Genomic DNA, 144,179 nt, shown 5'->3' on the forward strand with positions numbered 1-144,179 from the left:
TTGTAGGCATATAAGAAATAACACTGAAAGAGGCTAGTACTTTATAAGTCACACCTAAGGAACTACATAAAAGAAAACTTGATTATTTAAGCATAAGTAAGTAACAGCAATTCAAACCAACTGTGTAACTTAAACTAAACAGCCATTTGGTCAATAACCACTTATCTGGAGCCTATGTCGTCATGTACCATGCCAGGTCCTAGAAAAACTAAAATTTATACAATTTTCTTCTTGCCTCCTGATACCTTGTAGTCTAAGATCAAAAAGTTTAAAGTTTTCTGATTTTGGTAATGCGTTAACCCGTGTCTTAGGGAAGTTTTGAAGGTCATGTTGTAGGGTGTTAATGATAAACAATGAAGATGACCTGATAGTATTCATCAAATAGAATTCTAACCCCAAAACAACATTTCAATGCCCACAAGATTGTTCTCAGACTATACACTTACGGCGTGGGCTCAGAAGAGAAGTGTATGTACACGTACAATTACCTTTCCTGGTTCAAATTCCCTTCAGCTGTTCTCCCTAATGAGAAGACAACACATGTTTCCTTGTCTGAACTGAGGCCCATTGTGCTTTCTAGCAGCAATGGAGCTGAGTGGTTCAGCATTCGCTCTGAAGCTGTGACAGCTCTTCTGCTTCTGTTGTGACATGTCTCACGCCTGCACATTGCAAACAGAAGGCGTACCCACCACGGTAGTCTTCACGCCATTTGGGCAGGGTGTGCTGGGCGGCTTTTACACTGTAAGTAATATTCTTTATCCTCACTCATTGGTTTGGCCTGTGTTTGACAATTGAGTTCTGACTGGCTGGCTTCATCATGCAACAGCAAAACGTTTATTCTTCAATTGGTCCTGACGACAATGTCCATCCATTGACGGACACCCAGGTTGTTTCCTATTCCTGGCTATTATTAATAGAGTAGCAAGGAACAGAATTGAGTAAATGTCTCAGCAGTAGGATGAAGCATCCTTTGGGTACATGCTCAAGGGTGATATAAATGGATCTTCTTTTTTCAAGGATTTATTTCTTTATTTTATGTATATGAGTGCTCTATCTGCATATAGAGCCTGCATGCCAGAAGAGAGCATGGGATTACATTATAGATGGCTGTGAGCCAATATGTGGTTGCTGGGAATTGAACTCAAGGCCTCTGGAAGAGCAGCCAGTGCTCTTAACCACTGAACCATCTCTTCAGCTCTCGTAATTGATCTTGAAGTAGATTGATTCCCACATTTCTTAACCTTCCTGATTATAGTTGGGGTGTGTGTGTGTGTGTGTGTGTGTGTGTGTGTGTGTGTGTGTGTGTATGTGTGATCCCACCTCTGTGCTAGTCTCCCAGAAATAACTCTCTTCAAAATACTAAACAGACCTGACAAAGTATTTCCAGAATGTTCTCAACTGAGCTGGCTGTGTTTGTGTAAGTACCATTGTTTGGTTGCCACGAGGCAGGTGTACAAATAAGCAGTGGGAAAGAGAATCTGCTGAACTCCTCAGTTGTATTTTCTACTGAAAATTTCCCAGTGGTTTTGGGTATGTCTAGGGTTTTATAGGCAAGCTATTGTGGAGTCAAATACCGGTTCCCCGTTCCCCAGTTGTGCTTTTACACAGGATTCTTTACAGATTATTATTGCTTTTAAGATTTCACATAGCCTAGGCTGGCCTTGATTTTGCTATGTAGCCAAGGATGACCTAGATAGACTTTTTGATCCTTTGGCATCCTCCTGTGGAGCACAGGTGTGCACCACAACACCTGTTATTTGCAGTGCTTCAGTTCAAGTTCAGGGCTTTGGGAAGGCTAAGCAGAGACTCTACTAACTGAGCCACATCCCCTGCTCCATGGATTTCTATACCTTCAGGTTCCTAGTTCCTCACGTACTAAGTGATGATGATGATGATGCTCACCTCACAGTGTTGTTGTAAGGTTCTGTTTAATATAAGAGCATATACATTTGGCATCAAACTGGTGCTTAATAGATGTTTTTCTCTTTCCACTTGAAGCTACATCAGGCCATAGAACTTGTACATTGAGAGACATATTTGCTAGCTGTCAACTCCTTACAGTTTCTTCAGTGCATTAAATAACTCAAGGCTGGCTGTTTCCAGCAAAAGTACAGGGTAAGACACTGAAGTGGAACACTTAAGCCTTTTACTGTCTTTTTAATATGTTACCCAGGATGGTGGGCCTTCCTGTCTCTTGCCATTCTTTGCTCTTCTATGCAGATAAACACTCAGCTCATACAGAATGTTTATCTCTCACATTTGCTGCTAGTGAGGCAACCGGTTTTCCGAATAACTGAGGCTGAGAAAACCATGCCCTGCTTCTGGTACATGGTTGAATCTTCCCAATCCCGACTCCAGCTGCTGCTTTTGGGTGACTGCTGGGCATGCAGCAAACCCAGACAAGAAATGAATCTCATCTGTGCTCCTCCAATAGATTGTTGTCCCTGTAATCAAAGGTTTCAGGAAATGTGGTTAAATGTCCGAGTATGACCATGGACTACTCTGAAGAATAAGAAGGCTTTAGACCAGTGGTTCTCAACATATGGGTCACGACCCCTTTTGGGGGGGGGGGAATCAAATGACCCTTTCATAGCAGTCACCTAAAGCCATTGGAAAACACAAATATTTACATTATGATGCATAACACTAGCAAAATCACAGTTATGAAGTAGCAATGACATAATTGTATGGTTAGGGTCACCACAACATGAGGACCTGTATGTATTAAAGGGCCACAGCGTTAGGAAGGTTGAGAACCACTTGCTTTTGGCAGTGGTTTCCAAAGTACTTAGCAGACAGTAGGAACACAAGGGCGCCTGGAGAGGATCCAATGGCACCTACCGTAGACCGCCCACCAGACCTGGATAGCAGGACGAGGCTTTTGAAGCTACTACGCATCTTGGTTGCAGAACACAGCAAAATCACACTGGAGCTGAGCTAGAAGCTTCCCCCCTGCTGACCAGCCTTTATAGTGTGTGTGTGTGTGTGTGTGTGTGTGTGTGTGTGTGTGTGTGTGTGTGGTGTTATTGGTTACAAGACCTGAGAAAACTTCAGTCTCTTCCAAGATGAGAGATATTTTCAGAAAAAGATACAAGACATTGTCAAGAGGCTATTAAGGATTTGAAGTGTACAGAGGGTATGCACAGAGTCGATGTAAATCTACATGGTTTTGTAAGAGGTATGGGCATCTGTGAACTATGGTCCCTGTTAATAAGGAAGCACCACCCCTAGACATGAAGGTCTGACCTGTATAAGAAATATAGCTGAGCATGAACTAAAAATCAAAGCAGTGAGCCATGTTAACTCGATTTCTGCTTCAAGATCCTGTCCTGAATTCCTGTCCAGACTTTCCTCCATGATGAGCTGTGACCTGGAAGCATAAGATGAAACGACCCGACCCTCCCTTTTTAAGTTGCCTTTGATCATGATGTTTATCAGAGCAACAGAAAACAAATAAGATTACTCATCCAAGCCTGCTTCTTCTCTTCTCAGAGACAGGAAATCCTGTGGATGGATGAACACAGGAGATTTTTGTTGAACTGAATGACTTCTCTCCAGCAAGCTCAGGCAGACATAAACCACAAGCTGGGCAAGATAGCTCTGTCTCACAAAGACTTGGACTTTCAAAATGAATTGAAGCTTTCATCCTGCTCTGTTCCCTCCAGAAGCCCTTGGTAGTTTAACCAAGTTAGTCAGGGAACTTCCTTCGTAACTGAAATTTGTATGTATCTTCCACACACTGAGAAGACATTGAAATCAATGCTGTAATTGATAGGTATTTGAAGGGCCATTTTGGGCACATGATTCCATTCATTTACTCTCTGTTAAATCATGCTAACCAAGCATAGAAGACAGGAAAAAGATGTGAAGGTAAAGAATTAAAACAGAAATAAGTCTTCGCCAAGTCCTGGCATCTGCAGTTTCCTGGTCCCAACAGGCTGCTGCAGCATTTCCCCCTCTCTGGACAAGGAATCCTTTCTTGCCCCAGCCTATTTGATGACTGTATTTCGAAGCTTCATTTAGATGAGCACAATGTAGATATGATAGAAAATGTGGAATACTGTCAGGGAGATGTCTGCATACAGCATCTTCCTGCAGGAAAGCAATCACAGAGTTAAATGAAAAGAAATCGGCTCTTGCTTGCAAGAGAAGGTGTTTTGACATTTCTGTTGACAGTTTCATAATGAAACACTGGTGTTTTGGTGATGATCCAAGCTGTGCCAGGCACCATGGGCACTTCAATTTTGATTACCTAAGAGGATTATGCCTCCTGCTCCCCTCTGTGTAGTAATGAGATTGTCTTCCATCCTGACACACTTCTTTGGGGTTGACACCTTTCACAGGACACTGAAAGGACTCTGACCCCATTCGAATTTCTCCATAGTCATTCACTCAGAAATACAATGGCTGCTTCTAGGCTAGTGGGTGAGCGCTGCCTTTGATGCTTTCACAGTTCTGCTTTCTGATGTGTGGAACTGCGTCTTACACAGGGTTAAGAAAACTTGTGTGGAGTCCAACACCCCTCGAAACTCCCTTAAGTTAGCCATACGGCACAATGCTTTTTAACCCACCATTAAGGCCAAGTCAGTGTTCCTTCCAGCCCTGGAACAGATGGCTGGTTCCATGGCTGGTACCAGCTGAAGCAGTTGGCTTCTACCGATGGGCCATATTGTTTGAGAAATACATCTTTCCACACATCGGAATCACACCTCAGGACAAGATTCTGACTATCTGGGGGAGACAAGAGAACTGAAAACTACCAAACTACCGAAGGACACAGATTGCTATCTGTCACCCCAGGCTTGTTTGTAGAGCACTCACCCATTTTGGAAAACTGCTCTGTTTTCAAATTCTTCCCCTCCCCTTTCTTTCCCTAAACCAGCTCTGTCAGGAGGAGCTGCAGCACAGACATCTTGGCAGGCCATGCAAAGGGAATGAGAAGCTGTTAAGAGGACTAGGCAAGTCAGGTGTGATCATAACACTGACACCCGAACACAGAACCTCAGCTTACAATGTCCAGAGGGACGTCCACTGGGTGTGCTGCTTGCTTTATCATTCGCCTGCCATTGTTCTGTCTGCACAGAGCTGTCACCAACCCTATGAGGGAAGATTGTGCACCATTACTCGTGCAAAGAATGTCTTTCTTAAATTTTTATTCAGCTCAGGCAACTCTAAGAGCACCCCCATAAATCAGCCCTGTGAATGCAAAATGAAATTCCAACTCACGGTGCTTGATTTCCATAGTATAAATCCCCCAGCAGCTGACTTTACGTTACCCACAGGAAGTCCCTGGAGGCGAACTTGATGAACATCATTCACCCTCCCTCCAGTGAGCTCCAGTAGCCAAAGGCTCCCTTTGTCTTATCTCACAGTCAATAGGGCACAGTGTCTTCTGATCCATTTTACTTGGTATTCAATGGCTATAAGGCATGCAAGGTAAATTCTAGAAACTGGGCCCAGGCTCACACCAGGTCTGCAAAGAGGATGAGATATTCCTATTAAAATGTTCCCTGGCATGTTTTGAATAGTGGAACTGAGAATTAAATAAGTCATCACAGAAATAACTACGTATTTCTGAATGGAGCAGGAAGCTGACCTAGATCCGGTGCCGCTTTGTTCCACTGTCCTGTGTTTTTCCCTTTGTCCCCACTTTCCGTCATTTTATTGTGTATTTTATGTGTCATGTGAATAGCTTTATGTTGTGAGGTTTTTGCTTTGTAAAAAAAAAAATGAATGACTAGATGATAAAATATCACCCTTTCTTTCTGTTTTGACTCTGAAAATATCAGGTACCGTTAAGAATAAAGCACCATGTAAGAAACTTAATGTACATTAAGTAGATTATAATAAAAAGGTTCATAATAAGTCTTCATTAGAGTTTCTATGGCTGTGACAAAACACCATAACCAAAAGCATTTTGGAGGAAAAGGAAATTTATTTCATCTTCTAGCTTGTAGTCCATCATGAAGAGAAGTCAGGACAGGTACTTCAAGACAGGGCTAGGGGCAGGAACTAAAGCAGGAGCCATGGACAAACACTGCTTATTTGTTCACTCTCCCTGGCTTGCTCAGTTTGCTTTCCTATATACAACCTAGGATCGCCTGCTCAGGTGTTGGCACTGCCCACAGTAGGGTAGTCCCTCCCACATCAATCATCAGTTAACAATATGTACCACAGGCTTGCCCACGGGCCGATTTGGTGGGGGCTATTTTCTTAGTTAAGGTTGATGACTTTAGTTTATTTCAAGTGACATCAAACCAACCACCCCAAACATAACTCATAGTCACAACGTACAGGCACCTACCATGTGCCAGTCTAGAGGCAGTGCACAGTTCTTTGTCATGGAGTCCTCTCAAGGACTCTTCCCAGAAGCCTCCTTTCCTGTTTGCTAAAGCAGATTGTTACATGATAAAAGGTGATCCATCCTCTCCACCCTAATTTATTGCTTAGAACTAAACTACCAATTCTACCCAACACTAGTGGAGGGGATTACCCAAAGGCCGAGCAGCACATTGGTTCTCTATCAGGGCCATCCCCACAGGGCTTTGCATACTGACATACATAAAGGATGTATATAAAGTGATAAAGTCTACCTCTGCCAGTCGATTTATGGACCTCGGTGTCAGAGAGTCTGAAATACTAAGTCTACAGAAAGGCTCAAGAACCAGCATTTCTAGTTAGTTCTCACACTGATCATGTTCTGAATGACAAAAGAAGGTGCTCGCTTTGTGCTAATGGCACCTGCAGTAGTTTACATGTTTCTTTACCTTCATATAGCTACATTTCAGAGCAACTGACTATCATCATTAAAATTCATACTGTTGAATCTTTTGCCTTGTCTTTACTTTCAGAATTTGGCCTTTGGTGCTTAACTGCAGCCTACTTGTTCTCACAATAACTCTCCAGTTCCATTTTAGTGGTGCTGCTGGGGTTTGAACCCAAGGCTTCCTGTGTACTAGACTATGTACTAGCATTCTGCCTCTCTACTACGTCCCAGCCCTCCAGTACCATTTTGCCTGAGGCCTGCATTCCAAATATTTGGCAATCATTTCTTCTTGGGGACATGGTGGAAGAGGACATTTTTTTCTAGGACTGTGTGCTAAAACCATAGATTGCTTGCCTAGGTTTGAGGGGCTCTCAGGGTGCAGGGCTTCCCAGTGCTGTTGTTTCTATTTCAGAGAAGCATAAGGAACATGCAAACAGCCCCAAGTTGGTTTGGGACTGTGGACTTTATGGATTGTAGATTTTTCAAAGTTAAAACCAAGACAGCCCATGGGCACTAGGGCAGACTGAAAACCCAAACCTTCCAGACTATCTTCCCAAACTTTGGAGCTTGGATTTCCCTTCTTTGGAAAAGGGATTTAGCAGATGTAACTCAATGAAGGATCTAAAGATAAGATTATCCTGGACCATCCAGCTTGGCTCTCGATACCAAGGAAGCAAAGGAATGTTAAGTTCACAGAAGAGGAGTCCTCGGAGATAAGGTTGCTAAGGCTGCAGAACAAAGCATGCCTGGGAGGAAAGATGTGGAGGAGGAGGAGGAGGAGGAGGAGGAGGAGGAGGAGGAGGAGGAGGAGGAGGAGGAGAAGCAGATTTGCCCCTAGATGCAGGTGTTTCTCTTCCTGCCCCCTTCCTCCTCTTCCTTCTTTCTTCTTCTTCATCTTCTTCCTCCCCTTCCTCCTTCTTTTTCTCTCTCTTCTTCCTGTTATCAGCCTTTTCTGTTTCCTCTTTTGTGATTTACTTTGTTCAGCCCCCCACTTTAATGCACCGCAAAATGCACTCTCAAAATTCTATCCATGCAGTTCACAATGTCACAGGTGTCGGTGAAGTTTCTGTCTTTGTAACCAGCACAGTTGAGAACTGGGATGCTGTCAGCCAACCAGAAGGTCATCCTCTGTCCACTTCCTGTTGCAGCCCTTCCTTCCTGCCTGGGGAGGCTGACACATGCTGCTTTAGTCTATTTTCTCAACCTGTATCAGTTGTGAAGTTATGGAAACATTTCCATGTTTAGTGATTACTCTTAATTTTACAGTTACCTAGTTTCTCCATCTTTTTACAGAACAGAAGCACCATTCTTCCTTGTTGCTATTATCATTTTATAAATAGTAAAAATGTTTTAAAGTTCAGAAAATGTTCCAGCATTTCTGTAAAATCTTTATTCACCAGGGTTTTTTGTTGTTGTTGTTGGTGGTGGTTTTTGTTTTGTTTTGTTTTGTTTTGTTTTGTTTCTTCGAGACAGGGTTTCTCCGTGTAGTTTTGGTGCCTGTCCTGGATCTCGCTCTGTAGACCAGGCTGGCCTTGAATTCACAGAGATCTGCCTGGCTCTATCTCCAGAGTGCTGGAATTAAAGGCGTGCCAGAGGTTTTTTTTTTTTTTTGTGTGTGTGTGTGTGTGTATGCACATGTGCATGTGCATGTGTGTGCCTGAGGAGACCAGTAGAAGGCATCAGATCCAATGGAACTGGGGTCACAGGTGGTTGTGAGCAGCCCAACATGTATGCTAGATACTGAACTCCATTCCCTGAGAGAGCAACAATGATCTTAACCACTTACACAGCTCTCAAGCCTCGATTGCTGTTTTATGTAGACATCCCCCTTCCTTGGGATTTACTACTTTTCTTCCCAAGCTTCTCTTTTCAGTTGCTCTCTCAGTAAAGCACTGTGAGTAGCAAATGATTTCTGGCTGTGGACGTCTTAAGTAGACTTATTCTTTTGCTAGGAGGATGTTTAGCAGAGTACAGAACTCGGGGGACAGTTACATCCCTCAGCTCTTTGAAGTACATTACTTCCTGCATTAACTTCTGACATCTGCTGTTGACAAGAAATCGACTCATCTTCATTAAAATTCTTTCCTGGAAAATCTGCTTTTCCTCATAGCTACTTTTCAGAGTTGTTTTTTTTTTCTTCATTGCTGCTTTGCAGCTTTTCTGGTGTGCTGCTGGTGGCGGCTGCCTCTTTAGATTTCTTCTCCTTTCTCTGCATTCATCCTCATCATCCATTTTTGCTCAGCAGACCAGTGGTGGCTTACACATTGCTGCAGCGTCACCCTCTTCAATCTCAGCTGAAAATGGATCACCTGAACTCTAGCCCTTGTCAATCGACTCGCTAGGTATCGGTTTCTCTGATGTTTGTATATTGCTTCTCTGACCGTGGTATTTGTCCCTTGATTCCTCTTCTTCCACCTTCTGTGACGTCTTCGTGTGTCTTTCCATGTATGCATGACTTCATCGATTAGAGTTTCGGAGGGTGTTCCTTGCAATGAGTATTTTCATATTTTTTCTTATGCTCTTTTCTCTGAGAATAGTAAATATTATTTTAAAATTGTTTTCAGATTTATTTTTTAAATGAACTTTATTATTTTTTTAAAAAACTTGCAAATAAAAGCATTACACACCAAAATTAACCAGACCTAAAGTATACATTACGTATTTTTTGAATGAAGGCTGTCTATACATTATATATTATAATTGAACTAAAATCTATTATCTATAATGAAAATTCATTACTTAGCTACATCGCATGGTGGATTCTTCCAGCTGTTAATTGTGTTGGCTGTAGCCATGTAGCTGCTTTCCTCTACTCTTTTGGAATTGGTTGAGTGATGTGGTGATATTTTAGTTGTGCTGAAATGTGATTTTATTTGTATGTTAATAAATAAAGTTTGCTTGGAGATCAGAGGTCACATAGCAAGGTCACATAGCGAGTCATAAGCAGAAGTCCGGCGGTGGTAGCCCACGCCCTTAATCCGATCACATGGCAGGCAGAGTCTCTGTGTGGTCAAGGACACAGTCAAGCGTGGTGACATGAGCCTTTATTCCCAGTACCAATCATAGAGATCTGAAGGTCTGTGTAGACAGGCAGTGATGAGGAAGTCATGTGGCTGGGCTTAGAGCCAATGAGAAAGCAGAACAGAAAGAAAATAAAAACACAGGTTACACAGGAAGAAGCTATCTCTGGGGTAGCCATGGCTCTTCACTAGTTCTCTGATCTCTTTGGCTATTACCTTTGTATTTGGCTCTATGTTTCTTATTTAATAAGACTGTTTAGAAATTCCACTACAGAGTGAAAGTCTTCAAGTTCTCTGTCTCCATGTGTTTCTCTCTCTGTGTGTCTCTCTCTGTCTCTCTGTCTCTCTCTGTCTCTGTCTCTGTCTCTCTGTCTCTCTGTCTCTCTCTGTCTCTCTCTCTCTCTCTCTCTCTCTCACACACACACACACACACACACACACACACACACACACACATTTTTTGAGTATTCCTGTAGAACAGTGGATCATGACTTTGCTAACGCTTCAACCCTTTCAATACAGATCTCCATGTTGTGGTGACCCCCAACCATATAATTATTTTTGTTACGACTTCATAACTGTAGTTTTGCTACTGTTATGAACCATAATATAAAAATCTGATATGCAGGATATCTGACATGAGAAACCTGGGAAAGTGCAGTTTGATCTCCAAAGGGGTCATGACCCAGAGGTTGAGAACCATTGCCATAGACAGTGGTTCTGTCCTAGATCATGTCTCTCTTGTCACCGTGTGCATTGTGTTCCTGAGGACAGGAGATGCGTGGTCCCCACTTGTCCCAGGTCCTGGCTGTGAGTCTGCATTTCTTCCTCCTCTTTCCTGAATTCTTGTCATTGTCTGAACGTGTCTCTTACTCCCCCTTGGCCTTGAAGCCTTCCAGACTTTCCATGCTCATCAGGGCTTCCATGAATGCTATTTTATCATGTACCATATTATCTTGAGAATAATTGTCCGCATGGTCTTACATGATGGTAAATCTTCTCATGTTATCAGAAGATTTGATCACAATCCATCTTGCATAATACCTAGGTAGCTTATGCAGCTAAACCAATCAAAAACGCTCGCAAGAATAAAGGAGTTATACAAACAGGGCTAGGGAACACAGTTCAGCGGGGAGAGTGTTTGTCTGGCACGCATGAAGTACTGGGTTTGACTTCCCAGCACCAGTTAAACCAGGCATAGCAGCACATAACTGTACTCCAAGTACTTGAGAGGTAGAGACAGGAGGACAGAAGTTCAAGCTCATCCTCAACTATACAATGGGTTCAAGCCTCATTCAGACTAGAAATCCTGTCTTGGGGTGGAAATGATAGAAATATAAATGAATCTCAGTGTTTGTTGAATGTGTATTATGAACAACACATTCAGAAACCACTATATGGTTGAATCTTACAAAACTTTCCTACTTTGTGTTCCAAGATTTATTTTTTTATTTTTATTTTATGTGTATTTTGTCTGTCTGTATGTGTATACTATATGTATGCCTGATGCCCACAGAGGCCAGAAGAGGGCGTTTGATTTCCTGGAACTGGAATTACAGATGGTTGTGAGCAGCCATGTGGTATTGGGAATTGAACCCTGGTCCTCTGGAAGAGCATCCAGTGCTCTCACCCCTGAGCTTCTTCACATGTCTCTCCCACCTGCTTTCCACTGCACAGTGCTACCCTAAGTCAGATTTCCACACCCACTTCCTTAGTTCTGCGATATTTTACAACGCAAACTGGTGTTAAGTCTCCCATTGTTTCCTAAGAGTCCTTCTGTATACAATGAGGCCAGGCTATGGGTGTCAACTACATATTATTAGTGGAAAATGAGGTCCACTAATGGGATAAAGATCCTTGGTTTTGTAAAAGCAGTGTGACAGCTTTGTAGTGGATAGCAGCTCATCTGCTTCAGGGACTTTCAAACAGGCTGAACTCCAAGACCTTTCCAAATTTCATCTCCATAGTAGAGAGAATGTGCTACTTTCTGGACAGATTTGCCAAATCTAGTAGAAGCTGGAGGATTTGTAAGTGTCGCTGGCAAAGTTTCCAAAAAAAATAACCGAGTGCTTAGATTTTCCCAAAATTCATGCTTGTGAATAAATTTGTAGCCAAATTTGAAAACATCATGTGTAAACTTTTATACCCAATGGATTCCCAGTATGCAATGTCTCCAGATTTCTCTTTTTCCTATACACTGAGCCCATGTTAATTTTTCTATGATTAAGAAAAATATTATATATTAAAAATAAAGTTAAAGATGAGGGCCTCTGTTAGATAACAATTTCCTCTGAGATTGATGCATTCCATCCTGGAGGGAATATCTTAAACATAAAAGTTACCAACTCAAAAGAGCTTCAGGAAGTCCCTGAAACTGACCAGATTCACAAGCCCCTCCCTGCCAAAGTAATCATTAAAACTAAAAGTCCCTCTCAGACCCATGGAAACTGAGCTGCAAAGAAGACTCTGAGACCAGGCTAGCTGCCTGGAAGAAGTAGAAACCAGCCAAGCTTCCTAGAAGAGGTTTAAACTGAGTCACTTGGAAGGGACATTCTCCAGCCCCTTGAGCTGCCTGAAGGCTGTGCAGTGTGCTCCAGGTTCCCAGCTTTTGTGAGCTGTCACCCATGCCAGGATGGGCCTTGATGGTGCAGCTGTCTCTGAGTCATTTCTGCTTCTGTAAGTAACCCCTCACAAATATTCCTGTAAGTAGCCAACCCCAGTAAAACTCATGGGTTCACTAAGTTGGACGTTGATGTTATCAGTACTTTGGTCCATTGTGGGCTCCCTCTCTGGGGTAAGTAGACGTGTGTGCTGTGTCTCCCAGGAAAAGTTTTGCCACACAGCAGCTTATTTATTGGTTTGCAGTCTGTGCTTTTTAGCTAGAAATTTGACATTCAACAAAAAGTTTGCTTTGTTGGAAATTTTGAGGGCAGAAGTGTAAAGGAACTACCATTAGCCTTATAAACACAGAATGCAGATACTTTTTAAAAAGAAAAAGAACTTGCTTGTATTCTTCAAAAGGTCAGTCAAATGTTGGAGCTGGCAAGATGACTGAGCAGGTAAAGACAACCTGAGTTCAATTTCCATGACACAATCAAAAGAGAGAGCCGTCTCCCACGAGCTGTTCTCTGATCTCCACATGCAGACCATAGTGTACACACACATGCACACAAAATAAATAAATACATAATAGTAATAAAAATCAATGAATAGATTTAATTAATAATTAATAATAAATGAATAGATGTAAGAAAAGGTCTGTGCAGTTTTTAAAAAAATAGTGGTAGTAAGTAACCTAAAAAAATATACAAAGACATAATGGCCGAATAAAAAGTACAAGTCTTGATTTATAGTTGAAAACCATAGCCATTGAAAGCATTTAGGAAAGAATTCATGATAATTATATTAATATAAGATGGGAATATATGATTCTAGGAAATCATTGATAAGCTGGAACACAGTATTGTGGCTGTGTGGGAGGATGTCCTTCTTTTCTTTATTTTTCAACATAGGATTTTTATTGATTATTTGGGAACTTCAGAAAATGCACCTTAATCACATTCACTTTCCAATTCTCCCAATTCCATCCCCCACCTTTTGTGACCTCCTCCAAGGAAAGAAAAAGAACAGACCAAAAAAAAAGTTCAATCTGTGTTGCCCATATACTCACTGGAGCATGCTCAAACTCCCAGTGGCCAGCCCCTTAAAGAAAACTGAGTCCTACTCCACTCTGCCAGAAGCCATCAACTGTGAAGAGCTGCACTTGAGCATCCCTGTCACAATTTTTAAGAGTTCTCTTCAATGGCTCCCTGTCTATACTGTTTCTTTTGAGGGGCGGGGGCAGGGACAGGTTGTCCCAGAAACCGTCAACGTCTCTTACTGTCAACTGTGTGAGTCTGCAGTCATGGACACCACTGCAAAAGAAGCTTCCTTGCCCTCTACAGTCAGCAGCAGCAGCATGAATCATGGACTTCCACATGGTTTCTAGTGACAGCATGGGACCACGAACCTCAGCATAGTCTCCAAGCTGCAGTACAGACCGTGAACATCAACACCGCCCTTGGCTGCAGCATGGCCCTCGGGTACCATCATGGCCCTCAGCAGCAGCACAGACTATGGGATGTCCTTATTCTTCGGAGACAAAGGATGAGGGTTTAGTGGCTGAAGAGTGTGCTGTCTGCAGCTAGACAGGAAGGTGGGGATAAAGGAAGGAAGAAATGACAGTGTTGGAAGCTGAACATATACATGATGAATAAATGGGTGTTTATTGTATTACTTTCTGTCAACCTGTGAATTAACAAGAAATTTGAAGAAAATGACATAGGATTTGGAGATTTAATCCTGCTTCCCAGCTCTGCCCTGTATCAGCTTAAGGAGTTATTGCAATTCTCTGAGCCTTGATCTTCTCCTCTGAAAGGACAGACTCACAATAATTTTTATTTCAAAGAACTGTTATTAAAAGCACACCAGACAATACCTAAAGCATTTGTGTGTTTTATATAGACCGGTATCCATTGCTGTCAGTATGACCATTGTTGCTTTTAAAGGCATGAAGGGGTCATGGAGAGCAGCTGAGGTTTGGCATTGCATGGTGGCATCAGTCTTCCGGCAGAGAGGTCAGGAGAGGCCAGTTGGTGAAGGTGCAGGCCTCAGTTCTAGTGGAAATGCCAAGATCAAAGCGGTCATGGGAAGAAGCCGAGGCACATGGCAGCCCTAAGCAGGTGAGCCTGGGTGTGCACGAAAGTGAGGAAGCCATGTGGGGCAAGCCAGTGAGCAGTGGTCCTCCACGGTCTCTGTATCGGTTCCTGCCTCCCTGTTCCTGCCTGAGCCTCTGCCCGGACTTCCTGTGATGATGGACTGTAACCTGCAAGCCAAATCAACCCCTTCCTTCTCCGAGTATCTTTTGGTCATGGTGTTTATCACAGCAGCGAAAAGGAAACTAGAACATGGACCTACTTACAAAGCAGATACTAATGGAGTAAATCTGTTGATCTTGAGCAGGTTTCTGAGACACCGAACACTGCTGTCATTAAAAGCCTGCATGCACAAAGGTTAGGAATATTTGGGAGCCATTCACTGGCTTTAGTCTTGTTAAGGTCACAGGGGATGGTAAAAATGATAACTGCAGTGTTCTGGTTGCTCTTGTAGGTATTCTAGTTCGTTTTCTTGTCAACTTCACATAAGCTAGAGTTATCAGGGAAGAGGAACCTCAATCAAGGAAATATCTCCATCAGATTGCCTATAGGCAAGCCTATGGGGAATTTTCTTCATTAATGATGGATGTGAGAGGATCCAGCCCACTGTGGGGGTGCCACCCTTGGACAAATGATCCTGGAGTGTGTAGGAAGGCAAAATGAGCAAGCCACCGAGAGCAAGCCAATAAGCAGTGTTCCTGCAGTTCCTCCACCGTCTCTGCTTCAGTCCTGTCTCCAGGTTACTGCCTGGAGTTCTTGCCTTGACTTCTCCCAGTGATGGAGTATGACCTGTGAGTTGTAAGGTGAAAGGAATCACTTTTTCTCCAAGTTGCTTTTGGTCCTGATGTTTTAGCATAGCAATAGAAAGCTAGGTCATGTGTTTTCCACCACTTGAAGTCTGCTGTGTGCCGAGTTATGTTTGTATTATATAAGTTGTGTTTCTTCTGTAAGAAGTTATGAGTGTAGCAGGGACTAATATTTCTTCTCTGATAAAACTGAGCTATTAAGAACTGCCAAAGTGCTCCTTCCTTATGGGAGACCCAAATGAGATAAGCGAGTGTGCTTGAAACTGTAAAGTGCTCTACAGATGCAAAGTGCCATTAGCTGCCTTTGAAATATCACCTGGAAGAAGCAGGGGGAAGGGTGTTTCCATCCCTCTCTGTAAACCCTTCCTGTGGCAGTCTATGGACACAGACGTGCTGGGAACCTGGAGTGGGATGAAAAACAAGTTTTTCTGGTGAAATTGCAAGAGGTGCCTGTTGCTTCCCCATGTTCTACAACTTCAGTTTCTCTGCCCCTGTTCTATTCATCCTGAGATCACCATTTGCAGCTTTCTAGAAGCCTGCTCTATTATTTATCCTGATGGAGCATCTTGGGAGAATCACAGAAACCACTAAGGACTTGGCCAGAATGAAAATAAGTAAACAGCCAGCATGTTGTGTTTGTGTTGGTAATAAAATATTATTGCTACTTCTCAGCCTCAAAATTTATGGCTGTTTTACTTGTCACATCACTAAATCAATCACTTAAAAAAAACCATGATTTGAAGATTATTTTTCCTTTTTCTCAGTATTTGTGTCATTTTAAATGCCATTGATATTCTACAGCCACGTCAGAACACCAAAAGGCAGGTGTGACTAAAATGCAACCCCAAATTGAAATGCAATGAGACAGGGTGTGTCACATGGGAAATATTCCTTGCCCACATCCCTAGTATTTACATTTGGGTGTTGTGTGCACCCCAGGGCTCAGAAGCTGAAAATTAAGTCAAAAATTTAAGATATTACTAAGATCACAGGCCAAGGTGCTGCTTCTTTGCTTGTTACAGACCAATGGTGTTTATCCATATTCATGAAGAAAAATACTTTAATATCTCATTAGCAAATTACAGGAACAGCATAAAAACATTAAAAGCATGCTGGTATGTGGAGCAGCTCTGTGGAAAAAAGTACAGTCAGTGGATGGAATCTGCTGTCCCATAAAAATGCATCAAATGCTATTTTCTCACTGTCAGTAAGAAAGTTAACATGGTTATGGTGGCTCATGCCTAGGTCCTAGAACATGAAAGTCTGAGGAGAGAGGATTGACTCAAGTTCAAGGCCAACCAGAGCTACATAGAGTTTTCAAGATCCTGCCAATGAACAAATAAACAAATAAATATGGTTTAAAAATTGAAATGCTGACATTGCCTAGAAAAGTTTAATGAGTTTCTTATTATTTTTAAGAGTGTGTGTGTGTGTGTGTGTGTGTGTGTGTGTGTGTGTTGCATGCATGTGGACACATGCAAAAGTCACAGCCACCATGCAGATGTTGAAGTCATAGGACAACCTCAAATGTTGGTCTTTGCTTTCTACCTTGTTTTAGACAGGGTTTCTTGTTGATCACTGCTGCATACACCAGGTCCACTGGCACTCAGCTTCAGGGTTATCCCATCTCTGCCTCCCATCTTGCTGTAGTAATGCTGGGCTCACGCACCTATTCTGCCGTATCCAGCTCTACATGGGTTCTGAGGATCCAAACTCAGGTACATCCTCACACTTGTGCAGCAAACTCTCTACCCACTGGGCAATCCCAGTCCCATGTGTTTATTTATAAAATTGAGGTACTGAAACTTGCTTACTAAAATATTTTGGCTTATATTAATGTGCCACACCCCCATATGCACATTAAAAACTCACCGACAGTTGAAAGTGGAGGAACTGCTGATTTCTAACTGGTGATCATAAACCATTTGGTCCCATGGATGAGAGGAAACTGCCAATAAAGGGAAGAAAGGGGACATTTTTTAAAATGAAATACTTTTTAATAATAATGGATTGTTCCACATGTTCTGAGTGCATGTTCCATGCATCAGGCTAACTGAATCTTTTGGCACAATGGTTACATGTTTGTCATGAACAGCACACAGGTTGGTATCTTCAAAAAGGCCAACCCGACACTCTCTTCCACAAAACACCAAGCACTACACTCTGGAAGTGAAGATCTGTTTGGAAGTCCTGAGTAATTTATTGACTGAGATGCAGAAAGAGTTGTTTGGGAATCTGAAGTCAAAGGGACCCCTGATGACATGTAATTTCACTAAAGGACACAGTACCCAGCCTGGAAGGGTAAGCCTCCTTCATCCCTCTCAGAGAGGACACTCACTTTTGTGGCCAGTTGTTTCCGGGGTACCCCCTCTGCTCAAGTGGTCAGCTTTGCCTGAGCCATGGTACAGCGACCCCCCTCCCTTACCTGTGTTCTCCTGGAGTTCAGGGTGACTGAGGTCTCCCTGTCTTTAGAGAGCCCCTGCTGAGTGGGGCTGCCACCACAATCTGAAGTCCCAGATTTGGTAGGAGCCCCGTGGAGCGTGCCTTTCTATGAAGGATGCTGCAGTCTGAGAACAGCTAACTCCTTTGTTCCACAGATAAAGATCACTGCAGAGCAACAGCCTCAGAAACTCATATAAGAGCAACAAGGGGAAGGATTCGTTTTGTTGTAAATATCACCAGCCATCAACCTTAGGGAGACCTTGCTTTTCCTATCGCACCAGGATCCCTCAGTTGTGTTACCTGAGATCCAGGGTTCAATGTCTGCAGGTGCTGAACCAGTGTTTTGGTCTAGCTAACAATTGGCTGTAATCCTCCTGACCCCTCTTCCCTTAGGAGACATGAAAATGGGAGAATGGAAGGCATAAAGGAGGGGAGGGGGAATAAGTCCTGGGGGAGAAGGGGCTGTGTTCCCTGCCCTCGTTTACTTAGGAAAATTATATCCACACAGTACACACTTTCAGCTCTTCCTGGTCCACCAGAAACCAGGAAGGAACTGGAAGGCCCCTACCCTCAGGATAGAGCAATCTGTTACATAGACACTAAGAACCTAATTAGGAATCAAGTGTGAGGCATGTATATTCTTTCATTTAGCAATTCCACATGCATGAGTTTCCCCTAAGGGGTATTCAGGTGAATCATCAAAGGAGCTCACCAAATTCTGTACTACAGCAAAGGAAAACAGTATGATGCCCATCAATAGAGGATTGATTAGATAATGATGGTTAGCTGACCTGTGCAGATATGAAATATCATGATATGTTCATTTCGATGTTTGTTAGCTAATTATTAGTTAAGATGAATATTGATGAAGCAATCATTGCTAAGTGAGAAACACAATATAGAAGAAGAGGCTGCCAAGGAAGCCCACTGTGTTTGACTAAATGACAGGAAAGCTAACCAGTGACGTGTCTGTCACTGCCCTTCTGTGAGTGCCGGTGGGGTGGTCTCCGTTTTCATCCTTTTGACTCACCATTTCGGGAGGGGGCTAGAAAGATTATGTGGCATTTTGATAATTAAAAATTTGTTTTTATTCAGAAAAAAAAGGTGTTTTCTCTGTAAAATTCACACTCCTCTTAATTACTTGCTTAGATAAGAGGGGTCTTTTGCCCGGAAAGAGATATCTTCATTTGAGGAGAGAAAGCTACAGAATTTGGCTGTGTTGGCATCAGAAAACTCCAGGGCCTACAAGGTGAGGCTGTGGCGTAGGCTGAACTTTGTGATTATTTTGCTTGGTCATAAAGATCATAGGCATTACCTTCTGTGTGTCATGAAATATTAATTCTAGTCTACATTTTATCCCATTCATATTATTAGTGTCACTTCCATCATGTCCCTGATGCTCACCTGACACTCCAGGGAAGTTGTAGCATCCCTGTTTTACAATGAGGAAAGACGCTCCATTTCCTCATCTGTTAAAGACAAGTATCATACTTACGTCAAGAGTTCTTCGGAGAGGACAATAAGCTAACGTACATAAAATGCTGGAGACACAGGCCGGTACACACTGAATTCTCACGGTGCAAGCTGTTCCTGATGTGCTCAACAAGACTAAGCGGCTTAGTTTCACAAAGCACAGATGAGCCGTGTGTTCCTAATCACACTGCTGAAATTCTCTTTGAAATGACAGAGCTGTGGCAACTCCCACTGGAAGCAGGAAGCTCTGTGAAGTGCCATTTCAGCGATGAAATAACTCAGTAAGTTTTGTTTGATAGTTCAGAGATTATTGGGCACGTGACTGTTCCCGGATGTTTACTGTGTCCAAAATGGACTAATGCAATAGTGTCGGGACTTGCAGCCAAATAAGAAAGAATGGGGTCCTGGATGGATTAGTGTTATTACCGTGGGAAGGGTTCCCTTATCACAGGAGTGGAGTTGTTATCAAGTGTGCGGTCCTCACATACTTCCCTTTATAGCACGGAGGACTTCATCCGTGTTGAGTTCTTAGATTTCCCCACCTCCAGAATGGGGGAGTCAAAATAAATCTCTACTATTTATAAACTATGCTGTCTGTGACACTCTGTTGCAGCAACAGCAAACAGACATGTATTAAAATGTCTTAAGGAGCTGTAAATATTCATTTTGTAGGGAATCCATGCTGTTCTCTTCTGCCCCTTCCCCTTAGCAAAAAATAACTTGTTTCTTTACCTAATTAAAGCAAAAGGGAAAAAAATCCTAAGTTTAGGCTAAGCATATAGCAACTTGAGTAATATTTCTTCATGTTTACTAAGAAAATTAAATAAGATGGAGTAGATACTAAAATCATATTGGTAACTATATTATCTATACAATGGAATTCTGTCCCATCATTCAATTTTACTTTAGAAATATATTCCTGATATGAGCAAATGATCACAGCATATAATAGAAAGTAAAAACTACAACTATAAGGCAACATATAACTGCAAAACAAAATAGGAATAATAAATAATACTTATTGTTTACCTCATGCCAGACAAATGCACTGAGTGATAGATAGATAGATAGATAGATAGATAGATAGATAGATAGATAGATAGATAGATAGATAGATGGATGGATGGGTAGACAGACGGGTGGGCGGGCAGATGGATGGATGGATGGATGGATGGATGGATGGATGGATGGATGGATGAACAGATAATGGGTAGGTAGGTAGATAGATAGACAGGCAGACAGACAGACAGACAGACAGAGATATTTCCTGTTCATTTCCCAGAACAACCCTAGCATGTAGAGGTGATTGTTTCCCTCACATTAGAGCTGAGTGAAGTGATATATGAATAACTTGTCCAAGATCCAGCTGGGACCAGAATCCAGGTGTGAACATATCTAAGTTTCTAATGTTTGGCCATATAGGGAGGATGAGTGTATGTGGGGAAAGATGTGCCTGGAGGAAGAAGAGAAAGAGAAAAGGGAGAAGTGGGGAAGGGAGGAAGAGGAGGAGAAAGGGGAGTAAAAGAGAGAGAGGAAGGAAATGAGGAAGGAGAGGAAAAAAGGAAGCAGAGGAGGAAGAGCTGAGGACAAGTTGGTGATACCATTTTTTTTTAAATATATCATTCTCTCTAGAGTGACAGGCCTTTTCCTGTCATGACCTGTTGCCCCATTTATGGACGCAGAGACTAAACATCAGGAGGTAACAGCACTTCTCATTGTCTTTCCTAATCAGCTTCTCATTGCTGCTAAGCCTGGTTACATAAGAACAAGTTCTTGAAGTCAACCCCCTAGGAGTGATGTTTTCATAGACAGGCTCGGTGTTCCGTGCAGTCTGGAGAACCACCTACAATAACCGTGCTTTCTGTTTTGTATGAGTGAGGTTATTACAGAGTCTAGAGAGAGATGAGTTGTGGAATATTAGCTCAAAGTGTGTTAATTACATATGTTTGTGCTGTGGAACATTTGTTTAATGATCTAAAGATGTGTTGCATTCTTTATGTTGCATTTATTAACTCTATGAAGCTATTACTTTCCTGTCTAACACACCTGATTGGTCTAATAAAGAGCTGACCAGCTGGCAGGTGGGAGGAGAAATCTGGGAGGAGAAGATCGAGGAGTGAGAAAAGAAGGGGCCAACCACCCAGCCACAGACACGGAATAAGAAGGAAAGAAAAGATACACAGAAATAGAGAAAGATAAAGGCTCATAGGCAAAAGATGGGGTAATTTATGAAGAGCTGGGTAGAACCAAGTTAAGCTAAGGCCAGGCATTCATAAGATAGGGTGATGGGCCCCCAAAGAGCAATGGTGGAAGCCACAAACAGATAACAAATCATCAAAATAGGAGTATACACTACCCAGCAAAAATTACTGCAGTAGCCTGATTGACAGAGCAAACAAAGGTACCACTATCAAATCAGAGGCTAATAAATACCCAGCAGAAATCTACTTGGGAAGCTGAGGCTGGGTTCCTACTGAGCTTTCTTGCCACTGGTGAGCTCTATGGCTGAACTTTCCCACTGCAGACATTTTTATACCATGGGGTACTCTCTTGGAAATGGCTTGTCTTCTCTCAGTTCTCAGGGACACAATGTTTTCACTCTTGGGCTATTTTGCCATTCACATCCTTTTTTTTTGCCAGAGTTATGCAGGCCAGCCCATCACCAGATAAGAGACCTTAGAGTTTAGTTTGAGACAAATAATCTTGGGTCTAAAATTGGTGGCTACACTGCTTCCAAAGCCAGCTTCTCTATAACCTTGAGCAGCACATGACAACTTGCCAGAACAATGTACATCATACCTGGTGGTGAAGACTTCCCCTGACCAGGGAAGATCTCCCAGCCCCTCCAGCAGTGGGCAGACCTCAGCCACCTGTCACCCCAGCAGCTGGAAGGCCTACAGGAATGGCCTCAGAGAGTGACCTTTCTGTGACCCACAAGGACAGTTTATGCAAATATTCATGTGGATCTAGTGTTATCCAGGACCCTGTCATTAATTGTGCCTGGTTTCCCAGACACCCTCCATGGCATCTTGCCTTCCATGGAAGTTTCTCAGTCAAGTTTTTTGGTCATTAACAATTTCCATCTGATGTCTCCAGAAATGTAACAAATGTTGTTCAGACATAACACCTCTCCAATTGATTTCCTGAAATATTTGTGGGGATGTAAAGACCTGCCATCCCTGTAATGACAAGTAACCGTACAGGAGGTTGTTCCAAGCACTCATTACCGTCCGAGCTGTGAGGCAGGCTGTGGGTTTTAGTAACGTGAGGCTCTAGGAATTGCCTCACTTCTGGTAAAGCTAGTTATTTTCCTGCTTAAGACAGTGTATTAGGATTCAACAAATTAGTTCACAGTGGGAGCAGCCTCGAAGCTCTTCTATTTCCAGTTTTTAAAATACACTTATTAGTGAATTACTGCATGTAAAAAAAAATGTTTACAGTGATGGTCACATCATATATCTATTTAATCTATGCAAATTTAAAATATATTAGTAGAGTGAAATTAGCACAAATTTGCATCTTTGTACCATTTTAGAAACCTTGTAGGATATAGATGGCATTTATAAAAGATGATGCAGGAATAGTGGTAAGTATATACCTTAATCCCAGCACAATCTCCACTGCTGTGGGAGGCCAATCAAGGCCACACAGTGAGACTCTGACTCAAGAAAAACACGTATAAACAGAATGAATACATACTGTACTTTGGGAATGAATTTAAATTTTTTCCAGAAGTAATTTTGGTTATGAATACTTTTTTGAGACAGGGTCTCGCTCTGTCTCAAGGCAGCCTAGAATTCACTGTGTAGTCTAGGCTGACTTTGAACTCGAGGCAGACCTCTTGCCTCAGCCTCCCAAATTCTGGAATTACAGGAGCTAGCCACCATGCCAGTCTGTACCCGGTTATTTTAGGCAGCATCTCCTTCCAGCTGCCTTGTCCACCATCATCACTGGTACCTTAAGACCGTGGTTCTCAACCTGTGAGTCACTACCCTTTGGGGTCAATTTATAACAATGAAAATACATCCTGCATATCAGATATTTACATTATGATTCATAACAGTAGCAAAATTATAGTTATAAAGTAGCAACAAAGATAATTTTGTGATTGGGGGTCATCACAACATGAGGAACTGTATTAAGGGGTCACAGCATTAGAAAGGTTGAGAACCACTGCTTTAAGGTATGGTTGTTATTATAATAAATTAATTTATATATTTCCCAGATAGATGAAGAACTACCAGTTAGTATTAAGTACTATTGACAATGAATTCAAGGGAGCAGTTACTTTTCTTGGTTAAATTTGTGAAGCTTACATCATCTTCTGTTAATATTGCATGTCCATCCCCACAGGGGACCAGACATGCTTTACTCTAAAAATACCCTTCCTTTCCACTGGGCTTTCTAAGCTGTCTGAAAACTCATTTAACTATGTGTATGTGTGTGTGTGTTTGTCTATGTCTCTGTGTGTTCCTGTGTGTGTGTGTGTGTGTGTGTGTGTGTGTGTGTGTGTGAGAGAGAGAGAGAGAGAGAGAGAGAGAGAGAGAGAGAGAGAGAGAGAGAGAGAGAGAGAGAAGCAATAGAACATGAAGCATGGTGGCAGTTTCACTGATATTAGGAGGACTCACACTTGTTTTTCCTACACAGAATTTTAACACTGCCATTGTATAACAGAAATCTGAATATGTTGTTTTTCCATGCTTCAAGTCCCCTGGCAGCTTCCTGTTACAAGAAAAAGTCCAGATTTCATGGAAACAAGACTTAGAAACTCTCAGAGTCTTCTGATTTTCATCCCCCACCCCCAACAGATTTTCTCCCTTGCTCCAGGCAGCCTTCTGTGTCTTTGGGTTCTGCACTGTGAGTTCCACTGGCCTTGAATCATAAATAGTATTTTAAAAGATCATTTTAGTAATTGTTATTGTTTTAGAAACAGGGTCATATAGAGTCCAGGCTAGCCTTGAACTCACTGCATAGCCAAGGTTGGCTTTGAATCTCTGATCCTCCTGCCCCTACCCCTTCAGAGTTAGATTTACAGATATGTGCCATGGTGCCCAGTTGATGAAGTCCTGATGATTGAACCCAGGGGCTTGTACATGCTAGCCAGCATTCTGCCAATGGAGCTATATCCCATACCTCATAAATATTATTGTTGACAAGCTTACATCAGGACTCAATATGCACAGACATGTTTCTTGTCATAATTCCCCAATAATACAGCAAAGCAAGTATTTATATGACATTTACATTGTATAAGGTAGAACAAATAACTCGGGGATGAGTTAAAGCCTGCAGGAGGGTGTGTGTAGGTTATATGCAGACATGAAGACATGTTGTAGAACAGACTTTAGCATCTGAAGATTGCAATAACCCAGAAGGATTCTAGAACCCATCACACTCCCAAACCTAGCCCTTGTGCCTGTTGTCCTCTTTGCCGGGAATTCTGTCACACCCCCTGTACCCTGGTGGATTTAAAGATCTTTTTACTTACTATTTTATATTGGCATACATCCTTGTACATAGTGCTAGATTTCAAAAAGATGGTTTCTTTCAAGTTTCTCATGCACTTTGACCATGATGGCATACCCACCCCCTCTTCTCACCCCTCCTTTGCCCCTTCTGATCACCTCTTCCCTCGCCTCCCTTCTTTCATGGCATGTATGTGTGATTTTATTGTGTCTGTATATAATCTAGAACCCACAAGTAAGGAAATCTTTTTCTGAGTCTGGCTTATTCTAATTAGTGTGAGGACCCAAGCTTCATTTATTTTCTTGTGAGCAATATAGTTTCATTCTTCTTTACAGCTGAATGAAATTCTATTTGTCATATTTGCCACATATTCTTTATCCATTCATCTGTTGATGGACATCTAGGCTGATTCTATGACTTGGCCGCTGTCAACAGTGCTCTGATAAACATGGATACGGTATGTACATCTTGAACACAATGCTCAAATGTCACTTCCTCTGTCACAATATCCCTGACTCCCTGAGCCAGATGTAGTGATGCTTTCTCTCCCATATCTTCAGTATATTTTAATGTGTCTATAGGCAGTCACCAACCACTAAAATGAAACAAGATCTTTAAACATCCAAATACAAACACAGCCTAAGTTGAGGCAATTGCTGTATGTACTTTTGTAGTCCCAAGACCTAGCATAGTGCTTGAACACAGTAGTCCTATAAATGTGGATGAATGAATGGCAGACAGAGACAGTCTTAGAAGTCAATTTAAGTTTCTCTTGACATGACACTAAAAGTAAGCAGGATTCCAATGAATGTCCCAACAAATAGACATGTAATTCCTGTAGAATATGTGTACATGTTTGAGCGCACGTTTATGTGGGTAGCATCCATCCATTTTCCCAGGGGAATTGGTGATACAGGTTACAAGTCTCCAGTATAATTCAGTCTCCTCAAAAAGCTAAAGCTTATTATTTTTCTGTCACATGATTATAACAAAAACAGAAGAGGGGAAAAAAAAAAAAGAAATAGCCGATCTCAAAGGACTTTGGCTTAAGTAGCTTGCAATGCCTTGCAAGTCTGGAACCTACCTTATTCACTCTCATGTCCAGTGTGGAATTATCAAATGACAAGGGGGTGTGGGTGGTGACAGGCGAGGTAGACTCTTCTCTCTTCCTGTTGAGTCATTGCTCCAACCCGAGGGAGTGACCTTAATTTGTGGATAGCTTGTTGTCTGAAATTGGAAGCTACATCATAGCCTGCTCGTTGTAGCTTTTCCTTTCTAGCCTCATAAATTTCCTGTATGTTTGCAGCCAGAGTGAGTTATTCACCATTTCCCAATCTGGTGTTTGTGCAGCATCACTGGCAAAAGTTAATATGCGCTCTGGCTGCCCCAGGGACTCCTGTGTTGCAGTAATGATAGAATTAATCTATCAATGTGGTCTCTAAAAATCACCTCCAGGCCGGATTCTTGAACAAAAGGCAGAGGGGAACAGAGAAGATCTGTTGGTACCACCACCATTATCTAAATGGATGCAAATGAAGCCAAATTGAAAAGGTCTGGCCTTAGCAGACTGATAAGAATTAACAGACCTCCCATTTGCATGCTTTATTGTAATGGTGAAGCCAGACACAACGACTGAGCAGGGATACAGGCACATCAGGAAGGTAACTGATCCTTACATTTATTTCCAGTCTTGATGGTAAGTAAAAAATGGCTAGGCTTTCTGAACATTTGTGAGCTTCCTAGCTGGGAGAGCATGTCGACAGCTTAGGAGAACTTGGCATTGGTGCCAGTGAGCTGAGTTCTACTAGCCACCTTTTCCTGTTAGTTCATGTCAAGTAGTGGCTTTCTGTGCCGAGTAACCAACTTTTATTGAACACTAAGTCTAGTTCTGGTACAGCGCTAAGTTCTTTATACACATTTCATCGCTCAAGTCTCCTGTTGCTGGGGCAGAGTCTGTCTTCATTCCAACTTTACAGAGAGAAGGCAAGTTAGTAACCCAGTCACATAGCAAATGGGTGATTCCAGATATAAAAACACATTTGGCTGATTCTAAAGCCAGAGTTGTGGGCACATGAAGTCATTTCTTTTTCTACTATCAAATAATCTGTTTACTAACTATTCATTCAGTAAAATTTATTGAACACTTACCAATTAGTCATTAAGTACATGAATAAAAGGCAATATAAATATTGTACCAGACTCCAAGTCCTCGTCTGTAGTAAATATGCCAGAAATAACAAAAAATAAAATTTCTTTGTTTTATAAAAACACCAGCAAGGCTATTTTCTTATCATCTTACCCCTTCTCAGCAAATTCCCTGTTCCTCCTCATCCTCATCATCAGTACGACTCTTTATTGAATCTTTACTATGTGGCTGGTTGTTGTTCGAATCTTAAATTGTCTTTTAATAAAAAAACACCCAGAGCCAAATATCAGGGTGAAAGCTGAAAGATAAGCAGAACAGCCAGCCACTAGTTCTTACCTCTATAAAATCCCCACCTAAAGAGAGTGAGTTCCTGTTTCCTCACACCTTATATACCCTTCTCTGCCCTGCCATATTACTTGCTGGGATTAAAGGCGTGTGTGCTTCCCAAGCAAAGGCATGAGATCTCAAGTGCTGGGATTAAAGGTGTGTGCCACCACTGCCTGGCTCTGTTTCTCTCCTATACTGGCTCAATCTCCTGTAGCCCAGTATGGCCTTGAGCTCATAGAGATCCAGAGCCTCCTGAGCGATAGGATTAAAGGTGTATGCCAACACTGCCTGACCTCTATGTCCAATCTAGTGGCTGGCTCTGTCTTCTGATCCTCCGGCAAGTTTTTTAGGGTATACAATATATCACCACAGTTGGTACTAAACAAATTGCCATTTGCCTCCAGTAGCCCTTGAGTTAGTCTGGAAGCACAGTGTGAGTAAAGAAATTATCACACAGAGCCCATGTCACCCAGGTCCTAACGGCAGAGGCAGGGTTTAAACTCAGGACCGCCTGAACTTGAAGCCTCATATTTTAATAACACATGTGTACATGTTCACATGTTCGAGTTTGTGCATTTCATGTGTGTGCCTGCACAAGCATGTGAAGATCCGAAGAACAAAGGATAACCTTGAACGTCCTTCCTCAAGTGCTGTCCACTTGTCGGTTTTGTTGTGCTCTGAGACAGGGTTTGTCACTGGCCTGGAACTTGCCAAGTGGGCAAGGCTGGCTGGTCAGTGAGCTCCAGAGATCCTGCTGTCCCCACATCACCAGCCCTGGGATCTCAAGCCAGCGCCACCACACCTGGCTTTTTGCATGAGGGTTCTGAGGGTCAGATTCGGGTCTTCACGGTTGTAATTGCAAGTACTTCACTGGCTGAGCTGTCCCCTCTGCCCCTAAAGCCTCATATTTTAATCAGAGTATCCCCCGAGGATGCTGAGGACTCGCTGAGAAAACAATGTCCATTTAAAGATTTCTAAAATGTGTTGTTTGAGAGTTTCATCTATGTGTATAATGTGTTTTGATCAAATCCACACTCCCTCCCCTCCAAGTCCTCCCATCCTGACCCCCTCACACACTTTTCTCTCCCAACTGAATGTACTCTTTTTTAAATCTACTGAATACATTTAGTGCTACAGGTATGTGCATGGGTGCAGGACCACCCACTGCAGCATGGGCAGCCTTGCAGAAGTCACATCCCTGAAGAAAACTGACACTCTCCCTCCCCCCAAAGGCCATTAACTGCCAATACTCCTTAGCCAGGGGTGGGACTTCACGAGCCTCTCCCCTATTTGTTCTGGCAATTTGACTGGCTTGATCTTGTGCACGCAGCTACAGATGCTGGGACTTCACACATGTAGTGGCCATGTTGTGTCTGGAAGAGTCTGTTTCACAGCAGTCCTCTACAACCTCTGGCTTTGACAATCTTTTGCCTCCTCTTCTGTAACAATTCCTGAGTCTTGGAGGTAGGATGTGCGCTGTCCCATTTAGAGCAGAGCACCACTCATCTCTTAGTGCACATCAATCACTTGTGGGTTTCTGTATTATTTGTCATCTACTTCAAGAACAAGCTTCTCTGATAGGGATTGAAACTTGCCCTAGTCTGTGGAGGGTTAAAGATAAGTACTTAGGAGACAATTTAATACCATTTCCCAGCAGGATTGGGAAGATGGTTTAGCAGGTAAGTGCATTTGCTGCTTCTGTAAATAACCTGGCTTTGGTTCACGGTAGCTACATGGCAGCTCACAACCACCTGTAACTCAAGGTCCAGGGGATCCAATGCCTTCTTCTGGCCTTCTTGGGTACCTGCACACAGGTGGTGCACGTAAACTCAGACAGATACAAACACATACAAGTGAAACAAAACAAACAAACCAACAAATCTGTCCCAGTTACACTACTGCTGGGCAAAACACAAAGGACTATATCTTACTAGAAAGATGTCTGCTCATCCATGTTCACTGCTACTCTATTCATAACAGCCAGAAAATGGAAACAGCTTAGATGTTCATCAGCTAATGAATGGATAATGAAAATGTGCTATGCTTACACAATGGAATATTCAGCTGTTAAGAAAAATAAAATTATGAAATTTGCAGGTAAATAGATGGAACTGGGAATAATCATTCTGAGTGAGGTGACCCAGACCCAGAAAGACAAACATTGCATGTTTGCTTTCATATGTGGATACTACTTTTGAATCTTTAGATTGGACAAAGCAAGACCAAAATTTAGCTGGGCAAACTCTAAACTCTGCATCTCTATGTCTGATGTCAAAATGCTCTTCAGATCTCCAACTCTGTTCAGCTTTGTTGACTTCTTTCTCTTTGGCTGATTTCATTCCCTGTTAATAGCTCTCCTCAGCAGGTATCCCACAACTCTGGCATCTCTTACAGCTTGGGCTCTCCAAGGCAATATAGACTTCAACTTCTCAGCCTTACAAAATGGCCTCTCTACAAGGCCTCCATTCAGGGACACCCCAGACACTTGCCTGGCCTCCGTGGCTTTCCTTAGTCTCAGGGGCAAATTCTATAGCCCCTTTCTTCTATCCTTAGCTCCAGAACCATGTGGTTGAAGTTGACAAGTTCTGATGCTTACTGGGGCTTTAATATGGTCCCCTCATTCAATTACATCTTCACCAGCTTTCTGTCTTTCAGTGCCTAAGCTTGGCTCTCCTGAAACTTGCTCTGTAGACCAGGCTGGCCTTGAACTCAGAGATCCGCCAGCCTCTGCCTTCCCAGTGGTGGGATTAAAGGCCTGTACCACCACACCTGGCTCTAAGCTTTTCTTTAGTTTCTTTCCACAAGTTGGAAACTTAGCTGGGTAGGATCTTGCCCTGAGGTCATCATTCCTTTTATTCTACTTCTTAATCCATTTATCTCTTTGAACACAGGACTTGGCTCCATTCTACTTCCTGGTGCTCTTTTTCTCCTCAAAATTTACATTTTGTAATTTACCCTGCTCAGCTTGCTCCTTTTCATTATAAAACTTCATTAGAGTTACCACTACTAGCCACACAACAGAGTCTACACTAGGCTGTTTAAATATTTCCTCTGCCAATGAAATTAATTCAAAACTCTTCACTTTAGTCTCAGGCAGGCTCTTTTAGACAAGGGCAAAAAGCAGCCACATTCTTCATCAAAATGTCACAAGAATGATCTCTAGTCAACATACTAGTATTCTCCTGTGAAACCTCTCGAGTCAGTTCCCCACAGTTTGTCAAATCACATTCAGCATCACTGTCTTCCATGCTCCTACTAGCATGGCCCATTAAACAGCACTTAATGTATTCAATTGCTTTTCTAATCCACAGTACCAAGGTCTATAGTCCTTCAAACAAAATCATGGTCAGGCCTATCACAGCAATACCCCAGTCCCTGGTACCAGCTTCTGTCTTAGTTGGAGATTTTATTGCTATGAAGAGATACCATGACCATAGCAATTTTTATAAAGGAAAACATTTAATTGTGGTGACTCACCTACAGTTTCAGAGGTTCAGCCCATTATCATCATGGCAGGGATGGTGGCTTGCAGGCAGCCATGGTGCTGAAGAAGTAAGCCGAGAGCCCTACATCTTGCAGGAAACAGGAAATCAACTGTGACTCTGAGTGAAGCTTAAGAATAGGAAACCTCAAAGCCTGACCCCACAGTGACACACTGATGGGTGATATCACTCTGTATGCTATGAATGGGTTGCTTTGGTTGGTTGATAAATAAAATGCTGACTGGCCAGTAGCCAGGCAGGAAGTATAGGTGGGATAAGCAGATAAAGAGAATTCTGGGCAGAGGAAGGCTGAGTCAGGAGACACCAGCCATCCAGGGAGCAGCATGTAAGGCACACAGGTAAAGCCATGGAACACTTGGCAGCATATAGATCAACAGAAATGGGCTGAGTTTAAGTGTAAAAGATGGTCAGTAGTTAGTCTGAGCTAATGGCTGAGCAATTTTAATTAATATAAGCCTCTGTGTGTTTACTTGGGTCTGAGCGGCTGCAGACCGGGCAGGACACAGGAAAACATTTAGCTACAACACACTTCTAACAAGGACACACCTCCCAATAGTGCATCTTACTGTAAGATTATGGGGACCAATTACATCCAAACTGCCACAGTCAGTGAGGTTCCAAAGACCTCGTTGACAATAATGCCTATTGCTGAAGACAGTACACTCTTGAGTCTTAGGACATGGAGAAATCAAGCTGGTACTGATGTGGTACCTTCATTCCCACTGGCTGGCTTTCATAGTGCTGGAAAGTTCTACACATACTTGTAGTGTAGGGAGAAAAGTTGTCAACTGTCTTACCCAGCTGTGAACCCTATGAGCTATGTGAGACCTTTGAGCTGGTCTCACAAGCTATGCCCCTGGATATGATAGTGACACAAATGTTTTAGGAGTAACCATTTCTGAGTTTGCTTTAAAAAGAGTCACTGTAAAACAATGGGGTTACAACAGCTTAAGAGTAACAAAAGCTGTCGTATACTAAGGGCTTTATTTCTGTAGGGCCTTGAAACTGACAACACCTTCTCTCCTTGAGGGGTCATGCTGTCCCTCCTGAAGGCCAGTCTTGTTAGTTTTATTTTGTACAGGAGAAAACTGAAGCTCAGAAAAAAATAGGTGACTCACCCATGTTCCCCATACAACAGGTGTAATGTTTAAGCCTGGCTTCCTTGACTCTGAAACCTAACATTTTGCTTACTTCATCCAGAATCTTCTGAGTAAAAATGTTCATAACTGGAAGACAAAGCTTTCTAAAAGGTATCCCCAAAATTAATAGCTTGAAGGATCTAGGCTGCTAGTTAGCTTCAATGTTAACAAGGACTTCCTTGTCCTAAGACTCATGAAGTTTTATTTTTCTATTTTTAAGATGCTTGATAAAATAGTAGTGGTGGTGAAGATGATGTGTGTGTGTGTGTGTGTGTGTGTGTGTGTGTGTGTGTGTGTAGATGGAGCCAAGAGGGAAAAGAAAGAAGGATGTTTAGAGATAAAAGAACTGCCGAGGATCTGGTAGATCCTAGTTGAGCTACTTAATAGGCTGTGAGGGTCTGGCTTTCACTCACTGATAAGAGCTAGCTTCTGGAGGGGTAAGCAGCCAGGGTGAGTCACTTGCAAGAAGAAGAATGTCTATGTTTGGTTTACCCTTTCACCTTATACACATCCCCAAACAAAAGACTTGCCACTCATGGCTTTCCCTGGAATGTTGCTGGGTTTCAGATTTAAATTCAGCTCCAGAGGTTAGAACATAACATTGGAAGGCCTGCCATGAGAGGAACCAGATCATTTATGATGCACAGTCATGAAGACCTGAGTTTGATCCCCAGTATTCTGGTTAAAAAACAAGCCCAGTGGCACATGTTTGTCCTCCCACCACTGGGAAGATAGATGTATGTGGATTCCTGGAGTTCTCTGGACAGCCAGCCTGGACTAAGTGGTGAGCCCTAGGCCCCACTGAGATACCCTGTCTCAAAAAGCGGGGTGCTCACTGCCTGAAGAATGACAGCCGAAGTTAATGGGTCTCTGGCCTCCACATACACACACATGGGTTCATGTACACACATTCCTGCAAAACAAACATACACACACACACACACACACACACACAATCAGTAACAATGAAAACAAGTCTTGGTTGAGGAACATGCAGGCCATAATTAACAAATGGACAACTCTGATCTCTTGATGGATCATGCAAGATAGATTGCATTATGTAAGATCTACTGAGAGGCAGATTGTAATTGTATTGACTTCAAGAAGTGGGAAAGGATTAGCCACATAGGAAAAAAAAAACACTCAACCATTAGGGAAGGGATATTAAAAGCCATATCTCAAAGTGGCAACAAGATAAAGGGAATATTCTGTGGTGGCAGATGGCCTCTTAATTGGGTTTTTGACATCATTCATTACTCTCCTACAGATCTTTCAGACCTTGTGTATGATGGTATCATGGAACATCAAAATTTATGAATTTATGTGTGTGTATGAGTGTGTGTGATTTTTGCATGTGTAATGGCATAAACGTGTGCAGGTTCATGTGCAAATGTGTGCACATGTGTGTAAAGGCCCAACGTTGATGTTGGATGTCTTCCTCAATTATTCTCTACTTTATCAGTGAGGTAGGGTCTCTCACTGACCCCAAAGTTTGCAGATTCAGCTAGTCTAGCTAATTAGCTTGGCCCAGGGATTCCATGTCTCTGCCTCCAGAATGCTAGAATTATGTGCGACTGCTTGGCGTTTCTGTGGCTCTGGGAAGCCAAAGTGTGGGCCTTATGCTTTTGTGCAAGCATTTTACCCATGAGTCATCTCTCTAGCTCCACCTTGTTTTATTATTATTATTATTATTATTATTATTATTATTATTATTATTAAGGGATTTTCTATTCATTTTACATACCAGCCATGGATTCCCCTCTCCTCCCTCCTCCCGCCACCCAGCCTTCCCCTACAACCCACCCCTCATTCCTACCTCCTCCAACGCAAGGTCTCAAGGGTGCCTGAACTGGCCTACTCCAGTGATAAGATGGCCGAATACCCTGTCATCATAGAGCCCTCATCCAGTGACTGATGGAAGCAGATGCAGAGATCCATGATCGGGCACCAGGTCAAGCTCCAGTAGTCCAATTGATGAGAGAGAGAGGGAATTCTATGAGCAAAGGACATGGAGATCATGATGGGAAAATGTACAGAGACAGCCAGCCAAACTAGTGGAAACACATGAACTGTGGGTCAATAGCTGAGGAGCCCCCGAGGTACTGGACTAGGACCTCTGGAGAGATGAGACAGTTGTATAGCTCCACCTTGGTTTTTGATGTAGGGTCTCTCACTGCCTTGGAAACTTGCCAAATAGACTAGACTGGCTGGCCAGTGTGCCCAGGGATCCACCTGTCTCTACTTTCCCAGCACTGGGATTACTACTTGCCTTTTGCATGTGGTTCTGGAGATTAAACTCAGCTTCTCACGCTTGTGATTCCAACAATGGCAAGATGGGAGGTGGAGACAGGAGGATCTCTGGGCTCACCAGCTAGCCCTGTACCAACATTGTGACTCATAACCATATGTAACTACAGTTCCAGGGAATCCGATGCCTCTCCTGACCACTGAGGGCTCTTGCACTCACGTGGTGCACAGACATACACTCAGGTACATGTACATACTCATAAGATAAAACCAAATAAATATTTTTAAAAATAGAAGAAATATCAATAGTAGGCTTTTGAAGTATCAGCAATTATTACTGCTACAGAACAAGTCTAGATCTTTACAAAGAGACTTTTTGTACCTGGCAGTGTATTAGACATCTAGAGCCTAAGTGATGGGAAAAGGGAGGTGATTTCTATTTGTAAGGACTTGGTGATGTTGTTGAGGAAACCTGTGAGCTTTCCTTTGTTACAGAAAACCTTCACAGATTTGTTTATTTGGGGCATTGTCTCCCCCATTATGTGGTGACTCCATTTAGATTCTTTTATATACATTTATATTTTAGGAGGCTTCTACAGTAGTAGGATTCCATTTGACTTTTCAAAGGTCCTTTAGTGTTAGTTATTCCTCCCCATATTCCCTCCTCTACCCCGCTCTGTCACCCCCTCCTATTTAATCCTCCTATTCTAGTTTCTCTTTATCTCTTTATAACACTATATTCTACTTTCCTTTTCCTTACAAGATTCCCCTCCCCCACCCCCACCTCCAACCCTCCCTTACTAGCTCCCTAACATCTGTGGTTGTTTTAAATGAAACACACATATTTAAAGCATAAAAGCTAACATCCATATATAAGGAAAACATACAATGTTTATCTCCAGGTTACCTCACTCAGGATGATTGTTTCCTGCTCCATTCATTTACCTGCAAATTTCATAATTTCATTTTTTAACGGCTGAATAATATTCCATTGTATAAATGCACCACATTTTCATTATCCATTCTTTAGTTGATGGAGCTGGATGTTTCCAGTTTCTGACTATTATGAACAGAGCAGCAATGAACATGGATGAGCAATTATGTCTGGAGTAAGATGTAGAGACCTTATAGCATTAGGTCATGGAAGCTGCAACTCAGTGTCAGCTTGGGCCAGATTCCTAGTCATTTGTGTCTAGATCAGACACAATGCATCTGGATTATGCAAATTCTCTGTATCTGCAGTCTGATGGGTGAGGATGCTAAGTACACAATGCATGCTTTTTAGCATGACCATTACTTCATAAAGTAAAGGTGTTGTGTTTGACTATAAAGTACCCCCTGCAGTTTCATGTGTTTGAGTACTTGGTCCTAGGCAAGGGCTCTATTTGGGGAGGTTGTAGAAACTTTAGAAGTTGACACCTAACTGGAGGAAGTGGGCCATTGGAAATGGTGATGGAGAGGAGGGTTTGTCTGTGCCAGCTTTTGTAGTAGGATTTTGTTTTGTTTTTTGTTTTTTTGCTTGTTTGTTTGTTTGTTTGTTTGTTTAACTCTTTTGGCTCTTTGCTCTTTGGGGGGCCTGAATAAATCACACAGAGGCTTATTCTTTCTTACGAATGCCCAGCCTTAGCTTATTTCTTACCAGCTTTTCTTAGCTTAAATGATCCCATCTACCTTTTGCCTCTGGGCTTTTATCTTTCTCTATTTCTGTATATCTTTCTCTACTTACTCGGTGGCTTGCTGTGTAGCTGGGTGGCTGGCCCCTGGAGTCCTTCTCCTTCTCTTTTTCTTGCTCCTTGATCTTTTCCTCCTAGATTTCTCCTCCTATTTATTCTTCCTGCCTGCCAATCCTGCCTATCCTTTCTCTTGCCTGGCTATTGGCTGTTCGGCTCTTTATCAGACCAATCAAGTGTTTTAGACAGGCAAAGTATCACAGCTTCACAGAGCTAAACAAATGCAACATGAAAGAATGCAACACATCTTTGCATCATCAAACAAATGTTCCACAGCATGAACGAATGTAAGCCATCCCAAACTAACACTCCACAGCAGCTTTTGCTGGAGCTCTCTCTGCTTCTTGATCCATGAAGAATTAACAAGCAAAGTCCCAGGTTCCCTCTGTCATGTCTTCCCCGCTGCCCTGAACTGTGTCCCCCGAACAGTGAGCCAAAGTGGATCCTTCCTCCCTCAAGCCACTCTGTCAGGTGTTTTATCCCGTCCACAAGAGGATTTTAGTATCTTTTTTTTTTTTTAATCAAAGCACATTTTCATTGTTTTAATATTTGAAAAAATCAATCATTTTGTGCATTGTTTTTGCCCCCAACTTGCTATTGAGTGACAGAACTTCTGTTATCAACCCCAGCCTGGAAGTCACTGGTGTGCTTGTGAAGGCTGTCGCTGTGAAGTGTTTACTGCATTGAGTCTGAGGGAGACAGCCTGCAGCCTGGCAGCTGCAGGGCTTAATGGAGATGGAGCTCTCCGAGGAGCCTGTTGTTGTATCCCAGAGCTAGCATCCCAGACAACATGGGGGGCATTTGCTGCAGCTGGCTCCTGGGAAAAGGGGACAGCAGCAGGAAGGAGCTTTAGCTGTCACCTGCCCTGTCCCTGGGCACTGCCGGAAGTCCATTGGGTGTGGAGAGGAAGCAGTGAGAATGGCAGGAAGCCTAAAGCCCCGATAATGCCCTGGGGCGGTGAGATGAACTTCAGCCTTCCCTGCCAGTGAGTTCCTGTGCTGGGAGAGCAGCAAGAAAGAGGCAATGAGACCCCGCACTACCCACAGGAAACTGGTGTTCTACAGTTCACTCTCCTTGCAGGTCTGCCTGAGTCCCTGAACTGCAGGTGGGGATTCTGGTGTGATGCAGCCTCCGGTTGGAAGCATGGGGCTTATAAGGCTTTGTAAGTCTGTTAGGTGTTTGGAATGTTTCAGCCTCAGAGCTTTCTGGATGCAATGCATCCCAGAGTCAAATTAATGAAGGCAGATCTGAAGTCAGGGAATGGGGCTTCTCTCTCTCTCTCTTTCTCCCTCTTCCTCCTTCTCCTTCTCCTCCTCCTCCTCCTCCTCCTCCTCCTCCTCCTCCTCCTCTCCTCCTCTTCTTCCCTGATGCAGAGGAACTGAAGAGATGAATGAGAACCAAAGGTGCTATGGATGTGTAAATGAGAGTGCTAGCACAGACATATGGTCCACACACTTATTGTTCAGTAAAAACAGACTCAGGCCTAGGGATGTGACTTAGTGGTAGAAGGCTCACTGATAATGTACGTGGCTCTGGGTGGCATCCCTTGCACCCTGAAACTAAAGAAATGGTACTAAACAACCAAATAAATAAATGCAAGAAGTCTTACTAGTTAGGCATGGTGGCACATGTCTGCACTCCGGCACTCGTGAGACTGAGGGAGAAGTTCAAGGCCAACGTGGACAGCCTAGTGAGACTCTGTTTAGGAAATGAAGTATTGAATAAATATAAAACTTGCGCAGGACTTCCTCCCCACCCCCATTATCCTTTCAGCGCTTTCCATGCACACACATCATTGCTCAGGACCTCTGTAGATGGGTAACCGGGGAGGCAGCCTCACGGAGGAGGTGCAGGGCTGAATTTTATACCTGTCCCGCCCAGGTTCACATCACGGTTGTGTTGCTTCTTGCGGGAATCCTGCAGTTCTATCCATTGCTTTTTCATTTAAAATTTTAAAAGAACGATATAAGATGAGCCACACAATATATACATCTTAGAGACTTTTCAAAGCACACAAAATGATGCCTGTGGTAAGCTTGATGTAAGTGTTTGAAACACAATTTGAGTGGAAGCCACTCTGTTCTTCTTGGAATGGACTGGATATTATAGCATCAAGGACCCTAATAACTGCTTGACTTTTCCAAGGAGCAGAGCACAGTCCCAAAGGGAATTACACGTTCTATCCAGTTCCCAGAGATGCTGAGTTCTAACTAACGATTGGAGAACTAGTCCCACTGTGGTTCCCCACACGGCCTGGGATTGCTTCCTAGAAACTCTGGTCAGGGTGAGTATCAGCAGGCAGTATGTGTAAAAGTGAAGGATCAGTTTGGAAAATCCTTTTGTTGTTTGCTTGTTTTTAAAGTAGGATCTCACTATACAGCCCAGGTTGGCTCCAAGTCTCTGTGTAGTCCAGGCTAGTCGTGAACTTATAGTGATCCTCCTGTGTCACCCTCCCAAGTACTGTGATTACAGGTGTGCATCACCACAGCTGGCTGGGAAATCTTGATTTTAAAAATTAATGAAGCTTAGTTTGCCTGGGTCTTTAATATACTGACATGTACCCTAATTTCCAGAGAAAGGTATTCAGAACTCAAGACACTAGCGTGGTGTTCACTATACGTTGGCGAGTCCTGTTTTGTACTGTGCACAGGGGCATAATGGTATTTGAAGTCCTATTGATGATCTCAGACCTTAGCAGAAAATCTTTAGGTTCGCTTGTTTCCATAACTGTTTTCCTCCCTAGAATGTAAATGATTCTGTTTGTTACCTGGCATCTGGGACTTCCTACCTGAGGATGGTGGCATCATGGGTTCATAGGCAGCAAGACGTAGAAACAATGGGAAGGTCAGGTGTTAGAGCCCCTGGACATTTTAAAGCGTTGGCGCATATATTCATTTTCAGTACTGTGCAACAATTACTCTGAATAGCTCCAGACAAAACAAAAACAAAAACAACAACAACAACAACAAAAGAAAACCCCAACTTTCTGTCTTGAAGTTTCCAAGTGTGATTTACCTGGGTTCTCTGCTTTTGTGCAGTCCGGGGTGGAGTTCTCATCAGAGGCTCAATTGGGGAAAAAAAAAACAACTGATTCCCAAGCTATGCAGGCAGTAGAGTAGTCCCCTCCCCATAAACAATTTTCCTTTTTTTGATTTTGGTTACCTATGATCAACTGCGGTCTGAAAATATTTAAATATGAAATTCTAAAAATAAACAGTCCATGAGTTTTAATTATGTATCATTGTAACCATCATGAAGAAATCTCATACCAACTTGTTTTATCCCACCAGACACACACATCTCTTTGTCCTGTGCATCGAGACTATATATACTACTCTCCTTCTATGAACTTTGCCACCCCACTTAACAGACTGACTCACAGTCTCATAGTGCTTCTGTTAAATAAACCTTATTTTACTTCATAGTGGTCCCACGTTCCAGAATAGAGATTGCTGGCCATTTCATTTCAGGATGTCTTAGTTAGGGTTTCTGTTGCTGTGAAGAGACACCATGACCACAGTAACTCTTATAAAAGAAAACATTTAATCAGGCCTGGCTCACAGTTCAGAGGTTAGGTCATTACCATCATGGTGGGAAGCATGGCAGTGTGCAGGCAGACACGGTGCTGGAGAAGGAGCTGAGAGTTCTACATCTTGATCCACAGGCAACAGGAAGTCAACTGTCACATTGGGCGTGGCTTGAGCATATAGGAGACCTCAAAGCCTGTCTCCCCAGTGACACATTTCCTCCAAAAAGGCCACACCTACTCCAACAAGGCCACATCTCCTAATAGTGCCACTCCCTATGGGCCAAGCATTCAAACGTGTGGGGGTCACTCCTATTCAAACCATCACACAGGATATTATTATAGTTGTTATATTTGGTTTTTATTGTTGTTAATCTCTTCTTGTACCTTACTTGTGAAGTTTATTTTAGGCATGTGTGTATGGGGGCTACACTATATAGATCATGGTACTCTCCCTGGTCTCACAGATCTACTGGAACATATCTTGCCCCAGTAAAGGCAGAACTCTAGGTTCATTTCCCTGTAGCTGTGTGTGAATGTGATAGCAGCTCAGGTGTGAACATGATAGCAGCTCGTGTCTTCCATCTGTCAGCATCTCTCCCCATTCTGCTAAGTCGCTGTCTTACATAATGCACCGTAATCACAAGAGTGACAGCCCATGGCTTTTGACATATTCTGTGGGTTAGAAGCTAGTCATATGCCCCAGACTTGCTCACCAAGAGGGAATTACATAAGGTGTGGTTCTTTGGACCTTTTAAAAGTGTATCTGCCATAGAACCTTTTGTACAATCCCGACTGAGGCGTGACTTTTCTTTGGCAGAACTGAAATCAGATTAAACCAGTCATTTCTTTTGTTCTGTGTGTCCAGGGATACACGCTAGCTTTTGTGAGAGGAAGTAAATGTACATGTTCATGTAGATATGTGCACACATGTTGTATTAGTTGGGGTTCTCTAGAGTAACAAAACTTATAAAATGAATCTCTAGCTAGCCAGCTAGCTATATATATATATATATATATATATATATATATATATATATATATATATATATATATAGAGAGAGAGAGAGAGAGAGAGAGAGAGAGAGAGAGAGAGAGAGAGAGAGATTTATTAAAATGACAGGTGAGAGCAACCAGGCTAAGAGAGCAACTTCCTTCTTCCAGGTCCTTGATATAGGCTTCCAGCAGAAGGTGTGGCTCAGAATAGAGGTGGGTCTTCTCATCTCAGAAGATCAGGATTAAAGCTGTGTCTTCGAACCCCAAAGATCCAGATTAGAAGAAGATCTTCCCACTTTGAATGATTAAGCAAAAATCCCCCACAGGTGTGCCCAGACAGTTGTGGGTTTTAGTTAATTCCAGATATAGTCAAATTGACACTGAATGTCTTTTTAGTGCTCTCCAGATTATTTCCTAAAACAGGGCTCTCACTGACCCTGGAGCTTATGGACTAGGCCAGCTGCCCAAGTGACTCAAGAGATGAGTCTGTATCTGTTCCCCACCCCCACCCCAGCACTGGGGTCACACACACTTGTTGCAGCACTGAGCTTTTACAACGCTTCTAGGTTCTGAACCCAAGTCCTCGGGCCCGAGAGGGAAACCCTGGATTAAGTAAGCCATCTCACCAGCCATTATAGTTCTGTTTTATTACTTAATTATCTATTTTTCAATTTAGACCGTACCTTCTTGCTCAGTGTCTCCCATCTCCACATTTTAAAGCAGGAGAGTAAGAAGAGCATTGTCTGGCAGTCCTTATAGTGATTCCTGTGAGTCTCAAGGTAGTCCCCAGTTTATGCCTGTGGCTTACTTGAGTCAACGTTGGGCTGACCTACGTGAAGCCACGCCTTCCTGTCTGGGCAGCCTTTGGTGAATGGCTTCATCGCATTAAATTTGGGTGTCTTCACATGTACAATGGGGATAAGAAGGCTAAGCTTTGGCCCCTGTGTGAAGCCCTCAGTGGCTCCCCATGTCCTGGAATGGATTTTCTTTCTTTATTCCTGGTTTCTAGGCCAGCAAGATCTCTCTGCTTTTCCCTCCACTCACCCTTTCCCACTCAACACGCCCAACTATGTGGGTCCCACTTCAGTGGCTTCATGACCCACCACTTCTCACTGTCTGTGCTTTTGCATATGCTGTTCCCTAGATCAGCTGTGCCTGTAGATCCCATGACCTGCCAGTCCTCCTCAAGCGAGACTCTCTCTAGGGTTAACTGCGTCACAATGCCCTTCTAGACCTCCAGGCTCTGCACTGTGCTATTCATCACCCTGACTTCTTAGCTCTGCAACAGAGATCATCTGAGTCCTTTCAGAAGCTTGCACATGCATTTATTCTTATGTCCTCAGCCAGGATACCAGCTTCAGGGAGGCAGAGTCCTTGCTAACTTATTCCCATCACTCCCTGCCTGATAGGTTGGTTGAAGGAAATGGTGTCATTTTGTAACATGCACGTACATTGGATATGCAACATTATACATAGGCACAGTTTCTGAGATATGGTCTAAACCAGACAGACAGAGAACAGTATGGGGAAAAAAAGTCAAAACACTGTAATATTCAAAGTAAGTACAACTGGGGTTCCAGCCAAAATTAATAGATTTAATTAATTCAGAATTAATGCAGATTCTGAATTCTCTTTTAACCGATAACATTTTCCCCTTCTTTTCTTTCTTATTTTTCTTTTAAAAAAAAAAAAAGAAAAAAATTACCGTTAGGCAGGATCTCAGTGGGTATCCCTGGGTGGTCTGGCACTTTCTATGTAGACCAGGCTGGCCTTGAAATTTGCAGCCATCCCCCTGCCTCTGCTTCCTAAGTACTGTAATTGCAGACAGGTGCACCTCACCTCAGTTTTAAATTTCTTTTTTCTGTTTGTTAGTACTTAGTTCTTGCAGGAAAGGACGACAAGAGAGACTCTGTGGCAGAAACACTGTAATTTTTCTTTGGCAAACGTTAATAGTCGATTGAATTGAAATAATAGCAAGAGCTAATGGCGATGTTATTGGAAATTCATGCTGCAGGAAAGAACTGAGGGAATGTCTCTATTAATTCAGCTATTTTTTTTTAAAGCTATTTTTAGGGTTGGGGAGCCGGTTGTGTTGGTCAAGTGATTGCCACAGAACCACGAGCACCTGAGTTCGGGCCCCAGCATCCAAGATTAAAAGCTAGGCAGAGCAATGTGTGCCTGTATCCCCAGCAATGGGAAGACAAAAAACAGCAAGATGCCCGGGCCTTGCAGCTCAGCTAGTCTAACCAAAGCACTCCAGTTCAGTGAGAGCCTCTGACTCAAAAAATAAGGGGAGAGTGATGAAAGACACACTCGAACTGTGCGCCCCACACCACTAAAATTAAACTATCCTCATCAGTACAAATTCATCAAAATTACCAAAAAATTAATCTGTAATTATAATACTGGCTTATTGAAATCAATTTGGGATATTTAGAGAACTGGTTTAAAATAATCTTTTTTTAAATTTTTCTAAGGGTTGAAATCAGCTGCTTCTGCAATAGAAAGAAATAACAGGGCGTCTTATTGATTTTTTTAAACTTGAATTTGAGGAGGGGGGAAGGGAGAAGGCAGAAAATTACAAAACCCTTTGTCAGACACTGCCACCTGCTGGCCAATATTCAAAGTGCAATTTCAGGCTCATGAGTGAAACTAATTCCTTGCTGAAATTTCCAGTTATTAGAACTCCTGTAAAATCTGAAATTAGGATTAGGATCACATTTGAATATTAATTAGTTGTACATAAAATTAAGTCTATCAAAATTGTTGAATGAATTCTCTGTAGTGCAAAAGATGCCAGTTCCAGATTTTTGTTTTAATTTTTTTTTCATTAAAAAATGATTATCCCTATCATTTAACCATCTGCATGGGGTTAAATCAGCAAATGAAACAGCCTGGAGGCCAGCCCTCCCCACAGTTTACTAGATGAGGGCTAAATTACTTTAATTTTCTTGGTCAAGTGCCCTTCAGAGCGCTCGCTCTTCGCTCCATGTGGATGTAATCGAAACGGACAAGTGAGATATGAGCCGCGGCTGCTCTGCCGGAGAGGTGTTGCTGACTGCAGAGTCCGGTGCTTCGGAGGCTGTCCTTGGTGGCTCAGGGCTTTGCGGATATCATCAAACAGGAAACTGTGAAGGTCATCCCCACGGGTGTACAGACAAGAGACCAGAACCTGGGATTGTGACCAAGGACCTTACAGATCGCTCCTCTTTGGGGAAGTCATGTGAATTCCCGGAACTATCTATCACGTTCCTGTCGTCTCTGAGTTGGAAAGCCAATTCTCTCCCCACAAGATTAACAAGGCTGCACTGACATTGTGTGTACTGTCATCCCTGGGGTTAACCGTCCACAATGCGTTCACGAACAGCCTTCATGTTCAGACTAGTGTTCGTGGGTTTGCACTGGTCTCTGAAGGGACAGGTGTGGGCAGCAATCTGTGTGGCTCTGTGTTGAGTTTCACCGCCCAGCTCCTCTGTAAGTGAGATTAATGAGGCTGTCGGCTCCTTACTTGGGGTTTCTTAACGCACAAACTAACATTTCTGTGAGCTTCCCTGACAGTATATGGTTGTGTGTGTGTGTGTTGTGTGACTATATAATTTTTTGTCTCGAAAGCATCCCTAAACTTTCATGGGATTTTCAGAGTAAAGACTGGGGATGTGGCTCAGTGAGTGAAGTGTTTGCCTTGTAAACACTAAGGCCTGAAGTCTATCCCCCCACTTCCCCCATCCAGAACCCACATAAAATTGCTCCACATGGTGGGGCAAGCTTGTGACCCCAACATGGAGGAGGTAGACAAGTGACTCTCTGGGGTTCACCAGCCAGACAGTTTAGACTAATTTCAAGCTCCAGGCTCCAGCCTAATAGAGACCCTGACCCAAAGGATTTGTGGGGTGGGGAGGCATTTCTGAGGATGATGCCCAAGATTGTCCTCTGGCCTGAACATGTTCTCAAGTGCACACAAACACACACACACACACACACACACACACACACACACACACACACACGTTAATAAAGATTCAAATGGGATGGTGTACAATTCACAGCGTGGTTGTAGGGATGAATTGAGGCGAGCAAAGTTACAGGTACGGAGTGCCTGGTGCACATAGATGTTAATTTCAATGAAAGGCTCAGAATAGAGGTCAAAAGTATTGCTGAAACAAGATGGTGAATGCAATTTGGAACTGTGGACTGGCTTGTGTGATCCACTTAGCAGCTGGCAAACTCCTTCTCAACTGGTCTCCACGAGCTCCTGTAATCGGCCTGCTGATGTTCTTGCAGTTATGGAAACAGGGCTTCATTTGCCTGAGGGGAGCTGGGCTGCGACCTTCCAGAGGTCAAGTGTTTACCAGCAGCCCTTCACTACCAGCAGAATAAAATGCTTCTGTGCCAACCAAGGGCTTGTAGCTCACAATAGGATTTAGAAGAGGAACAGTTAGGGTGTTGAGGAACTCCCACAACGCTACGGGAAGTGTAGAAGTACTCCTTCCCATTCATTTATTTAACCCTGGAAAATAGTTTAATTAAAAAGAAATTCAGAATAGGGTGAATATGATCAAAAATATATATTAAAAGTGCACAATGAAATCCACTATTAGGCTTAAGTAATATATATTAACAAAAACATTTTTAAAAGAAAAAAGTATGCCTTTGCTGAGCTAACTAGGCTTGTTTCTTGAGATGGGGTCCAATGTATCACAGGCTGGCCTTGAACTCACTATGGAGTTGAGGATGAGTTTGACTTTCTAATCCTCCCGCATCTACTTCCTGAATGCTGGAGTTACAGGCATGAGACAACATACCCAGTTTGTAGGATTCTGGGGATCGAACTCAAGACCTCATGCATTCTAGGCAAGCATTTCCCAACTGACCCACACTCCCACTCCTGAGCTAACTTGACTTTAGTTGCTGCCCAGTCTTACGTCCTTTTATTCAGTAAAGCATGTGCTAAAAAGTGAAATCTGGAAGTCTTCACTGTAAATTTTTCCTTGAGTGATCTTAAGAAATGATATTAGAGAATTAAAGATCTACTGAAAATTCCACTTTTTATTATGTAATATTCCAGTCTCAATCCTGGCTTTGTTGGGAGAGGTGTTGATGCATACACTTTCTGAGAGGAAAAGGGTCCTGTCTCATGCCACTTAAATTGTTGTAGAAGGAGATAGGAGGCATCCCCGAGACAGACAGACACAAGCTGAGCCTGTGACAGGATGCTGCAAGCTTCAGGTAGGTGTGTTCCTTGATCATGGAGACCTTTTCTCCATTGTCTCATGTAAAATCACCCTGAATACTGCTTGCATCCATACTTTACTATGTGAAAGACTTGGATAGTCACTCTCCAAAGACAGACCCACACTGTAACCCTAGAACCTGTGATTATGATTCATATTCTCTCTCTCTCTCTCTCTCTCTCTCTCTCTCTCTCTCTCTCTCTCTCTCTCTCTCTCTCTCTCCCTCTCTCCCTCCCTCTCTCTCTCCCTTTCCAGATATAGTGGCTATAGACTCTGGAAACAAGTTCCTCCTGTGTTAATCAGGGGAGCCCAGCCACAGTCACAACTCTTGTTTATCATAAGAGGCACAGAAAGATGAAGTGGAGGTTGGAGCTGCATGGCCATAATCAGGTGATGCCTAGAGTCAATGAAGAGGCAAGGGCTGCTTCCCTTCTAGAGACTTAAGTGACACTTTGGTAACATTCTCATTTCAGACCTCTGTCTTAGGAGAATCTTTCTTATTGTTGGAAGGCATCAGCTTGTGATAACTCATTATAGCAGCCACAGCATGCTGATCCACCCTGCCCAGCCGCCTGCCTCGTGTTTGCCTGTGTTCTTGGTCCTCCCACTAGGTAAGAAGCTCTCTCTAGGCAGGGACTTCACGGAGATCTCTGCTCTCTCTCCAGAAACTATAGCCAGTTCCCCCTAGATTCTGACTTCTGAGGTGACCACCCTAAAGAGGAGGGCCAGACCCAATTGTTCTCTTTGCTCTGGTTGCCCGAAAGAATCACTGGCCTTCTCTTTGTGGGCGGAGCTTGCCTTAGACTCGGGATCCACAGGGTGGAGTTTAGTCGGGGAACAGAAATCCTCCCAGGCATTTAAACAGGGATTTAGTGGAGTATTAGTACGCAGATGCAGGAAGGCTTACGCACCGAAATTCACCCACAAACACACTCTCCAGTTTTTCCCTGACACTAATTTAAGGAAAGGCGGGAGCTGGAGGTCGCCATTTAGGAGTGCACGCGGCAGGAAGGAAAAAGACAGGGTTTTCTGAGGAGGCTCAAGGTTAGTCCTGGGAACGTTAGTCCTGGGAACGCCGGAGCTCCACCCTTGAGCTGGCTCCTGCTGCTTGGCTGAAGTGTTAGTGCTGGGACGATCACAAGAGCCAGAAGCAGGAAGTAAAAGCCTTTGCTCCGAAGCCTCGTACTTTGCTCTCCTACCTACCTTCCAAGCCCAGCCTAGGCTTCCTGTGAACAGAAAACCCGACAAAGTCGATTGGGAAATGTATCTTGTGCATAACCACAGGACAGACTAGACAGGGCTGGATTTAGACCTGAGAGATAACAGCTTAATTACTCATATAAACGATGATCAATTGTGCTTTGAGGCCTGCCATTAGCAAAATACAACCAGGATGAATCCGTATGCAGCCTCGTGCAGATGTACACTAACGTAATCATTGGTGCAAAGCTTTGTTACACGTCTGTCTTCCTCATTAGACTTCAAGCACCGCATATTACATATTTTCTCCCCGTGGTAGCCCCAGGATCTAGCAAGGACTATTAGAGATGGCTGCCTCTCCGCAGTTGTGAACTGGCTCGTGCTTTTCGGGGGTTTTGTCTGTGTTGATGGATGTTTATGGAGGGCTACGCCACCCCTTGCCTGGTAGTAAGAAGTCTTCTCTCCTTCCCTAATTATGATACACCCCTTGTTTTTCAGGCTGTTATTGCAGAGGTGGGGTGGTGAGTGAAGAGGCTGCTGGCCGTCTAGATGACTTCCTTCAGCTGTCCACACCAGACCCGTCAGCGTCAAACCGCCAGGGTCTGCTTCTCTCTCTCTCCCCTGTCGATGACGTGCTCACAGACTCCCTGGAGTCACTTCGGTTTGGGAAATTCCTTTAGGTTTTTCTTTATGAGGGCTCAGTGTGGGGCAGTTTCCTTCTAAACATGTGACTGTGTGTTAGGAACTGTCAGGAGCAGGGGACCCTGTCCAACACGGCTGCCAGAAACCCAAGGAGCTGTCCAGACTCTTGCTTAGGGACCTCCCTCCACTCAGGGAAAGCTGGACCCGCCGGGCTGGGGTAGCTCAGTCAGTAGTGGGCTTGTCTGAAAAGCATGAGGACCTAAGCTCCATCCCCAGGATCCGAGTTTTAAAAGGGGGAGGGAGTGGCCATTGGCTTAGCAGTAGAGGCACTTGCTGCCAAACCTGATGACCTGAGATTGATCCCCAAGATCCACATGTTAGGAGAGAACCAACTCACACCAGTTGTCCTCTGACCTCCACGTGTGAACCTTGGGGCACACACACACACACACACACACACACACACACACACACACACACCCCAGATCATTGAGGCTGGGATGATGCTCAGTAAGTGATGGGACGTGCTGTGCACGCATGTGAGCCTGAATTCAAATTCCCAGTACCTATGCCAACAGCCAGGCATAGTTTCAGTACCTATACCTCAGTATTGGGTTTGGAGACAGGTGGTTTCTGGGAGCTCCATCTCCGTGGTGGGACCACTCAGCCGAAACTGTGAGCTTCCCATTCAGTGATCAATCCATGAAGGGGAGGATTGAATCATGACTTCTTACCCTATGATGAGGGTTGAGTCGAGTAGCCAATGTCCAGAGCTTGGTACACAGGAAGTAAACAAGTAGACACAGGAAGCTATCTTCTGTATTCCCATGTGTTTACACTATAATAGACGACCCCCAAATGACTCCTTTTACATTGTCATTGTTCTCCCTGCCTTCTGGGGAAAGGGGGTACAAATAAACAAAGCACACACTTCCCTTCTGAAAGTGTTTAGTAAGTCCCTGGCCTGCAAAGTCAGTGTGACTCATTCTGAGGCCTTTCATGGGAGTGGTGATAGTCTTCAAAAATAAGATCTGATAAAAATCAGAGTAGATGATATAAAAATATGAATATGTGAGGCTGGAAAGTTGGCTCAGTGGTGAAGATCACTGACTTCTCTTTCAGAGTACCCAGGTTCAATTCTCAAAACCTACGTGGCTCACAAGGCGCTTAACTACAGTTCTGGTGCATCCGATTCCCTCTTCTGGCCTCCTTGAGTACTGCATGTATTGATGATGCATGTGGTGCACATACATGTAGGCAAAACACCCCCCCACATAAGAGAAATACATCTCAAAAAAGTTTTTAAAAGATGAAATGAACCTTCAAAATGTCAATATATGGACGCAATAAAATATTTGAAACACAATAAAATCCAAAGGAGTAATTTAATTGGCCAGGAATGGACCAATAGATTCTCCTATGATGGGGAACTCAAGTGGGCACACTCACTTGAGACAGTTCTCACAAAGAATGAAGAGTGGCAAGAGGGGAGCGAGGGGACATACAACTTAGAGGGCTCTGCATCCAGCCGCCACTGCTCCAAAAGCTTCCGAATTCCACCCCGTGGGAGAGAAATCCGCCCACACGTGCAGGTGAGGTTTGCACCAGCTTGCTCAGTGTGACATTCTCAGTCTCCACTGTCGTCACCTCATCTGCGATTTCAGAAACCTTGACAACCACCACACGGGTAGACTGAGAGCTGGCCTGTAGGGCCTGAGTGTGAGTTCAGGGTGCCCATCTGTAAAGACAGACTTCTCATCCTTCATCCTTGTTGCTGTCTCCATGGCATCAGTAAATACAAGCCGAGGGGAAGAGAAGGGAGAAAGTTGGATGGTTCCCCAGGTGGCATTTTGTGTTGATTTAGACCAAACAGCACTGTTTTGTCTCAACAGTCCAAGAACGTGACAGATTCTGCCTGATAGCCAGCAGTAAAGTAAGCTCAAGAAATAATGTCTGCAATCCCTCTGGGAAAAATAATGTTTGTCGGCCTGAAGGAACAACCACACCGTCCTACACCCTGATGCTTCAGTTCTGTTTAAAACTGTATGCATCTTGGAAACAGGACTCTTTGAGGGCTCCCAAGACTAACAATTCTCACTCATTTCTTGTCTTCAAACAGGCACCTTGCTGACAGGCTTCCAGGGCCCTCAGCCTTAGCACGCACGTCACTTTCTTTCACAAATGAGAAGATAAACGTGACCCAAGGCATGAGTGACTTAACTGTCTTCCATTGCTGGGTTGCTGGGTCTTGCTCAAAGCACCTCACAGTGAAAATGTGTTTCCAGGCAAAGAAAGTGTCACAGCTTGCAGTTAAAGTAAAGTTTGCTTTATTTTTTTTTCTTGTCAAACAACCCATACTATTGAGTAAAGGAGACATCAGACACTGTTTAAATAAGTAGTTAAAAAGAGGGTGGGGGGCAGTGTAAGGCCCATTCCTCTTTATGACAAAAGAGAGGTCCCCGTTTCTATTGTTTACTGCTGAGCTTATACAAAATCAAATATATTTCTTTAATAGAACAGAAAAGAGCACAGCAAACCAGAGATGGGGTGGAGGAGGAAGGGAGAGACAGCAAAGATGTAAAAATGGTACTGAGGCATGGGATGGCGTTTTTAAGTGTGTGACTGCGCACACCCAGGTGTATGGTCTCACATATGCCAAGCCTACCCTGGTCTCATACATGCTATGCCTGAGCTCTGCCACTGACATATGCTCTGAGTTTCTTCCCATGTTTTTTTTTTAGAATAAGTCACGTTCTGTAGCCCAGACTGGCTTGGAACTCACAATGCTCCTGCCTCAGCCTTCCTAGCATTTGGATTAAAGGTATACCACCCAATGCCTGGCATCCATTTCTGTAACTTATTTTCATTATATTAAAAAAAGATAACATCTGTGTCATTTCAGTGATACAATTAGTCAACGCCATTTATCAAAGCTTTACAAAGCACAGAAAGTGATTCATACCTGCCCCTGGGAGTATCTGCTATGTGCCGGGTAATGTTCTAAGTACATTGATTTATTCAGTTCTTTGATTTGCATGGTGATAGTTATTGTGGTTATACTGCCTTAGCTGATGGGTGTCCCACATGCAGAGTTTGGAAGCATCTCTTGAAGATCATCCAGCTTCTCAGCTGCCAGAAGGCTACATTCCCAAATTTATACGAGTGTCTTTCCCCCATCTCCCTAAGGTCAGTAAGGAAGCAGCGGGTCCCATTCTGCCTGACCTGTCCATCACTCCCTTCCTCAGGCCCATCATTGTCCTGAGAGAGGGAGACCAGCTCATCTCTATTTGCTTAGCACTTGCCCATGTTCAACCTCAAATTCCTGTTTTCCCAGGATGCCCTCTGTCCTAGGCAGACTGGGATGGCTGTCCACTCCATCCAGAGGATTCCCCATAGGTAACAGCATCTTGCTAGTCTTTCCTATGAGTATGTAGATGGCTTTAATAACTTTGTACACACACAAGGTCTCAAATTGAGGGCTCAAAGGGGACACTGGAATAAATTGTCCTTTTGGGTAGAAGCTTATTAGAAGCCCATGGACAAAGAGGCAGGCAGATAGCAGCAGGGTAGGGTCTCTGAGAAGATTCAAGCCCTTGAGGCAGAGTTGGGGATCTTTCTTGTAGGCTTAGAAGAAGAGTGGGGTGCCATATAGTCAGGGTATCTCTTGGTTCCATGAGCAAAAGGAAGAGGGGACTAAAAAGGGTACATGATTTAGAGTGTATCCATTATAGGGGTAGGGAGTTGTGTCACCACATATCCCTTTGATGTCCTAGAGTCTGGCAGTCTGATCTTTGGAAATGAAATTCACAGAACATCAAAGTAGCCATTTTAATGTCTCTACTCAGCAGTGTTTGATAAATTTTGCTCTTCACAGTCATCATCTTGTCTTAATCCTAAGAGATCAAATATTTATCTACTTTTTCAAGTGTCAAAAGGAAACCTGTAGCTGGAGTTTTCTCTCTAGGACCCACCAAGCCCCAGCAGTCCGACAGCCCACTTATAAAATAAACACACAAACACTTACATAATTTACAAACTGTGTGGCTGTAGCAGGCTTCTTGTTAACTGTTCTTATATCTTAAATCAACCCATTTCTATAAATCTATACCTTACCACGTGGCTCGTGCCTTACTGGCATCTTCACATGCTGCTTGTCATGGTGGCGGCTGGCAGTGTCTCTCCCACTCCGCCTTCCACTTCCCAGAATTCTCCTCTCTCCTTGTCCTGCCTATATTTCCTGTTGGCCACTGGTCAATCAGTGTTTTATTTATACAGAACGATATCGACAGCAGAAACCTGCAGGAGTTTATAGCCACTTGTCTAAGGGTGGATAATTAATGTTGGAGTTGTGATCAAATTCATGTGAGCCATCTGAAGCTCCTAGAAGAACGTGAGTGGAGGGAGAGAACTCCAGGATTTATTCCCTGTTTTGATGGAAAATATTGAGTCAACACTTAGGACTTTGCAATTTTAATTTCATAACATTAGTCTAAATAAATGAATAGACATGATGCTGTATCTCTCCCCCACATTTCTCATTCCTCACCTCCAACCTATTCATATTTTTCCCTAAGGAACAGTCCACGTGGATGCCTAGTCACACGCTGGAGATTCACCAGAAGAGAAGTCAACAACACTGTTAGATACAGCCTCAGGAAAAGAAACACTAAGCAGAGGCCTTTCCCAGACTATAGGTCGACCCAGAGAGCAGCACATGCTAGAATGTGCTTCCTGTCCCAGAACCCATGAAGTCCAAGTGTGCAAAATCACAGGTTGCTGACTTAAGAGGCATGAGCACACTGTCACGTGTGCACATGTGGAGGTCATAGGTCACTGCTAGGTGTCTTCTTCTATTGCTCTCCATGTTTGTTTGTTTGTTTCCCCTGAGACCACGTCTCTCGTTGAGTCTGAAGAATCACCTGACTGGAGAGCTCCAAGGGGCCTCCTGTCTCCACCCTCTCAATGCTAGAGTTCTAGTCCACTGTGCCTGGCATTTTACATGAATGCTGAGGATCCGAACTCAGGTCTTCGTGCTTGTGAGGCAAGGACTTTATTATTGACTGAGCCAGCCTCCCCAGCTCTGAGCAAATACACTTTCAAATAGGTCTTATCATCTAAGAGCAAATTTCCAAAACGGTTCTTGGACTGGACATCAGAATAACAAGCCAAACAGAGGCTTTCTGAGACAAAGGGGGACATGTGGTCACTCTCCTTGTGGTGCATCTTGCTAGGAGGCTGAAAGTCATCACTCCTCAGTAACATCTAGAAGCAAGGGAGAAGAGGCAAAACATGTTGAGAAATAAACCCTTAAACAGAGAAAATCAGCTAGAGCCCAGCCAAGCCAAGGGAAACAGCCAGGAAGATTAAAATCAGTTGATTGCAAAATGTAATGGGGGGGGGGTGAGGAGTGAAAAGCCAGAGAAGACACGAGAAAATATAAACCAGCCAAATGAAAGGGTCGCAAAAACCTGGAGCCTGTCACACAGCCGAAACATAAAACTCCAGGGAGAGCCTGTACTAGACCAATGAAGTCGGATGGCTGCAAAAGAAAAGACATTTCCAAGTGGAAGTGAGGTCTAAATGGAGATCAGATGACTCAGGAGAGGGCCAGCACATGACTCATGAACAGAGCTCCTGACAAGACAAGTGAACTGAGAGGCAAAGAAGCTATACAAATAAAAACCACTTGCTGGCCTGGGGAGACGATGATTCAGCCAGTAAAGTGCTTGCTCTGCAAGCTCGGGGACCTGAGTTCGAGCCCTGGAACCAACGTTAAAAAAGGTGGGAGTGTTTGAACGCAATTGGAATCCCAGCCCTGGGGAGGTAGAGACAGGCAGATCCCTAAGGCTTGCTAGCCAGCCAGCCTAGATAAACCTGAGACCCTGTCTCAAAAACCCAGGTGACCATCGTCTGAGGTTGACCTCTGTCCTTACGCATGTGCACGTATGTATGCACACTTATGCATGCATGAGCACACACAGGGACTGTTGGAAAGGAATAGTTTTGGTTAATTTTAATTTTAACTGTTTGGAACTCATCCAATCATCAGAGAGAAGCACGAGGCGCCAGCACCACCCTGTCTTCTGTAGCCGGCAGCTAGCAGCCGCTTGTCTAAGCACGCTCGGCTCATTCCAGGGCTGTGAAGGCAGCTGCATGACTGAGCACATGCATCAGAGAAGGAGGAAAGCGCAGGCCCCAAGATATACATTAGTTGAGGATGTGTGTCCCGAGCCAATAGGATGGGACCTTAGGGCTAGGTGATCCTAAACACCGGGGAGATTATACTCCCCGAAGAACGCAGCCAGTGAGAACTCAACAGGGCAGAGAAATGTAGTTTGGTATATATATGTGTGTGTGTGTGTGTGTGTGTGTGTGTGTGTGTGTGTGTGTGTATGTATGTATTTAAAAAATACTGTTTTATGCCAAATCCCTGCACCTGACATCTTTGCCCTTTCTCTAGGCCGACACCCAAGTTTTCAAGGTCATAAACTGCCTCACTGTCAGCATTCTGAGTCTCCAGTACTCTTATTATGCTCTCTCTCTCTCTCTCTCTCTCTCTCTCTCTCTCTCTCTCTCTCTCTCTCTCTCTCTCTCTCTCTCCACACACACACGATGTCATCTACTGATTCAGGGTCTGGTCCAGCAGAAGGCTTCCTGTGTCTCTCAAGTCACAGACACAGACTAAATGGCAAATTCTGCTTCCAGCAGGGACCCCTCCTTCGGGATGGGAAGGTTAGACATGGAACTGAGCAATATTAATGGGGAGTTGCTTAAAGGTTAGCAAAGGTATTCTCTAACTCCCAGCCCCCCTGACTCCCAGTCCCCCGACTCCCACACCCACCCGACTCACAGCCCCCCTGATTCCCAGGCCCTGTTCTGTCTGTTTAATAGACCCTCCCTGGGCTCCCACAGTGCACAGCGCTTCAGTTCTGTGTGGGCTTCAAGTAAATACCACCTGCTTCTCAGCTGCAGCTGTTGCAAACAGTGTAGCCAGAATGGGGATCTGAATAGGGTCGTTAGGGAAAGTGGGAGGGGGAGATGAAGGACAGACTCTGCAGGGTACATCAACAACCCTTGCATCCTTTCGAGGGACCTCTGAATCCCCTGGGTTGGAATATTCTGCAAGAAGTATGGCCCTTTTTTGTTCATTTGAGACTGCGTTCTCCTTCTCTCTTGCACGAGCATCTCAAAACCCTAGACTCAGAGCCCAGTTGTTTCCCTCTGTGGCTGAGTGACCTCGAGGGTATCCTTTCAGTCTTCGTTTTCCTGTGTGTAAGTGAAGGAAAATGACAGCTGTCTTTATGGTGAGTGGAGATAATAGAGAATCCAGGGGAAGTATCAGGGGCCTGTCTGCCATGTGATGCTAACAGTAGATGGCGCTCCTTTTCCTTTGCCTGTCAGGACAGAAAGGAAACAGTTAGAGGACCAGGAGAAGAGTTGAGTCTTCAATGAAACAATGTGAAGCCACTGACACTGACATTCAGTCTTTCGCCTCTAAGGCCAGCACAGATGCTGGTCTCAGCCTGCAGTCCGGAGCTTGCCCCACTCCCTTCTTGGGGGAAACCCACATGTCGGAATTGTTTAAATGTGAGACGCCCTTCATGGGCTCCCGGGTTTGAACCCTGGTGATCTCCAGGTCGTGATATCATGTGGGGAGATTGTAGAAACCTGTGGAGGAAGTGAGGTCCATGGAGATGTGGGTAAGCAGTGTTTACCTCACACCCCCTGACTCCTGTGGCCACAGCTACTCCCACTGCCCTGCCTTCCACGATGCACTGTAGTCTTTCAAACAGGGAGCTGCCTTTCTTCGGCTGTTTCTATCAGGTATCCATCACGGTAACAACAAAAGTAGTTAGTGCCTCTACCATTACTCAGCATGGACTGTGTACCAGGCAGTCTGCAAAGGGGACGAAGTTACCACAGCATGTCTGATATGGAAGAAGGGTGGGTGGAGTGGTTTGGGGTAGGTGGGAAGCCTAAGTATACTAGGGTAAACAGAGTCAGTAGAAATATTTCCCCCTATTCCTCCCTCATATAGAGAGCAAAGTGACTATGGATCCAGACACCAGACTTTAGGGTTAAATCAAAGAGGTCATGGAAGCTGTGTGATAGCATTTGGGAGGCTAAGGCAGGGGGATTGGTGTGACTTCGAGGTCAATCTGGTCTGCTTATTGAGTTCGAGTCCATCCTGGGCTACAAAGAGAGGCTCCTTCTGAAAAACTCTGTGACAGAGTGCTTAGGCAGCATAGGCAAGATTCTGTGTTCAAGGCCCAACATCACAAAAATAAAACCAGAAGCAGTTGGGATGTCCTAGACAGTGTCCCTGCCTTGTCATGCCAAAAGACGAAGGTCCTTGGCTTCGTGCTTCTAAAGCAGAGACTCTAAGGGAGCATGTAGAAATGAAGAGATGGCTGCAATGTCAATGCAAGGTGAAGGTTCATGCTCTGAAATCATTGATCCATCTTAGAAGGAAGCAGTGAGCAAGACTGAGGAACGCAGCAAGGAGGTGGTCCTGGGAGGGACCTGCCCAGTGATAAATACACACCTTGGGGTGTCTAAACAATGTGAAGTCCTGGCAGGTTTACTTGCTTGTACTGTGACTAAGAGAGAAGTAATTCCCTCTGCGTTCCTCGGCATTCGATACGCCCAGTCACACGTTTTCCTGTCTTTAGTACTTTGTTAGGAATCGGCACTGCAGTCTTTCATAGACCCCACTTCCTTCAGCTGGAGGAAGAGAGGGGGACATGGGAGCACAGACAAGTCACACATCACGGAAATCAGGAAGCCTGAGGAAAGGGCTGCTAGAGGCAAAGCATCGCTCCACCTGGGGCTCACAGTGCAGAGGAAGGTGGGTGGAGCCGAGCTGTTGTTTTAATAGGAGTGATGGATAATGAAAGCAGAATCTCTTCATTCTCAGTGGCCAAACATTATCTTTATTGAATGGATGAGCACTTTGGGACCAGGGAAGTAAGAAGGATTGATTTCAAAGGGGGATTTGAAACTAATTCTGACCCTGAAGTGTTACATGATAGGCTGCTAGGAGGCTGTCTCCTGCCCCTAATCATCAGAGAAGACCAATTCTTCCTTCCCCATCATATTTGCCTTCAAATCTCCCCGACTCACACACACACACACACACACACACACACCCCACATGGCCGACTAATTCAACGAGCAAAGGGAAACCTAGAACACCGTGAGTGGGGCAGGTGCGTTCTGATTCGCTGTATTAAGTAGGGCAGCACTGAAATTCAACCAATGTGACTTGAATAGTAATAATACGTGGACAAAACAATTAGGAAGCTCAAGGAATTGCCCCAAGACTGGTTTGGCATTGAAGTTCTGGGCTGGAAGGCTTGGCTGCCTCAGAACTGTGTCTGTGAAATTCCACAGGGAGGCAGCATAGCCTCGTGGTGACTGTAACGTTAAGGGCCGACTTAGGATGCTAACTTTTGCTTCTAGGGGCAACAGAAGGGCTCAAGGAATCTCAGACCCAAGCATCTATCCAGACCCTTCTCTTTCATCATCTCAAAGGATGGCTGGATGTTGGGGACCCAGCTTCGTGCAGCCAAGACAACGATGCCACTGTTTCCTCACGGGGAACTAGCCCTCCGTATGGCACATACTCAACACTTTATGTTAACTCCTCCCTGCGGTCTCTGAGCAACATCGAGTGGCCTGTCGTCATTTCTCACTCAAGGACACTATGGCTCAGAGTCATGTCACATATGACCTGGGAACCTTGACTTGCCATCATTTCTTTGGAAAAGTCTTTGAACCCTGAGGGGATAGAAGGAAGGGGGTCTTCCCAGATTTGGTTTTGTGAAATCCATACTTATGGTCTGGATGCGAATTTGAAAGGTCAGCAGTAGGAGGGTAGGGGTAATTGTCGGCATTGAAAAGCAGTGCCAGGCACGGTGTCAAGGACTCCAAGTGTGCCATGTCATCTAATCCCCAGTCACTGTGCGAGCTGTCTCAAGGGGAGTTGTGGACTCGGTGCAAGCAGGCATTGTACATGTTCTTGTCTCAATCTGTGTTCTTCCCTATGCTGGTTATTTTGCTCGGTGCTGTGACCAAATATCTGATGAAAGCAATTTGAATGGGGCAAAGAATTGACTTGCTTCGTGGTCTGAGGGAATGCATGGTGGTGGGAGCATGAGGTGGCTGACACATTGTGTCTGCAGTCAGGAAGCAGCAAGCGATGGATGCTGTTGCTTTTTCTTTTTCCCTTTTTATTGAGTCTGGGACCCCAGCCTACAGGATCATGCATCCACATTAAGGAGTAGGTTTTTGCCCTCAGGGACACATCCTCATACACATGCCCAAAAGTGTGTCTCCTAGGTAAGTCTAAATCCAATGGTGATTAATAACCACAGTCTCCAAGGGACTTATTAACAAACTGTGCACAGCGAAGCAAACAAGACAAGAGTCCTTCTTCCATGTCAACTCCTGGCTCCAGAGTACTGACAAAGACAACAAACGTGACGAAGAAGTGGAAAGAGAACTGATTGTACCCAAATGGGTATGCAAATGGGTACACAAATGGGCTGCATGTGGGAGTGGGGGGGTGGGGGTGGGGAGGACTAACTCAACTCTGGAAGACCCAACACATTTTCAAGACCAACATTATATATATCCATTCACAGGATAGAACCCTTTGCCAGCCTAAAAATATCTCTTTCCCCTTTGCCTGCCTCCCAGCAGTTCTACCACTATTTATTCTGTTAAATTTATCTTCTTGAAATTATATGATGAAGCACATATTCGGAGATGGGGCAGATGGTTAGCTTATTTTTTTCCTTCTCTCCTCTTCCTGTCTCTTCTCTTCCCCTCATTTCTCTGTACACCTTTCCTTTTTATGATGGTTGTGTTTGCCTTCAATCCTGTCTTTAGACAAGGGTCTTTATTTGCCTTTGTACCTAAAGTCTCTGATACTGCTTTCTCACATTGTAAAGACAATAATGGACATTTACTGCTGTGTGCATTCTACCACATTAGAGCTTGATGCTCAGCAATGGCTGCTCAGTTTTACCTTCTATATTCCTAGCTGTACCTACTATGTGTCCACTATAAGGTAGGAAGTTTTTCTTTTCTTACATTCTTTTTTAGATGTATTCATTTATTTTACATATATGAGTGGGTTTTTTTTCTGCATATAAATGAGGAAAAGGAATCAGATCCCACGGGACTATAGTTATAGATAGTTGTGAGCCATCATGTAGGTGTTGGGAATTGAACTCAGGACCTCTGAAAGAGTAGCCTATGTTCTTGATCACTGAGCCATCTCTCCAGCCTCTATAAATCAGGAAGGTAAGGCAGTAGAATTTTAGTGACTTGTCTAAGAACACACAGTCAGCATTCACACTCAGGTCTCTGATCCTGGAGTTAACAGGCATGCTAATCCTCTTCAGTGGGAGTGGGGTGAGGGGAGGATTGGATGTTGCTAAAATATTTATGACTCAACTTGGAATGAGCATGGGTAGACAGCATAGCTTTGACTAGACTGAGCACAGAGGGCATCACTAGAAGCCTTGTACCCCAGCAGCCTAGTCTCAGATGAGAACATCTAACTCAGCCTGAGAGGAAAATGCTGAGTGAGTGAGTGAGTGAGTGAGTGAGTGAGTGAGTGAGTGAATGACTGACTGACTGACTGACTGACTAATTGATGGATTTTGCTGCTGGTCTGTAAATGAACCTGGATATTTCACTTTAAAATAGAATTAAAGGACTGAGGAGAACGCTCAGTCAATCAAGTGCTCACCTTGCAAGGACAAGGACTTGAGTTCAATTCCTAGAATCCATGTGTAAAGACGAGGGTTGAGGCCTCTTGGGCTTTGCCCCTCTGCTTTGGCATGCCTGGTGGCACTGTCCTTGTTCAGCTCATGTTTATGTGGTCATGTTGGTAAGAGTTTATGGTTGTAGCTTCTGACACTACTAGAAGATATCTCACAAACAAACAAACAAACAAAGGCTAGGCATCATGGCACATGCTTGTAATTCCAGCCCTAGGGAGGTGGAGACCAGCACATCCTTGAGTCCACTGGAAAGTCAGCCAAATGTAATGAGTGAACCTCAGATCTTAGTGAGAGACTCTGTCTTTTATTTTAAAAATAAAAAAAGGTGGATAGGTCCTGAGGAACAATACTAAAGCTGTCTTCAGGTCTCCCTATGCATGTGTTTATACACATGTACGCCTGCACACACGTGGACCAACACAAACACATACATAATTTACAAAAATATAAGCCTTAGGAACAAAAGAAGCAAATAGTAGGCACCTACAGTTTTCCTTGAGCCTCAAAGCACCTTGCCTATGGTCCCACCACAGCATGGCTGGTAAAGGATTGGATTAGTGACCTCTGTGCTGTTGTGATAAGTGTATTTCACAAATGCTGCTTCAGTGTGGAAAGGTGGATTCTTGGCTTCTGACTTCAGCCTGTCCCGGGGTGAAGGCATGGAGGAGCAGCTCCATTTGTGGCATTGGGAGCAGCAGGTGAAGAGGCTGTTCACGTCACAGCAGACTAGAAAATAGAGAAAAAGGCAAGAAGTAGGGGCCAGGTATGCCCTTCACATGCCAACCCTTAGTGACCCGTTTGAGGCCCCACCTACAAAATCCCAACATCTCCCAAAATGGCGCCCCCGGGCTAGGAAGGAAGCACTCAAAGTACACTCTTCTGGGGGCAATTCAAACTGAAAACCTAACAAGAATCTCAGGGAAGCTTTCGGTTTCCAGAAGCTGGGCTGTTTTCCTCAATTGGAGACACCTTTGTGGTCATGTTCCTAATGCTAGCATCTTTGCTACCTTTGGGACTTGAGAGGATAACATTTAAATAAAAATCCACACCTAGGTGATGCCATAATGATGCCCAGGTTCCTTGTGGGGGCTTGCAGCAATCTGGGAAGTGACATGCTAATAGTGGTGTTTCCTTAAGAGATAATTTCATGATTCAGGGGAGAATGTCATAGGGTCTTAAGAGTAAAGCTGTCACTGGAGACGTGGAGACCTGTCATCAGGATGGAAATGTTGGAAGTGTTGAGATGAATGACCGGACATTAATGAAGCGGAGGCTGGCCTCTGCCTCTCACTCCATACCATCCTGCATGCAAATAAACAGTAAGGTACTGGAGTAAAATCACCTGCAATTTATAGATTATCCCCTGGATGCACGAAAAAAGCTGTTTCTCCCCAAGGAGGAGCCACAGGAAGTTCCTTTTTAATTATCTGGAATTATTAATATTACCATTTAGTAGTGACTAATTGTTTCCTATTTGGGCTCTCAAAAGTGCTTAATTATACTCAGAGAATAATGTGCTCTGGCTTTATAAATAAACCTGGATATTGCTTAAGTCACTTTTTAAAAAACCCCGAAGGGAATATGCCCTAAAAAGAATGAAGCCAGTATCTACTCCAGTCCCAGGGTGGCCGTGTATCCTTACAGCAGTCTATAAAATTAACACTATGATGCTTACCTCTTGGGGCTCATGAGGGCTGACCAACAATAATCAGCCATTGGCCAACCTCCAAGTCCCGAACGCTTTATATATTTCAACTTGTTTTCTTTACTACAGTTCTCTTAGGTCTCACTTAAGGCAATCCACAAACGGAGAGACTAGGACGCTCAACCTTTTTGTTTGTTTGATGCTCAATCTTGATTGCCAACTTGGTGGGATTTAGAATCGCCATAGAAACACACCTTTGGACGAATCTTTAAAGAAGTTTCTAGACTAGGTTAACTGAGGCAGGAAGACTCACTATCAATGTGGGCAGCACCATTCTGTAGGTTAGAGTCTCCGGACTGAAAACAAAAACAAACAAACGAACAAAAACCAGAGCAAGCCAGTGGAGCACTAGCGTGGTCTCTCTCTCTGCTCCCTGACCCCTGTCACTGTCTCTGTTCTTCCCTGCCTCAAGGGACTCGACCGCTGAATTTTGAACCTGAGTAAACTCTTCCTCCCTTACGTCGCTTCTTGTCCAGTATTTAGCCACAGCAGTGAAAAAAGTAAGCAACCCAGACTGAAGCACAGAGATAGGAAGGACTTCACCTTGGTTTCACTGTGAATAAGCACTAGAGGTGAGATTTAACCTAAGCTGTCTGTGTCTGTGGGCTTCTTGCTCCAGGAAACAAGAAGGAGGTCTGCATGGTAGAGATGATGTGTCATGACATCCCACAGGAGACAAAAGCAGCCCCCCCCCGACTTCTATCACACACATGAAGCCCCCCGACTTCTACCACACACATGCAGCCCCCCCACTTCCACCACACACATGCAGCCCCCCACTTCTACCACACACATGCAGCGCCTCCCACCACCACACACATTCATTTTAAAAACAAGTCATTTTAGATGAGAGTATAGATGAAATGTGATTGGCTCTGAGTGGGCACTTTTTTTGAAGCAGGATGAGAAATATAAAGAGAGTCATTTATTATTTCATCTGCTTTTGCTTCTGTTCACCATGCAAACATTTTCTGAGATAAATGTGTTATTTCTTGCACACCTGACACTGCAGCTACACACTGTGACACAAAAGCCCCAAAGCAATCTGACCCGAGAGTCTTGGGTGTTTGATTCTGACAGGAGGGGCCAATGATCACTAAATACCCATGGACACCCTGAAACGAAAATCTGCATACAGAGTGGAATGGCCCCCCTCCCTGGCTTCTGTAGCTAACACTTACATAAGCACTTTGTAGGGCTCTAACATACCTCTTCCCACCTTTCACAGCTCACCCAGGACATCAGAACAGCAGATGGCTTTACTTCTGTTTCTCAAGATGAGGAATAATCAAAACAAAGAGGTGGTGATTTTTCCAAACTCCTGTAGGGAAAAAAAAAAAAAAAAAAGGAAACAAGGAGTCGAGTTTCTAAAACCTGGTGCTAGGGAAATAGCTCAGAAGATAAGAGCCCTGTGTAAGCATAAGAGCTGAATTTAAATCCCTGGCACCCATGCAAAAAGCCAGGTATGGCCATACATGCCTGTATCCCCAGCGCTGGGGAGGGAGAGAAGAGTGGATCCTGGAACCCTCCTGGCCAGTCAGCCTAGCTAAAGTGTCCAGCTTCTGCTCAGTGAGAGACCCTGTCTCAAGGCAATAAAGCCAATTGACAGATTCGGACATCCAGTGTCTGCCCTTGGCCTCTGCCTGCATATCCACAGGTGTGCAACACACACACACACACACACACATACACACACACACTGGGGGGGGGCAACAACAATACTTTCAAAAAGAACACCTAGCTAAGAGTGCAATGGCAGGATAGTTTCTAAAACCTAAGCCACATAGTGACCTTCCCAGAAGCTCCCAGAAGTCTTTGCGTATATTGGGGTTCTAATAGGCCTTTAAGATTTTACTGATTGGCTGGCCTCAGTTTCTCAGGAAATGCAATTAAAATAGTTGGACACAAATAGAGTTCTCTTTCTTCTTATTCATTTTCCTAATTGCTCTTCATCAATTCTAAAGACATAACCATCAAAGCTTGGCTGTACTTGTAGGGAACCAGAGAGATGGAGTGAGGTAAAGGAATTTATGAACAGAAACACCAGGCTGGGGAGTGACCTGGGGCTAGCATCCAGCTCCATCCATGGAGCTGGTGTAAAGTTCACACAAAAGGGCTGCCTTACCCACCCCATTCTCCCCTCCCTTTTTCAGTTTTTCAAGACAGTGTTTCTCTTTGTGTAGCCCTGGCTATCCTGGAACTTACTCTATAGACCAGGCTGGCCTCGAATTCACAGAGATCTGCCTGCCTCTGCCTCCCAAATTCTGGGATTCAAGTCCTGTACCACCATACCAGGCCATGCCTTACCCTTCAATGAGAACAAAGCAAAGGGGAATTTTTCCAATCTTTGAGTTTCTTAAGCAACTACAATTGTATCTAGTGTCTAGATCTGAAGCCCCTTCGCACTGCCCAATGTGAGAGGCCTATTTGTGTGTACTTTTAAAACAAAGTACCTGATAGCTTACCTCTTTTTTTAACTTTGTGGGTTTTTTTTCCCTTGAAGAAACACGGGGATTTCTTCTTAGTTAAATGCAACTTTTGAGTTAAATTTTAAAATGAAAATTTTCCTCTTCTTTTCTCTTCCATTCTCTTCATCTTCAATGGAATCACAATGCTCATTGTAAAGACAGAAAGTAGAAGGGTCCATTTTCAAGACCAAAGTGCCTAGCAGCCTACCTGCAGATGCACAGAAAACACTGGGCCCCTGCTGGCCCCTGTTGGCCTCTGCTGGTCTAGCCACTTCCACCAAACTAAGAAGTTTGAGTAGAAAATTTATTGACAGCAAAGTTTGCCTAGTAAAGCACAGACTGATAAAATTCATGTTTCAGATAAGCTTTACAACAGACAGGGTATAAAACATAAAGACGAACAGCCCACCGTCCAGTCTTTGTTCAGAAAAAGATGAATGTGGGTGGCAAATGATGTGGAAGACTATCTCCCCTCCCCTACTAGCCAGCCAACAAGGAAAGGGAGAAGGACTCATCATTGGGATTATGAGCATTGTTCTCTGTGCTGAGTTGGCATGCCCACCATTTTGTTTAGATTGGCTCCCAGTTCTACAGAAATGAAAATAACCCACCTCATTTTCATTACCCAAGTCTCTTTGATTTATTATTGCATATTGTGGGTCCTCTTGCCCACACCATTAAGCATGTATTCATTCATGTCAATGGAAGGATGAGGACACTCTCACTTCCTGAGCCCCCTTGTGTGGTAGTTCTTTCTATAAAAGCCTGTGGTGGCCAAGCTCTGTGCTGTTACGGGAGCCCTTGCATGTGGCCCCTGTGAGGTCTTTAGCTCCACAAACCTCACTGAAGCAGACTGTTTCTTGGCTTCAACTAAAGCAGTGGAATAGTGCTGTGGGATAATGCTCTTGTACACTGGTTTAATAAAATGCTAGTTGGCCAGTAGCCAGGCAGGAAGTATAGACAGGGTGAGCAGAGAGGAGAATTCTGGGAAGAGGAAGGGCAGAGTCAGGAGTCGCCAGCCAGACACAGAGAAAGCAAAATGACAAGGCAGAACTGAGAAAAGTTACCAAGCCACATGACTAAACATAAATAAGAATTATTGGTTAATTTAAGTGTAAAAGCTAGTCAATAACAAGCCTGAGCTAACGGCTGAGCAGTTACAAATAATATTAAGCCTCTGAGTGATTATTTTATAAGCGGCCATGGACCACTGGGCCGGGCAGGACCAGAGTAAAACTTCAGGCTACAGGACAGATTTATCATCAGTGAGCTATGCAGACAAGAAAGAGAATGCCCTCCTCCTCTTCCTCCTCCTCCTTCCCCTCTTCTTCCTCCTTCTCCCTCCTCCTCTTATTCTTCCTCCCTCCACCTCTTCCTCCTTCTCTTCCTTCTCCTCTTCTTCCTCTGCATCCACCTCCTTTCTCCATTTTCTCTTTTGTAAATAAATCTACAACATTTTTCAGAAAGAATATGCTTTGCTGTGTATCTTTTATCTTTAACTTGCTTTGATGTCTATAGCTGAGGAAATTAAGGCAGGAAGATTTGATTGGAGGACTCAAGGTGAATCTAGCCTGGCTCCAGTGACGTCAGAGAGTGTGTGCTCCTGACCTAGCCAGTCTTGTTCTAGCTGCAGAGTCTCTCTGGCTTTTGTTGGTGTTTGGCAGGGGCTGGTGGTGAGAACTACATTCCTCCCCCTTGTCCCTCTTCCACACTCAAACAAAGGTCTCAGGGCCTTGCCTATCCAAGATTCACCCATCAGGGATTCATATCCTGGTGGGCTGACACCTCAAAACTTCAGTTTCTACCTGCTACTCCTCTGATATGGTCACCATCAGTTAGGACATCCATCTTTGACCTACAGGCTTATAATATCTGACAGACTTTTCTGTGAAGCAGGAATTTTAAAGGACTGTCCTGCCTTGTCTTGGCAAGGTTCAACAGTCACATTCTTTTGTGTTCTCCTTGTCCACTTTGGACAACATACTGTTAGCAGTTGAGGCAAGGGCAGTTTCTTGCCCAGTGGCTAACTTTTCCGCAATGAAAGCAAACTCCATATGGAGGTTCTTTGATGTGCATCATCCTTTTCTGATGTAAATTGGTGCTGCCAGGAGTAGACATGTCTCACTGTCTTAAAAAGCCTTATGTTATTCAAACATTTTAAATGCCATATTCTGTAAGTCTCTAAAGTGTTTGAAGACCATCTGTCTATCTAAAATATATCTGTGTGACTTTGAAAGCATACCTAACATGGCCACAAATTTGATTGTTAAATGACTAACTACTAACCTATGGTTCTTGGTTATCCTAAATAGTTTGTAATAATAACTTTCAAGGACTAGAAATATATATTACTTTGTTAAATGAGCTGCATATGTATGGTGCCTTAAACAAGAGTAGAAACATATATCCAATATAATAAAAATAACCTTAAATTTGTCAATATACAAAAAACCATACCAATGTATGATATTTGAGACTAGTAGTTGCTTTCTTAGTTTAAAAGTAGATTCAATAATCTACCCTTTTATCCTATCATTCATATAATCCCATCCTTTTTTTCCCTCAGAACAAGATTCCAGAATCTAATATCCATTGCTTAGTTTCCTCCCTAACCATGACCAATAACAACTTGTAACTAATCTCCCTAAAGAATGATAAATATCCATAATCTATCAAAGGACCAAAAACCACCCACCCCACCTCTTAGGAATGTGGCCGTCATGTTCTTACAATTACTTCCTGTTGTCTGGGGGCAACAGCATCTTTAAGGGACCCTGAAAAAATTGAGATAATGATCAAGTCCTAGGAGAGCTAGCTGTTGTCCAGTCTTGGTGTGATGGGAAAGTGCAGGGCTTATCTGAAGTCATGGCTAGAGTAGTCTATGAAACTGGACCATCTGAGCTAACTGCCTTGAAATTGTCCTGAGCAGTTTGTAGTCCAAAGCTGGTCTTTAGATGGTGTTTGTCAGCTTAGTGGCATTACCACAATCCAGGTAGAATCATCATTGTGGGGTCCCATTATTCTTTTGGAGACTTCAAATGTTGTTATTAGGAATGGTCACAGTTCACTGCAGAAAACTTAAACATTTTTAATGTCTTATGCAGCAGATCTCAGAAAGGTTAAAGGACCACAATCTACACAAGCTAATTTCTAGTTACCTGCTTCAGATTCAAGCCCAAAGTCATGTACAGGAAGCTAGATGAAGTCTATTTCTAAAATTAGTACTTTATATGACCATTAATATCACAACAGAAAGTTTAAATATACATATATTAATCTTACAAATTTTGAGATAATATTTATACCTTAAGAAAAGTTTTAAAGCATCAAAATAAAATCAAAGGATTATGAGATTAGTGGCAATATAATAGTCCCTAATTTGGTTTTTCTTCTGTCCCATACGAGATGGCTCTTCTGACGTAGACAGAGATTCTGGATTTTCCTTTAACAAGCATGCTTGGGTTTAGAGAAGGAAATAGCCACATTTCAACTCCAAAGTCAGCTTTAATTTGTAATTGAACTTGGACTACAAAAAGACCATTTGCATTATAGGTCTGTAGATAACAGCAGAAGCAAACATTTGGAAGGATTTATAAGATTTTATCCTGTTGGAAATGTGATACATCGATAAGCCAATTTACTCTTTTTCTTGGGACATTTTTCTCTGGATGATTCATCCTTCTTCTTCAGATGTCTTATTTGTCCAGTGGTCTTCAGATTCCTTAGTTGGATGCCTTCATTCTCCTGGAAAGACAAAAACAAAACTCTGGCCCAACCCTAACTTAGGGGAAGTTCTCTTTTGGGCAGTTTATATCTGATCAAATGAAAGGCTTTTGTTAGTCTTATAAGTTAGTTTAGATTGAATGGCCATGCTCCTTGATGAACTTCTCACCTCTCCTAATCAAGAGGTCTCTCTGGCTTGAATATAAGCTTTATCATTCTTGATGGTATCCATATCTCTTCTTCTGTGGAAACAAAAGCAAAACCTCTTCCCCAACATAACACATATATACTAGTTCCTATTCTGAGGTCAACACATCCTTAAAGTATGCAGGTTGATTTAATTCAGCAATTTTTTTCTACTATCTGATTTCTCTCCACAGCTATCATTCCTTTATCATTAGCATTTAAAATATTTAAAGTTAACAAAGCACTATCTATGATCCACATGATCTGTGTTATGGTATTTTCCATTCTTATGTTTTTAGTATCACTTTATTCTCTCTTTAAATATTTTAGTATTTTTAAACTAGTTATATTTTTTATGAACATCCATTATCCTGCAGAAATAGGTGCCACACGTGTAGTTATAACACCCCACTCTTGTAGCTGAGGAGACTAAGGTCAGTACTTTGCTATTGAGTAGTGAACCTGACAGGGGTCTAGCCTGGCTCTAATCACTGAACTACTCAGAATGTGACCTGTTTCTTTAGAAAGAGCCCAGGACGGGAGGAAAGGAGAGCTGAATATTAAAATTCACATGGCTGTTGCTGGTTGTGAGGCCAAGTGAGAGTCAGTTCCCTCCCCACAGACCTCGGTTGGTTTATTTGTCACACAAATCAATTGGGTCACAGCAGGCACTCTTTGAATACAGACATTCTCTCTCCTCTTGTCAAAGTTTGAGGAGCCCAAAAATGTATACAAGTTGAAGAACTCCTTTTTGTTTTGTTTTTCAAGACAGGGTTTCTCTGTGTAACAGCTCTGGCTGTCCTAGAACTCGCTTTGTAGATCAGGCTGGCCTGGAACTCACAGAGATCCACCTGCCTCTGCTCTCTGAGGGCTGAGATTAAAGGTGTGCCACCACCACGCAGCTGGAGGACTCCCTTTAAGAAAGAAATTCAGTGCCACAAATAGAAATGTTCTCTATGAGCACTGGGTAGAGCCGCTCAGCGGTCATGGAGACCTTTGAGTGATGTGACTTGAATCTCCTAAAAACTGATGAGTACAACAGGAAGTAAGTATATTCACAGCATGAAAAAGGACCAAGTTTTCAGGTCCAATGGCTGTCTCTGGGGCATCCCGGGACCCTCCTGCTGTCTTCTCTCAGTGCTTGTTTGGTTCTTCCCCTGCAGAAGTCCAGGGCTCTGTGCCTCAGTTCCCTACTCTGATCTGTTAGCATCCGTGTTCTCCCTCCTTGTTAGACAACGTGGGTGAACGCAGAAGCTCTGTGTGTGGTGCATCTGAATGTTTGTCTAAACTCTGTGCTTCAGAAAACTGCCTGTGCTGGAGACAGGAAATGCTTACACGATCAGCCACAGGAGATGTGACCCAGTGTCCCTCATCCTCTGACTGTTCCCCTTAAGTTCATACCAGCATAGGCCTGTCTTCAATGCTTCCCCCTACAGAGGGCAATCATGGGATTCTTGGCACAGAGCAGCCTGGACTAGGAGGTGAGTTTTTAAGCAGTTTTCTGATATTTCCAGATGCCCAGTGTCTGGAAGCTTGGTGTTTGCAAGCTATTGCCACCTTTCTGGTAAGATCCCTGTGGCAAGTTCCTTGCTGATGAAAGCGCCAGTCCGGCTTGATCCCTGCTAGCCAGTCTGGCGTGAAGGCAGAGGGTCATCTCTACTTTTTTTTTTTTTTTTTGAGTATTTCACCATACACACCTGAATTTGTATTAACTGGATCTATGAAAGTCTACTTTGTGGCCTACCATTCATTGAGCACATATGACAAGATCATCCCCAAGATATACTCTTGTATAAGACTTTTGACTTGACATCGTAGGATAGGCATATTCCTGTTCCAATTTATGAAGAAGGGAGTGACATCTCAAAGTAGCTGTGAATTTCAACCCTGCCGTGCATCTGGTACACAGCTGGCTAGGGAACCTACCTCTGATGCCATTGTTCCAAAGACTAACCTGGTTCTGTCTCCAAGCAGAGTGGAGAGACAAGGCTAGGATTTAGAAAAAGGAAGGTCTTGGCTCTAGAACATGTTCTGCTGGTCTTCACTGTACATTTGGGGGTGAGTAGCTACTTTTAGATCCAGTCCAAGAAACTCAAACAACCGGGCACAAGCAGGTCTTATTTCCCAGAATCAAGGAGCCAATTGAAGGAGATAATTATTGGAATGGTACACTATAAATTGTTAATGTGTATATTATCTATATACATTACATACCCATCATTATTTTGGATCTTTGCTGTCTACAGGTTATTTAATGATGAATATTCAATAAATGAATATAATGGGAATTCATATTGGGTCAAGATCCAGAACATTGGCAGATGCTATAAAACAAAGCAAATGGAAACCAATCAATTGAACTCAGTATTCTCTTACTTCGGTTTTAACATCTTTGATAATAAGCCATTCAGGGAAATACACGTTCACCTACATATAGACTCATCACACCACACACACCAGGCACGATGAATGATTCTCAGATCTAAGCGTGAGTAGGGGACTGGGCAGAGCTTTCAATGAGACTCGAGACATCCTCTCAAATTGTCACTGGCATCACACACTAGCAGATTCACTTTTGAATTGATCGGTCTCGGGTGGATCTTGGAGCTGAAACACAGAGAGCGGCATCTCTTCCCTTCTCACCTTTCTAGTGTAACTTTCAGGTACAAATATAGACGGAAGTGCTGCTGTCGCTAAGATGACACACTTTCACAGAGGCTAAGATTAGACTGTTTCAGGAGAGGAACTCGCAAGGCTGTGGTCCAGCCTGGGAGCCCCCACTCTGCTTTTCCAGACACTGAAATAAAATCGACGAAGACACCCAAGTTTACTCATTCCCTACTGTGTGCTATAGGTGAGTCAGGGGGATAGATATCGTGGAGACATCCCTGCTTAACGTATTTTCAACATTCGAAGATGGATGGCATCTATAGAGGAAATTTTACCAACCAGGCAGCTAGTGCCCCAGAATCTGGACTGGGAGAGTTATAACTCCACTGGGCTACAATGGAAGAATGTACTAGAACTGTAAGATTCAGAACAATCAAACCCAACACTTCAAAGCTTTATCTCGGAGCAAGGGTCCAACTCTAGCACAACTCACTTTTCTTCTGCATTCTAATCTTCTCTTAACTTTAGCTTTCTCTAATTCCCAGGTCACATGCCCTGGGCTTACCATCTAGAGCTATGAAGTGACTCTCCTCTGCTCAGAAGCCAAGATGAGCATGTGCTGCCCTTTCTGAATCTGAATTCCAAACTTAGGGCTTCTTACTCAGTTTGATTGACACATCCATCTCTAGCTGTCATGCCAAGATCATACTGTACCAGCCAAGATCACCACCAGGGGAACATTCTCTGTAACCATACATGCCAGACAAAGTTAGACTGTGTCCAGAAAGGACTGTTCAGAAGTGAGTTTGTCCTCCCCACATGAACAATATGATTTTTATTGTTCTGTAATGCTTAAAGGCTATATAATAAATAAAGTTGAACAGCCAACTGTTAAACAATAAAACAATGTCATTTTATTTTAATGACATAGCAAACTTCTTAGGGATAGGTAGGTTCATTCAGACATTTAAGTATTCTGAGTAGCCTTGAAAGACAGTCACTGTACTTCCTTCATGGTACAAGATGGCTGCTATAGATTTAAACAAGATGGCTGCTGTTGATTTAGAAAAGACTTCCTCATTTTCTTGTTAGCACAGGCAAAGAGGTATGTGGTGCAAGAGCGGATCTTGATTATTCCTTGGATGTTTCATATACAAGAAACTCTCCCAATAAACCTACCCTGGTATTCTTTTGATCAACTCTAGGTCACAAGGATAAGATCAGCTTCAAGGGATTCTACAATAAAAAGTGTATGGCTTGGGATCAGGCTTAAGAAATAAGGGGGCTAAGAATTAGTGACTGAAAAGTCAATCAAAAATCAGAAGCAACAATTAGCTACCAAAGAATAGCCACCTAGATTTTAGGAAGAGTTTTTTTTTGGGGAGGAAATACTTGTTATTGTCACTAAGTCACACTGTGTGGCCTTTGGCCACTTGTGTCCATATGACTGAGAAACTGAACTTCACATTTCTATTTAAATTTAATTAGTTTAATTTAATTTAAATATAAATAGGCAGCTGAGGATTTGACTGTCATTGGGCAGTGTGAAGCTAGGTAATAGCTTCTCAGCAATGTCTTCCTGGAGGTCAGAGACAGAACAGAGAACTAGAGCCTGTGAGCACAGGGCCTTCATGGGGAGCAAGGAACTTGAAATAGGGGAGTGGGCTTACCCTAAGTCAGGGAACTGGGCTAGTGACATACTGTTTAGCCCTCACTTGGGAGGTTGAGGCAAGAGGATCTTAACTTCAAGACCAGCATGTACTACATAGCAAGAGAGACCCCATCTGAAACATTAAGCTACAATAAAATTTAAAGACAGGAAAGGAAAGGAAATCAAAGGGGGAAAAATGTAGGCATTCTTATTTAGGGGGGAGCTATTTAGCTCAGGCTTGCAGAAGTAGGGTTTTTGTGGAAGAATGAGCAAAAAGTGAAAAGTGGGTATAAGTCGGGAAGTAGGTTTTCTTAATGTCACCTTAGACAACCGGCGACTTGAAGGGTTGAAAACGGAGTGAACTATGAAAGGACACTCAGGAAAGGGGTTAACCCGGAATGGAGGGTGAGGTAGGTAGAAGGCAAGGACCTTAGCTTCAATAAGATTGTTCATGGTGTGGCACTCATGAAACAGAGATCTGTGTGGCTCCTTGGGCAGAGGAACAAGGCTCCTGGTCAGTAGGCATGGTCCGGAGACTTCTGACGCCCTGGGTGTTCCCCTCTAAATCCCCAAATGAAGGTCTCCAGCCTGTCAAACACTCAGTCCTGGGTGCTAGCTCACAGTCCAGACCTCCTAAGTTAGCAGACTGTCCTGCATGAACTAGCTGGGAATGTATAGGAAAAGGGAGGGCACAGGGTGAAATATCTTGGGTAAGGAATTAGAAAATGACTAGAGACAGCTATGGTAAAATTTTATTTCTAATTTTGAGAATCGTGATACCCAAAATAAAAATAGCAACATGAGGGGCTAGAGAGATGGCTCAGCAATTTAAGAGCACTGGCTTCTCTTCCAGAGGACCCGGGTTCAATTCCCAGGACCCACGTGGCAGCTCACAACTGTCTGTAACTCCAGTTCCAGGGGATCCAGCTTCCTCACACAGACATACATGCAGGCAAAACACCAATGCACATAAAATACAAATAAACAAATCATTAAAAAAAAATAGCAACATAAAGTGGTAATGAGGCACCATGATGACTTTAGTCAAAGACTTGGAGGTAAGTGCTAACTCCATCCATGGCTCTGGTACTCATTCTGTTACAAGGTTCTCCCCACACACATTGAGTATGCTTAATCATGTGACTTGCTTAACCAATGAGACATTAAAACTATGCAGATAGAGGCTTGATAATGAGGCGTGGCCTCTTGGAGTCAGGTGGTGTGCTGGGAGGCAGCTCAGCTAGACTGATGGCTGGCTGGTGGCAAAAAGGCAGAGCAGGAGGGGCCACCTTGGATGGTATCAGTTAAGCTTGGTCAATTCAAGAGTTGACGAGGAGTAAGGAATCATCGTTGCTTTAAGCTAACATGCTTTGGACACTTTGCTGGCAATGACAGGTAATAGAAACACAATCTACAGTGGTCCTCAGTGACAGGTTCCTAAAATTTAGAGATCTGACCTTTACACTTAACTGTAACATCAGCATATGCCACGGGTTGCTATGACTTGAGTGTGTTCCCCAAAGGTTTATGGTTTGGAAGCTTGGCCCCTAGACTGGTGTCACCATGGTGGAAACCTTAAGCAGTAGGGCCTAGAGGAAGGTAATTAGGTCATAGGGCTCTCCATAGATTAATGGGTGGATGTTGGGGCTGGAGAGAGATGGATTAGTAGTCAAGACGAGGAAGGACAAAGACCTCTCCCTTCCAACACATGAACAGAGAGGCAGAAGGTTTAAATGTAAGAGTGCCATGAACAGAAATAATTAAAAAAATATTCTTAACTGAATTCAGTGTCTTCTTCTTTTCTGGGTCTTTCTAAATTTCTCTCCTTGACAGAAGCAATTAGCTATGTCTCGTGGAAAGAGTGGTAATGTGACAAGGCTGAAGCCCCAGTAATTAGGAGGCTCCTCATTATCACTCATCTTTTGAACGGTACAAACTGGGAAGCGATTGTCAGTTGCAAATTGGTCAAGCCACCAATTGTCCCAGCATTCCTGAAGTCTGTCCTTGGGGTCAGGAAGAGAGGAGAACAAAGCTGCAGAGCTGTGGGGGTCCCTCTCTTGAATACACTGAAGATCAACCTTGGGAAATACATAGATGTATTGAAAAGACTTGGCACTGTGGAGAGAACAGGAATTCCTACCTCCATTCGTCTGGGGAAGAGTCTAGTGCTGGGTTAAAAAAATAAGGACTTGGCTCAGGATGGTGTGGTACACTTATAATCCCAGCACTGGACTACGTAGCAAGTACAAGGCCAGTCTAGGCTACACTGTGTGATCCTGGAAAAAGAGAAGAAGAAGGAAAGAGAGGTTAGACCAAACATTGGAGAGGAAAAGAGACTTTCTGCTGCTGCTGGTCTCATGTTCTTGTAGACACAAGCAGAGATGTACTCCAGGGGTCCTAAAATGGGGGATGTTAGCAGTTCCCTGAAACACACGACTAAGTCAGGATCGATTAAATACTCATCTTGTAATGAGCCAGATCTATGGCCTCTGAGAGCATTCAACTTTATCATCTGTTTCTAGATTTCTCTGCTTATAATGCATTCCATTAGCCCGAGGTCTTGAGAGTCTTGTTAAACACTATGACCTTGCCTGCTTTCAGTTTGAGTTAACTGGGTCGTCTGACTATACTTAGTGAGTGATTTTAAGAGAAGGAGTAATGAGCTGACATCTGTCCCTGATGGTTCTTGGGGTCACATGTCAGATAGACCATACATTTTTATTGTATAGTCTTCCTCCAATATCTCCCAGAACGACAGCACAGGATGAGCATGTGACTGATCAGAAAAGAAGATGTGGTTGACACCCCACTAGTGTCTTTAGGGCTTACTGTGTCACTGGGTAAGCGTGGCAGGCATATCAGAAAACGAAGTTGAGGAAATAGCTCAAAATGTAAGCCAAATTAACGAGAGATAGCCTATAGAAGAAGTAAGAGTAATTCAATCCCGGGGGGAGCAAGACCTAATCTGTACAAAACAAAGAGATAGAAGGAGAGGAAATAAAGAACAAATACACCAAAAAAAAAAAAATCTCTGAACTAAAGGACACAGCTACTCAGAACGAAGGAAGCGTAAGTACAGAGGTTAAAGTAAGACCTGTATCAGAGTTAGTGTAGTGGGGTGCCGCCATGGTTTCTCCTCAGGACCAAGATACTTGTTTCCTTTTTATCAGAGCCAGGTTGATAGCTGATTGACCCAAAGGTGATACTCTACCCAATGTCAGGCTCTTTTGTAGAGACTGAGAATCAACTGCTGTCCACTCTAGAATCAGGGTGTGAAGGCCCTGCCTACCTCCTGTGAGTGCTTTTCCCATCTCAGATTTACCATGCAATTGGCTGATGTTTCTGTTATAGCTATAACTTAACCTAGTCCTGATTTCTTTTTTTTTAACCTGTTACAAGTGTTAATGTTAAGAATTGTACCTTTGGGTGGGTGTCACATGGCCAAGCCCATGGCTGGAGGCAAAACTGGACAGGACGGTGGGAAGGCCAAAGGCTATGGTGGTGTCTCACTCATAGAGAGCCGGGCTACAGTTTTCTTATGGGCTGCATCCATAGACCCTTGAAGACTCAACCACAAGCCGTGGACAGGTGGGTACCACTGCTGGTGGGTACAGGGCCACAATTACCGAGTGCCTCCCAGCTGAGGTGCTGGAGTTGGCAGTTAGTGCTTCCAAAGATCTCAAAGTAAAGCACATCACTCCACATCACTAGTAGCTTGTAATCCAAGATGGTGAAGAGTTGGACTCACTTATCAAGGCTACCATAGCCAGGGTCAGTGAGATCCTGTAATCCATAAATAGAGAAGGGGCAGCAGAAAACTGTTTAGGAAGTGATTTAACCAACCAGCTCTCCCTCACTGTCTGTAGCTGGGACAAAGGATACCAGTGGGGATGTGTGGAATTTTCAAGAACAGTTCAATGGAAAAGCACAGACAATTGCTGTAGACAAGCTGAAAGGAACATGTGTATGTTTTTGGACTCTTGAAGTTTGAGAAGTCCCTTTCCCTGTGGTCATGGTCACGTGGTGATTGGCCAGGTTTCTCTCTTGTGTTTTATACAAAAATAGAATTGATGAAACATTTGTTATAATTTTTTTTAAAAAAAAAAAATGTCGCCCCTTTGAACAGAAGTGGAGGAAGAAGGGAAAAGAAGAGGAAGGTGGTAGCAGAAAAAGGAGGGGCACGGGGTGGGGGGACAACATGAAGATGGGAAATAGGGAGAAACTGGAGGGGTTATGAGGTGAATACTATCCAAATACATTGTGTTCATGTATGAGATTACCAAGGAATAAATAACAATAGTTAGGAACTGTTTTCCACCAAACTTCTTGTACAATTGTCTGTGTCTGTCTCAGAATCCAAGTCCAGACCATACTGAGGTGGAGTGTGGTGGATTTCATCATCAAGCAACAAGAAAAGGCTCCTAAAAGCTTTGATAAAGGGAAAACAAAAGAACAGGAAAGAAAATAACATTAGGTTTCTCAACAGTAACTTTAGAATCTAGAAAAATACATTGTAAATAATGAGGAGAAAGTATTTTCTTCATAGAAATATGTAGCTTCCTTCTGAGGTCTGAGTCTGGAATGTTCCTAAGGCCCCTGTGTTATTTCTGGGACACAGCAGAAGATTTAGAGGTAGCACTTCATGGGGAATCTTTAGGCCATTGGGATCATGCATGTGAATCTTTACAGGGTAGCATCTAATGGAGCATTCTTAGGCCATTGGGATCGTGTATATGAATAGCATAACAAAACCCCAGACTTTTCTTCTCTTTTTCCCTTGTTTCTTGGTCCTAAAATGAGTGGCTTTGCTCCACCACATGCTGCCTGAGGTGATGTTTGCCTTGCCACAGGCCCAGAAGTAATGGGACCAGGTAATCATGGACTAAACTCTTCAAAGCAGAGAGTTTCTCTTTATAACTTCAATATCCCGGGGTTTTATTACAGTGGTGGTAAGCTGACTGACACACTACCTCAATAAATGGAAAGATGGACCAAACGCATTTTCTCGTAGGCTAGTACTCATTGAGTCCATGCCTCCCCTAGTCTATCTTTAGAAGTAACTGGAAGTGAAGCAAGGAATAATGGTAGTGGCCAGAGAGTGTCCCAAACAGCAAACAGGGGTCATCAGGCTGAAAGAGAAGACTAAGAGAGCAGGGGATATGGGATGTTGGGAGATAGAAAGTGTTATCTCGAAACTGGCAGAGCGACAAGCCTAAGAATGCAGCTCAGACCGCTCGGGGAATAGTTAGCCTAGACGGCATCAGAAGGATGGATGGGCTAAACATCGAGGGCTCCGGAAACAAAGAAAATCAGTATTCCTTATAATGTAATGGTAATATATAATTTGTCTAGTAACTGCACAGAACTGTGTATTTATAAACAGAAGGAGGCACGATTCTGTTGTGCAGAGCCATGTTTTCATCCCTATAGTAATGCCAACATGGACTCAGTGAAGTCAAGTCTATGCTGGGATGCTGAGAAAAAGGAAAGCGGTGGGAATATGGTGGTGAGATGAAGCCGTGTGCAGTTGGCAGTGGAGTCAGGGGACACCTCTGAAACAACCGAGCCAAGGCTCATCCACCTGCAGAAGATACGATCCCTAGAGGAGGGAAATGGAGAGTTAAAGGCAGGCTACTTCAGAGGGGTAGATGAAGACTGAGGTGAGGTTGAGAACGCTTCGTGAGCTGCCTGATTGGACTTTGGAAGTCATGTACCTGTATCTCCTTAACAAGTCATTAAAATTTTTATCTAGTAAAAGTTAGAAGTGATAAACATGTCTGATTGGTGGTGAGGGTGACAAGTGGGAGGAGGGAAGATGCTAGGCTGGTTGACTAGTCAGGAGAGCAAGCAGCATTGCTCCACAGAACATACAGCTTGCCTTAGGACAGAGGAGTCCTAGGAGTCATCGAATTTCCTAAAACCATCATGATCCTTTCTCTTTAGATTTGCTTTGTTTTGTTGAGGCAGGGTCTCATATAGCCCAGGCTGGTGGTCAGGCTGGTGGTATACTGACAGTAAGACTGAAGAAGATCTTGAATTTCTGATCCTCCTGCTTTCATCTCCCAAGAGTTAGGACTACAGGTATGCTCCTCTATGGCTGCTTTTGTCTTTTGTTGGCTTGCTTGTTTGTGTATGCAGTGCTGAGGATGGAGCACAAGGCCTTGTGTGTCTAGGCAAGCACTCTAACAACTGAGCTGCATCCTCGGCTTCATCACGACACTTTCGCACTTAGTTCCTGCTGACAGGTTTGAAGAAGGATGGCAAATTGTCTGCTCTACCCTAATGGCCTGTGCCGTGGAAGATACTGCTAATTCAGCACAGCCATGCTTCCTACAATTCATAATGTCCATCAAGGACACAAAGGCAAGAAATGACAGCGTATTAAAATTCTCCAAGGAAGTCTCTGAGGGTCAGATAACTAGACAGTGACTTCCTCCAGTTCCAAGAGCCCTGATGGGTTTGGCCTCTCTTTATGCAACTCGCCTTACTTAGCTTGAAGGCCCATGTTCCCCATGTTGTTTGAGTCCTTTGAGAAGCAAATGCTCAAATATGAGTTAATGAGCATATGTTCATTAGGAGAAATGCTGTGAGGAGAAATGGAGAGGTTTAGAGAGCCATCAGACCTCACTACAAGCTCATCGCCAGTGAGCAGAGACAAGGTCTGAGTGAAGTCCAGATAAAAGATGAGCAAGGCCACTTTGGAACCCTGTGCTCCCCAGGAGCGAGCCTGCCTCAGTTGTGACCATGCTCATTGGGAAGCCTGGCTTTGTCCCAAGCACAGTGGCACACTGTGGAACCCTGCAACCGGGGATCTTTGTCAATCATGCTCCCTGCTGTTGGAGGTCTATGGCTCTGTTTTCCAGGACAGACACATTCCACCCAGGGAGATGGAAAGAGGTGAAGAAGGTTTCAGACTGGCCTATGGTGGGGAAGGTATGACCATAGCGTTACAGAAGACCCAGAGAGTGCCTAGGTCCAGACCTCAGGCAGCAGCAGACAGGCTGGTGCAGTTGGTCATCTGCTCCTAACAGTGTCATGTGGCCTCTGGGCAAATATAGATCAGGAGGAGAGGGTGAAGATACTGTTAACCTGAACTGAGCAGTGAGATTAATGGAAAGAATCAGAATCAAGGAGTCAGGGTACAAAACTCAGTGTAGGGGGAGGATACATCTTCAAATCCCAGCTCTAGGAAGGTAGGAAGGTGGAGACAGGAAGATTCTTGGGGCTCGGTGGCCAGCCATTCTAGAGTACACAGTGAGAGACTGTTGCAAAACACAAGGTGGAGTTCAGAGAGATGGCTCAATGGTTAAATGCACTGGCTGCTCTTTCAGAGGACTCCTGGTTCAATGCCTAGTACTTACATGGAGGCTCAAAACCATCTTCAACTCCAGTCCCAGAGGATCTGATGCCCTCTTCTGGCTTTCGTAAGTACTAGGAATACACATGATATACAGACATGCATGCAGGCAAAATACCCATATACATAAACAAACAATTTACAATTTTTTAATTAAAAAGACCCTCAACAACAAGGTGGACAGCTCCTGAAGAACAATGCTCAATGCTGTCCTCTGGCCTCCATATACATGTTCACATTCATGCAATTGCACACATATGAACATGCACATACACAAGACTCTAGTGCTATTGAGAAGGATGTGGCCAAGAGACCTAATTCACACACAGCCCTTGAGCTGTTAGAGTGATGATGCAATATACTTTTTTTTTCTTCCATGGCTCAGAAGAACCTGTTTTAATCAGTGATTTAATTATGTTAAGAGCTACAATTAGCTGCTGAATTGACAAAAACCATTAACCCACTAAGTATTTGTTCTCATGCAGTGAACACCAAGAAAACTATATATATGTATATATATGTGAATATATGTGTGTATATATATATATATATATATATATATATATATATATGAATATAATTCTTGACCTTTAGGTGATTATGGGGGAGTTTTATTTAGCTTTATCAAACTCAGCTGATGTATGTGACATAACCCCTTCCTTATCCTCCAGATAAACCATCTCATTCACTTAAGGCATTTGTACAAAATGGTCATTAAAGACCAGTCACTTCACCTAGTATCCTTTGAGAGAAACAGACATGTTTCCTTTGTTGGAGAATACAGTTGTGGGCTCAAGTTAATATTTTCCCACAAACCAGGGTGTAAATTCATTTGTGACACCACGACTAGAGTCTCCTCCCTGCCCCCACTGCATAATTACTTAGATTAATAAAAGTCGTTTGTTGTGTTACTTTGTAAGGGAGATGTGAGCAACCATGTATTCTCCCCACACAGGGCACCCGTGACAAGCCAAAGAAAGGGTAGCCAAGTCCAGCTTGGCGAACCAATGAGTTCAGTGGGCTTTCTTATAGGAGTGTGGGTGACATTAAAACAGCTGCATCACTGAGAGTCCCACCCCAGCATGGTGGCCACATGGTAGAAACCACATTACTGAAGTCCCATCTCTAGTTAACCTTCTACTGCCTGCATGTTCTCGTACCTCTGGAGAGCATGGGAGCAGGAAAAAGTGGGTGGAATGACTCTATCCCGACTCCTTCTTCTAGAGAGTGTTATTAACCTCATTACCATCACCATAGACCTACCTCGTATTGTGCCGTTCTGTTAATTGCCTTGTCATGACCGCTGGGTCAAGTTATGTTCTAGATAACCACAGCAATCCCTTGCTCTGTGGTAACTTTGGCCATGTAATAGCTAAGGAAAAACATCATTGATTCCAACTGGGGTAAGCATCAGCCTTAAGAATACATCTGTTAAAGTTGATTCCTGTTAAAGGTTAGTGCCATCAAGAGGGTTGTCAAAACACAGGAGAGTGAATGGCAACTCCACCTGAAATACTTATAAAATACTGAAGATTTTCTGTCCTCTCACTCAATACATTGTAAGCTGTATGCTTCCCTACTTCCATATCTGAATATCTGAGTCATTGATGATTTAAAGATGATTTAAAGTCACTTTCTAAAGCTATGCCATAGTAAGAATTTGTGACCAGCTGAACTGATAAGGAAACTATCCCAGAGAAGTTATCTGAGGATGCACCATGAGTCATGGGGCCGTATCAGAACATGGACACTTGCCTTCATCTGTGCTTTTGTGTCTGATCATCATCGCAGCTGGTCCAGTTTCATGTTGCCAGGAGTGGTCTCCACCAAATCCCAGCTCTGGTGACCCAAAAACTTGGCAGAAGGGCCATCCTTGTCATCAGCTTTCTAAATCAAAGTACAAATGACTCTGCAATCGATTATTAAATGGCACCACATGTTGATTCTTTTTAGAACAAGACTACCTTTTGAATATAAAAACAAGAAAAGGATTTAATGTCTCCCTGGTGAGCAGGGTGGCACACACCTGTAATCCCAGCCACATAATAAGATGGGACAGAACGACCTTGGATTCAATGCTAGTCTGTGCTACATAGTAAGACTCTGTCTCAAAGAGAAAGAAGGAGAAGGAGAAGGAGGAGGAGGAGGAGGAGGAGGAGGAGGAGGAGGAGGAGGAGGAGGAGGAGGAGGAGGAGGAGGAGAAGTTGAAGAAGAGGAGGAGGGGGGAGGAGGAAAAAAACCCTAACAAATAACAATAACAACCAAAATCCTGGATATCAGTCAGATGGTTCATTGGATTAAAGCACTTGCTGTAAAGCTAAGTTTGATGCTCAGAATCTACACTAAAAAGCCAGATGTGATAGCACACATCTGTAATCCCAACATTTCTATGATACAACTTGGAGGTGGGACAGGAGAATCTTCTGAAGGCTCATGGGCTAGCTAGCCTGGAGCATGCATAGGCAGAAAGAAGAGAGGCCCTACCTCAACAAGGGAGGAGATGATCACTCCAAAAAAATTGCCCTGTGACCTCCACAGACACACTGTGACACACATGCTCATGCAGTCACACCCCACCACACCCATACCCACACACTAAGACTGATTTTAAAACCTGAAAAAGAGAAAAATCTTTCCCCTAGCTGGTCAATCACATCAACACACTTAATGTTCAATTGTGTCCATTTATCGATAGAAATTAATTCTGCTTTCACAGGTAGCTGGGTGATGAACTCAAAATGAAAAAGCTCTCCAAATGACAAACGCTGAGTACTCATTACTGAGATGCTAACTGGCCCCACCTCCAAATGCTCCAACCACTTGGAAGGTTGTGTATGTATTAGGTCCCGTGAACACATCCTTCATTAGCACTAATGAACATCTCAGGGGCTTGTTGGACCACATCCCATCATGTGCACATACAAACCACACTGGAAGTTCAAAGTACTTCCCTCCTATAGGAGCCACTTCATACTGCCTCACTTGGAGTAGATTTCTAACTCTTTTGCAACAAAAAGTGGTTGCAATGGAGTTAATAATGTGTTGCCTTGAGGGGATGATTCAGAATTTGTGGGAAAAGTGGTGGCGCACTGGGCCCTTCGTCTAAATACTAAAAATAAGAGGGAAATTGGCAGAAACCCAGCTCCCAAAGATACCACATCATCTAACCGTGAAACACAAGGAAATTCAATACATGCCACTTATTCTTTTCCTCAAATGGCTAATCCCTAATATTGTCTACTGTTAGCCTTAGCTGTATTAATTTGACCCTATTTATGAAACTATACAGAACCATATATACGTATATGTATGTGTGTACCTCTCTATATATAATATTTAAAAATTAAAGGATTCATCTGACAAGTTATATTCAGGAAGAAATTGACAAATCAAGTAACATTTTGCCTTAGGAATTACTGTCAGAAGACTCAACATGCCCATTTTTCTACAAAATATATTTATAATATCCAGCACACATGTGCTCACATGTGCACGCACACACATGCACACACCGTAATATAACTTACCCATCTCCCATGCAGGCCCTCACACTTGAGAGCTTTCGTGTATGTCCTCACATTTACATAGTCACAAAAGCCCTCAGACATCACCTATCCTGAGTATTTTTGTTTGTTTGTTTCAAGATATACTTGAAACAAACCTGGCCAGAAAACTATGGAGCTCAGGATAGCCTGGAGCTTACAGTACTCTTTCATCAGCCTTCTGAGTGGTAGTTTTAGAGGCTGACTCTACCAAGCCTTCAGTAAAATAGCCTCCAAAGTAAAAAAAACATCCACTTGAGAGGTGTTAGGTAAGAAAAGGAGATTTCTGTAAGTATTACTTGTGATGATTCAAGTGAGGAAATGTACCCCCTCACTCCCATCTGTTTATGCATTCTATCACATAAATGATGCTTGTCAGTACCGATGAATAAACAGCTCTATATTCTTTGGGTTATAATCTGATGCTGCGGTTATTCGTTCTGCTGCCCAAAGGATTCCATCTTGGCCACTGGGATTATTTCAGCTTGGCTCATGTCTCCCCTCTAGATTCTTCTCAGAATGAATTCAGGCTCCAAGGACAATGTTTGCTTTGACTTTACAGAATAGAAAATGCCTTATCCATAGATGTCTTTGGGCTGGAAGCTAAAAGTCCAGACTGTACCTCTGTGTGTGAGTTTGCACAATGAGCAGCCTTTTTCTTTTTCTTTTTCTTTTTCTTTTTCTTTTTTTTTTTTTTTTTTTGGTTTTTCAAGATAGGGTTTCTCTGTTTAGTCTTTGATGTCCTGGAACTCACTCTGTAGACCAGGCTGGCCTTGAACTCAGAGATCTGCCTGCCTCTGCCTCTCAAGTGCTAGGATTAAAGGTGTGCACCACCACCACCCATTGAGCAGCCTTTTTCTAAGACAGTCTTTTGTAAATATAGGAGTTCTGTAATTTCTTCTGTGTATGTATGTATGCAACATATACATACACATGCATGTGCACATGCACACATAGAAACACACACGTACAACCATGTATGCTTATGGGAGAAAGGAAAGACATTTTTGCTGTGATATTTTAAATGTACATGTGATGTGAAAATACCCTTTTTTTCCCCATCTAGGACGTCATCCTGCAGAAAAACCATGCTTCAAGTTGATGCCATCAGTAGGGATGCCATTGGTGGTCCATAGCTTTCTCCTCCCTCATCTCCTTCCCTCAGGTTCCTGTCAGCTGTGAAACTGGAGCTGACCATGAGGCTGGTGACATCAGTGGGTATGGTAGTTTAAATGTAATTGGCCCCTATAATTTCAAAGGGAGTGGCACTATTAGGAGGTGTGGCTTTGTCAGAATGAGTATGGCCTTGTTGGAGGAGGTGTGTCACTGTAGGGGTGGGCTTTGAAGTTTCCTATGCTCAGGATAAAGACCAGTGTTTCAGTAGACTTCCTGTTACCTGTAAGATGTAGCGCTCTCAGCTACTACTCCAGCAAAACGTCTGCCTGCAGGCTGCCATCATCCCATCATGATGATAATAAAATAAACCTCTGAAACTGTAAGCAAGCCCCTTCAATTGGATGCTTTCCTTATAAGAGTTGCTATTGTCATGGTGTCCCTTCATAGCAATAAAAACCATAACTAAGACAGTGAGTAATGATTTTTAATTTTCTTTCATCATTTATACCCAAGAAGAGATCCCTGGATAGAGGTGCTAGTTTACATCTGCCTTCTAACAAGGAAGTCAAGCTGAGCTCGCGCTCTCTCTCTCTCTCTCTCTCTCTCTCTCTCTCTCTCTCTCTCTCTCTCTCTCTCTTTCCCTCCCTTCCTACACCCCTGTCTCTGTGTGTGTGCATGTGGTGTGTATGTATGTGTGTGTGTATGTGTTTGTGTGTGTGTGTGTGTGTGTGTAGTTCTGTGTCTGGGTAGGAGGGATTGGGAATTGTAGGATCAACAATGCCTTTTGCTGACTCACCACAAAAATCTTAATTTTGAACAGGTGCAATTAGAAAAATCAAAGTCAAATCAAAACAAAACCTCAAGTGAGCTGTGTAAGAAAACAGTCTCACTCATCACCTCATGGTGAATTGGGGATTTCTCTTCTCAACAGAGTACACGGGCACCGTCACTGCATTGGTTGCTCTGTGCCGGGCTTCCCATCAAACACAGTGTGGCTGTTTTATGTGCAGGTGGAGGTAGATGGTGGTGGTAGTTACTGTGAATGATTATGGATTATTCATTGTCTAAACAGAAAGCCTTCTTTTTAAAAATGAATAAATGGGCCTCAACTGACAGTGCTTATCTGGATAGGGTCAGCAGTCTAGATATTACATTTATTCAGACACAAGATGACTGGATCCAAGCTGGTCATTCCTATTAAAATATCCAAATTCAATCAATTTCCAGTAACACAAAGGACTATACTTTATATCAATATCATTCCCATCAACTGGCCCAAGTTTGGACAATCTTCCATAGCCTGTCTCCTTCCTGAATATCCCCCACAGTTCTTGGTTTCTACTTAAGCCGTCAATTCTGGCCACCTACTCCTACCCCTTCCAGGGGTACAATGCTAATAGAGGTATGATCTCCACCGAAGATGAAGCAGCCAGTCATCACCTGTGTTTGCAGCCAGAATATTGCATTTCTAAGCTTCAGTTTCAACATTTAACAATAAGCATATAGCCATGAGGTTGTTTTATAAATTAAATGCTATAACGGATTGGAGGACTTTTATCACAGAGGTAAATCTTTATTGACCATAGCTACCATTGCTTTATTCAGTACTTTCTTGCTAGACCTGACTGGACCATCAGTGAAGGACACCAATGGACAGATTAACAAGTATCCTATGTCAAAAACAACATGAATTGGCCTGGGGCTATAACTTGTGCCTAGCACAAATGAAGCCCTTGGTTTGATCTCTAGCACTGAATATTTTGATGCTTATCTGTAATCTTAGCACTTGGGTTGTGGAAGCAGGAGGATTAAGAGTTCAAGGCTATTGATAGCTATTAATCAAGATTGAGGCTAGTTTGGGATACATTAGACCCTGCCTCTGAGAGACAGACAGAGTGGGGAAATACCATAACTTAAAACATAGTAACTTCTCTTTGAAATTTGACTAGAAAATCCTAACAGTGGAAGCGTGTGAGAACTCTGAAGCTGGAAGGTAGGTCTAGAAGAAAGTGATACCTGGAATTCATGATGAGTCACAGGTGTAGTCTGAAATTTTCTTGTGTCCTGCCCAGGCCCTGCAGTCAGGATGAATCTCTGCCACTTGCATCCCATAACTGCTTGGTCTCAGATAAACACACAGAGACTTATATTATTTTCAAATGACTCAGGCTTCTTGTTAGCTAGCTCTTATATCTTAAATTAACCTATTTCTATAAATCTGTACTTTGCCATGTGGCTTGTGGCTTACCAGTACTTTATATCTTGCTTCTCCTGGCAGTGGCTAGTAGTGTCTGCCCCACTCTCCTTTCTTCTCTTACTATCTCTCTTGAATTTTCCCACTTGGCTCCATCCTGCCCTGCCATAGACCAATGCAGCTTTATTTATCAACCAATCAGAGCAACACATATTCACAGCATACATAGAGATATCCCACAGCACTTGCCCTTTTCTGTCTAATCAAAAAGGAAGGTTTTAACTTTAACCTAGTAAAATTACATATAACAAAACAGTTATCAAGTAAGAATTACAGTTACAATATCTATTTATATTTGGCAAAATTAAAGAAAATATTTTATCATCTATTCTATATTTGTGAGTCTAAGGTTTCATATCTAATTTATCTCTTATTATGACTAAGGAAAACTATAATTATAACTATCTAGTCTTCAGCTACATCAAAGACCCCAGAAGGATATAATATTACCTAAGTAAATAGGAAGTGAATTGCAAGCAACTTCCAAAAATCTAGAATGACAGAGACAGCTGGCTGCCTGTACAGTCACCCAAAATTCCTCTGCAATGTTGGGGCATCCATCTTCAGCCTACAGGTCTTGAGTTTCTCCCTGTGTCCTGAAGAATGTCTGGCAGTCTCCTCTGTGAAGCAGGAACATGAAGAACCATTTCACCCCATTTTGGCAAATTCTGTGGTCATTTTTCTATGAGTCCTGCATGTCCAGTTTATACAACATATTATCAGCAATCCAGAAAAGAGCAGTTTCTTGCCTAAATGGCTATTTTTGCCAAGAAGATAAACTCCATATGGAGTGTCTTCAATGCCCATCTTCCTCTTTGAAGTAAATCGGTGCTGCCAGGAGCAGACATGTCTCACTGTCCAGAAAGGTTAAGTGTTTAAAACATTTTAAATGTCATATTCAGTAGGTCTTTGAAGTGTTTGAAGATTACCTACCTAATTGAAATATATCTATGTATACCTAGAAAACTTAACTAACATGAGTATAAGTTTGATTATCATGGATGACTAATTATTAATCTGTATTTCTTAATTATACATTGCAATTTCAAATGAGATGTACAAACGTAATGCCTTAAACAAGAGTAGAAATATACATACAGCATAACAAAATTAACTTTAAATTTGTATCAATAAACTAAAATCTATAGCAATGTAAAATATTTATCCCATATTTCTATATCATACCCCCTTTCTTCTTTTAGAAAGAAATTTTATTTATAATCAACCTGCTTTAAGTAAAAATAAACATTCATAAACAATATTTTGGGAGTTTGAGCATAGCTTCCCATACCACTTCCTACTGATAGGGGGCGCTGGTAATCTTACGGGGATCCTGAGAAAATTAAGAATTATAGTTAAATCTTGGCTATAGCATCTGTGAAACTGGATCATCTCAGCCAGTTGCTTCAAAGTTGTTTTTGGATGTTGGATCATCTGGGCCATGGTGTCATCAGAGACCTTTCAGGGAGTCTTGCTTGATCAAACCATATTAGCCTGGAAGCAATCCACAGGTTCTCATAAACGGATAGAGATTCAAACACAAAAACATGTACAAGCAGCTAGATGATGCCTTTTTTTTTAAGAATTAGTTAGTACTCTATATGACCATTAATATCATGACAAAAGTTTAATATATATATATATATATATATATATTATCAATTTTGATATAAAATTCATACCTTGGGAAAATTTTAAAGATAGAACCAAAGAATTAGTGACAATAGAATAGTCCCTTAATTTTGGTTTTCTGTGGAAACAAAGCAGAACCTCTTTTCCAAAGCAACATATCCTTAGACACAAACTTTGAAATCAAGAGTCAATATATATTGCTGGGCAGTGGTGGCACATGCCTTTAATCCCAGCACTCAGGAGGCAGAGCCAGGCGGATCTCTGTGAGTTCGAGGCCAGCCTGGTCTACAGAGCAAGATCTAGGACAGGAACCAAAACTACACAGAGAAACTCTGTCTCAAAAAAAAAAAAAGAGTCAATATATATTGACTTAACTCAGCAGCCTTTACAATCAAATGTCTCTCTGCAGTTAAAAAAAAAATCCCCAAAACAATATAATCCAGACTTTGTGTGTGATTTCCATCTTTATGTGGCTTACTTTTTGTATTACTTTTACTGTCTCTTTAAAAGACTTTATTTTTTAAAACTATTCCTTTATAGTGTGTGTAAAAATGTATGTAGGCTTGAAAGAGAGAGGAAAAGGAGGATAGACAGTTACATAAACCATTTAGAGTTTTATTTTATCTAAATCTGTCTCATTGTGAATCTGTAATCCTTCTCTGACAAGGTGAGATTTTAAACTGCTAAACTGTGTATTTAGAACTGAAGCGGCAGCCTTGGCTGCTGACTCCATTTCAGCTTTTCAACATGGCAGAGGTAATTCACCTCCAGCTCTGGGAGCCATTCTCTCCATTGACTCTGGGAGACAGTGGGTCTATGCCTCCATCCAGCAGCGTGTAGCCCAGAAACCTTTTTTAAAAAATTATGAACTGTATGGTCATGGCCTATGGCTCAAGCTTCTTAGACAGACAAGGGGGGGTGTTGTGGGATAGGATGTTTTTCTGTATAGTGTGAATATGTGTTGCTCTGATTGGTTAAATAAAGCTGCATTGGCCTATAGCAGGGCAGGATGGACCCAGGCAGGAAAATCCAAGAGAGATAAGAGGAAGGGAAAGGAGAGGCAGAGAGATGCCAGCCACCTCCAAAGCAGAATCAAGATGCCAGAAGATCGGTAAAACCCCAGAAAATGTGGCAAAACATAGATTAATAGAAATGGGTTAATTTAAGATATACAAGTTAGCTAGCAAGAAGCCTGCTGTATGCCATGCAATTGGTGATTAATATAAGCCTCTGAGTAATTATTTTATAAGCGTCTGTGGGACTGCAGACCTGGTGGGACCAGAGAAACCTTCCAAGTACACAGACGTCAGCTCCTTGTTTAGGATTTCCTGACTTTTCCATTCTACAAACCCTAATTGGACTCTCCTATCAGATTTACTCCGTTAGTTGTGTTTACGTGTTCTGTTTGACTTCTGAATGTATTTCTGTGTTTGTCTTCACACCACTAAGAGTTCAGGAAAAACATGTCTAATGACCCCAGATGTTTCCAACAGAAGGAATTCAATATGGAGAACTGGCTACACAGGCAGAGAAAGACCTAAAAAGTGAACGAGGGAGATGAGAGGCGGAATAGCAGGACATTAGTACCAACCTAGGGGAAAGAGAGGACAGTAGTTACCAGAGCCCAGGATTCAGGGCCGAGCCGTCTCTTGGAAGCTGAAATCACAGCAAGTTGCAGGAACAAAGATGAAAAGCAGAAGGATCGTCCTGCAAAACCGGAACTACAGAGAGAGGCACTCAAGGCAGAAAGACGTCACATAAAGTGGTGGAGAGAAGTCCTCTGCCTCCATCCATCTTCTTGGCAATTGTTCTTGCACCAATGAGTCCCTTGGCCAAACTACCCGGCAGCCAGAGGGCAACAGAGCCTGGGGAGTGGAACACTCTTCAGGATGGGGTGAAGAGTGAAAAGACACGGAGCAGCAAGCCTCACCATATAAGGAGCAACTGCATGTTGGTCTCTGGAGACGGTCAGGGCGCGACTCTCGTGACAGGCATTGTTGCCTCTGCAGTGTGCGTCTCTCCAGAGATAAGAACTCCAAGAGGAGGGAGCTGGGAACTTCACAGTGAAATTCAAGAGAGCAGGCTGAACAGGAAAAAGAATATTTTTTAAATTTGTAGATCTCTATAGCTCACAGCTTATGTTTTCTAGCTATCCCCAGATGACTCGGAAAAAAATTTTTTTGAGTTATAGTTCAGAAAATCTTGATTGTCAGTGTGATCAGATCCTGGAGAGAATGATTAGGGGTGGCTAACTGCGAAATTATCTAGATAACTGCGATTGACAAGGGTTTATTTTTGTGTCATTTATCTCAAGAACATTTTAAATAGTATTCAAATAGATGTTTGCAAATGGCCCATTGTGGTGATGGATTCTTCTTCTTCTTCTTTTTCTTTTCTTTCTTTCTTTTTTTTTTTTTGACCATTTTATATAATGACTTTATTACATTGCATAAAGTCACTCAATAGTGAGTATATCATTGTGTGTCAATGGAAATATCAAAGCAATTGAAAATCAGAGGTAGCTCTCACATTGGACCCACTTATAGAACGTTCCTGAGTGACAGAGAGTTTGCTTCATGGCACCAAGGTAGATTTCAACAAACAGGCCATGTCCAACGTTTTGCTATTGCTGGATGCCAGCTAGTAAAGTGAGCTTGGTTTCGCCACCTGAAAACTCTGATGTAACTCCTTCCCAGGATCCTATTCATGCCTTACACTTGTTCCCTTGTCCAGGTCTTGATTCAAGGAGTTCACCCACGGTGTGTTTATTTTTAAACCAGTCGTTGCAAGAGCTATCACTTTACTGACAAACAAATCAAAGGCTGACTGGATGTCAGGTTGAAAATATCCCTGGATGTTGGTGGAGTCTGGCATTACACATCTGTGAATGGATTTCCTGGTTTGTAACATAACTTGCTGCATTTCACACATCTGTCTGCTGAAGTAACCCTTCGTAGAAATGTTCTCCTTCCTGTTATAGTTAGGAGGAATCATTCCAGCCACATAGCCATAGGTTGGGCCTGATTTAGAAGACACCGAGAATGTCTTCCATTTCTCCATACTTACTGTCTCACTGGATCTGGAATATGGAGGCCATGGTCCATCTTTCTCTGTTAGGTATTCTTGGTGTGTAGACTTGGGTACTACTGTGGTGCCTTCTGGGCCCATGTTAATTCTCTTTCCCTGAATGCACACAGGACTGGACCACAATGGTCATGTTTATACCACTTGCCTTCTTCCTCCACCATCATCAGTCACATGGTGCACTTAGTATTAATCATGGCTTTTCTCCCTACAGTGATTTTGGAATTGAGACACTGGTCTCTCTTCAGAGTAGTCTTATGCCTTGAACCCAGGGGGTATAAGATGCAAGCAGCCATTTTGAATAAGGGTGTGGATTTAAAGAGGCATTATTTATAAAGAGAGGACTAGAAAACCAAATGTGGCAAGGAGGGGTGGAAGAAATAGACGGCCAACCCTTTGATCCACATCTCTTTATCTACCCTTGCTCCAGCCCTCAAACTCTGATGAACAACTATTCACTCTCTTTTCCATAAAAGTCAGACTTGTATCATTCCTCATTTAAGTATTTAGGCCATATAACATTTTTTTTTCATGCCTGACTTATTTCACTTGGCACAGTGCATCCAGGCTTATCTAGGCTGACATGAACTCCTGAATGACAGGATTCCATTTTCTTTTTCAGGCTGAATTGTGTCCCATTGTGTATATATGCCACTTTATTTTGTGGTATTGGGCCCAAACCCAGAACCTATGTGTGTTAGGCAAGTGCTATACCACTGAGCTATACCTCCCAAACTTGGCTTTTTTTTTTTTTTTAGGTAGAGGAGTGTCTTACTATGTAGCCCAGTGATATGAGCTTGTGATATTCCTGACTGATAGGATTACAGGCATGTCTTACCATGCCCAGCTTAAATGTACATTTTTACTTATCTGTTGATCTGCGGGATAGACACAGATTGCTTCTAAATCTTGACTCTTATGAATAGTGCTACAATAAACACGAGAGTGAAGTTTTTAACTTAACACCGTTTTCCATTACTTTGGATATATATCAACCCAGTAAGTTTTTTTTGTTTTTTGTTTTTTGTTTTTTGTTTTGGTTTTTGAGACAGGTTTTCTCTGTGTAGTTTTGGTGCCTGTCCTGAATCTCGCTCTGTAGACCAGGCTGGCCTTTAACTCATAGAGATCTGCCTGGATCTGCCTCCTGAGTGCGGTGATTAAAGGCATGCACCACCGCCGCCCAGCTCAGAAGTGAGAATTTTTAAAGTAGTTCATTTAAAATTTTTAGAAGACCCCCATGCTATGTCATGACAACATGTCTGATGACATTGTTGAATTTTCTCCATGTCCACAACACTGGCTATCTTTAGTCTTTTTGCTGACAGTCCTTCTTACTGGTATGAAAAGCTAGCTCATTTGGTTTTAACTTGTATTTCTCTGGTAATCTGAGATATTAACCATTTAAAAATTATTTATTTTAGTTAGATAACATAGCACACACAGCCCTCTGGAGGCAGAGGCAAATCCCTGTGAATTTCAGGCTAGTCTGGACTACACAGAGGGTTCCAGGCCATCCAGAGTTATGTAGTGAGACTCTACCTAAAAATAAAAAAAGAAAAAAGAAAGAAAGGTCATTATTTTCTTTTTATTTTTTATTAATTAAATTTATTTTTAATTGATACACAAGACCACAAAATTTCTATGTGTTTACGGGTACCATGTGCTATCTTGATAAATATATACGTTACATTGTATATTGTTTAAGTCGGGTCAAAGTATCTACTTCCTCAAACACTGATTGTTCTTTTTATGGTAAAAGCATTCAACTCTTTTCTCTTTGTTTTTTGAGACATTTACTTCCCAGCAGTTACTTACAGTCATCCGGCCCTGCATCAGCACAGAGGAGTTTCCTGTTTCTACCAGCAGAATCTGAGTGCCCATTGGCACCTTTCTCCTCTTCAGAACTTGGTATCTGCCATAAATGACACATTTTATTTCTATTTATTTATTTATTTTATAAATTTATTTATTATGTATACAGCGTTCTGCCTGCATGTATACCTGCAGGCCAGAAGAGGGCACCAGATCTCATTATAGATGGTTGTGAGCCACCATGTGGTTGCTGGGAATTGAACTCAGGATCTCTGGAAGAACAGTCAGTGTTCTTAACCTCTGAGCCATCTCTCCGGCCTGTAAATGGCACATTTAAACTGTGAAAAATTCCAGATAACATTGAAACATTTCTTAAAAACTTGTCAATGTCTCATCTATCAGATAGCTACTTTGAAAAAGTAACTGGAGGAGCACAGCTCTGCATCACTTTCCATATAATTATAAATACTATAGTGTATTTTAATTATTTACCTATTTAATTTTTGATCTTTTATTTATTGAAATTTTAATAGATGCATATAATGTATCTTGATAATATCATATCCACCCTCAACTCTCTTCTTTCTCTCCCCAAATGCCTCCCACCCCATCCCACTCCCACATTCCAGTTCATGCTGTCTGTTAGAATATTGACTGGTTCTGTTTGCTTACAGGTCTTGTGTGGGTAACCCTAAGAGCTGTGCGTTTATGAGTGCAGCCGCTACATTATATCCAGAAGGCAGCATGCCACAGCACTCCTGCCCATCCTCCAGCTCCTACACAGTTACCATGCCCTCTTCTGAGGTGTTCCCTAAGCTTGAAGGGGGTTGATATAGATGTTCCACTCATGGATGAGTATTTTATGGTTACTTCATCTCACACTTTGAGCAATTATGAGTCACTGCACTAACTGTTGCCCACTCCACAAGAAGTTTCTCTGGTCAAAGTTGAGAGCAGTGCTAATGTATGGGCAAAAGCATTCACTGTTAAGGCAGTTTTACACCATCCCCATTTAGCAAAACAACAGTTGTAGATGTCTCACTCGGGCCTATTATTTCCGCTCTAGAGTGTTTTTAAATTATGAAGAAGGATCACAGAGTAGACAGCATTTTGCAACTTTTAAAAATTTAACTGCATGTCTTAGGTAATTTTTTTTTTAAATCAAGGAAACAACAGAGATGTAACATTAACAAGTACCATTTGCTGAACACCTATGGTGTGGTCCTGTTTTAGGGGTGGGGCATTCACTGATTCACAAGACAGCACTTCTGCTTGTTAGGAATTGTGTATTGTATTGAGGAGAGATGGGTGTGGGATCTTCCTACTCTCACAAAGAGCCCTGAGAGCTGAGCCAGATGTTTTGACACTATTGGGCCTGTGTGTGCAACTGTGCTTTGAACAAGATGTCAAGGGGTGGGCCCTAGATGTCCACTGTATCCATGGATACACTTCTAAATGCCCTAAGATTTTGTTGTTGGTGTTCAGGCAACAAACATTGACTTTCATGAAGTTAAGCAGGAATGGGAATTAATTGGAAGAATATTGTGTAGCTCAGAGTCCAGAAGGCACAGTTGGATAGCTCCCTGTGGGGGAGAGCGGGAGGCAGGGGTTCTTGACTGATGTCTCAGCAGGAACTTCTGGGTCTGTTCTACAGGGGGGCACTGTGAGCTGACTCTGCTCCAATGGCCTTCCCTCCTAGGGTTCTTCCACAGGAGATTCAGCTTACAGGGATAGGAAGTTTACTGATCCAGTTTGGGTCTGCAGCTTGCTTCTCTAACCAGAGAATGTTAGATTCTGTTGATTGACACCTGGAAAGGGGCCTGGGCAGCAGTTCGCCATTGGGAAGGGGAAAAGAGCAGCAGCCGAACCAACCCCAGGCAGTGTCCCAATTTTTGCTCTGTTTTGTTTTCTATTTCTGTGTCTCTCGCACCTTTAACTTCTACTAGGAATTTATCCAGATTTTTTTTTCTTTCCTTCCTTCCCTCCGTCTCTCCCTTTTTCACTCTTTTTAATTTTAAAAAATATTTTAAAATTTATATATTCTCTCTCTCTCTCTCTCATTCCCTTCTTTCATTATTTCATTCTTTCTTAAGCAAGCACTTGTTATCGTCGCCACGAAAAATGCTGTAGAATGTGGGGCTAGAGCGATGCCTCAGCAGTTAAAAGCACTTGCTGAGCTTGCAGAGGACCCAGGTTCAGTCCCAGGATCCGCATGGTGACTTGCAACCATAACTCCAATGCCAGGGAATTGGATGTTGTCTTCCGGCTTCCCTGAGCGGCAAGCACATATGTGGTACACACACAAACACACACACACACACACACACACACACACATGTACACACACACATATTTGTGCATGTGCATGTGTGTGTGTGTGTGTGTGTGTTTTATTTCTTAAAAAGCTGTAGATTTTGATGAACTTGGAGATAAATACGAAGCTAATGCCCAGCCTTCTTATGCTATGTAGTTTTTTTTTTTTTATGGCTCTTTGAGCCATAGGAGACAATTCTACCAAGAAGATCCTATATCAAGCACTAATGAGTATCCTCAAATATCATTGTCTCCTCTCTGATTTTAAGAGGTATATGTAGATTTTTAGTGAAATAAAGCTTGTATCCAATATAACTTCGAAAAAGCCTAGCACGGTCTTGCACACGTTTATTCCCAGCACTTAAGAGGTAGGAGGGTCAGGAATTCAAGGCCAGTCACAGCTACATGTGATCTTTGGGGTCAGCCTGTGCAACGCGATACCCTTTGTCAAAACAACAACATGAAAACGTGAGACTTTGAAAGTGAAATTTCTTTTTTTCCCATCAATCATAGCAGTTCATGACTTAATCTACGTACACCATTAACACATGCGTAATAGTTTTCCTGAAGTGAAAGGAGAGGTGGCATGCATCGTTGGCAGCAGTCTTTTCTTCATGTAGAACTTAAAATATGTCCAAAAGTAGAATAACAGCCCTATAATCACGGATGGTATATTAGTTACTTTTCTACTGCTGTGGAGAGACACCAAGAAAGCATTTAATTGCGGGCTTCTCACATCAGAGGGTTAGCTCATGATCATCATGGCGGGGAGTATGGCAGCGAGTGTGGCAGCAGGCGGGCAGGCTGGCATGGTGCTGGAGCAGTTGATGAGAACTTACATCTATACTACAGACAGCAGGAGGAGAGAGTGGCCTGGAGTAGGTCTCTGAAACCTCAAAAAGCTCACCCCCAGTGGCACACCTCCTCCAACAAGGCTAGCCCTCCTAATCCTTCCCAAGCAGTCCACCAACTGGCGACTAACCATTCAAACATAGGAACCTATGGGAACCATTCTCATTCAACCACCACCAATGGAAATATGTAAAATCTGACGGAAGTGGTGCTTCACTTAATATTATAACTTATTTGTTCCTCTCAACAATCAGTGCAGGTCCATCAATCCTGTTTCACAAATTAAAACAACAAGAAGTCAGGATCAAAGTGATTTCTATATCTTGCTCAAGGTCATGTAAGCAGAGCCAGGGTTCAAGCACAGCTGATGTGCCCTTGTGATGCAGAAAAAAAAGAGGCCAGACCATTGGTGTCTGTTTAAAAGTCTCTTTGTATTTGATCAAATGGAACAAACCAGATCTGTTAGCTGAATCTGTCAACAAGTCTTTCTCAGAAAGTGACTAGCTTCATGTAAATACTGGACAGATGTGTTAAATGAATTAAAAATATATTTCATTTACAACAATCTTGTGCAATGCTATTCAAAGTGCTGAGAGTTATTCTGTGTATCTTACAGGTATTATCTAGTATATCATTCTCAGGCCAGTATCCAGGCTATTTCAGCTCTTAAGCAGTAAAGGCCCCTGGCTAACTTCCTTCCTCTCTTATCCCTAGGTAGGAAGCACTCTATTTTTCAATGTTCTTGACCTTTGGCCCCTGGATCCTGCTACTTTAGCATCCTATTCCTAAAGATCAGTTCAACAGCAGGACATTGCGCACCCATTCTTACGCTGGATTCTAGAGGGAAAGAAGAATAAATTGATTTTCATCTGTGACCTAGCAAATGCCTCCTTAGCTTTTGAAACTTCCTGACAGTTTTCTGTGTTAGTATGGATGGGAACATGATATCTCCTGAGGATTGTCTCTGCAGGCCTTCACGACAGGAAGTGTGCGGGCATCTTGGTTTATTTCTGCTTCTGATTTTAGTTCCTTTAATAAGTGCTAAACAGGCTCCATCCACTTATTTTCCAGTGCATGTCTTCAAATCACCCGGCAGCATGTACTAACACGTCTGTCTCTTGCTTTAATGAAGAGGCTGCAGCCTCCTCTTCTGCGGTGTGCCCTGGGGACACAGGCTAATTTCTACCCTGATAAATCAGTGTAGACTGGGAGCGAGTTCTAACGATGGAAAAGTCACTTCTTTTGTCCCATCCATATTTGTGTGACATGCACGTGACGATGACAGACAACCTAGTGATGCGTGATGCTTTCCTCTGTCATGCTGTAGCCATTACAGAAAGGAACAAATACAGCCACTAGGGCTTGCATAAGGATAGAGGCCTGGTGGCCAGCCTTTATTATCAGATGGAGCCTAGAAATTTAAACAGCTGGGGGAGTGTTCTTGAAGGGATTTGGGGATTCCAGTCTCTTCCTATTTTTTTTTAACTCGCTCTGAAGCCACCATAAGATGAAGAGACTGACAACCACTTGCTCCAGCCATAACACACGTGGTTCTACAGACTCAGACTGATGAGGTCACGTGACCACAGATGGAGCCCTCTGAAATCTCAAGTCAAAGTAAACTCCCTTCTTTCCTTTTAAGTTGTCTGTCTCAGACATTGTGTCATAGCCGTGAAAAGTAGATTTACTTTTTACTCATGGTCAATCCATTTGCTCACTATTCAAAATCAGCCACAAACATGGTCCCAGGTCTCTAAAAGTTCACAGACTGGGCAGGGTTTGGAGTGTTTTAGATATGTGTGTGGCTGCGGGTGGTGGGAACGTGTGGAAAGTTAAGCAGACAATTAGAACACAGTGCATCACAGTCTATTGCGTTGAATTTGAGAACGGGCTGCTGAAGTGATCTGGGGATGTCCTGAGTGTGGATAGAGTCAGGCAAGGCCTTCTATAATGGTTGAGTTGAGTTTTAATATCTAAATAATGGTATTGAACAAAAGAGCCGGAGAAAGGAAAGGGCAGAGACAGGTTGGCACTGAGACAGTGCTTCTCAACCTTCCTATTGCTGTGACCCTTCAATGCAGTTCCTCCTGTTGTGGTGACCCCCAACTATAAAATTATTTTCATTGCTGCTTCATCACTGTGATTCTGCTACTGTTATGAAACATACTGTCAGCATCTGGGTTTTCCGATGGTTTGGAGACACCTGTAAAAGGGTCATGTGCGAATCACTGGTCTAAGGACTTAGCCGTTACAACCCTAGGAATGATACGAGTAGACTTGTGAGGGGCCAGAAGACAGGACAGGAAGAGATGGGTAGCCAGTGTTACAGAGCTTGGCCTTTTTGCTGTAATAATCAATGGGAATCTGGAAAGAACTGAAATCAGGCAAAAATCAAAGTGAGATAAATGTTTAGAAAAAAACTGCTTTTGACAAAAGTCTAACAAACATGGATGTTTTTGGCATAGTAATTTAATGTCTAGGAAGTTATATTATTGATAGAGAATTCATGAGATTTTCTGGTTTTGTTTTGTTTCTTTTCTTTATGAGATTTTCTTTACCTATAACCATGGAAGCCATCTAAGGTCTATTAAGGCAGAGTTTTGAAGAATGAATTTTAGTAAATTTATATGATAATGAATATTAGATATTTTAAAATATGAAAATAATTTGTAGCTAATGTAAATTACCCATAATAACTACACAAAAGGGAAATGCTAGAGACAAGACAGTATATTCTGTGATCTTTCAAATATTTCTTCACACCTGTCTATAAGAACACACTCAATGACATATATTTAAGTATGGGCAGCTCTCAACAATGAGATTATTATTTTTTCTTTTACTTACATTTTATAATTTTAAGTACTGAGTAATATTACTTTTCCAACAAGAAAATATATTACATGGAAGGGCCCACCCAGCCCTGCTCAGCCTGGGCAGGTGGAAGACACCCATAGGCCCACTGGACACTATTACAGTGAGTAATTATGTGGTGGAGAAACGGGAGAGAAAAAGAAGCTTTCATGTGCTGTGGAGAGAGGCCTAACTGAAGAATCGAAGACGGTGAGGAAGAGGCTGATGTGGATGGCCTGTTCTGCCACCCGGGGCCATGGTGATGTCCAGGCCCAGGCTGATACTTAGGGTCATGTCTGGGTTCGTGGCCCTGTAAGCATCCAGGGACTGTGTTGATGTCCATGGCTCCAGTTACCACCGAGAACTATGCAGGTGCCTGGAGTCTAGGCCTCATTTGAGACCGTGTTGGTGCCCAAGGGCCATGCCATTCTGAGTGACCTGCGCTAATACCTGGGGCCATAGTGACATCTGACCCGGGCTGCTGCTGAGGACCGTGTTTGGATCAGTGGTCCTACCCAAGCCGGGGTCTGTGTTGATGTCCGTGGCCCATGTTGCTTCCAAAGGTCATATGATACACTGCTGCCCGGGACCATTGTGATACCCTGACCTGAGCTGCTGCCAAGGCCCATGTCTGGGTCCATGGTCCTGCTGCAGCTGAGGTCTTTGTTGACATCCACAGCCCATGTTACCATCGGGGACCATGCGAACCACGCCTGTTGAAATCCGAGGGTTGTGCTGAGGCACCCCCTCCCTTCGCTGGCCCTGGGAGATCTGGCTCTCCCGGCTGCTGGCTGACGCCGTGGGAGAGCTGGCACCTCCCTACCCTGCATGGGAGAGCAGGCTCACATGACCAGGCAGAGCTGGCCCACCCCTCACCACCGGTGCAGTAGAGCTGACCCCCACATGACATGGGTGCAGGAGAGCTGACTCTGCCCCTTGCCTGCCGTGTTAGTCCCAGTGAAAGCTTGAACTGACCAACTCGGCTGACACCCAGGCCCATATCCAGTGCTTTGAGTTGGCCCACCCCAACATCTACATGTATGACCTGCATGAAGGGACTGGTCCTATGGTACCAGAGCTACAGGATCACCATGACTTGGGGCAGCAGCAAGATACCGGAGAGGAGTTTTGGCAAGGTTCAGCATTGATGGTGTACTGAAAGCTAGAGGCCTCGAACCAGACCAACAACTCATTATAATGAACAGGCAAAGCTGATTGGACAAAATAGTATACTGTGTGACATACCACAGCTCCCAATGCCAGTAAGATGAATGAAGAGGTGATGGGGAGGTGGGAAAGATGAAGGAGTAGTGCTTTGTTTTGCTTTTAGTAGTTTTTTTTTATTATTATTTTAATTTTTGGGAGGGGACTCTGCAAGGGTGAAAGGCAAATATGGAGGGCCTGGGAAATGAATGAGATTGGGGTGCATGATGTACAATTCCCAAAGAATCAATGAAAAATTATGCTTAAAAAAATACATTATCTCTCAGCACTTGGGAGATAGAAACTGGAAGATCAGGAGTTCAAGGTCATTTTCAGCTAGGGAGTGAGTTTCGGCTAGTCTGGGGTACATAAGACCCTGTCTCACACAAATGAATGAAAACCAAGCAACCAAACAAAAACTACCCTACCTGAGAGTGATTAGTAGTTTACGGGGAGGCAGGAAGTAGAAAGACTCCCTTTAGGATTTGTCTTCTTCCATTGTATTACCTCATGACATGGTCTGTGTTTTCCTTCTTCCTTCAAGTCCTGTGGCCTCAGACAAGCTTGACTTTCAGGACTGTTGAGCACTGGGTTTGGAGTAACCACATCTGAGTCCTGCTCCTGGGAGCCCAGGGGTGGCAGCTGCCTGTTGCTGCCTGCCTGCCTCTGGGCTTATAAACCATCAAAGGCACGTCCTTGCCTTAAAGAAGGTAAAATCCTCCCCAAACTCCACGCTCAGCCCTCAGCCCTGTTGACTCTCCCCAAAGGACTGTACATAGTCAGCAACTCCTGAGGCCCTCGAGGCTCTAGTTCTGAAGTCATTTAAGCACCCCCAGATCTCAGCAAAGCCTCTCCTAACTTCCTTGTGTCGACTCTGTTCAGATCCAAGTTACTCAGACTTTACATTTTATTCTTTTGTTATGGTTGGTTTAATTTTTTCTTTTTTCTTTTTTTTATAGTATAATATATTTACATCATTTCCTCCTTTCCTTTTCTCCCTCCCATATATCCCGCCTTGCTCTTTTTCAAATTCATACCTTTTTTCATTAATTGCTGTTACATGCACAGATATGTATATATATGCACACATATGTTCTTAAATATAAGCTGCTCAGTCTACATAACGTTACATGCACTTAAAAAAAATTACCTTCCACTAGCCTTTCCTCTAGGCTCTTGTTGGTGCCTTCATTTGGACCACATTTTCTTCTGGCCTGACTTGTTGCTATTATCACACCGAGATCAAGCCAGTCAACATTCTGGCATGGAGAGAGGAGGGGCTCCGGTGCTCCCACCCCTTACTGAGAAACTTTGGATAGTGCATAGCTTCTAGGGGAGAGAGAACCAGTGTTCTTTCATGGTGTGGTACCTGATAGGTCAACCACACTCTAGTGGATGGTCACATACCCATGAGTTTATGGGCAGCACAAATTGGACCTGGCCAGTTATTTGAAAAATAAAAAGGATGCGAAGTTGGGAGAAGGTGGAGAGGTGAGAAGATATTTAGGAATTTGGCAGGTATTAGGGCTGACTATGATCAAAATACATTGTATGACATTCTCAAAGAATTAATAAAAGATTGTGTTAAAATGCTTCTCAAGGTTTCACACAAAGGAACTATTTGGGATCTAGCTCAGTGGTCAAGGATGCTTGCCACCCAAGCCTGACAACCTGACTTGAGTTGGATCCCCAGAACCCACATGGTGGAAGGAGAAAACCAACTCCTACAAGTTGTCAACTTCCACACAGCAGCCACAGCATGTGCCTCATCCTCACACAAATAAATAAATGTAAAAGTTTTAAAAAAAAATCAAGCCATGTATGGTGGTGCAGGTGTCTGATTCCAGCACTCAGAAGGCAGAGCCAGGTGAAGCTCTGTGAGTTTGATGCCAGCCTGGTCTACAGAGTGAATTCCAGGACAGGCGGAACTACATGGTGAGACCCTGTCTCAAACACAAACAAAAACAAGAGAACTCACTGGGAAGCTTGCGCTAAGTACGAATTCTCAGTCCCCATCCTGCCTCTCAGCTTGGCAGTCTGCAGTTTGATTGATGTCCCCCATTGATGCTGGTGGACTTCACTCACGACAGCACTTTGAGAAAGGTGTCACACTTTCTGCTCTTGCTCTGCACAGTACAACTCTTGTTCCCTGTTCCTCGAATCCCTCTCCCTGTCTAGCGGCTCCAGGAAACTGCATCATACGGCACTTGCAAGAACAACGTATCTGAAAGCTGGGAGAGCGGGATCCCCACAGACTTCTTTGTGATAGATGATCACAAGGTTGTCCTCAGTACCTTTGAACTTGCAGATGATGTGAGTGTGCACTTGATAATTTTTTTAAAAAAATAAGATCTAAACCTTTGATAAAACTCTCAAAGAAATACAATGGATGTGTTATTAAATAATCCTAACAAGTCATGGAGCACACCTATTACCTCCACGTTTTTCATGCGCTATCTCTGAACACTGTGCACCTTCGCTCATTTTCCTGGGGCATGACCCACATCTTGGCACAGACTCTACTGCCTTGTCAAACAGAGGAATAGCATATGCTGGGAGATGTAGGAATCGTGCCTGCTGACCCTTCCCCATCCCTGGCAGCCATGTCCCTTGGCTCTGTTATTTACGTTGTTGTTATGTGGGACTCTTCTTAGGCAACTGAATACCCTCCTATTTCCTCCAGTGTCTATGAACATATTTTTTCAAAGGCAGAATAAGATTAAATTCTGGGTGGGCAGTGGTGGCACATACCTTTAATCCCAGCACTTGGGAGGCAGAGACAGGCAGAGCTCTGTGAGTTTGAGGCTAGCCTGGTCTACAGAGCATGTTCCAGGATAACCAGGGCCACACAGAGAAATCCTGTCTTGAAAAACAAAAATAAAACAATAACAACAACAAAAGATTGAATTCTGTTTAAATAGGAGTAGGCTTTGGGCAGATTTATGGGGTTTTGTGTATATGGTTGAGTTAATTGCTACCAAGGATGCTGCAAAATAATTGAAATATTTCATATTCTCTGAAGCTGTGAGAGAAAGAGGGTACTGGAAACTTGAGACAGTGAGCTTCCTTTCAGGTTGGAATTTGGACACAAAACCTAGATCTATCAATCAAATCTAGCATTGACCTTGGATTGGACAGTAGAGAGGTGAAGTAATGGGAACTATACTGAAATAATTTTGGTGGTTTTGGCCACTTTCTGTCTCCAAATGTGATATTGTGACAGTGTAATCGGAAGTTTCTGTCCTGCCAGCAGCTCCCAAATACCCAGCAACTGCTTCGCAAATTACCACACAGAGGCTTATATTAATTACAGAATGCATGGCTGATGGCTCCTGCTTATATGACCTAACTCTTACATTTAAATTAACCCATTTCTATTCGTCTATGTATTGCCATGTGGTCCATGGCTTACCCGTTCCCTGGCATCTGGCTTCTTCTTCGGCCCCTTGCAGCTCTTCTGACTCCCCCCTTTTTCATTCAGGTCCTCAGTTTAATTGCACCCCTAACCTTATTCTGCCTTGCCATAGGCCCAAACAGCTTTATTATCAACCTACGAGAGCAATACATGTTCACAGTGTATAGAAGGATCATCCCATAGTACGACAATGTCTAGTGTTTGGGGTGCAAAACCCATGTTTACTGTCCAATGATGGCCTGGGTGGTGGCTCCCTAGCCCAGTTCTGTCATGGCACAAGTTACCCAGTTGCTCCTACAGGCAGATTTACATGTTGGGCTCTGCTACATTCCTTGAAGGTCCAAAGAGGCTTTACATTTTCCCATCAGCCTCTTTCTGCTGAAGCAACCTTGGTAAGTTTCCACTGGCTTTTTCCCTCAAACGCAGAATGTACAAATCTGTTTCCACAGCCTTCTTGTGTCCCCTCTTATTTTCATTTGGAATTATATACTTTTTAATTTAGTTTTATCAAAATTTAAGTCACGTAAAAATCATTATGAGTGGCTATAGAGATGGTTTAGCCCATAAAAGTGTTAGTCACACAAGCTTGATCCTTAGCACTTAACTAAGAGTGGGAATATAAGTGACCCCAGGGAACTGTCCTCTGACCTCTGCATGTGCACTTTGTGGTGTGTACTTCCCCCAATAATAATAAAGTAGAAGAAATTGGAAAATAATTATGACAGAGTCTCCTGTCTTCCCTAAAAATATTTGGTCATGGTGACTTGGCAGAATCCTCACTTTCGATGCAAGTGTAGGGACCTGAGTTCAATCCCCAGAACCAAAAAAGAACTGGGCTAGACGGGATGTGCTTGTCACTTCAGTGCTACTGAGGCAGAGGAGTCCCTGGGGCTCACTGGCCAAGTACTCTAGCTGAATTGGTGAACTCAAGGATAGTGAGAGCTACTGTCTCATAAAACAAGGTGGATATGACCTGAGGAATGACATCTGGGCTTGACTCTGACCTACACACACACATTCACCCTTACACATGTGAGCACAAACAGAATGTGTGTGTGTGTGTGTGTGTGTGTGTGTGTGTGTGTGTGTGATAAATTCTTCTATCCCATCACCTAACTTCAACACGTCACCATTCATTTCTCATTGTCCCTTTCCCCAGGCCTTTTGTGATTAGAAAGGGAGGAAATGGTTTAAAAAAATCTCACTTATGAGTAATTCGTGTGTATCTCTGAGATAAGAAGTTAAAAAAAATAGAGTGGGGGTGGGGGTGTGATCCAGTGGTAGAACCCTTGCCTATCATGAGGGAGGTCCTGGGTTCCATCCCCAACAAGAATCAAACAAATCAACAACAAAAGCATACTGCCATCATCAGAACTAATAACATTCAGTTTTGGCCTGTGAGTTTGTTTTAGTGAAGGTCCAAATGCATTCCACACAGTATGTTTAGGGGATATATCTCTTTTTCTCTATTTTTAAAAGTGGAAGTGTAAGTCACATGTCTATTATATCTCCACAAACTGATGACACTTCTTTTCCCCATTTGTTTCATGATATTTATTTGTTTAAGACCGTGTAAATATTGGGTGTGGAGAGATGGCTCAGTGGTTAATACATCAGAATGACCAAAACCAGAATTACCTTAACAGAAAATGCCCAAGGAGGATTTACAGTGATGTTAGGGTCCCGTGTCAATTCCTAAAGGCATCACTATGGCTAAAACATGATAGCATCAGGGGCAGGCACTGAAAAGTTGCTAAAGATCCAGGAAATCACCCCACATCCATGCACATGCAAACAACCATAATTAAACACTGTGAGCTACTTAAAAAAAAGATGTGGAAGTAGAAGGGAGCTGTGCTGGGAAGAAGAGGGACTCCAGGGGAGTGGATAAGGGAGGGAAATGGGGCTCGATCCTAATCAAAATACATTATATATATACATATGAAATTGTCAAATAATAAATCAAAAGTTGTTTTAAAAACTGAGATTCTCTAATGGTGAGGACAAAGTCACATACCCAATCCCACAGGGTGGCAGGTGGCACTGTAACAGGGAACACTGTGAAGGTTTTCTGAACAGAGAGCAGAATGAGCCTAAAGAAACAGTGCAAGAGGGGGCAATAGCAGCTATATGTGTGGTGTTAAGACAGCTCCAGCTCAGGGCTGCATCGCAGAGCTCTCTCTGGAAACTGTACTTCAGTGAAGAATAGCTCTGACGTCTTGAATTTTTTTCATTTTTTCTTTCACTTTAAGGGTGATCCTTTAGGTCTGAGTTATCATTCACTATATGTTCCGCCTCACCATTCCCCGCTCCCTTCCCAAATTCTGCCCCTTTCAGAAATCTGGCCAAGTGGAGGCTCCTCTCCCAGAGCTGCTCAAGATTGTGCCTACAGGGTATTTAAGCTCCTGTCCATAGACCTATCACATGATTTCTCCCCCTCCCTTCTTCCGAGGTCACCAGGAAAGCTTTGCTCAGATTAAACCTGGTCCTTTACTTTGAATTTGGCTTGATCTGGCTTACTGCATCTTCGGAGAAACCTTTTATTGGGGATTCAAAAGTACTTATCATCTTGTGCCAAGCCTGAGTAGAGTAGGGCCTCCTTGCCAGCCTCTGGCCACATGGGTGCATTCCTTGCTGGTCCCCTGGCAACATGGGAAGCCATTCCCCATCTTGTCCACCCCACCTCTGCCACACTAGATCAACTCTTGGCTTGGTAAATCACCCATTTCCAAATCAAAAGCCTATACGGGATCCAGGAGCTCTTCCGAGTCTTTTGACCCTTTCTGGGTCAAGGGCTTCCAGGTAACGGGTCATTGCAGTTCCAGGTAACTCTAGCCTGTTCCCAGAGCAGTGACAGTCCCTGTTCCTTGGGGTTCTCCTGTGTGGGAAACGTTCTTCACAGAGGCACTCCCAGTCATAGGTTTATAGAACTGGATGCGATTCTGTACCCTTTGGTCTCTGACAAAAGGCTTGTGAATGGGTACTTGTGGGTCCAAGTTCGATCCCCAGACAACCTTGGGATGTGTCCTACTAAATTTATCCAAACTGGGGCTGTCTTGCACCATATGTTGGTTTGAGCTCCCTCATCCAGGGTTAAACGCCCGTTCCCTGTTGGCTGTTTGTGTCTCTGCCCTCCGACCCTTCACCTGCTACCTGTTTCTCATGCCTCCCTTCCAAGATGACCTTTTGCTCAATCACTCTCCCAGTTTTCCCAATGCACTAACTCTGCTGTTTCTGTTGTTTTCTCTTCCTGGCATACCTTGGCAAGGCCTTCCGAAGGGTGCCCACTTTGACTTTGCTCACCAGGCTTCCCTGGTGTTTGGTCTGGCCGTGCTAGGATTCTTCCCACAGTAGATCTGTTCTCTGTGTTCCTGCCTGCTCTTCCACCATAAACTGCATAAATGTAACGTTCTTCTGTTTGTTACAACATGTAAATGAAAGCTGGAGACACCTGCTGCTTCATGCCCAGCACATGGCTGTTTGCTCCCCTTCCCTAACAGCCTAGGAGACCCACAGCTTAAGTTCCAGCCTGATGTATTCTCCATGTGGCGCTGACTCTTTTAGCCTGCAGACCCACATTGCAGGGTCTCTACAGCTCTACTTGTTCACTCCTAAAAAAATATTTTATTCCTATGGTTTCTTACATGCTGCTTTATACTGTAAACTCTTATTTCTGGATTTTTAAGTTGGTCATCTGACATAGTTTCCCTCGAAAAATTTTGTTTCTCTTTCCGTTAAAAAAGTTCCGTCTGTTTTTGTATGTATGTATGGAAATGTGGCTGCTGTATATTTGTATCTGACTGGTCTTGGATGCCTAAGTTTACATGTTCTGTGTGTCTTGGTAACAGCTAGCTGCTTGGGCTCAGAATTTGCCTCTGGGATTTGCTGAATCTGATATGATGACAAAGAAAGTTACTTTATGCTGTTCTACCTTAAAAAAAAAGAAAGCTAAGGAATTGGGTATGGTTAAAATATCTGTAACAAAGGTTAGCTTAAAACTTGTAACTCCAAATTGGAACTGCTCTGAGGAACAACATATGGTCGGTCTGCCACCACCTTAATTAAGTACAACACATGGGCAGCCACTGTTTTGACTTAGGATGGAAAAGAGGGAGGTCATATGACTTCACTACCATCTTAAATAAAGGTGACCACATGGAGTGGGTCCACCAATAGATAACAGGTTTCCAAAATATTTTGGACTAGGATAGATTTCTGTATGATAATCCCTGTCCCCGTCCTAGAAACAAGGTTTGTAAAAGATAGGATTTAAAACAATGCTGGTTTACTGAGGTATCAAAGCTGCACCTCCATGTATTCCTGTACTGAGATGTATCTTGTTGGCAGCCAGATTTTTTTAACATAAGAGTAATCCCCTTGATTTTAGAAACACTAAACTGTTTACACTGTGAAACTAGGTTTTGCCTTCTAAAGATACTAAGCTGCTTAGTATATCTAACAGATATACCTGATCCTCAAACACTTCAGAGACTTGAAATATGGCATTTAATAAAAAAGCTTCTCATGATGGAGACATGCCAGCTCCTGGCAGCATCCCTATCTCCTCCAAGGAAGATGGATGGCCACAGAAGAGCTTCCTCCTGGAGCTTCCTTTAAATGTAGCAATGCCAGCCATCAGGGGGAGTGGGGGTGGGACGACCCTGTCCAGACTGTGGACAAACAGGACACTGGGGAATTGATTGCCCCACTTTATCAAGGAAACTCTGTCAGATCTTCTGTTATTGGCAGCTGAAGATTGACACTGCCTTGGGACCTCTGTCCCCAATGACCATGGAGAAAACTGAGAGAGTTGCCTAGGTAGCCAGAAAGCTGTCTTAGTTCTGTATACTCAGGTGAAATTTATACTTCTCATATCTGATGGTGTTTCATGACTAGGGTACTGATAGGTCTACCAATTTAATAGCTGCCCCCACCCAAGGCTACCACCACCCTGGTAGCTCATTAGTTTATTAGTTAAGTTTCCTGTTAAAAAATAGACAAGTTTGCCTTGTTCATAGGCTTCATAGTAAAGGATAAATGGGCTTCAGAGTTTTAGCATTGATAAATACAGTTTTGTTAAACCGATAGAGCACTAACTACCAACAGTTTTTACAAGTTCTTAAATTTCTGTGGATTTTACTAGTCCCAGATTTTAGAACTGCATAGAGGCTTTTTCAGCATTACTATATTGTCTCCAGCCACATATGGCAAAACTCTGCTGAAATGCCAACTCCTCCTCCTCTGAAACAGGTTGGCATTAGAGAGGGTATGGAAGCCTGCAGACATGTTCAACTCTGTTCCTTCTCCCCTGCTCCTCAGTCTCCTTTCCTCCACCTCCTTCACTGGCTCAACCTCTGTTGTTCAATAAATTTCCTCTGATTATCTTCTAGGTATAGACTTAAAGGTATGTTTCATGGGCTAAAACAGGCACTAGGCAAAAATATTCATGCTTTTTAACCCAAAGACATAGCCTTTGCTATGACATCAAGGTATAAATCTGTTCTAGCTGTTTTCCACACACTTGCAGGTTCTTAGGGAAAGAGTTATGCTACTGTATTGAGAAATCTGGCCTGGTGGAAACTGATATCACTCTCTAGAGCTCCTCTTTATCCCACCCATCTTCAAGCCTGTATTTTACAGGTTCACTCTTCCTGCCATACTTATGCCAAGGCCAACCCACAGGAGCCCTCCAGATATGACAGAGCCCTTGCACCAGCTCCAAGGACATGAGAACAGAAGCTGGGCACCTGGCAGGTTGAGTTCATCCACATGCCCACTCATAAAAAGCTCCATTATCTCTTAACTTTTGTTGACACTTTACAGAATGGATGGAGGCACTCCCTGTCTCCACAGAAACAGCAGATGTGATGTCTCAGGTACTGGAACATATCATCCCCCAATTTGGTATGCCACCCACCCCCCAAGCTCCTACTTCAATGCTGGTACCATCTCTCCAGTCTCAAGAAGACACTTGTCCAGGATAGATTGTCTGTCCAGCAACTGGAACCCTCCATCCTCCATTTTTCCAAATTGTCCCGATGAAGGGCCTATCTGCTCTTTTGCCTTGCTCATTCATCTTTGTCAGTACAACCAGGGCACATCTCCATTCCATTCTTACTGGCAATCTCCACTCTCTCCATGACTAGTTCCATTCATTGGGCCAGTGTTAACAACCTATTTTTTTTCTCCTAACAACTTATCTTCTCTGCTTCCTCAAGAAACAGATCCCTGAGGCCTTCAGGATGGCAGTTAATGGAATGCTTCTTCACCCACACCTCCCACTGGGCATGAGCCCACTGACTCCTGACTCCCGCTCCCCAAGTCATCTCATGCCAACAGGAAGTAGTCAGACTTGAACTGGCACCCATATATCCAAGAAGGTTGGGATGTTCTAATTGGAAGCTCCACCTCAGCACCCTCACTCCAAACTCTGCTCATTTCAGAAAGCTCACCAAACGGAGGAGCTGCTCAAGATTGAGCCTACAGGGCATTTAAGCTACAGTCCATAGACCTGCCACATGATTTCTCCTCCTCCCTTCTCCTGAGATCATCCAGGAATGCTTTGCTCAGATTAAACCTAGTCTTTTACTTTTAATTCAGCTTGATCTGGCTTATTGCATTGGCAGAGAAACCTAGTACCAAGGATTCAAAAATACTTATCACTATATAATGAATGACATAACCGACTGTTTATAGTTTTTAGACGTCCAATTGTCTAAAATTGGATGGGAGCTCCACCTCAACCCCTGGCATCCTGGCACCCTGGCATCCCTATACCCAAAGAGTCTGGAATGTCTGGGTGGGAGCTCCACCTCACACAGCTCCTCCCCAAACCTGCCCCGCCCTGACCCTTCAGAGCCTGCTAAACACAGCTCTTCCTCCAGAGAGGCTCAGAATGACTCCCACAGGGGATATATAAGTGGCATCCTTGAAAACAGACTTGTGGTTCTTCCAGTCTTGTGTCCCTGTGTCCTCTCTGATAAAACTTATCACCAATGTAGCCAATATGTGATCCTCAAATTCTTGAATCCACCTCTCCCAAGAGCTAAGATTATAGGTGTGTGCCACCACACTGTTTTGTTCAGTGCTGAAGAATGAACCCAAGACCTCATACATGACAGCCAAAGGTTCTACCAACTACACTATATCCCAGGCTTCATTATAGTTCTAAACCTCAATTCTGATACAAGTCTGCCACAGCCTTCCAAAGACCAACAGACCACAATTAGGCACAATGTGCTTCTATTTGTGTATCTTAAGAAAGAGGTGCATAGCTTTCTTCAGTTTAGAAAAACTCCCGGGGGCCAAGAGATTCAGACAATGAAGAGGCGCAGTGTTTCTCAATGTGGGCACCAATGACATTTGGCCAGAAAGCTTGCTGTCATGCACAATGTTTAGCATCTACGGTTCACACCCCATCAGATGCCTGGAATTGCTCCAAGCCCATCAGTTCCTCCTCCCAAATTCCAGCACTGATAATGGAGGACCTGAATGAGATTAGGAGTCTAAACACATGCTCCCTTCTTGGTCTACTTTCCCCTTCCATTACATCATTCCTGAAATCTAATTTCTAGTAGTTCATATATCAAAGAACATCTTGAAACCTTTAAGGGTGATTTCAGATATCCTGTCATGTTGTTGTTATTGTGAAGGACCAAAAGAAGTGTTTTGGAAACTATATTCAGTTACAAAATTTTGGTAATTGCTACCTCAATGCAGTGTGCACTTGTTCCAAATCCTCAATTCTCAATTACCCACTCCTATTGGTGATCTTTCTGATATGAAATTAAAAAAAAAAATGCTTTGTTGTGAGGCAAAAGATGAGAGTGGGTGACTCCTGGGAGGTGCCCAGCCATCACTGTAGCCTTCTTAGGACAATCATTTAATTTATTACTTCTGAGAGTGAAAATACACAAAGAGATCCTAGTTTGAAAAGAATGTCTTAAGATGGGCAAAAGAAACAGCAGAATTAATTATCTTTGAGCAGTGTTTCAATTAATAATTAATTAATTAATTGTGTGTGCTTCCATGTGTGCATGTGCGTGGGCACTTGCATGTGGCTGCCAGAAGACAGCTTTCAGGAGTTAATGGTTACCTACTTCCAGGCGTGGGTCCTGGGCATCAGTCTCAGGTTGTCATGCTTTTACTTACTGAGCCATCTTGCCTGCCCAGCAGTTTATCAGGTTGCCAGTCAATTTTTCTGACTTTTGGCCTTGCAACCCCATCTCAAACGGTTTCCTAATCTTTTCTTTATAGATGAGGAAATTGAGGCTTCTAGGAATCAAACTGAGATGCCTAAGATTGCACAGGATTTCTTAGAAGAAATAGGGATTTCTAGAATCTTAAATGCCACCCTTAACACTGATGTCTCAAAGCACTTGTTGTTTTATATGAAACGAAGAGTCCTATCGAAACTAATCAGAAGACAGGTCTGGAAGTACAAATGAGCAAAAGTGCAGTCATTTAATACATTGCCTAGCTCAGTGCCTTGAAGCTGCACTGTCTTGTCTGAAATGTTAGGACAATCTCATTTGAACTCCCAGCCCGCTGAGAAATCGAAAGCAGATGGTGGCGAAGCTGTTTGGTAACTTGGTGCCTTTTAAAATTAACAGAATCCTTCAAGTGCTGCTTTAGATTAGAGGTGACTAATTGGAAAAAAAGGAAAGGAGACTTTCAGCTGATGAAGAGCATTGTGAGAGCCCAGACTGAGTTAGTTCCAGAAAAGGAACGCACAAGAACAACTTCTCCAATAATGTTTTCATTACAAGGGTGAAGTTTCCAACACTCGGTTCCAATCGAGGACAAGCTGATGTGTCGCTGCAGCCTAGAGAAACTTGGGGGCAAAAGAAAGCCCTTTCATTTTAAAATGGGCTTTAACTCTGAAACTTTCTAGTGCCAAACCCTTTAGTTTTATTTTTTAAATGAACACTCGGCGAGCTCTCACAGATGTCTGAGCTGGGAGGGACAGTAGGAGATCAGGCTGAGTCCGTTCTTATTAATATTAAACAGCCAGGTCTGTACCCTTGAGGCAAACGGGAGAGACACGGAGAGGAGCTGCTGACATTGACAAGGAATCCAAACAGGACTTGCATTATCGGTATCCACCACGTTGCCGCTCCCCGGTTTGGCCTTCTGGGAGTTGTAGTCTTTGCCGAAGCTGCTCTCCTGAAGAGCTGGGGTGTTCAGACCGGGAGGTACTACAAATCCCAAGATGCTTCGGGCTCGGCCCCTCCCGCCCTGATGTGAGTGTAAACTCACCGCGCCGGGGCGGGCGGCCGGCTAGCGGGCTTAGCGGGGCACTGCGCGGGGCACGCGGCTTGGGGGACCCAAGTCCCCTCATCTTTGTCAGGTGCCGTGATTCTGCTCCAAGTTCCAAGCAGTGGAAGGCGGGCAAGCGGGAGCCATGCAGTCAGAATCTGGGATCGTGGCGGATTTCGAAGTCGGGGAGGAGTTTCACGAAGAACCCAAAACCTATTACGAACTCAAAAGTCAACCTCTGAAGAGCAGGTGAGTGGTGACAGCTGGAGGGAGGAGCGGTGGGAGGCCTAGGGGCCCTGCGCTTGCTACCCTGGAGCGAGAATAGCCAGTCTGACTAGCTCTCGGACAAGGACCCCGTGCCCTTGCCTTGGGGTACAGGGCGACCTGGCCCCTGGCATTTGGGGTCTTGCTCTCAGATGACTTTCTCGCATCCCAGGGTGTCTGACAGTGACACTTCAGGGACATCATGGGTCTCTTGGGATGGCTCATCCAGGCGCAGGGACCCTTGGCTGCACATGCCAGCTGCTGAGCTGAATGGGGGCTGGGGCGGTACCCGGCCAAGGTGGGGTAGGAGGAGCACCGGACTGGGACGGTGACCTGGTGCTATCAGGAGGAGTTTTTCTGAAGATCCTAGCAGGCTGAGGGCTCAGAGAGGGAGAGCTTGGGGTGGATGGAGATCCAATGCTCCAGGGAAGCAATGAACTGGCCTGGAGTCTCCCCTTGTAGTTCAGCCTCTCTGGGAGAGACTGCTCCGGGTGGCTCCTAGGTGAAGTTCACCTGGACATTATCTGCTACCTGCCACCGGGGGGTGGGGGGGTGGGGTGGGGTGGGGTGGCCGCGGGTGGGCGTGTCTCCCCAGGCTGGGCAAGCTCTCAGGAATAGAGTTCCTAGTGAATGCAAAAAGAAGGGAGGAAGGATGGAAGGATGGATGGAAGGAAGGAAGGAAGGAAGGAAGGAAGGAAGGAAGGAAGGAAGGAAGGAAGGAAGGAAGGAAGGAAGGAAGGAAGACAAGCTAGTTCAGAGGTCTGTGGTGGTTGGGAATGATCTCTTTGTGGCTGCTACACATGTTTAATTCCTCAGGCACTTGAGAAACTTTGGGACTGGATTGAAAATACCCTCTGGTCTAGCGCCTCCCAACTCTGTACATCTGCAGCACTCTATCCTTTGCATCACCGTCCATTGCTATTTACCCGGCAGAATGGGTTATCTTCCTTTTTCACTCTCTTTGGTCACTCTGGATCTGTAGCACTTCTTATTTGTGATGATTACAGAGAGGGGGATGGTCACTGGAATCTGTGATAGTCAAAGAAAGGCTTTATTTCCACCCCTTTCAGTTGTGAGATGAGATAAGGCTGTGATTGGAAGCATCATCCTTGTACCTCAGTTGTCACTAGGGCCTAGATGAGTGAGATTCCCCTGGCAGAGGGGCAGAGGGCCTCGTTTTCAGGTGAATGAAGGACCAGGGAGGCAGGAGTGAGGGGTGGAATCCTTGCTTTTGGAGAGAAGGAGGCTGAGTCTGAACTCTGCTGGAGAAATGGAGCCAGGTTACTTTCCTTCAGGGCTGGGGCAGGACCTTGAATCCAGTTAGGGGAATAAACTCTGGGAAGAGCAGATGTCCCTGGCTGCCCTTGTTAAAGCACGCTTTCTGGACATGCTTGTGGCAGAGTGGAAGGAAATGTGTTAGGCATTGAGATGCATAACCTCAGCCTTTCACTGGTGGCTTCTTTTCATAATGGCTATTTTGTATGTGGACATAGATTGTGTGTATTGGGTGCTCTGAGTGATATTGTGTAAGGGGTATTGTTGGGTGTGCTCATTATGGCTTTATCTGCATGTGGCTGAAGGGACCAGTGTTTTACTGAGCAGTCCCCTGCTTTTGCTTCTATAAGCAAATGCTTACATGGCCAGAATGAGGGAGTGTGTGTGTGTGTGTGTGTGTGTGTGTGTGTGTGTGTGTGTGGTGTTCCTGAAAGAAATGAATGAACTGGATTGTTTAGAATATTTTGATGGTGGGTGATACATTAAATGAGTTTGAGGGAGCGAGGAGACTATCCTCTGGAGAAAACCAATGAGTGCTCTGACACTTATGTGGAAGGATTTGGTTCTGTTCTTTGTCACAGTCAGCAAGAAGGGCATGCTGGAGCACATGTCCTCTGTAGCTAGCTAGGGCAAGGAAAAATATGGGTATGTGGGCATAAACAGCTTCACACCTTGGTACTAGAAGCAGGTGCTAGGTAGGACTGAGGAAACATGTGCTCTTTGAAATAAACCAGTTAAGTGAAATCTGTGGGTAAGTATCTGGAATGGGTGACATTTCCTTATACTGTTTCTGACAGTCGTCCTAATGGTATTGTCACTTACATATGTTGTGTGACTCTAAGTGGGCTTCATGTGGTTCAGGGTCTTCTCGTTGCTTTTAGTGAGGAGTCTTTACCAGGGCACCCCTTAAATCCTGGTTGGGAAAGAGTGGTAATGGAAGTTGCAGACTCTTGTAAGAAGGCCATGTCCATGGTGTTGTTTAGATCAGTGGTTCTCAACCTGTGGGTCTCGATGCCTTTGGGGTCCAAATGACCCTTTCACAGGGGATGCGTATCAGATATCCGTCATATCAAATAATTACATTATGGTTCATAGCAATAGCAAAATTACAGTTATGAAGTGTCCATGAAAATAGTTTTATGGTGGGGGTTCACCACAACATGGTGAGCAGTATTAAAGGGATGAAGCACTGGAAAGGTTGAGAACCCTTGGTCTAGATTGTTCTAAAATCCACCTGTTTGCCTGTTTCTCTTCTGCGACTTTGACCAAGCCAGTGTCAATCCCTGCCTGGGTTATTGCAGCGTCTCTTAACTCTCCTCCTTGGTGGCCGCTTTTAGATTTGTAGTTTAGCAGCCACAGTGTTCTTGTTAAACTGTTCCCCTGCCCCCCTTAGGGCTGAGACCACGATTCAGTCAGTAAAGTGCTTGCCACACAAATATGTGGACCTGAGTTCTATTTCAAGAACTCCCATGAAAATGCCAGGGATGGTGGTTGGCAGTTGTAATCCCAGCACGAAGGAGGTGGAGATGAACTTGCTCGCAAGCCAGTCTGTCTGAATTGACAAGTGACAGATAAAAGTGAGAGACTCTCTCTCAAAAAATAAGACGAAGAGTGACTGAGGAAGGCACCCGAAATTGATCTCTAGTCTTTACATGAATGTACACACACACACACACACACACACACACACACACACACACACACACACGTATGTATCAGATCTCAGGGATCCAACGTGGCAAGGATTTCTCTTCCTGGCTTGTTGACTCTGGAGTCCCCCAAACCCAGAACAGTCACTCAGCTTCAGAGCTCTGGATGTTTCGAGGTAGATGATTCTTTACTGTAAAGGGCTGTCCAATGCACAGAATAATGTCTGGCAGTATATCTTTGTTGAACACGTGGCTTTTTCCTTTAGTATGCCACAAAGATACAGTGTTTAATTTTTGTTTTTGTATTCACTATTGTGTTTTTGAAATAAATTCCCAGTAAGCTTTCTTCAAAGATGGATTTCCATATTCTTCACTGGGGCTCAGCCCGGATATTCAAGTATTTCAAATATGTTGCTGAACTTAGATTCCATGAACCTCATCTTGGTCTTACTGACTGGTGAAGTGTTGTAGGAAGAGACACAGTAGGAGCAAAGGTTCTCATGATGAATGATGCTTTCCTGGGAATAACTTCTCCACAATGGGTCACAGAAGAAACAATCACAGTAGACCCAGATTTACACACTGGCAAAGTCACACCAGAGAAATGTCTTTGAGCTCCTGGGGACAAGTAGGCAAAGCCTGTAGGTCTTTTGGTCTGAAAAGCAGCATTGCAGACCACAGTGGCATGGCCCATGGCCTTCTGATGGGTTTGTTCTGCAGAAGCCTCCAGCTTCGTAATTGCTGGTGCTTCTTTCCTGAGCAGACTTAGGAACTGGCTTCATTTGGTCCCAGTTTCCTCCGACAAATTTTAGTACTGTTTCAGACAGTATTAAATTTCCTTCAGATTAGAAGTGGGAATGTAAGCCAGTGCTAAGTTAATCATGGCAAGATGGGATGCTGCAGCCGTGCCAAGTGTGGATTCAAAGAGAGGTGCGTGGAGTTTGCATACGCTTGTGGTGAGATGAGAAACCTAGACTGTTCTCTTCCCCACACACCACAAGCCCACTGGCTTTTGCTGAGGTTTCCCCTTCGGTTTTCTTGCTAAAAATGCCCTTTTACTTTCGGAAATAATAATCCATGCTTGGCAAAAGAAAACTGCTAAGTCAATCTCAATCTCCCTGCCCCCAGCCCCTGATTTGTTTGTTTCTGGACATTTTCTTGTTTGTTTGTTTTTGTTTTCCCTAATCGTTCAGATCTGCAGGGGACCATTAGCATAAAGCCTGAAAGTCTTGCTTTGTCATTGTATTTTCCTGTCACTAGCTGGGTGATCTTGGGCAGGCCTGGTGATCTCTAACTTAGTTTCCTCAGCTAGCAAATAGGAGCTTCTTCCCAGAGACTAAGACAATTAAGGGTGACACTAACTTCGGGGATGGTGCTGGCACCCAGTCATCCCTCACCACAAGTGAGTACATGTGGCTCTTGTTTTTCCTTTTTCTTAGTGAGCTCCGACATTCTGGAATGTGTTTGTATTTAGTAGATTGTGGCTCACTTCTCCAAGGCAAGTCTTGTTATGTAATAAAACTTCCTCAATCTTGCAAATTCTTTTTTGCTTTCCTTCTAACAAAGTGTTCAGAAATTTATTTTTGCATTTTATATTTTTGAACCATCTGATAATGGTTTATTTCTGCAGGATAAAAACTGGCAAGTGTGGCAATCAGTACACACATAAAAATCTATAATCAGCGTGTATTTTCAAGTCTGAGTACACCGAAATTAATAGCTGTAATGATGGCTAACAGGCGTTTAGTATGTGCCATGTGCCAATCCCTGTTCAGAGTGTTTTTACATGAATAAGATACACTTAATTTCAGGCTTATGAGATGGCTCAGCTGTTGAAGACTAAGGCTCACAACCAAAAAGAAACGATACATTTAGTCTTTGCAAAACCCAAGGAGGTGCTAACTAGGAACAAAGGTGGTATTAATTCTGATGTGAAAATGATCTAGTCCTAACTTTTCCAGGCACTCTTCTGAGCACAACAATTAATTCTCTCTTAAGCCTTGGGCATCTGTATTTTTATTTTCCACTTTTTACAGAGAGGGAAACTGAGGCATATCAAGTACTAGGTAGGGCCCAGATTTAAACAGAGGTGGTCTAGTTGGACCCCCAGGTTCTTGTCAACTAGTGTGCACTGTCCTGTACATGATTATGCAGAATCCAAAGCTGCCAACTAAAACCCCTAGTGGGTGAGGGGCAGACATGTCCATCCACTGACCACACAAGGCAGAGTGTGGGCTTGCTGTGGGCATCAGCAATGGGGGTTTATTTATTAGAGGAACCAGAAGTGGTGTGGTGGGGGGCAGTGGTTCTGTGAGTGAATGAGGGAATTTGAATTTGACCTTCAAAGTGAAGCAATACTCAAACAGCTGAGAAGGCATGAGATGGCATGGAGGGCTTCCTCCTCAATGCTAGCAGACACTGGACTCAGGCTAGAAGGTTTAGGGAGCCACATTAGGGTTGTGACCATGTCTTGGCCACTTACCCAGTGCATCGGGCTTCGTGATGCCTCATGTCATGGAATCTCAATTAACATACCTCTAAGATGAGACCAATAGACCTTATCTTCTTGAGACTGGTATATGTTTTAAAACAATGGCAAAAAGATGTATATATGCTTGACATAGACATTTGGTAATTGATAGCAGGTCTTTCTTTTTTGGTAGAATTACACTGTAGCCTTGTCTCCTCTTACCAATAACTCAGCTCTTATGGGCTCAGAAGCAAACTAGACAAGACTGAGGTGCCTCAACCTGGCAGATGTTCCAGCCTCATTATGCAGATGAGCTTTGCGATATGATTAGACGGAACACTTGATTAAAGTGGGATTCTAAGTGTTGGTTTTGCCTGTTATTGGAGATTTCCTCTTCCCAAGTGCCGCTATTTATAGAGTTTCTTTAAGTGTGCGAATGTTTAATTCCCTTTGAGTTCTGCACTGCAGTTTGCACGAGCTGATGTTTAGATCTGCTCCAGTTGTGCAAGAAGTGGAAAATACCCTTTTTTTAGAACAGGTCACATGCGCTTGCTGTCAGGAATAGGACCTCAGTGTAGAAAAATGTATCTCGGGACGAATCAAAGTTACTAAACTTCTCTCTCCAACTGCTTTGTTTCAGAACTGGCAGTATTAGGATAAATAACAGGAAAAAAAATAATCCTGAGTTACTGTTCTTTTTTTGGTCATCTGTCAAGGACAGCAAGAAAGTTTGGTTTGTTTTTGTGTGTGTGCTTGTGTGAGTAGCAAGTATAAAATGTGCTGTCCTGTTAGGTTTGTCGAATCGAAATAAATCATAAAAATATGTGTAAGCACTCTCCAAGGGTGGATGATTTGGAGGAAATGATCAAGAAGGCAGGTCACAGACAGTCACTGTGGTCATTGCAAGTGTTTGGTATTAGAATGATGACTTTAAAGTTTATCTGGAGGGTTTTCTGTGTCTAAATACTGTGACTGGAGGAATGGAGTTACACCAAGACACAGAGTCTGCACCTCTGTTGACTGGAGGGCTGAGCTCTCCACTGGAAAGTCCCCTCCTGGTTTCTGGTACCAGCATTTCCCACGGCCTACTTTGGCTTCTTACTGCTAAACCCATTTCTCCAGGTTGCTTCTTAAATAGGGGCTCCATGTTTCTTTGCTCCGTTGTTTTCTCCTGTGTTGGGTCAAGCATATTGTGAAGGATGAAGGGGTGACCCCTTGAGGTGTTCACAGGTGACTCTTGTCTTGAGGTTCCAGTGATGGAACTCCTGTCTTTCACCGTCACTTCCTGGTACTTCTCAAGTGCTGCATGCTGTGGTCCAGATGCACAGGCACAACAGATGTGACCTGATTGGTGGTTTTCTATCCCAGCTGGAAGCTGAGTCAGGGTGGGCTGAGCAGCAGAGCTCTGGGGGAGGGGAATAAGGGTAATTGGTGAGAAGAAGAGACCTTCATAGGGCTTGAAGGTCATACCTCAACTTCATGAGGGCCCTCTCTCAGCTCCCCAATCCCTGCCCATGCCAGTCACTCAGTCATGTAAGCAGAAGAAACACAACTCTGAGGTCAGAAGGACCTGGACATATTTGTTTTTCTTCTTAAACACCCCACTCGATTTCGTTCCCTTCTTACAACAGTTATGTATTAAGCATTTCTACTGTGTCTGGCTCCTGTTGGCTGCGGGGAATGAAATGTAAATTAGATAGCCAGAGTGTTTTACTAGCATGGTACTTCCATCTTGGAGGTAGGGACCTCTAAGTTAATAATGAACCAAAGAAACAAACAAGGTGATTTTGGTAACTGCAGCGGAGTGTGACTGAGAGAGAAGCAGGCTGTGTGAGGTCGGAAGGCCAGGGAGGGATGGGGAAGTAAGTGTTTCTGATGGAAGACCTGACGCTACAAAGAATGCCTGGCATAAAGGTACACATCTTGGTGCTACCACTCACCAGCTCTGTGACTTTAAGCAGGTTACCCAACCTCTCTGAACTTGAGTTCCCTCTCGAGTAAAACAACCGCTTCGCAAAATTTCTGCAAAAATAAAAGGCGTAATGTACAAAAAGCAGCTAACATCAGTTTGATGGTAAGACTTATTGAAGGTAAGATGTGAAAAGTGGAGAAAGAATAGACATCAATCTTTGTAAAATTAACCCTGGACTAAGAGTGGAGATGGCTCTTTTTATTGTCTTTGATTTCCTTCAGAATTGTCCAGCTTTGTGTTGTTGCCCCTGCTGTGACTCTGCTGATGTCCCATCGGACGCTGGCTGGCCTAGGAGTGGGCTTTGGGTGGGACTTGGGGTTACTTTTTTGGTTGTAAAGGTAAGGTCTGAGTAGATGAGGATTCGACCGTAAATGTCACAAAATGTGCCCATCCTCCTGACTCCCAGATGTGAGACTCCGCAGTGGGTCATGCCTCTTGATGTGCAGTGGTAGTGTTGGTGCAGAATTGAAAAGAAGAAACGGCCGGGCGGTGGTGGCGCACGCCTTTAATCCCAGCACTCGGGAGGCAGAGCCAGGCGGATCTCTGTGAGTTCGAGGCCAGCCTGGACTACCAAGTGAGTTCCAGGAAAGGCGCAAAGCTACACAGAGAAACCCTGTCTCGAAAAACCAAAAAAAAAAAGAAAAGAAGAAGCTCACTTCCCACGCTCCGCCCAGCTCTCACCAGCCTTGACTGTCACAGATGCGGCCTGGCCTCTTGGAAAACAGTGTTGTTTGTTTATTTGTTTGTTTTTTTTTTTCAACCATCATTTGGATTTCGATAGCTGTGTTCTTTCATTCACATACCTGTGGAATGGTAACTTTCAAAAGGAAAGGTCCTGCATAGTGAGACAACAAATATTTTCACTCTAACTCAGTGAGTTCAGGTCTAGGGGGAGGCACTGATGGACTCCAGTTCTTCTAGACGAAACTGTGGCTCGTTGAGCAATGTCAGGAAGGCGTGTGTGGGCTTCTCCTTCTCTACCCTGCCCCTTCCCCAAAGTGAGTCACTTGCTGAATCATTCACACACATTCCCTCACTTTCCATCTGATCGAGAACAGCATTGGAAAAGTGGTTTCCTGCCCTAGTGGGATCTACACAGCTTATATTTGCAGACTATACATTTGCATCAGGCAAAGCTTGGCTTGTCTAGAGCAAGGTGTGAGCAGAAAAGATTTATTTAGCATAATGGCTGGGGTTACACATGGATTTACAAAGTGACAGTCAGATGAGGGTGCTGGGTTTACTCTGGTCCCTTTTTACGTGGAAATCGCAAACATGGCTGTCTTGTTCAACTCAGGCGCCAGAACCATACAGGTAGAGTCTGCCAGAGGACCTAGGTGACACATGGCCCCGCTGTTCTTTTGGTATGAACAAGGTCTCTCCTGAACTAGCAGAGACACCACTCTACAGTTAAGTTGGTGAATCCACACATGGGCATGTCTGTGCTCAAGTCTCAGCTGCCTTTCCATCAAAAGGACTGGGTGCATTTTATCTTTCAGTTTTCTGCAGGAGTGAAGTGAGTTACTCTGGTGTCAGTTTTCCCCAGTTGTATTTCTGAGCCTGCAGAGTGGCCCCGTACAAATTTAGTACATTGGTTAGTAGAACCCTTTGCAACCAATTCATCGCGCTTTTGGCTGAGAATGACGGACAGTAAACATTACGATAGTATGACCAGTTAGAGTCCTTTATTTGCAAAGCAATAGGGTAACTTCAGCTGTGCATTCTCGACAAGTCTATTTATTTTTAAAGCCAGCATCTACAATAGCGTAGGTGAGGCAAGGCCAACAAATATGAGCAGCTGGCGCAATTCCCTGTGACAAGTCAAATGCGGTTCTGTCCATTTGCTGCAAGGAAACGCACGTGGAGAGTAATTTGAGAGGTCGGCCACTGACTGGAGTGTCCTGGACAATCAGACTGCAGACTTTTTGGAACCACACCTGGCATCATTCGTCACAGCATGGTAATTTCCCCCTGTCATTCCACTAATAATATTTTACCTAGGTAAGTGCTGGGTGAGTAAATGGTGAATGATGGGAGTTTGGAATGCAGTTCCAATGATGCAGATCGCAGAGGGAAGCTTTCCATCTGTTGAGTTGGAAGTGAATGAGAGGGCTGATTGGGCTTGCTTGGTCATCACGGCAAAGTCACTGAAATGTACAATTTAACGGAAGTTGAGTGACAGAGACAATTACTTGAGTTTTTTTGCAGGGCGCGGGTTTCAGTGATACTCTATGGCTCTCCATGACTTTGGAGACTCTTTGCCTTGTTACCCCCTTTTTTGTCTCTCGTGGCTCCACATAACTGCCAGCCTTCTAGCTAGTTCTCACTGGCAGCCAGCCTCCTTTCCCTTGCACGTTTCTCCTACTGGACAGTTTCATTTCACTTATGAACAGTCTCTTTCCCAAGTTCAGTTCCTTTCACATGCTCGGTCCTTGTAGTTGAGTTTTGTGCTAAATGCCTGGTCCCATGTCCTTATCATAGTTGGCTTCAGGGATGTGCTGACTTGTGAACCCTAAGGGGACCCCAAGATTTCCTTGGGTACGGCCAGATTATTCACGTAGTTCTAAAAAACTTTCTAGAGAGAATTACTCTCCTCCCTTAAACAAACAAATAAACAGGTGATGGTTTTTTTTTTGTTTTTGTTTTTTTGTTTTTTGTTTTTCAAGACAGGGTTTCTCTGTGTAGCTTTGCGCCTTTCCTGAAACTCACTTGGTAGCCCAGGCTGGCCTTGAACTCACAGAGATCCGCCTGGCTCTGCCTCCCGAGTGCTGGGATTAAAGGCGTGCGCCACCACCGCCCGGCTCAGGTGATGGTTTTTATCAGTGATTATTATTTATCTCTGATATGACAATACAAGTAACACCATGATTTTTCCTGAGAGCATTCCGTGTCAGGGAAGTTTTCATTCTAAGACATCAATCTAAGAAGAGTTTAACATAGAGGCATGGGATTTATGGAACTGTGTTTGAACAGTGGTTTTCAGTAAGCGTGCATCATCCAGGTGTACCACCCCTGGAGGGCTCCTGGAATGCTCCCCTCCCTTTCTGATCTAGTAGCCCAGGATAGGGTCTGAGAAGTCGTATTTCTAACAGGTTTGTAACTGTTACTCTGGTAAAGAGTTGGTGTGTGTGTGTGTGTGTGTGTGTGTGTGTGTGTGTGTGTGTGAGATACTTTGAAAATCATTACCATGAAGAGGCGGTAGATGGTGATTTTGCTCAATGAACTTGAAGTTGCCAAGATGATGGATATAAATAATGTATAATGACAAGGTTGGCTCCTGTCAGATGACAGAATATTCAAACTAATCATGTTTAATTAGAAAAGGAAATTGATGGTTAAATGACCCAAAAGTCCAGGGATATGGATGGCAGGTTTGCCCAAGAGTTCGACTTTCAAGTGGCTTGCAGGTCCCATCTCGCACGGGGGTAGTTTCTTCCCTCCTCTGCGCGGGTGGAACTGGGAGCAGACTGAAGTCACTTGACTGAGAGATTGGGTTGAGAAACAGGGTGATGGTGGTTTGGGGCACGTCCACATGACTGAATTGTTTTCCACACAACTTCTGCTGAATAAAACTTGAAATACGACTGTCAGCCTGTTTTCCCATCTCTAATGAATTCCAGACAGTTTGTAGAGTGTGGGAGCTTCCAAAACAGAGGGGCGGAATGACTGGGCCCAGCCAATGTTCACTCTGTCGCACACAAGGCTGCCCTGACATAACAGACTCCTTCCTCTTTGTTCTAACCCTCACCACACTGCTCATCCCTCTGCTTGGGGGTGAGGGTAGGGTGGGGGACTGGGAGAAGGAAGGTCAGGGCCAGACAAATTAAGTTCATAAGAAAGTTCCAGACTCTGGGTTTACCAGAAATGCAACCTGCCTGTGTTTAATCCACTTAGACCCAAATGTTTTGAATTATGTGTTTTTGCTGTTGTTGCCCAATGAACTTCTCCAGAGAAAGAGCCCTCATCTGTTCTGACCATAAGCTGGTTAAGAGTTTTCTCCACCAGTTCAGGAAGTCTAAATTTAGGAGAAGGTGGAATTGAACTTAGACTGCACTTTTTGCCGCCCCTCAGCTGAGTGCCCTGAGCGTGTTATCCCTGGGGCCCCAGCTTCAATGCGGGGCTGAAAGGAAGTAATGAATGGGTACCATCCCAGGGTGAGGTTAGAGGGTAATTATGTGAATTGACGGAGGTTTGTAGGGGCTGGGGACACAGCTCAGTCAGTAAAAGCTTGCTGTGCAAGTGTGAGGACCTGAGTTTGGTCCCCAGAACCCATGTAAGAAAGGAGGGTGTGGCATGTGTTTGTAACGGGGGCTCAGGTGATGGAAATGGGTGGGTCCAGGGGCCCACTTGCTAGAGAGCTCAGCTTGCTTAGTAAGCTTCAGGCCAATGAGAATCCCCGCCCCCCCCCCCCCCAACTCCTATACACACAGAGAATAAGTGGATAGCATCCGGGGAACCACACCTGAACTTGACCTCTGACTTCCGTATGTACTTGTACATGTGTGCATACATACCCCCACCCCCACACACATATGTTTCTGTACACATATGGACTTTCTCACATACACATAGAGAAATGTGAAGAAATATGGGAATATAGTCATTTGCCCAAATCCTGGCTGTTAGTTCCTCCCAGCTAACCTTCACACATGTCATCCATTGGGTTTTTGACCTGAAATGAATGTTTAGTTTTGATACCATAGTAAGGAGGGAATGACTCAAGGACAGGCAGGACGAGAAGTCGGCCCGTAACAAAGGCCCGAAATAGTCGCCAAGTTGGGTAATCAGCACTGGGATTGTTGAGAGTTGATCCGGGTCAAACAGTGGGGAATGGTGGGATGCCTCAGAGGGAGATATTTAAGGCTGGCACGAGCTGTTTACATGCAAGGCGTTACCCTGTGTGGCCAGCACAGTCTTTATCAACCCGTTTCCTTTCATCATAATTACAGAGCATGGCTGGGTGGAGAACTCTGAAGAAGAGGCACTAATTGGAGTTGTGCAATATCGTGGCAGCTCAGTGCCACTGCTGTGTCTGTCCAGGCTCCTGTGATTGCTAACTGTCCCCATCCAGTCTTGTCCGTGGTGACTTCCTGCTTTCGGGTGATACATGTTGCACTATCATCTCTTTATGTAGTCACGTTCATCCAGTAACAATCAGAAGACCCCGTATGCCCAAACTCGAGGACTTTCTATCTTCCTGTGTACCTTAGAAGGTTAGAAACCATAGCCGAGCGGTGGTGGCGCTCGCCTTTAATCCTGCCTCTTGGGAGGCAGAGAAAGGTGGATCTCTGTGAGTTCGAGGCCAGCCTGGTCTACAAATCCGGGGCTACCCAGAGAAACCCTCAAAAAAACCCAAATAAATAAAAAGCTTCAGGGCTGGAGAGATGGCTCAGAGGTTAAGAGCAGTGGCTGCTCTTCCAGAGGTCCTGAGTTCAATTCCCAGTAACCACATGGTGGCTCACAACCATCTATAATGAGATCTGGTGTGAAGGTACACATGCAGGCAGAACACTGTATATATAATAAATAAATAAACCTTAAAATAAGGTTAGAAACTGAGTTTGAAATGCTCTCCTCCTACACCGCTGTGATTGCATTTCTTGGCCATTGCAACTTTTCTCTCCTGAAAGTGGTGGTTAGCCCAGGGTTTGGAAAACAGGAAGGGGTTAACCCGAGTCGTAACTGTCTTTCCTGGGGGAAGAGTTGCATTCCATACTAGGTATAGGTAAAGGCCTTCCTTCATCAGTTGGTGTTCAGCCACACTCCTGGGTACCAGCGTGCTCACCTCTTTAGGTTTGTGAACGAGTGAGAGGGTGGCTAGAGGAAGGTTACAACACGTGATGATGGCGCACACCTGTGTACCCAGAACTCTGGAGGTTGAGGCAGGAAACTCTTGAATTCCAGGCCACTTGGGCAATATAGCAAGACCCTGCCATCTCAGCCAACGAAACCAAATCAAGCTAAAACGGAACAAAAGACGGCGTCGTAGGTCGGCTGCGATGCCGAGCGTAACAGCTACTGTTACTCACTCTGTGCTGGGTGATGGCCAGCCTTGCCCACTATGGCAGCCTGTGCTGTCGGTGCCCCGACTGGTGTCTTTGCAGGGAAAACTGAGGGTCTTGCATGGCAATGGAAGAAATGGAAAGTCGTAGAAATGTTCCTCTGAAGGAGTTGTTGATTTTTCCTTTGCTCTGACACACCTAAGTCACAACTGGATTTTCTATGGCTTAAACACTCGGACTGTATATAAGGTTGATCTTCAAATGTGTATGGATATATACAGCAAAAATTTGAGCCCAGGCTAGTCCTGAATGAATTGAAGAGTCTTTCACACTTTTTCCCTCAGCTATTTGCTGTGTGTACATAGGAATGGCAACAGATTTACCAACCAGTTAATTGCACACACACACACACACACACACACACACACACACACACACCTTCTACCAGAATCCATCTGTGCAAACAGTGTTTTTTTCAGGGTCCTTGCAGCCTGGCCCTGTCGTTCCAACTAGCACTACTTTGTTTCCGAGGGAAACAGCGTCTATCCTGAGGAGTACAAGGAAATAAACAACGTGAAAATTTTCTTCTTTCCATGTTGTTGAAGCAAAGACGTACAGAGCAGGTTTATTGGGGTCAGAGAGGATGGAGCTTGAAGAGTGCTGCTTAGATCCATCATGCCTGATGGGTTTCTCTGAGCCCTGAACTTCAATGAGAGGAATAGATGAATCCATGAAGAGCTAGGGGCACAGCTTGAGGGGAAGAGCCAGGCAGCTATGATGGGAAAATTGTCAGAGTAGGTTTATTTATTTATTTGGCATCTATTAAGAGATCTGCCTCTTGCTCTGATTTTTCTGAGTCTTGGCTTGGGAGTTATCTGTAGCATCCTTGGTATATTTATTTTGCTCTTCCAGGTGAGGGTATATTTCACAGGCATTAAAGCCACGTGGAGTCAGGAAATAATGATGAGCAAGAGAGTCAAACTGAATGAACATTGTTGCCCTTGGCCAGTGGAAGTGGGGCTTGCTGGGTAATGACTCGATCAAGGGTCAGAGGAGGTCTTTCTAGAAGAAATGAATCTGATTGGTGGTTACATCAGCTACTCTAAAAATAAATACACTTTAAATGGTATTCACTGAGGGCATCCTTCAGCCGCCATTGTACTTGAAAGCCTTACTTAAAAACTAATCAAGCTCTTGTATTTATAAGTAGGCCAGTGGTAACACTTATTTTTCTGTCACTGAGTCCCCAGGAGAACAGAGAATTTGTCAGTTTGTTGACCGTGTCAAGTGCCCAGGACACTGAGTGGCCACCAAATCTTTTTGGAAGAAAGAATAACTAAAATGTGCCAGGGATGTAGCTTGGTATCTAGAGTGCTTGCGTAGCATATATCACACACAACACGGTGCTATCCCCAGCACCAGCTAAAGCCAGCTGTGTGGCATACTCCTGTAATCCCAGTTCTCCCAAGGTTGGAGGATCAGAAGGCCAAGGTCATCCTCAGTGTAGCCTGGGATACACAAGAATCTGTTTCAAGAAACTAAAAATACAAGAAAGCCCTAAATAAGAATTGAAGAAAGTTTTCTTCCGTGTGTGTGTGTGTGTGTGTGTGTGTGTGTGTGTGTGTGTGTGTGTGTTTTCAAAGGGCTCTTCTGGGAAATGGGCAGGAAATGGTTTCAGACTTCACCCTTATTAGCTATCCCCCTTGTTAGGTTTTCCTGAGCCTAAATTTTCTCTCCTGTATAATAAGACTATTGATAGAATTTCCGTCTTGGGACGTAAGGTGCCTGGTATCCACAACCCTCAGTACAGTAAATGAGTAGGCAGGGGATTGCTGTTGCTCTTGGTGCTAAGAGGGGCAATAAACTACAGCCAGCGTGCATTATTTTTGTTGTTTATGCTCTGTAAAATCACTAAAACCATCAAATTTGTGGATATTGAATTATTCCCGGGGCAATAATGAGGTAGTTTCCTGACAGCCCCTGGTCTCAACATTTTTTGTTAACCAATCAATGCGTAACAGTCTTTTGTGTGGTTTCTTTTTAAGGCACTATGTTTTGTGGATATTACTGACTAATTAACACTGAACTGATCAGTGATACTGTATCTCATGCCTGAGGATGCTCACTTTACTCTCTGAATTTTCTCCACTCCTGACAGTCTCCTTAAAATGTGGCGGTACAAAGGGCAGTGACCCAGCCTCAGCCCTGTGCCAGGAACTGTTTAAGTAGTGGAGTCACCAACACAAAACACAAAAATGCACTGGCAGGCTGTGGAAGGATGCTTGTCTGTAGTGGGGAAGTAGGATGGAAGGTCCTAACCTCATTTGACCTTAGTGGGGAGTGTGTGCATTGGGCTACTTGGATTTCTTGCTAATCTATACGTGTCCACCATTGACTTCAAGAAAGCCACAGATGTTGATATTTGGGGCTACAGATTTTAATTACCAACTGAATTTGAAAATGGGGAACCCATAAATAATGAAAAGTGACTTTGCTGAAAATGGTCTTTTAGCTATCCTCCTACAGCTCGGATGTTGGATGTGGTGGGTTGCACATCAGCCATGCTAATGAAGGAACTTAGTCTTCCATTTTGCCTATTTGTCTGCTCTAAACATGACCCATCACTGCCAAGTTGTTGGTATTCTCTGGGCCTCACTGTTCAGGTATGGTACTTTTGACTTAGGTATAGTTCCTTTTGTTTGTTATTTAGGAAGATGGAATATGAGAGTCAAGTCCTGGGCAAAAAAGACAGAGAAACTATGAGGTCTTTACTGAAGAATCCAGTAGAGAGCAGATGGTGTAGAAATGCTGGTGTAGATAGTTCTGAAGTACCCAGGTCTGGCTCACCCAGGGCCTGGAGCTTACAGCGAGGGTTTTGATTTCCTTCTGTCCTGGAAACCAGCATAGTATAGTTATCAGCCGTCATTGTTGTAAATATTACCTGAGTACTTATTATTCGTGCTTGGGATTCTTCTAGAAGGAAGGAAAGAGGAACTAGTTTCAGATACACAATTTACTAAAACAAAAAAACCATAAAAGGCCACCAGTAATAGCAACAGCAGCCACATCTAGCATTTTTAAAACCCTTATTATGGCCTGGGTCTTAGGCTGTAGTTTGGCTTGTTTTTCTTGTGTGTTTGAGTACTATAGTACTATAAAAAGTACATGTGTGTGTGTGTGTATGTGTGTGTGTCTCTCTGTGTGTGTGTTTTGTGTGTGTGTGTGTGTGTGTGTGTGTGTGTGTGTTTTGTGTGTGTGTGCACACGTGCATGCACATGCGTCTTAGTCCTGGGGTAAGGAAGATTACCTGTGTAATTTTCTACTAGACTTTTCAGTGTTAGAAATTAAACTATCAGGAATGAATAATTTGTACCTAGGTGAATTTTTAACACATCAAGTCATTTGCTATCCAACAGATATGGTGTGAGATATTTAAAATGTTTTTATACTATAATTCTCCCATGAGATTGGCCGGCTCCCATTTTATAGATGAAGAAATGGAGGCTTGCCTGTCTTCTTTTCCTTGGATATGTTAGGCCACTCAAATAAAGATGACATCAAGATTTAAAGGTAGGACTGTCCAACGTGGGTGCTCACCTCTTTCTCCGTCACTCTCTGGTGGGTGCTGCTATGTTGTGGTTCAGAGGGAGTGGCAGGTGTGAGCAAGGGTGACAACTCATTGTTTTTGGAATGGAAAGAGGACTAGGTTTCTGATGAAGTAAAGGCCAAGGACTCAGGGTGTGGCTGAACATTTGAATCCAAGATAAATAGATCTGCGTATTAAAGGTGCTCGCAGCATACCTGGATAAAAAGCCCTTTGTTATCCAAGCTGCTTCTGAAGGAGGAAGGGGAGATAGGTTGAGATGGCTCCCACAGAAGATGGGATGTTGGTGCCTTAATTATTCTCAAGGGTATGGTGGCTAAGTTGTAGGTTTCCCTCATCATCAAAGCTGTTCCTTGGATGTTGCTTCCTGATAGCTTCAAACAGTCTTCTTATTGACACACCCAGCATCGTGTTCCTCCACTGAACATGTCCTTCCTAACATCTGGATGTTTTTCACTGGTTTCTCTTAGTTCCCCCTCCCCCCTCAACTTGTTAATTGCTTTTCTTGTGTGCCTTCATAAAGTTGTAGCCAGTCTGTTCTCTTTTGGACTGTTTATCTTTGACATGCCAGACTTCTTGAAACATCGTAATGTTGTGTAATGAGCATAACTTCTGCCTTGACATGTGGGTGTTAAGAGCATTAGTCATTGTAAAGTATTGAGTTAAATATTTTCAATAAAAGGTTGTAATGATCTAACAGAGAGGAAAGAAGCTATAACCCTCCCAGTTGATGGCGTTTATGGTGAGCCATGTACTTAGTGGGTTCCCCAAGCAAGTAAGGAGCCTTAGCATAGATGCGCAAACCTCCTTATTCTGCATAGTGAGAGAGGAGAGAGATGGACAGTTCAAAGGGACGTCATTGTCACGCATGAAGAAAAGGACCAACCGTTCAGGTTTCCAGAGCTTTTGCTCCCGAGTCTTTATCGGTCACGGATCTTTAACTCCCACAGGAAATGTTAAAGCCTGCTGGGAGACATTATCAATAGGGACTCCTGGGCTGTGTCTTAAGCATCATTAAAGGCCCTTAGGTTTGTAATAATGGTCAGTCAGTGTTGGAGAGCCGTCAGAGAGTTCTCAACAGTGCTGTGGAGAGCCAGAGTCTTCGTGAGTGAATGAAAAACACCTGAACTACCAAGTCGGCTTTATGAAGAGTTTTGGGCAGCATTACTCACTATGAAACTATGTTCCTGTTGCCCTGGTTTATCTCCACAGACATCAGTCCACGGCAGAAGGTTGACTACTTGTCTCTCCGTGTCTCTGGGCATCTGAAGATGGTTGAGGTACATTGCTTTGGCCTTTTCTGGGGAGTGTATCATGGGCACTGGCCTTCTGGAAATATTGTCTAGATAGTGTTTTGGTAATTGGTTTGTTACAATGATGGGCTGTCTTGTTCTTTGGGTTGAAGGTTTGAATGGGATCGTGGGCTGCTCCTCTTTTTCCTTGCCAGAGTTCTTCAGTTGTCAAACAACCTCAGAGCCATGTACCTTTTTCTTCCTAGAGAGTTTGCAGACAAGGGGGTTGTTTTCTTGTCAGAGCAGTGTCTGTGGCTGCTGTTAAGATAGCTCAGCACTTGATATTTTTCAAAGGAGGTCTGACTCAAAGTGTATTACTTCTTGCAATCATTTTCTCTTGTAGTGTGGTGTCTTGTACATATTGATCTCTGTTTTCATGATCTGGTAGGCAATGGATGACATTTCCGGGCCTGGAGGCTTTGTGGAGGGGAGACCTATCTCTTCTCATCATTTACCTTTGTGTTTTTTCCTTGCGAGTATTATTGATCTCTCGTCCTTCTGTATGAGATGTTACATTTATTTGTTTTTACCATTCCCTGAATCTATAGGTAAGGACACACTTTTGAATGCGAGCCCAGTAACCTGTTGATGTAAAGTGGCTTTTACCTTTTATGATTATCATCATTAGCACCTCCCTCCTTCCTGGCTAGGTTCCCTGTCATTTTAAGCAGGCAACAATTACAGGTTTGCTAAAGAAGCTGGCTTCTGCTGCCAAGGATCCTATTAATTATCACTCTATCTCTAATTTAGCCTTCCTCCGTGTTGAGAGAAGGCACATGTAAGCCTTCTGCTGAGCGGCTATATGGAATCTCCATAATAACCTTTCCGAGCAGGTTGTGTGGCCTCTATGTTCAGCCAAAGGGCCAGGGTGGCCCTGGTGAGTGTTTTCATCTTTCTTCTGTAGGTTGCTTGGTTGGTCAAGTTCAGTTTGCTTGGTTTTCTCCTTCTGATTCTGACCTGAGTAAGAGCCAAGGGTTGGCCTTTACCTTGGGAACTCAGACCTATTTCCAGTCTGTTCTTGAATCGAAAATGAGGCAGCTTGGAAATATCTAAGTGATTTTCCCACCAGCTGCTTCCTCTGCGGGTGAAGAGTGAAAAGGAGACCATGGAACTGACTCTATGCCTCTCTTCCAGAAGGTAATAATACAGATGTTAACCAGTGCATAATAATGCAGATGTTGACCAGTGCATTCCAGTTACCGTTTACAGTGGTGTGTGTGTGTGTGTGTGTGTGTGTGTGTGTGTGTGTGTGTGTGTGTGTAGGACGTTGTTCTTTATTTGATATTGACTCTTTCCTCTCATTGCTCAGAAGTGGCTGGATTGCTTTTGTTTGTGTTCAGAAGCGTTGAGTTCACTTGTTTCCGTGAGCACTTTTTTAGAAGTTTCTAGGGCTCATTTGATCAGGGCTGGAGTGCTTACGCTTCCTTCCCCACTTTTCCATGTTATTTTCGGCACTGCTGCTGTTGGAAGCTGTGGAAGTGATTCACTACAAAGTGAATTACTTTTCCGAGTTTTCCGATGCGCTCCCCAGTCGCCCCCTGTTCCTTTCCCCCCTGAGATGACTCTGCACTTACACTGCTGTCATCCTCGCTGGCTCAGACAGAAATGCTGATGTCACTTGGATTTCTTAAATTACAGCTGGTAGGAATTAACAGAAATCGTAAAAGTGTACCGCTTTCTCATTTTGCTTCTTTCTGGACTAATTATTGTCCTCTCAAGTCCTGTGGGAGGTTGGGGACCTGGAAGCAAATTCTCTGTCTTTGAGTTCAAAAGGCACTTTTCAAGTTTCTTTTTCTGTTGCTCCAGAGATAAGGTTGCCCTTAGGATGGAGCTCTGGTGTGACCTTCAGTAACCCCAGACTGGCTCCTCACTCAGGATCTTACAGGTTGGACTGTTGGACCCGTCTTCTGGGTGAAGAGTTTCCGACAACGTCTCTTAAGTAAGTTTCCTTATATAGAGCATTTTTACTCAATCGTCTCTTGCCAGCTCCAGACTGCTCTTGGTACGAGGGCAAAGGTTCTGACTCATTTACTAATTTTCTTCAGAGCCTTTGCTCTTTGAGGAGTGTTCTCTTCTGACCCCCTTGTTCTCTTGTTTAGAATGCTGGCCACCCTCACACATTTGCTCTGTCTCCACTCCCATCTCTAGTAGCTTGGTGGCAGGGCCTCAGGCTCTGCTTGGTGGTTTGGGTGATGTCTCCCAGAACCTGTCCCGGGAATTCCCCAGGCTTTGGATAGGCCTGTGTGGCTGCCACCTGGAGTGAGCATCAGGATGGCCATGCCCCCTTTGGCTCTACTGATTGAACTGAACCCCATGGAAGCAGAAATAGAAGGGTTCAGCATTTGCACTTTCCTGTGCTGAGGTTTTTGCTTATTTCGTGTATTTAGAAAAAGCATCCATTTGCAAACTGCTGACTTACTCTTTTCTCTGGAATGGAAACTATTTGGATTATTTCAATGACTTTTAGCTAAGATTTGTTTGTCTATAGTATTAGTTTTGTTTTCTGGTGTCCTGTTTAGAATAAGGCCAGAATGTGTCTTTTTTACCTTATAGAAACAAGTATTCCTTGGTGCTTTGGAATTTTGCAAACCAATGTGCATTTGAAATATAATGTTTACCCCACAGAGTCAAAACAGAAACTCTAAAGTGAAAATTGTAGATATGTAAATATTTCTATCTTGGGACATTTGCTTTCTTTGAAATTTTTCTCTTGATTAAAACATTTTTAGATTGTAGAGTACTCCCTTTCACTGTTCATTTTCTCGCTAATTGATTTCTTGGTGTTTTGAGAGAAAAGCAAGATTTAACAGCAGACTTGTAGATGGAAATCATATGTGCGTCATGACTGTTTGATGTGCGGTGGCAATGGGAGCTTTGCTGTTGCCTTTCCCTGAGTCGATTTAGTTTAATTTTAAGACAAAAGGTTTAGCTTAGGAGGATGAAATAGTATTAGATTACTTGAAGAACTATTTAGCATCGATTCAACATTCTTAGGATGAAGTGTCTTTGTTGAACCTCTGGACATCTTTTTGCTTTGAGAGCTGTATCTAGTTAGCTTACATTTCTGCTGATAATGGCGGTGAAGTTTGTATTGAGATTTTAGAATGTCATAGGAGAAGCTGTAGATTAAGCATTAAGCAAACTGTAAATTTCACTAGATTGGTGATTGTGCATGCTTTATTTTTATCCCTACAAGTAGTACCATGGTAGAACTAGCAATTGCTTAGTAAATATTGAATGAATGCATGCATGCATGCATGAATGAATACATTGGAAATCCTGGTTGTAGGATCATCTGTGCAGTAACTAATCGCAGGGCCATGGGTTACTGTTTATGAGGAGACTATCTCTTCTTTTGTCCAGTGAAAGGGAAGGAATAGATCAGGGATGACTGGGCAGGGTGCTCCTTGGTAGGAAATGTGAACCTCTTTCTCACCTGCCCAGAGTCCTTTGTGACTCTAGCACCGCAGGCTTCCTGCCTCCACCACTCACTGTGATAGGGTAGATGAAGCCATGTGCTTTCTCCGAAGCCTTCTTTCTGAGGTTTCTTACTGTGTTTCTTTGATTTGAGGCTTTGTTTGTTTGTTACAAGTCAGCAACATTCTGTGAAGCTTACTGGTCAGCAGGTGTTGACCTAAACAACAGCAATGGCAGTAGCACTGGCCTCTCCTTCAGCATGCACCACTGGCCTCTCCTTTAGCATGCACCACTGGCCTCTCCTTCAGCATGCACCACTGGCCTCTCCTTCAGCATGCACCACTGGCCTCTCCTTCAGCATGCACCATTGGCTCCTCCTTCACCATTGGCCCCTCCTTCAGATTATTTTGATATATCAGCACATGTATGTACAACTTAATCAAAAGGCCCAGTCAGTATTTCTCTAGTGGAATAACATATGAAGAGATGATGAGATCCACAGTTTCTCCCCTTTTTCCTTTGAACCCTTTTTTATACACGTAGCATGTGATTATTGACGCCTGCTACGTTCTGGACTATCTATGCTAGGGATAAAATGTCTGCCTATAAGACACTGGATCTGTCTTCTTGCAAATTCATTGTGGCATAAATATGAGGCTAAATCTGTAGTTGTTGCTGTGAGTCTAAAATACAGGAAGGCTAGTTCTTCTGGGGGGACCATAGCATGTGAAGAAAAGTCTCCTAGCAGGAGTGAGCTTGACTTTATCACAAAAGGGCATTGCAAAAGAAGTGCAAGGAAACCATTCCCAGTAGAAGGCCAGCAGAGTGTGACTGGAGCTCCAGGGAGCATGGCTGGATCTGTGTAGGTGAGGGACAGCACTGCAGTTGCCACTTGATGATCTGGTGCATTGCTACAGCTCTTGTCCTAGTTAGAAAGCTTCTAGATCAGTGGTTCTCAACCTTCCTAACACGGGACCCTTTAATATAGTTCCTTATGTTGTGATGACCCCCAACTATAAAACTATTTCATTGCTACTTCATAACTATAATTTTGCTACTGTTATGAATTATGAGGAATATCTCATATGCAGGTTATCTGATATGCAACCCCTGAGAAAGGGTCCTTTGACACCCCCACCCCCAGGGATCACAACCCACAGGCTGAGAACTGCTGTTCTAGGTGAACCTTCTTTGTGAGAAATGACAAGACACGTGTGTTATGCCACCATGAAGATGAGTGATGATTGCAAGAGGGTAAAAAAACCTCCATTACAGATTTCAAGTGAGGGCAAAAGTGAGGCTGGCATGCTACTTACTGGTGACAGTAAAGTGAATGCTCATTCATTCATCTGTCAAGTCCTTCCTCACATAGTCAGGAGCCTCTTCTGTACCCAGCATCATGAGTAAAGCAGACATAGTCTCTGCTCCCTGGAAGCCTCTGCTCCAAGTGGAGAACAGTCTTGGAATTCTTGACAGGGTAGATGATCAGCATTCTGTCTGTCCATCTTGTCCACACTCCTTTCTTTCCTCCAGCTAAGTTAGAGACTGATGACGTGCTCCTATGACAGGAGTTGGAAGGTGAAGTTAGATATGGGGATAAGGCCCATGCCTTGCATTGCATATGCTTGCATGCATGCACAGGACCGGCAGTGAAGCATTTGGGGATTTTCATAGGCAGATCTGTTCCAGGCAAAATTGCAGACATTTCCCTATACTTTCCATGGAATAACCCTGGCCTTTCAGTCCACGATCCAAGAAGAAAAGTCTTGAGTCTTGTGGACCTTGAAGGTGGCTTTGATGGCTGCTTTCCTGTCTGTGTTCCTGTTGATGCCAGTGCTTGGGATTTGCATTGAGGAGCAAGAACTGGTTTCAAGGCAGCAGGACTGGCAGAGGTCAGATAAGTAGCATACCGTAAAGAGATGTTTTGGTATAGAAATGGCAATCAATTCCTCCACCAAATAGAAGTGTTCCCATAATTTCTTCATCCAGGGCAGCATTGTCCATAAAGATTCAGCTGACTGAGTGATACACATTTCTGGGAAGATAAAACATCGGAGCTGATAACTACAGCTGGGGATTGCAGGTTTGGCCGGAGAGTCTCCCTTTCCTGTTTTGCATGATTGGCAGTAGACTGCTGCTGTAAGAGCTGTGGAGTCAGCTTATTCTAGGTTTGAATCTCAGTTGTGTTGGGAAGGAGCTGGGTGAGTCTAGGTAGATGATTAGGGCCCTCTGTTCCTTCACCTGGGACATGAGGTTGTAGTTAAGCACCTGAGACCTTTTCTTCAACTTGCCTGGGTTTGCATGCCTACTCTACTGCTGTGTGACAATGGGCAGTGTGTTCTCTGTGTCTTAACTGTCTTATCTGTACAATGATAATGACGAAGGTGATAATAGTAATTCTTACCTCATAAGGATGCATTAAGAATTACACGAGATTATATGTACAGAGGGTTAGCACAATACCGGGCACTTAATTTTTCTCTCCGTATTCCTTACTCAGCCATCTTCCATAGCCTCATTGTATTGTGCTTTCTAGAATGTGCTGTAATACTATTTTCAGACTGGTATTTTGTTCTGTCTGAAAATTAGTGTTGTATAAAATACACTTGCTGCTATGTGCATTCCTTGGTGTGTGGTGTGTGATATGGCCTTGTTCTGTAGCCTTGGCTAGACTGGAACTCATAGACCAGGCTGGCCTTGAATTTGTGACAACTGACAATTCTCTTGCCTCGGTCTCTTGAGTACGTGGGATTATACTATGTTCCATTATGCCTGGCTTTTTTTTTTTCTTTTAAACTTAAGACTTAATTGTAGAATTTCTGGGTGAGGGGCACATTTCCAATTCTTAATAATGGATGTCCAGTTAAATTTTAAACAGAACAATTTTTTTGTTTACATATGTGCTAAGTGTTTTACAGCATGCTTAGATTAAAAATTGCTTATTTAAATTTAATTGCACAGACAGCCTATATTTTTATTTGCTAAATCTGGAAACCTAGTTTGGGAGTGAGTAAAACTTAACCCCGAACTTTCATTCATATATATATATATAAATGAATATGTGCGTGTGTGTGTGTGTGTGTGTATACACATATACATACACACACATATACGTATAACATATATATGGAAGTATATATTATTTTTATTTTTGTTATAATAACATTTCTTATGAAAACAGGTTGGTGTTTTCATAATATGTATGACACTATATATACCATATTGTGTGAAATTCTAGTGTTTTGACATAGTTTTAACCTAAAAGGGACTGGTAACGATGCCCTACTGGGTAGATGCACATTCCAGAGAATCCTGAAGGTCTCATCACCACTGAAGGAAATTAGCTCATTATTCAGAGTCACCTAGCTGGGGAAGAAGGTCCTTCCTTAGGGTTGGCCCAGTTGGTTTTCCAAGTAGAAGAATAAACACATCCAGTGGTTAGGTTAATATCTGGGAATGATTTCATCGTATTGACACCCGAAGCTAATTTGTTGAGTAGCTTTGGCCTTAAAGCTACTAGACTAGTTGGCGACTTTCAAAGAAGTTGCATCCAAGATTGAGAGCCTTTGAATTCATTCTTCTCCAAGCATTACTGTGCACGCTGGAGAGATGAATGTTCCTGCCTTCAACCCCTTTCCTGTTTGATGGCACCACAGCAAGAAATGACACTAACAAAAGGCAGAATAAATAAGGTCATGGTCCATGGCAGGCCAAGCCAGGTCCCAGTGGGTTGAACGTAGGCAGGAACTAATTGTGGCAGCCAAGTGGATTAGAAGCAGATTAAATTAGAAGTGGCTTCTTTAAGGGTACTGTTTGAGAGGACTAGACAAAAGACGAGAGTAATTTCATTTGGGAAATGGAATGTTCTAGGTATGGGGCTAGCATGAACAAATACCTGGAAGTGTCCACAGTTTGAGGTAAACATGTTATTTAAATGCTACAAAAATACGTTGGCGCACGCCTTTAATTCCAGCACTTGGGAGGCAGAGCCAGGCGGATCTCTGTGAGTTCAAGGCCAGCCTGGACTACCAAGTGAGTTCCAGGAAAGGCGCAAAGCTGCACAGAGAAACCCTGTCTCGAAAAACCAAAAAAAAAAAATATATACGTACAGCACCCCAGTGTCTCCTGCACACTTCCTCTCATGGGTAACTGCTGATGGTGTAGGACACCCTTACTTGACTTGAGATAGGTGGAGCTGGATGTGTTCCATGTTGGGTTCCTAAGTATTAACTGTGTACCTGCTGTTTTCATGCATGAGATGGTCAGAGCGACTTGGACAATATTTAGAGACTCTAACTTGGTTACTTCATCCAACTAAAATGCATAAACTGTGATTCCCCAGTGACCTCTGGTTTAAATTGGACAGGAAGATGCCACAAGAGGCCTCTTGTGAGGCATCCTTGCTTTGAGTATTTGCTTAAATGACTTTGAAAGCCAGCTTACCTCATTTCCTGTTGGGATAGCAGTTGTTTATTAAACTTGGTCTAAGTCACAGTTAATAGGCTTAATGATTTTGAATGGTTCCAAATAACTAACTCTCCCTCTGGGTGCCATTCGTAACTAGGGAGGATTCCCCAAATGGGGCACAGCACATACAGAGCTGCCTGAGACCTCACTGCAGAAACCAAGAATATGGAAAGAAAGCATTAAAATTGCAGTCAGTGCTAAAATACATCCAACAACTCTTCTGCTACTTATGACAGCAACAGCAATAGCAACAACAACAACAATAACAACAACTATTCCACGTGGTTAATGCCATTTAAAAATGACCCGTCTTTAGAATTTACTGTGACCAGCCCTACTCCTCTAGCAAAAGAATGAAATAAAGTGTGGCAGGGTGCTCATCTTGGTTAGGAGCTGTGGTGTGGAGAACTGGGCTGGGTAGCCTGCCCTGTGCTTGAGTGGGACTACTGAGATGGTTGGGGATGGGCATGGGAAACTGCCATTTGTCAAGTGACATGTTTTAGATGGGAGAGCTCCAAGCTAGAATGGAAATTAGCAAAGCATTTGGGGTCTCAGGTATATTATTTTTGTCCATTAGGATTGGTGTGTGTGTGTGTGTCTCAAGTCCAGGCAGGTTATTTGTGGTGGATGTTTTGGCTACTTCAGGTACGAGTGTGGTGAGATGGAGCCTGGATCCAAACCTTTATTGGCTTCTTAAACATGAAAGAACATAACTGCTTATGTAAGTTTGGGCCTGGCTGAATGTTATTGTTTTTTCCCCTTGATGGCCAGGCCAAATATTAGGTAGTTTAAATATCTACTCATGGTTCTTACTGCTTTATTTTTGGCCATGCTTAATATCTTCCTTTACATGTCCATCATTAAGTTATAATTGAAGGTTCATGTTTTATATTTACAATGATGCATGGAAATTGAGCTATGCCAGCCATTCAGACTTAATGGCAAATCTTGGCTCATGCCAGAAAGTTTTTAAAATCTGGCTCTTTTTCGAGGATGTCCAATCAAAGCGGTCCATCTCTCTTCCTTTCATGCTGTGACTGCACAGGGAGGCACTACAGCTTCTGTGTGTGTACATGGAAGAGTGTCTTACTCTTACTTACTCCCAGTGATTTGCTTGACAAGACTTTCTGTCACTCCATTTCTTAGCTCACCGACTGTCATGCAGGGTCTCAGTGAGTGTCACTTCAGGAGTGCCACATAATGATGGTAGGTGACACCCCTGCCACAAGCTGTGTCCCAGGGGCTGCCAAACACTGTCAGACATTTCACAGCCCTTGAATTCTCTGGATTTGGACCATGTTTTAACACTATCCACCAGTCCACGGAACCAGCTGTTGGAGACTTATAATTGAGGTTTTCCCACATGCCAGGCATTTGCTTTGGTGTGAAGAATACAGTGGGATGATAAAGTGGTGGGATATTTGTACCCATGGAGCTTTCCTTTGTGTATGTATTTGCATGTAAAACTAAATATACATGAAGAAAAAAACTATATAAGTAAGTGAAATACCTATGTACTAAATGGTGATAAATGTTTGGGAAAAAGAGAAAGCATGGATAGCTTTACAGTGATTTGTAATTTAAAACTGAGTGGAAAAGGAAAGACTTGATATGAAAATGGCAATTGAGGAAAGGCCTCAAGAAGATAAGAATGGGACATGGAGGGATTGAGGGAAACGTATAGCAAACAGCAGGGGTATGTACATGGTCCCTGAACAGATGTGACAGATTCAGGAAGAACATCGTGACCATGCTACCTGGGACAAGCTGAGCAGAGTGAAAAGCGTTGGAAGTAGAGAAGATGGGCAAGGGTGGTTAGAGGAGAAATGTGATCTGGCCAAAGGCAGACCCATGGGTTCTGTGACGCCTTAGCATTTTACTTACTGTAAACGGTAAACCAATGTAAACTTCTTGCCAGAGGAGGAACAGGATTGAAAACATAGATAGTGGTCCAGTGTGATGGGACACAATGGTATAAGAATTTGAAGCAGGAGCCAGCAAGATGGCTCAGTGGGTAGAGGTACTTGCTATCAAGCTTGTCCACCCCAGATTGATCCTCAAGACCCATATTGTGAAAGGAGAGTACCAACTCCCACAATTGTCCTACGGTGTACATGTGCACTGTGGCACATGCTTTGGAACCCACCCTACCACCCCAACAAGAATCTGGAGATCAGCTAAGCCGTGGCTTTGTCCCCATTAGAGGCAATTATATTCAGCATTCGGAGCTTCGATTTTTTTCTTCCTGCAATATAGTACTCTTTTTTTTTTTTTGGTTTTGTTTTTTGTTTTTTTAGACAGTGTTTCTCTGTGAAAAAGTCCTGGCTGTCCTGGAACTTACTCTGTAGACTAGGCTGGCCTTGAACTCACAGAAATCTGCCTGCCTCTGCCTCCCAAGTGCTGGGATTAAAGGTGTGGGTTACCACCTTTAATTTGTATTAAAAAGCACCACCATTAAAAATGAGCTTACAGTGCTCATTTTTAATGACCTTCCAGCTCTGCTGGATCAGCATCTTCATCCCAATTTCAGGATGCTGAATGTCCTGTATACATGGCTGATTGCATTTCACTTTGAGCATGCAGAGCTGGATCATGAATGTGTAAATGATCTTATTGCCCCCTTTTGTTTTAATTTTTGAAAATACTCCTATAACTATCTTACATTGAGAACCTTGAAAATTATGAAGTAGGTTTATATGTTGATATCAAAACTTGCTTGCCGGTGAAATTTGTGGGCAATCACAGATCTTAGCTGTTATCTGTAACCTTATTGGTATACGGAGCACAGAAGATAGATGTAAAGTTTTGTGTGTGACACGGAGCCTGGGACACAGTAATTAACAGAACAAAGGTTCTCAAAAGTGGAGTAAGAGGAGGTGGTTTGGGTTAAGGCAGAACCCTGGTCATCTCAGGAGAGAGGGAAAGGGCTGGCTAGTTGGAGGCCTGTGAGAGTCTTAACTGTAGTCGATGTTCAGATCCGTCTTCCCACCAGTACTGGTGAAGCTGTTTGCAACATCCACCGAGCCCCAGTGCCACCGAGGGTAAGATGTGCCAGGACCTGGCAGACTCTCTTCTATAGCCTTGAGGCGTTTGGCTCCTCCCCAAAATGGCATCATGCTGCTCAGCACATCAAGGGCCTGTAATTAACCCTCTCGAGAGGTAGTGTAGGGCCTGTCTTTTATTACTCTAGAATATCCTTGGGGAATCTTAGCCCTGTCCCTTCTCTTGGAACATTTCTTCTGCTTTCTTTGTTGCTCTAGTGTCCTTTCTAGATGGTGCCTAGCCCAGCTGGCATTTTGGCTGGTCAGTTCATCAGTGCCGTGTGGAGAAGGCCTTCCTTCTCCTTGCCATGGCTTCAGGCCTCAGTGTGAAGGGTCAGGGGCCTGTGGAGCCCAGGTCATGTCATCCATGGCTAGATTCCACCCATTCCTCCTCTTCTGTGGTTGGCTTTTTCTTGGGAAGCCCAGAACTAAGTTTCTATGTCAAGCGTTCTGGAACAACTTTCTAAGAGATAAGAGGTCTACTATTCTCCCAAACTGGCCTTTTGACCGACTCCTGGTTGATCCCGAGGAGTGAGGTGTGTGGATGAGGAGAGTGATCATCGCTACAGGGCTGCAACTCTCAAAAAGTTGAGGCCTGGGAGCTGCCCTTGTGGTGATGCTTAGGAGGCAACTAACTCTACTCGTAAGTACCATCACAGAGTGGGTGGGAATCTGAGGGCAGGAAAGGTGAGGACCTGCTGGAGTTAGAGATCTAGTTGGATCATACACAAAGGAGTCCTTGTCTCCACCACACATGACTTCACTGTATTTCTCTGTTAAACTGCAGGCCTTGCCATACCTTCTTACTGCTGTCTCCAACACCTGCCTACCGTTCTTCTGTTTGCTTCCTGTAACGTCCTCAGTGTAAAGGTTGCTCCTTCACTTCCTTTCCTCCTCATCTGACTTGGGCTGCCATACCCTTCCTTTATGGAACCTGATCTTTCTAGTTCTATGTTTACCTGTGCGTGCAGGGTCTGCTTTCTACCTCCGTGAGGCCAGAACTCATAGCTGTTGTGTTCATGATAATGTTTCCAGAGGCTAGACCAGACAAAGCCACAGACAGGCTTTGTAGACATATTTGTGGGTTAGATTAATCATTCTATAATCAGGAGATTAGATGGCGGAAAGGCAAACTTTTTGCTTTCTCTTACTTATATACATGAAATGTCTGTGTCTACCCTAGCTTAGACTAACAATTGTTACCAACTTGGGATATCATCCAAGGATATAGGAGATGTGATTTCTGTCCCTAGCATGACTCAGTCTGTGGCTTTGTGGCATTTTTATTAAGATTGTCTTGGCACAAACCAGAACTTAGTGAATCATACAAATCTGCATTCTTGAATTGGTGCATGCAAGGCTATGATTTATCAATTTATTTAACTATAGTTGTGTTTCTGCTCCTTACTTCTGTTTTCCAAAGTGAGCTTTAATGCAGTTTGGGGTCCCCATTCTACTTAACTAAAAACAAATAGAGAAAGCATTGCTTGTCCTTACTAGGTTCTATAGAGGGTTTCTTTTTGGGGGGCGGGCAGGAGGTTGTTGTGACTTGTAGATTGAAAATTTTAAGAGGTAGGAGTAGGAAACTAAACAGGTATTTCTCCAGAAGAAAGAGCAGGATTTTTGACTGTATAAAAAACAACAGCTGTGGACTTCATTTCTGAAAGTATTGATGGAAACAAGATGGTTTTCCCCCTAGCTGAGTTGGTGTGTCTGATGCACAGAGAACACATGCATTGTTATATAGGGCATTGAGGTATACTAGATTCCAGAAGATCAGCTCCAAGGGATATATGAATAGTGACAGCCTAAAGTGCAGAAGCTGAACATGTTTAAAGAGCTGGGAAATCAGATGTAGCCTGCTTCCCAGCCATTCATGCTTTGGGAAAAAATAATTGAGGAAACAAGTGGTCAGAGTGAAACCTGTTTTATGTTCACTTGTGTGACATGTGTTAGCTGGGTGACCCTCAGTTACTCAGTTCATTGTTTTGAGCCCCAGAACTCTCATCCATAGAGTGGAATGGAGATAAAAACATCAGCTGCCTTCAGTTACTGTGAAGATTTCATGAGTTAATGAATGGGAACCCTCTCAATATTGTTGAACACACCCCCTCGACTCAATACTGTTATTTTGTAAGGGGAAAGTCCACTGGATAGGGTAGTAGGCAGTTAAGTGATGGACTTTGGAAGAGCCCTCGCCTGGGTTTGAACCCTGCCTCTGTGGCTTTCTGGCTTAGCCACCTTTTGTTAATCAATAGCCTGTACTGCGGATGGTCTCCCTGCGTAGGGAGAGCAGTGGTGAGATAGGTACAGATGGTTTCCCTGCAGATTAACTGAGTTAGAATTTGTCAAGTGCTCAGAGCAGCTCCTGGTCAGTGCTGTGCAGATGTTTTCATTATGATTGAGAGGCCTGAGCTTGGCTCCATCACTACATTGGAGCCATGAAGAAGTGGCTTAGCGTCTATGAGCCTCAGTTTCATTTTATAGTGTGGGGTGATTGTGAAAAGCCACATGAGAAATCAGTGATACCAGGTATGTGCTAA

Source organism: Peromyscus eremicus, chromosome 3, assembly GCF_949786415.1.
Source record: "Peromyscus eremicus chromosome 3, PerEre_H2_v1, whole genome shotgun sequence".
Classification (NCBI taxonomy): domain Eukaryota; kingdom Metazoa; phylum Chordata; class Mammalia; order Rodentia; family Cricetidae; genus Peromyscus; species Peromyscus eremicus.